Source organism: Bombina bombina, chromosome 1, assembly GCF_027579735.1.
Source record: "Bombina bombina isolate aBomBom1 chromosome 1, aBomBom1.pri, whole genome shotgun sequence".
NCBI classification, from domain to species: Eukaryota; Metazoa; Chordata; class Amphibia; order Anura; family Bombinatoridae; genus Bombina; species Bombina bombina.
Genome location: NC_069499.1, coordinates 401,813,025 through 401,957,203, shown reverse-complemented (window position 1 = coordinate 401,957,203; position 144,179 = coordinate 401,813,025).

Below are 144,179 nucleotides of genomic sequence, written 5' to 3'. Positions count from 1 at the left end.
CCTCTAAACAAAACCCAGTTAGTGGTATGGACTGGCATGTTCTATTCTGTTCCAAAGTATCATTCAATGGTTCCTCTCTTGTGTATACTGAAGAAAAAAAACTGGTTTAGTACCTCAGCCTTCTCCCTGTCATTATTTATCATGCTACCCTCCACACATTTTAATGTACCTATATTATCCTTCTTAGATTTTTTGCTATTTATGTACTTAAAGAACCTTTTAGGGTTAGACTTAGAATCCTTGGCAATTAATTTTTCATTTTCAATTTTGGCTAATTTGATTGCTTTTTTGCATGCTTTGTTACATTCCTTATAAATATTGTATGCTGAGTCTGTACTATTTTCTTTTAATAATTTAAATGCCCTACGTTTTTTCCTAATTTCTTTTAACACATTTTTATTTAGCCATAACGGCTTAGTTTTTTTATTTTTATTTTTATAACCATATGGTATGTATTGATATGTATATTTATTTAACAAATTTTTAAATATTATCCATTTATCCTCTGTATTTTTATTAGAAAATACATTGTCCCAATTTATATTATTTAATGATTTCCTTAAATCGTTGAATTTTGCTTTCTTGAAATTAAAAGTCTTAGTTAAGCCTTTAAAACACTGCATATGAAAAGAGATTTCAAATGTGACCATGTTATGATCACTGTTACCCAAATGTTCTTTAACTTCTATGTTTGATATTATATCTGTATTGTTTGATAGCACTAAATCCAATATAGCTTTACTCCTAGTTGGCTCCTCTATTAATTGTGACAAGAAGTTATCCCTGAGAACATTTAAAAATCTATCCCCCTTAGCTGAATTACTAGTTTCATTGGCCCAGTTTATATCAGGGTAGTTAAAATCTCCCATAATTACAGCACTGTTATTAGCAGCCTTACCTATTTGGATAAGTAGTTGATTTTCCTCCGGGTCACTAATGTTGGGAGGCTTGTAGCATGTTCCTAGTAATATTTTTTTAGGATTTTTCCCCCCACTCTTTATTTCAACCCACAGGGTCTCTACATTGTCACTTGTATCATAAATATCTTCCCTTATTGTAGGTTTAAGGTCAGGTTTAATATACATGCAGATTCCTCCACCCCTTTTATTATTCCTGTCCCTCCTAAATAATGTATACCCCTCTAAGTTAACTGCCCAGTCATGTGAATCATCCCACCAAGTTTCAGTTATACTGATAACATCATAGTCCTCTTCTGCAACTAAGAGCGTCAGCTCCCCCATTTTACCTGTCATGCTTCTTGCATTTGTTGTCATACATTTAATTTTCATGTGCTTTCTGCTGCTACTTGGTGTACTTTCCTCTATACTTTCTAATGTGACATTTCTTAAGTCATCCCTTCCTTGAGATATTAAGGGAGTGACATATTCAGACACTGATCTCTCTGTTCTACTTTGTTCTAATTGACAGTAATAATAGTCTAAAAATACTTCTCCAATGGACGAGGAGGACAAACACTTGCCTAGAATCTCTTGTATGTATGGGGTACTTGTAATGTATGTATTGGGTACTTGTAAAGTGCAGCTAATCATCAAAGGGTCTCAAGGCACTGTTCATTTTATTGACCTCGGAAGGATGAAAAGCTGAGTGGACCTCGCAGAAAGTCTGCCAGTACTATAATTTTGTCTGCCAGTAAATGATTTTTTTTTATTTTTATTTTTTAGCATATTTACATATGCTGTGGTGTAGCATCCCCCCTTAGCCACCAAACCTCCCTGATCCCCCCCCCCCAAAACAGCTCTCTAACCCTCCCCATCTGCCTTATTGGTGGCCATCTTGGGTACTGGCAGCTGTCTGCTATTATTTCACAGTCAAAAAAAGTGTTGTTTTTTTTAAATGTACACTACTGTTACACCAGATATGAGTGGTGGCACTGGGCAAGTGGGCACAGTATACGCTGTGAGCCTGACACACACGCTGGCAGGCAGGCAACTGCAATTAGATTACACAGGAAAAAAAAAAAAAAGCAGACTGATGTTCTAGCCCTAAAAAGGGCTTTTTGGGGTGCTGTCCTTACAGCAGAGATCAGATGAGTCCTTCAGGACTGTAGTGGACACTGAATACACTAGCCTAGCTATCGTTTTCCCTATTAAATCAGCAGCAGCTACACTTTCCCTCCTCTCACTAAGAATGCAGCTTCCAAATGAATCTAAAATGGATGCTGTCCAGGAGGTGGGAGGGTCTGGGAGGGAGGTTCTGCTGCTGATTGGCTGTAATGTGTCTTCTGACTGTGAGGTACAGGGTCAAAGTTTACTCAATGATGACGAATAGGAGGCGGATCAAACATTGCATATGTTCGCCCGCCGGGGCGAACGCGAACATGCTATGTTCGCCGGGAACTATTCGCCGGCGAACTATTCACAACATCACTACTTATTGTGTGTTTGATGACAGAATTTACTTGTTGGATATTGAAAGAGACTGGAATAAATATGGGAGGGGGGGTTTATTATGGAATAAAATTGTGGTCCATAAATATACATAATAATTATTTGTATCATTAAAACTTTTAGGTTGTACTCTGTCTATCAAATAGATCCATTTGTGCTCTGCTTTTAATAGTGCTTTCTCCAGGTGACCAGCTATTATGCCTAATGAAATTTTCTGTAACACAGAGAATTTTAATGTAATTGGGTTATTATTGCAAACCTTTAAAAAATATTTGCAACAGTTGTTATAGTTTTGCCGTTTACCTGATCACTAGCAACATTTCTTATTTTGTTCATGTGTTCTAGTATTCTTTTGCGTACAGGAGGTGTCATCATTCCTACGTAGTTTTTTACACATGAACAGGATAGTATGTATACTATTCCTTCTGTTTTACACGAGTACACAAATGGTAATTCACAAATAAACTCAGATGATATCAATAACTTGTTATGTAAATCACACCAAACATTATTTAGACAATTCAGACGTTGTTGGAATCTCCAATTCTGTGAAAAATACGAAGATAATATAATTATTCCACAAGGGTTAAGATTGAAAGTCTTTCCTGCATGTTCATTACATATTGAATTGGTACAAAAATGGGAAACAGTATCTCAGTTGGTAAATTCCCTGACTACAGAAAAGCCTGTTTTAAAAAAGATCCAAGGTCACAAGTTCAAATCCCGGCAGGGCCGACTCAGCCCTTCATCCTTCCGAGGTTGATAAAATCAGTACCATTAAATTGGGTAATTATAACAACTATTACTATTCAGCTGCCTATTTGGTTAATTCCGAGAGCGAGCGCTGAAAAAGCACTTTGAGTCCCACTGGGAGAAAGGCGCTATATAAATACTATATATTATTATGAACAGAATATTCATTAATGTCTACTTCCAATACTGATACAACATGACACCTTAGAGTTAGCAAACTTGGTAAAAGAAATTGAAGATAACAATGGTAAATTAAAAAAATATGAACATCAAGTAGATTTTGCCAAAAAAATTAAACTATACTAACAAGAGTTAGATACATTGAAAAAAGAGCTAACAGAAAACAAACAAAACAAACTCCAAAGGGACCTGAACGATTTCCAAAGAAAATGAGTACAAATGGCTTGATCACAAATCTTCCAAACCCCAAAATAATAAATACATCATTCATATAGATAACAATATTACAGAAAGTCAGAGATTTCACATACAGAAATTATTGAGGGTGAAAACTCTCAAGCTCAAGCAATAGCGATAAACATCAATAATGTCACAGAAAATTCAGATATGCAGGACAGCACCAAAAGGGATTCTTTTTTAGGCATACCCAGAAACTCACCAATCTTATACAAAGAGTTTCAACACCATCACAAAGGGAACAATCAAAAAATAAAATATACAGGCCCATTGAGATAGTCTACAAGGAAAAGAGAAGTCAGTCCATTCTCAAGGATTCAATTAAAAATTAATGAATAATCAATTTACCATATGATAAATTAACAGCAGGTCATGAAAGTGTTTTTATCTAGGGGACTAACCTTTTGTTTCACAAATAATATGGATACATTTGAACTAATTAAAAATGTAAATCTATTTACTAGAAAGTTTCTATTAAAAATAACATTTGCAAGATCAGAAGAGAATATGTGGAGCAGTGATGAATTAGATAATCTGAAAGATTTAGAAACACCATTACATGAACATGAATCTGATATCACAGGTTCAATTCAAGATCCAATGCGGTTCCCAAATCCACATATACAACACCAAGTAATATTTCACCTTACATATACACATAAAATACAATTATTTGTGATAAAATTGTTACGTACTTTCAGAAATCCTTCCAATCTGACCATTCAGGAAAAAAACTGCATTACATGATCTCAAAAAATGGTCAGACATTATAATAAAATTGTTGGACAAAGGTGGCAATATTGTGCTATGGCCAAAAGATATGTATTTCGAAGAAGCAAATAAACAATTAATAAACCAGCATAAAATAGTGATATTCAGTCCTACTCAAAATTATGTTGAACAATATAACAAAATAATTTGCAGAGCATGGTCCAACAAAATCATCACCAACTATGATTAAAAAAAAAATACTTAGTTGTGATAAACCCAAGGTAGCCACAATCTATTTTATACCTAAAGTCCACAAATATTTAACACTGTGGAAGTACTACAACAACTACGATATTTAAAATACTGTATATCCAAATATATGCTGTTTTGTAACAGTTGATGTAGAATCATTATATCAGACATGAGGCTGGTATGAAAACTATCAAATATTTTTTAGAAAGTAATCAATGCAATAATTTTGAACATAATCAATTCATCCTACAATTTCTCCAGTTTGTATTTACACAAAATGATGTTATGTTTAAAGACTCATTTTGCTTGCTAATACAGGGAACTACAATGGGCACTTATGCAAATTTATTCCTAGGCTATTAGGAACTAAAATAGTCTTTTTAGATAAAATGGAAAAGTACACAAACCATATTCTTTTTTGGATAAGATTTATTGATGATGTGTTATGCCTATGGGAAGGCTCAACTGATTTATTACATGAGTTTTTACTTCTCAACAAAAATAATCTTAATATTAAATTAACCCACCAAGTAGACTCTCAACAAATTTTCTTTTTAGACCTCAAAATACACAAACATATGGATGGAACATTAAATACCACCATGTACAGAAAGAAAACTGCTACTAATACTCTGTTACACAGCACCAGTGCGCATGCTTCAGGAACAATAAAATCCATTCCATTTGGAGAATTTCTCAAACTTAGATGTAACTGTTCCTTAACAGAGATATTGCTATCAGAACGCAAAGAAGACCTGCTTAAAAGGTTAATATCTAGAGGACACAGTAGAAGACAAGTAAAAAAAGGCTATCAATAGAAATAAAACAGTTATTACATCCAAAAAAGAAAATACATACACAGGAAAAGACACCCGTAACAACGTACAATCCACAAATGTCAAATGTAATTTGAATTCTTAATTAAAATTTGCACATTTTACAAGCAAATGCTTATTAAAAGAATGTATAGTAGACAGAGTATCAGTGGGCTACAGACAACCCAAAGTCACTATTTACATATTCCCAAAAAGAATCTCTGACAAAAGGTATGCACCCTATCAAATACCACATAGGCAAAATAGGCAAAAAAACATAACTTACAAGAATACTACTTTTATAAAAAAAAGAAGTAGTATACATACTATCCTGTTCATATGTAAAAAAAACTACATAGGAATTATGACACGCCTTGCACATAAAAGAATACTAGAGCACGTGAACAGTATAAGAAATGCTGCTAGAGATCAGGTAAATGGCAAAACTATAACAACAGTTGCCAAACATTTTTTAAAAGTTCACAATAATAACCCAATTACATTAAAATTTTCTGTGTTTCAGAAAATTTCATTAGGCATAAGAGCTGGTGACCTGGAGAAAGCACTATTTAAAGCAGAGTACAAATAAATCTGATAGACAGTAAACCCTAAACAACCCCCCATATTTATTCCAGTCTTTTTTAATATCTTAAGTTCGAATTTCCAACATGTAAATTCTATCATCAGTCATGCAATAAAGGGCCTATTTATAAAGGTGCGAGCGGACATGATCCGATATTCCGGATCATGTCCACTGCACATCGATAAATGCAGAGAGCATACGCTCTCGGCATTTATCATTGCACCAGCGCAATTGGCCGCTAGCAGGGGGTGTCAATCAACCCGCTCATATTCGATCGGGTTGATTTCTGTCCGCCCGCCTCAGAAAAGGCGGACAGGTTATGGAACAGTGGTTTAGAAAAGGCGGACAGGTTATGGAACAGTGGTTTAGACCGCTGCTTCACAGCTTGATAAATATGCCCCTAAGTCTTTACACTTAATTCTTTTGCCCCTTTTCTCCACTTTTATTACCGGTTTCCATTACACACCTATATATGTATTCAGAACACCAAAATCAATTCAATGAAATTCGTATTCAAGCTCTTTTTTTAGACTTGCAACTAACTTCAGTATATACCATCCGATTGTGTAGTAACAAAAACTATTAGTTGAAGCTATGATTCACCGACTGATATTGGAAATTTAATTCATACTCCTGGCACAGTATATATTTACAAATAATCTAACAAATGAAAAACGATAACAGGACAACATTCCAGCCTTTTCAGAACACAACACAGGGCTCTATTCGTAGATGAATACTTGACTTATTGCATACTTGCACCCTCCCCCTCTAAAGAAGTGTTAATGTGCGTCAGGAGTGCCCGTATGGGAGCATAGTCTCCTATTTTATACTGCATGCTGCAGCGTTCATACCTGAATTAAAGTAATCAGGTCACGGACCAAAATCAATTCCCCTCACTTTATCACCAGCACATCAAGCAAACATGTACCGTTAGACTCATAGTATTCCAAGCACATTCTCTTTTGTTATCTTATTTCATTTAATATTTAATAATATGCCATCCCCAAAATATGCTTATATTTCACTTCTTGTTTTCACTGTATCACATCAGTATAATTGAAAATCATTGCACACTCACATTAAAATGTTTCACTAATACTAGAAACTTTTTATGCGACACTAGATCACACAGACATATCAAACCGTCAATAATTGATGCAATTCATATTCAAGCTCATTTTTGACACAACTAACTATATAGTAAAAGACCTTACACACTGCTACAAACATTCAAATTCTATCCTATCCAAAAACCACATAAGTGAGGTATTTACAATAGTAATCCCAGATTAAACCTGAATATAAAGTAAAGTAAGATATTACAAGGGTCACTCAAAGTGTACACTTTACCAGTTCATTACTATCAAAAATAATCAATTTATTAATACCATCCGACTGTGTATTAACAAAAACCATTAGTGGAAGCTATGATTCACCCACTGATGTTGGATATTTCATTCATACTATTGGCCCAGTATAGATTGACAAATAATCTAACAAATGAAAATGATCAGGTGACAATTTTCTAACCTATCAGATCACAGGAGGGCTTCTTTCGTAAATGAATACCGGACATATTGCATTCTTGTGCCCCCCCTGCCCATTTTGAAGAAGCATAGATGAGAAACGTGCATCAGGGGTGCCCTCACAGGAGCATTGTCTCCTATTTTATACTGCATGCAGCGTCCATTGTCCAGAATTTTGTGTCCGAGTAGACACCTACACAATCTAGACTTGTGTATGCATTTTTGAACAAAAAACATTAAAAGTAATCAGCTCCCTGATTGTAGGAGCTTAGCCATAGTTAGGCGCATGTATGAATATGGGAGAATGAATGGGCTAATATAGCCAATCAATATTATTTGGTAAAATGCAAGGACCTAACAGGCAGATTAATCAAAATAATGAACTTATTCAGAAACCACAAGTATACATTGTGTGCTATAACTGATATTGCATAAGAAGCTGCAGCAATGTGTTTTTTATTATAACTTTAAAAAAAAATACTCACTGGTGATTTATTTAAATTAAGGCAAATCTAAATGGGAACAGCACTATATCATTAAAAAAAAACTTTTGAAAAATGTTTGCTAAAGTTAGGGTGCACATGGTAGGGGATACTGCTACGCCTCAATACCATAGGAAAAACGTAGAGTTCCACAGCACCACTATATACAAACTTAAACCCTCTCTGTTGAAGTGCCCTGTTGCCGCACTTCTCAATATTAATAAAGAAATTGGAATTGGAAAATTCACTCCTCTCTTCCTTGTTTTGCCATGAATTGATTTAACAAACTTATAAAGTTCTACAATTGTCCTACGTGTTTTTATTTGAGAATACTTTATAAAATATAATACTTAAAGAGACAGGAAACCCCAAAAATGTAATTCATGATTCGGATAGAAAATACTATTTCAAACAACTTTCACATTTATTTTTTTTATCACATATGCTTTATTCTCTTGTTATCTTTTGCTGTAGTAACTGCATTGCACTACTAGCTGAACACATCTAGTTAGCCAATCACAAGAGACACATTCATGCAGGAACCAATCACCAGCTAGTTCCAGCTAGTGTAAGGTATGTGCATATTCATTTTCAACAATGGATACCAAGGGAACAAAGCACATTTGAAAAATGAAGTGATTTTAAAAGTGTCTTAAAATTGCATGCTCTATCTGATTCTTTCAAGAGTAAGTTTGACTTTCCTATCCCTTTAATATAAATGTTATATTTTTTACCACCTTTACTTAGCAATATTTAGTGTGATAATACAATAAATGCTAACGATGTGTTTGTTTTATAAAAAATAAGATTTTCTCCTCTCATTTTAAAACAAAGAACAGGCACGCAATAAAAAGTGAGTGAAAACTTAAATCTTTCTTGATTTGTCTAGAAATATGCACTGAGTCAGCAGGGAGCTGTTTTCTACAAGACTCATGCCTTCCTCTGGGGATGAAATAGATCGCATATGCCTACATCAAGCTGTGTTTAAATTACATTTTTAATGTCTTCCTTCTATGGACATTTTCAAGATTTTCTACATAATAAATTCTTAAAAAGTAATAAAACAAGTCACTCGAGTGTGTGCTTTCAGTTTTTTTAGACCTCAGAGAAGACAAAGGCAGATGTTAAAAATGCAAACTGCATAAATAATGTTTCTTATTTATGGCATCAATCAGATATTTTAGTGCTGAATTCCCAGTAAGAATGATACAGCATGCAAATTTATTGTTAATATAATACCAGCAGCCTGTGCTTATCTAAGGTAGTTTACAATCTGCTGCGCTTCGTATATTACACTAATAATAACATTAATTAATACATCCAAGACAGTGTTTATAGTATGCTTCAGAATATTTTGTTAATATTTTAGAATCTGGTGTCAGAGAAGAACCATAGTCTGCCTATATTTCTGTATAATTTAAAACCTTAGGGGAACACAAACAGATAGTGCTGTGAACTGAAGACATCCAAATAAAGTATGATTGATAAAACCAAGTTTTTATTTCCTTGACATGTGTTTCTAAGCTTTAATAAATAACTTCATTAGCTTAGTAAATGCTAGCTTTACTATCACTTACTGGAAGAATGCATTGCTTGTTGCTTTACAGACCATTTTACGGTCATTTAATTTGCTTTCAAAAAATAATGTGTTTGCTACAGTTTTCATTCAGCTAGATTACGAGTTATGCACGATATAGGGAAATTAACGAATGCAACACAAGTTGCATTATTTAATCCAGGGGTGTCCAAACTTTGCTCTCCAGAGGTTTTGGAACTACATTTCCGATGATGCTCAGCCAGCATTTTATCTAGCTGAGCATAATGGGAAATGTAGTTCCAAAACCTCTGGAGAGCAAAGTTTGGACACCCCTGATTTAATCATTACAAGTTTTAAAACAGCCGGCTTGTGCGTGCGATATGGTGGGTTTTAAGCTCCAACCGCACAAAATACAAGCGCTGTTTTGACGTGCACGCTTCCCCCATAGACATTAATAGGGAGAGCGGGTCAGAAAAAAGCCTAACACCTGCCTAAAAGCTGCGTAACGCAGCCCCATTGATGTCTATGGGGAAAAATAAAGTTATGATTAAACCTAAAACCCTAACATAAACCCCGAGTCTAAACAACCCTAATCTGCCGCCCCCAACATCGCCCCCACCTACATAATGTTATTAACCCCTAATCTTCTGCTCCCGATATCACCGCCACCTAAATAAAGCTATTAACCCCTAATCTGCCGCCCCAACATTGCCACCACTATACTAAAGTTATTAACCCCTATTCCCCTGCACCCCAACATTGCCCACACTATAATAAATCTATTAACCCCTATTCCGCTACTCCCCGACATCGCCGCCACTAAATAAAGTTATTAACCCTTAAACTCTGGCCTTCCACATCACTGCCACTAAATAAATCTATTAACCCCTTAACCGCCAGTCCCCCACATCGCAGCAACCTAAATTAAACTATATATTAACCCCTAAACCTAACACCCCCTAACTTTAACATAATAAAATAGACCTATATTACAATTATTAACTAAATAATTCCTATTTAAAACTAAATACTTACCTGTGAAATAAAACCTAAGCTAGCTACAATAAAACTAATAGTTATATTGTAGCTAGCTTAGGTTTTATTTCACAGGTAAGTTTGTATTTAGTTTTAAAGGTTTAGGGTTAGGGTTAGGTTTAGGGGTTACTAGTTTAAATTAGTTTATTGCGATGTGGGGGCTTTCGGTTTAGGGGTTAATAGGTTTATTTAGTATATTTCACTGTGGGGGACTTTCGGTTTAGGGGTTAATAGGTTTATTATAGTGGCAGCGGAATTAGGGCTTAGTATAGTGGGGGGCGATGTGGGCAGACGGCAGATTAGGGATTAATAATATTTAAATAGTTTTTGCGATTTGGGAGGGCAGCGGTTTAGGAGTTAATAACTTTAGTATAGTGGCGGCGATGTCGGGGAGAGGCAGAATAGTGGTTAATAATTTTCAATAGTGGCGGCAATGTCGGGTGCGGCAGATTAGGGGTTAATACATTTATTTACGATGTGGGAGGGCCTCTGTTTAGGGTTTAATAGGTAGTTTATGGGTGTTTAGTTTACTTTGTAGCAGTTTAGTTATGAGTATTATGTAACAGTTTAGTAGTGTAAAACTCATAACTACTGCTTTTAGATTGCAAAACTGATCTTGAGCTTTTTAGCCTCACCGCAAAACTCGTAATGGCAGCGCTATGGAAGTCCCATGAAAAAATGTAATTTTTACGTGTGTGGGACTGACGTTGAGTTACAGGCTAAAAGGCTTGCGGTACAGCTACAGTTGTATGCAAAAGTTGAGAATAATGTTGAGGAATCAGTCACAAAGTTGAAGTTACGCCGGGGCTGGATATTTCAACAAGACAACAACCCAAAACACTGCTCTATCTAATGTTCTGGAATGGCCATCCCAGTCCCCAGACCTGAATATCATTGAAAATCTGTGGGGTGATTTGAAGTGGGCTGTCCATGCTCGGCAACCATCAAACCTATTTGGAGATGTTTTGCAAGGAGGAATGGTCCAAAATACCTTCATCCAGAAACCAGACACTCATTACAGGCTATAGGAAGCATCTAGAGGCTGTTATTTCTGCTAAAGGAGGCTCTACTAAATATTGATGCAATATTTCTGTTGGGGTGCCCAAATTTATGTACCTGATGCATATTGCACATTTTCTGTTAATCCAATAAACCTCATTTCACTATTGAAATATTACTGTGTCCTTCAGTTATTTGATATATCAAAATGAAATTGCTTATCCAAACACCCAATTATTAATAAACTAGTCCTAAAGCCCGTTCACACGGGCCATTTTTTGCAGTACAGCGGTCCCAACCCTTGCTCTCTCTCTCTCCCCCATCTCTTTTGCGCTCTCTCTCCCCCTCTCTTTTGAGCTCTCTCTCTCCCCTATCTCTTTTGATCTCTCTCTCTCTCTCCCCCATTTCTTTTGCGCTCTCTCCCCCCTCTTTTTTGAGCTGTCTCTCTCCCCCATCTCTTTTGCGCTCTCTCTCTCTCTCTCTCTCTCTCTCTCTCTCTCTCTCTCTCTCTCTCTCTCTCTCTCTCTCTCTCTCTCTCTCTCTCTCTCTCTCTCTCTCTCTCTCTCTCTCTCTCTCTCTCTCTCTCTCTCTCTCTCTCTCTCTCTCTCTCTCTCTCTCTCTCTCTCTCTCTCTCTCTCTCTCTCTCTCTCTCTCACCTCCTCTCTATCTCTCTCCCCCTCTTTCTCTCCCCCCCTCTCTCTCTCTCCCCTCTCTTTTGTGCTCTCTCTCCCCCTCTTTTGTTCTCTCTCCCCCTCTCTTTTGTGCTCTCTCCCCCTCTTTTGCTCTCTCTCTCTCTCCCTCTCTTTTGTGCTCTCTCCCCCCTCTCTTTTGCGCTCTCTCCCCCTCTCTTTTGCACTCTTTCTCTCCCCTCTCTTTTGCGCTCTCTCCCCCCTCTCTTTTTGCGGTCTCTCTCTCCCCCATCTTTTTGCGCTCTCTCTCCCCCTCTCTTTTGAGCTCTCTCTCTTCCCCATCTCTTTTGCGCTCTCTTCCCCATCTCTTTTGCGCTCTCTCTCCCCCTCTCTTTTGAGCTCTCTCTCTCCCCCTTCTCTCTCTCTCCCCCCTCTATCTCTCCCCTCCTCTCTCTCTCTCTCTCTCTCTCTCTCTCTCTCTCTCTCTCTCTCTCTCTCTCTCTCTCTCTCTCTCTCTCTCTCTCTCTCTCTCTCTCCCCTCCTCTCTCTCTCCCCTCTCTCTCTCTCCTCCCCCTCTTTTGCTCGCTCTCTCTCTCCCCCTCTCTTTTGTGCTCTCTCTCCCCCTCTCTTTTGTGCTCTCTCCCCCTCTTTTGCTCTCTCTCTCTCTCCCCCTCTCTTTTGTGCTCTCTCTCCCCCTCTCTTTTGTGCTCTCTCCCCCTCTTTTGCTCTCTCTCTCTCTCCCCCTCTCTTTTGTGCTCTCTCCCCCCTCTCTTTTGCGCTCTCTCCCCCTCTCTTTTGCGCTCTCTCCCCCCTCTCTTTTGGTCTCTCTCTCCCCCTCTCTTTTGAGCTCTCTCTCCCCATCTCTTTTGTGCTCTCTCTCCCCCTCTCTTTTGAGTTCTCTCTCTCCCCCTCTCTCTCTCCCCCCTCCTCTCTCTCTCCCCCCTCCTCTCTCTCTCCCCCCTCCTCTCTCTCTCCCCCCTCCTCTCTCTCTCTCTCTCTCTCTCTCTCTCTCTCTCTCTCTCTCTCTCTCTCTCTCTCTCTCTCTCTCTCTCTCTCTCTCTCTCTCTCTCTCTCTCTCTCTCTCTCTCTCTCTCTCTCTCTCTCTCTCTCTCTCTCTCTCTCTCTCCTCTCTCTCTCTCTCTCTCTCTCTCTCTCTCTCTCTCTCTCTCTCTCTCCCTCTCTCTCTCTCTCTCTCTCTCTCTCTCCCCCTCTCTCTCTCTCTCTCTCCTCTCTCTCTCTCTCTCTCTCTCTCCCCCTCCTCTCTCTCTCTCTCTCTCTCTCTCTCCCCCTCCTCTCTCTCTCTCTCTCTCTCTCTCTCTCTCTCCCCCTCTCCCCTCTCTCTCTCTCTCTCTCTCTCTCTCTCTCTCTCTCTCTCCCCCTCCTCTCTCTCTCTCTCTCTCTCTCTCTCTCTCTCTGCCCCCTCCTCTCTCTCTCTCCCCTCCTCTCTCTGCCTCCCCTCCTCTCACTCTCCCCCTCTCTCTCTCCCCTCCTCTCTCTCTCCCCTCTCTTTTGCGCTCTCTCTCCCCCTCTCTTTTGCGCTATCTCCCCCCTCTCTTTTGATCTCTCTCTCTCTCTCTCTCTCTCTCTCTCTCTCTCTCTCTCTCTCCCCTCTCTTTTGTGCTATCTCTCTCTTCCCCCCTCTTTTGCTCTCTCTCTCCCCCCTCTCTTTTGCGCTCTCTCTCTCTCCCCCTCTCTTTTGCGCTCTCTCTCTCTCCCCCTCTCTTTTGCGCTCTCTCCCCCTCTCTTTTGTGCTCTCTCTCCCCCTCTTTTGCTCTCTCCCCTCTCTTTTGTGCTCTCTCCCCTCTCTTTTGCGCTCTCTCCCCCCTCTCTTTTGCACTCTCTCCCCCCCTCTCTTTTGATCTCTCTCTCTCTCGCCTCTCTTTTGTGCTATCTCCCCCCTCTCTTTTGCGCTCTCTCTCTCCCCCTCTCTTTTGCGCTCTCTCTCCCTCTCTTTTGTGCTCATTACCCCCTCTCTTTTGTGCTCATTACCCCCTCTCTTTTGTGCTCTCTATCTCTCCCCTCTCTTTTGTGCTCTCTCCCCCCTCTCTTTTGTGCTCTCTCTCCCCCTCTTTTGCGCTCTCCCCCCCCCCTCTTTTGTGCTCTCTCTCCCCCCTCTCTTTTGCGCTCTCTCTCTCTCTCTCCCCCTCTCTTTTGCACTCTCTCCCCCCTCTCTTCACGCTCTCTCCCCCTCTCTTCGCGCTCTCTCCCCCCTCTCTTTCTCTCTCTCTCTCTCTCTCTCTCTCTCTCTCTCCCCCTCTCTTTTGAGCTCTCTCCCCATCTCTTTTTTGCTCTCTCTCCCCCTCTCTTTTGAGCTCTCTCTCCCCCCCTCCTCTCTCTCTCCCCCCTCCTATCTCTCTCTCTCTCTCTCTCTCTCTCTCCCCTCTCTTTTGTGCTATCTCTCTCTTCTCCCCACTTTTGTGCTCTCTCTCCCTCTCTCTTTTGCGCTCTCTCTCTCCCCCTCTCTTTTGCGCTCTCTCCCCCCTCTCTTTTGCGCTCTCTCCCCCCTCTATTTTGATCTCTCTCTCTCTCTCTCTCGCCTCTCTTTTGTGCTATCTCTCTCTCCCCCCTCTCTTTTGCTCTCTCTCTCCCCCCTATCTTTTGTGCTCTCTCTCCCCCCTCTTTTGCTCTCTCTCTCTCCCCCTCTTTTGCGCTCTCTCTCTCCCCCCCTCTTTTGTGCTCTCTCTCTCTCTCTCTCCCTCTCTTTTGTGCTCTCTCTCTCCCCCCTCTCTTTTGCGCTCTCTCTCTCCCCCTCTCTTTTGCGCTCTCTCCCCCCTCTCTTTTGCGCTCTCTCTCTCCCCCCCTCTTTTGTGCTCTCTCTCTCTCTCTCTCCCTCTCTTTTGTGCTCTCTCTCTCCCCCCTATCTTTTGTGCTCTCTCTCCCCCCTCTTTTGCTCTCTCTCTCTCCCCCTCTTTTGCGCTCTCTCTCTCCCCCCCTCTTTTGTGCTCTCTCTCTCTCTCTCTCCCTCTCTTTTGTGCTCTCTCTCTCCCCCCTCTCTTTTGCGCTCTCTCTCTCCCCCCTCTCTTTTGCGCTCTCTCCCCCCTCTCTTTCGCTCTCTCTCTCTCCCCATCTCTTTTGAGCTCTCTCTCTCCCCCCTCTCTCTCTCCCTCTCTCTCTCTCTCTCTCTCTCTCTCTCTCTCTCTCTCTCTCTCTCTCTCTCTCTCTCTCTCTCTCTCTCTCTCTCTCTCTCTCTCTCTCTCTCTCTCTCTCTCTCTCTCTCTCTCTCTCTCTCTCTCTCTCTCTCTCTCTCTCTCTCTCTCTCTCTCTCTCTCTCTCTCTCTCTCTCTCCCCCTCCTCTCTCTCCCTCTCTCTCTCCCCCCTCCTCTCTCTCTCCCCCCTCTCCTCTCTCTCCCCCCCTTTCATCTATCTCTCCCCTCCTCTCTCTCTCTCTCTCTCTCTCTCCCCTCCTCTCTCTCTCCCCTCTCTCTCTATCTCTCCCCCCTCTCTTTTGCTCTCTCCCCGATCTCTTTTGTGCTCTCTCTCCCCCTCTCATTTGAGCTCTCTCTCCCCCTCTTTTGCTCTCTCTCCCCCCTCTCTTTTGTGCTCTCTCTCCCCTCTTTTGCTCTCTCTCTCTCTCCCTCTCTTTTGCGCTCTCTCTCTCCCCCCTCTCTTTTGCGCTCTCTCTCTCCCCCTCTCTTTTGCGCTCTCTCCCCCCTCTCTTCACTCTCTCTCCCCCTCTCTACGCTCTCTCCCCCCTCTCTTTCGCTCTCGCTCTCTCCCCATCTCTTTTTTGCTCTCTCTCCCCCCTCTCTCTATCCCTCTCTCTCCCCCCTCCTCTCTCTCTCCCCTCTCTTTTGTGCTATCTCTCTCCCCCCTCTCTTTTGCTCTCTCTCTCTCACCTCTCTTTTGTGCTATCTCTCTCCCCCCTCTCTTTTGCTCTCTCTCTCTCCCCCTCTCTTTTGCGCTCTCTCTCTCCCCCTCTCTTTTGCGCTCTCTCTTTCCCCCTCTCTTTTGCGCTCTCTCTCCCTCTCTTTTGTGCTCATTACCCCCTCTCTTTTGTGCTCTCTATCTCTCCCCTCTCTTTTGTGCTCTCTCTCCCCCCTCTTTTGCTCTCTCTCTCTCTCCCCCTCTTTTGCGCTCTGTCTCTCCCCCTCTCTTTTGAGCTCTCTCTATCTCCCCCTCTCTCTCCCTCTCTCTCCCCCCCTCCTCTCTCTCTCCCCCCCTCCTATCTCTCTCTCTCTCTCTCTCCCTCTCTCTCTCCCCTCTCTTTTGTGCTATCTCTCTCTTCCCCCCTCTTTTGCTCTCTCTCTCCCCCCTCTCTTTTGCTCTCTCTCTCCCCCCTCTCTTTTGCGCTCTCTCTCTCCCCCTCTCTTTTGCGCTCTCTCTCCCCCTCTCTTTTGTGCTCTCTCTCCCCCCTCTTTTGTGCTCTCTCTCCCCCTCTCTTTTGTGCTCTCTCTCCCCTCTCTTTTGCGCTCTCTCCCCCCTCTCTTTTGCACTCTCTCCCCCCTCTATTTTGATCTCTCTCTCTCTCTCTCTCGCCTCTCTTTCTAATTTACTCCTATTATCAAATTTTCTTCATTCTCTTGGTATCTTTATTTTAAATGCAAGAATGTAATTTAAGATGCCGACCCATTTTTGGTGAACAACCTGGGTTGTCCTTGTTGATTGGTGGATTAATTCATCGACCAATAAAAAAGTGCTATCCAGAGTTTTGAACCCAAAAAAAAAGCTTAGATGCCTTCTTTTTCAAATAAAGATAGCAAGAGAACGAATAAAAATTTATAATTGGAGTAAATTAGAAAGTTGCTTAAAATTGCATGATCTATCTGAATCACAAAATAAAAATTTGGGTTCAGTGTCCCTTTAACATTGCAAAAGCATTTCTAGTGAAATGCTTGTGCAATGCCACCCCCTGCTTACTGGTGGCCAATCGGATGCTAGCAGGGGCTGTCAATCATCCCGATCGGATTGTGGCGATTTCAATCTACCACCTTAAAGGACCGCTGCTTTTTAACTTCATAGCAGCATCCACTGCTTAATAAATGGAGCCCTTGGTATACATACATAGGGTTCAACTGAATAATCATGCACCAGTGATGGTAGAACCAGTAACCTGCTTTGACTTGCAAACTTATGAACAATAGCCATCAAACAGACAAGAAAGGAGAAACAACCAACAAATTGTTACTGGTAACTCCCAATACCACTGGACTGCTTTTAAAACTTAAAGGGACACTGAACCCAAATTTTTTCTTTTGTGATTCAGCTATGCAATTTTAAGCAACTTTCCTATTTACTCCTATTATCACATTTTCTTAATTCTCTTGGTATCTTTATTTGAAAATCAAGAATGTAAGTTTAGATTTTTGGTGAACAACCTGGGTTGTTCTTGCTGATTGGTGGATAAATTCAACAACCAATAAACAAGTGCGGTCCAGGGTTCTAAACCAAAAAATTGCTTAGATGCCTTCTTTTTCAAATGAAGATAGCAAGAGAACGAAGAAAAAATTATAATAGGAGTAAATTAGAAAGTTGCTTAAAATTACATGCTCCATCTGAGTCACAAAAGATAAAATGTGGGTTCAGTGTCCCTTTAAGCCCATCCTACATGATCCTGGACAACCAACCAGGATATTGGTTGCTTTCCATTCTCTGACAATCCGCTAACTTAATATATACTTTGAAGCACCTTTGTCATGTCTGATTACCATTGAGAGATTAACCCTTTGGTTGACAAAACATTTTGGAGTTAATATATTTTAGTCATTCTATGTAAAGAAATATGCAGACTGGTTTTATTTAGTTGAGCAATGTAACATATGGTAAACAAGATACTTGTAATCTGCTTTTTTACAGGTTTGCAATTTGAATTCAATACGTTTTTTTGCAATAGTAATTGTAAAAATACAGGATATTTGTTGGATCAAAACCATTGTTTTGGAAAAAGTATTATCCTTTGTAGCAGCAAATTTCTCTTCATGGTTGGATTATCAAACAAAAACAGTTGAGCTGATTCCCAATCTTTTCTATTAGAAAACTGGTAGGTTAAAAATTGTAGATTGCAATGCTATAGAGAGTGGCATCTGGTGTTCAGATCTCTGGGAATATTAATTCCCTAGTTTAACATAATTTAAAAATGATAGCGGCAAAAGGTAAGGACCGTGAGAATATATAAGTTAGAATGACTATTGATTAACATACGTATATAAATATATATTTATATTACATTAACAATTTCAAAATGATTATTATTACTACCTATTAAAAGGAAACAATGAATACAAGATGATTTATTTGAATCATTAAACACAGAAAGACGTTTATAATATATATTTTTATATTTTCTGTAGCTTTTGATTAACTGTACTATTGAAATATCAATTAATTTAATTTCTTTATAGAATAAAAATGGCTAATGGACTCATAAACATTGTTACAAACCCACACAGTGAAATTAAACATAAATAAACTTTCACTTATTATTGTCTTTTCATTAGAAGAATCTATACACAGTTTTTTTCTTTTAATGCATCCAAAGATAGCAGCAGGGGGCAGCTCGCCTGAGGCTGTATGCCCATCAATCCGAAACTGGTGGGGCTAATGGACTGTAGAAACACTCTCTGGGCCGAATTATCAAGTTCCGATTGGAGCTTGATGCCCCTGTCCCAGGATATTTAGCTACAGCTTAGATGTCTATGATTGCACCTAGTAAAATGTCAAATATTAAATATTGTTTATCTGAAAACAATCAAGTGAGATGTTAGAGGGACATAAAACCCCAAACATTTCTCTGATGATTAAGACAGAACATGTGATTTTAAACAACCTTCCAATATACTTATTTTATCTATGTTGCTTTTTTTCTTTTGGTAGTGTTGAATGAAAAGCATACCTAGGTAGGCTGATAAGCAGAAATGCATTACTGGGAGTTAGCGATGATTGGTGGCTGCACATAATAGTTTTTTTTTATTGGTTCACCAGATATGTTCAGTTGGCAGTAATGCATAGCTGCTCCTTCAAAAGAGAATGAAGCTACTATGATTAAAATCATATGATTTGTCTTAATCACACAAGACCAAAACTGGGTTTCATGTCCCTTTCAATGATGCCTTAATCTGACTGGAGGAATTAATTTTAATGTTTTGAAAACAGATTTTGATTAAAAAATAAATAAATGCAGAGTTTTTAAAAACAATAAATACTCAAGGCCCGATTATCTAAAATTAGCCAGCATGGAGTGAAAAAATACTCTGACCCTCACATGGGCAGACCTCATTCAGACCCAGATTACAAGTTGTGTGGCACGGCTTTACTGCTAAAAAAATGGCCTTTGACTGCGGAAAGCTCAGCTCACCGGTATTAAAAGTCGCACGGTATGGCTTTAACGTGATCGTTATGGCCTATACTGCAACGATCTATTCTGCAATCAAACACCAGTAGTTATGGATTTTGCGAAACAAACATGTTTCACAAAACTCATAAAAAATATGTTACAAAGTATACTAACACCTATAAACTACCTTTTAACCCCTAAACCGCCATCCCCTCGCATCACAAATTCTACTAAAAACCTACTTACCCCTAATCCACCATCCACCCATATCGCGACTACCTAAAGTATTAACCCCTAATCCGCCATCCCCCGCATCACTAACACTAAATAAAGTAATTAACCTCTAAACCGCCACCCCCCCACATCGCCAACACTAAATAAACCTACTAACCCTTAAACCTAACACCCGCTAAGTTTAAATTAAAGTTCCAATATAACTACCTTAAAATAAATAAAAACTTACCTGGGAAATAAAAAAACTAAGCTTAAACTATAAATAAACCTGACATTACTATTTTAAAACAATAAAAGAGACCAAAAATAAAAAACCTTAATTACAAAAATAAAAAATCCTAACACTACGAAAAAAACCTAACATTACAAAAAATAACAAAATCTAAAATGAAACAAAATAACAAAACCTTACATTACACAAAATTACAAACTCTAAAATTAAGAAAAATAACAAAATCTAAGATAACAGAAAATAATAAATGAAATTATAAAAAATAAAAAAAATGAAACCTATTCTAATACTCCTATAAACACACAAAAAAGCTACCCCAAAATAAAAACAATAATCTAACACTAAACTACTAACAGTCCTTAAAATGGCCTTTTGTACGGCATTGCTCAGTGTTTAACAGCTCTTTTACTTTAAAAAAATACTTTCCCCCCTAACAGTACAACCCCCAAAATAAAAAAGACATATATACTATAACTATAAAAAAAACTAATCTACCCATTGCCCCTATAGGGGAATTTGTATGGGCATTGCCTTTAAAAGGGCAATCAGCTCTTTTGCTGCCCATTAAAAAAAATAAAAAGCCCAAATTTAAAAACCTAACACTAACCCCAAAATAGGTACTCACCATTCCTGAAGTCCGGCAGTGAAGGTCTTCTTCCAGGAGGATCCATCTTCAATCTTCATCCTGGTGTCGCAGAGCCATCTTCAATCTTTATCCATGGGTCACGGAGCTGAGGTGGCGTGAAGCGGAGATGGACCGTTGCTGTGCGGTCATCGTACGTGGAGGCTTACCGCACCATACCGCCCGACAAAAGAAAGTTTAAGGGTGACTTGTAATATCGGCGGTATAGATAAATAGCGGTACAGACCCATTTTGCGTGGTGTGTACGCTACGGCTATACTAAACAACTTTTAATCTTGGTCTCAGTTCTTTAAAAAAGGGAGCTGAAGCTGGAAAACCCATTTCAAATTACTCTATTTTCTGAGTGCTTTGATTTGCATTTGCTTTTAAGTACATATCTTCTTGTATTAGAAGTATATTACATACTTTAAGACATATTTTGACAAAAACTGAGATATGCAGGCACAACATGCTTTGGGAATATTATGAGACCTGTGAGAAAACTTCAGACACCAAGGAATGCCTCATAGAGCTTGACAAAATCTAGAGTTATTTTACAATAGCAAAATAAAGGGCACTTTGCATTTTCTACTTTTCAGTATAATTTTAACTATGTATTTTGACGCTATATTGAACATTTAATACAATTTTCCCTGTGTAACTTGAAAATAATTGTATGGGATAATGTAAATTTGAAGGTTCAGAGTTTGAGCTAGGAATGTCTCAGTACTGTAACATTAAGGTAAGAATTTAAACTGTAGCTTTAACTTTAAGTTTTACCCCCTTACCTCCTGTTTACAAACCTTTTTCTAAAATCCTTATTAGTCAACACTCTTCTCCTGATGACATCACTTTGTGTAAAAATATGTGTGTCTAAGAGGTTACATTTTTAATAATGTCACAGAAAAAGTAGGGAAATTTAAAGTTAGATGTCATCAAGGTTATCATTATTTGTCACGTCACATGACTTTACCTAGAGCAAGGATGGTAAACTGGCGGCCCGAGGGCTACATCTGGTCCTCTGTCCCAGTTTGTGCAGCCCTTGGGCAAAAAGCAGAACTAACAATGTGTGACATAGCTTTTTGTCACACCTGGAAAAAAGAGTTATTAAAATGTGTGCTTTAGATGACACAACTCAAAAATGCCATATGGAAAAAAAGAACAGTAGACACAGGGCAACCTGCCCCTTTTTCTTTGTATCTTATTATATTACATTTATTATTTGTTTGTTTAATAGCAATACATTTATATGTGGCCCATATTGATTCCCATGTTGGGAAGTCGGCGATCACTACCCTAGGACATAATATAAAATATAAAACATTAAGGGCCAGATTACAAGTGGCGTGCTAACAGTTACACATGAGCAAAGGAGATTATCGCCACTGTTTGAGCATGTTGGATGTTGTACTTGTATTACAAGTTGAAAGTAAACGCAATTGACTTTAACGCTCGTAGGGATAGAGTGACCTCAGAGCTCCGGTTAATTATTTCAGTAAGCAAAAAAAGTGTCACAAAACACTTTAAAATTACATGTAAAAGTACAGTGACACTCATAATAACACTATCTAATAAAAATGTTTTTTTTTTTAAATATTGTACAAAAAAAGTTATACGGGTTTAAAGATATAAGGTCTCTGGTGTTAGAAAAAAAGGCTGCAAAAGGCTTTAATATAGAGAAACATATATACAAGTCTAAATTAGTAAAAAAAAAAATTGCGCTCAATTGAAGTCTATAGGGGAGTATGATAACAAAGTTACGATATTCTAACTTTGACTTTTTGCGCGTCGGGTTAGCAAGCCTGCTGTTTTACTTTCATTTTTTAATAAGTACACTACCCGATGCACGCAAAAAACGTACTTCTAGTGAAGTTAACGTGTGAGCAGGAGTGTTCATTTGCTCTCCGCTCATAATCTAGCCCTCAGAAAGTAATCAATATTAACATTATTGCCTCGGGCATACTTTTGAGCTAGTAGGATGGACTTGGTGGTTTTGCTGGATCTAAAGTATAATGCTGATGGGAAAAACAGAAGAGATAGCACAGGAGTCTACTGTGAGGGCTGATTATGTTAGATAATAGATTTTTCATGAATATGTGTTTTTAGTGTCTTTTAGTGTTTGTTTTTTTGTATTTTAAACAAATGTATATTAAAAGTATTCCTCTTACTTGTTAAATAGTTATTTTTTATTGTTATAAAAATAAATTATGATGTTAATTGGCAACTATATTGCACATATGTATATGACATGCTTCTGGGTATGGTTTCACTCAATCTAAAGTATACTGCTTATGGGCCTTTTCTTGTATGGGGGGATGATACGTTAACATGCACGAGATATTCTAACTTCAGCTTTTTTGCGCTCATCGAGTTGAAAACTTTCTACTTTCAACTTGTATTACATGTGCTACCTGACATGCGCAAGAAGCTTACTTCTAGCGCAGTTAGCATGCGAGCGGGAGCATTAAATACCGCTCCACTTGCAATCTGGCCCAAAATTATTTCTCATATCAGACATGTTGAAATTAATCACTTTAAAAATTAAACTCATAGGGCCAGATTACGTGTGGACCGGTAGTTTGCGCTCATGTTTGAGTGTTAAAAGAGAGATTTGCGTTCATATTACGAGCTGAAAGTAAAACATTTGCACTCTCCCATTCGCAAAGTTGCGGTAACAAAAAAACTTTGAGAAGTCGCAGTCACAAAATCTCATTCCCCCCTATAGACTTGGATAGAATCCAAAAAGTTGGAAAAAAACAAACACCAAAAAGTCAGGCAAACACGATTTTGGTTATTTAAAAGAGCAACATAAGAAGATAATATTGCATATTTCATAATCCAATGTTCTGCACATAGCAGAATATGTTCTATTGATTCTTAAAGAGATGTTTATTTATTCTTGAAGAGATTTAAATATGATGGATTTTACATTATCATCTACTTGACTGCAAAAGGCTCCACGTCTATATATGTAAACATATGTATGTATGTGTTTATATCTGTATATAGGTCTGTAAATACATAAATACACATATAAATACATATGTACACACATATATACATTATATATATATTAAGAAAAAAAGGGGGTCCGGACTGAGGCTCAAAACAGGAAGTCCACTTTATTCAGTAATCAAAACAATGAAGGTAAAACAGCAAATGAAAGGGTAGATATGGCTATAATAGCAGGCTGTTAGGAAGGCTAAGGTGGGCTGCGTCTGCTCCTATGGAGCCTTACTCATAAACCGTATGGTGCCCCTTTAATTAGTGCAAAGTTTTATAGGCTGTCCTAACTGGTGATTGGTTCCTGATGAAAGCTCCTGCTGGCCAATGGCTAAATTGTATGGGGAACACACCTACCCAGTATGCCAAAAGGGGAGATAAAGGAAAAGGGGAAATGTGCGCATGGGCGAGTACAGCTATGTAGACTGCACCCCTTGTAGTGTGGATTTAGTTATCCCTAATATGAGTTTATACTGACTGCCTAAAACCATGGCAAAGCTTACATAAATAAGGGATTAATCGTTTATCACACTGTTAAAGGATCCCCTATAGATCCCCTATGAATACTTAAGATGAAGAAAGAAAAAAGAAGAAAAAATTATATTAAAGTAATATATCTAACAATGACTTATTTATGCTTATAATGCAATAAAACCCCTTCTAAATAAAGGAGGATATATTACCATGTTTGAGATCATTTTAATCACTCTCACTATTATTTGAGAATAATAGCTGCCATAGGCTAGATGCATCTGGTGTGCTAGAATAAGGTTAATTTTTTAATTGAACCTCATGGGTGATCGGTCTCTATATTTAAGCCAGAGGGTTGTCTGGTCCCTAGGGTGAAGATTCAGAAAACCTCCCCTGCTGGACTTATCACCTCCTCTTGGTTTTTTAGAAATGTGGTCAATGACCATCCATGAGAAATCACTCACATCTTTGCAATGTACCTCAATTAAATGTTTGGCGGCCCCTGTTGCAAGGTGACCTCGCTCAATATCATTAAGGTGTGCTCGTATCCTCTCTCTGGTTTCATGAGAGGTGCACCCCACTTTTTGTTTGTCACATTTAAGGCATGTGATCAAATAAATAACAAATGTGGACCTGGGTGGCCATTGATTAAAAAGTCTTGCCTACGGTAACATGACTGCAGGCCTTACAAGTATTATTGCCACACTTAAAGTGCCCTTTCTGTGAAAACCAGCTACTCTTGTGTGTTGGTTTCTTTAACATTGAAGGGGATACATGGTTCTCAATTGTTGCATTGCGTCTAGGAACACAAAAGCAACCTTCCCTTATTTCTTCTTTCAAAACGTCATCTGCCAATAGAATTGGCAGATTATTGCGCAAAATTTTGCACACTGAATAATATTGTGAGCTGTATGTAGTCACAAACGTGGGCTTGTCTCGTGCTGTCTTATGCTTACTTACATCTTCAAGTAAACCTAATCTATCTTTCTGTGCCACATCAGTGAGAGCTCTAAGTACAGTATTTTTATTGTACCCACGCTCCATGAATTTATGTGAGAGAATTTCACTCTCACGCAAGAAGCTATCATCCTCGGAACAGTTCCGTCGTAATCTTAGGAACTGTCCTTTTGCTATCCCATAGCTAGTATGTTTAGGGTGACAGGTTCTTTCCTGCAGAAAGGTATTAGAAGCTATCGGTTTGACATATAATGATGTACTAACCCTTCTTCCTAAGTAGAAGTTCCCTGAAAATTCAAAGTAGTTATGTGTTAGCAAAAAGTCTAACACTCTCACGATATATTATTTGAGCATTGGAATTGCTGAATTTATCCAACATAAATTTAGTGGCTTCTAGCCCTTTATCGTGTGGAACGGCTGAATACAACCCTACCACATCTATGGTAAGCCAATCCATGTTACTGTTCCAATTGTGATCGTTCATCAATCTTAAGAGATGCTTTGTATCTCTAAGAAACAAGGGTAACTTGTAGACTATTGGTTGTAACAGAGATATACATACACACATATACATTTTTAGATATGTATATATATGTATCTCTATGTTAAAACCCTTTGCAGTACTTTTTTCTAACACCTGAGACCTCATATCCTTGAGCACTTATAACGTTTTAATGCAATATTTTTTATTAGATAGTGTTATTGTGAGTGTAGCTGTACTTTTAAATGTATTTTTGATGTGTTTGGTGCAACTCTTTTCTCGAGCGCAACAGTTAACCAGAGCTCTCAGGTCCCTAAATATTCTAGAGTAAATCGCGATTTGGCTCACTGGTTCGCATTTACTTTCAACTTGTAATTTAACTTGCGAGCAAACGGCCACGGAAACCAGATATCACTTGCACGCAAGCGATAGTGCTCCACTAGTAATCTAGCCCATAGAGGGCTAGATTACAAGTTTTGCGCTATTTTGCGCTTTACCTGAAACGTAAATTTTGCTAGAAGTAAACTTTTTTTCTATTGATTTTATGGCTTTTCTACAGTTTTTAATATGATCTAAATAAAAATTTGATATTATTTATCCTTGGATTTCTATCATTTGAGAGGTGCAGATTATACATACATATATGGATGAACAAGAGGACATAAAAAGGGATCTAATAGCGCTGGTTATACAGTGTATAATGTCATGAATAAAAAACAAACAATGTATGTTAAAAGTTGATCCAAAGAATAATATATATATGTTCAAAGTAGACAAGCACTCCAGAAATCAAGTCACAAGTGCCCAGGGTGCAACAGATAGGCAAATAGAAACAAAAGAGAGAGTGCACTCGCCAGGACTTTTCAGAAGTTTATTCCAAATATGTGAACGTTTTCGGGGGTTTAGCCCCTTCTTCAGTTACAATGTGAATAAACCCCCACCAGACACCCTTATGTAAGGCAGACCACCCAATCACTCACTCTCCAGAGTAAGGTGCCACCCACATGGTGATGTCACCCCTCTAGCAACGAATGAGAGTGGCCCAAATAAAATTACAATGTGAAACAGCAGGATCATTGATTACAGAATTATCTGTTGTTGGAAGCAATGCATAAGAGGTTAAACACATAAGTAAAATAGGTTAAACCCATATGTAAATTAGTTCAGCATCTAAGCAAGTTATCCAAAAGAACAGGGTAAATGATGCAAGAAACATGTAATGCAAAGACATCCCTGTGGAGCAATATGTACTTTAAACAGATGTGGTTGAGAAATGGCCCCATTCCCTAACGGAGTGCAATAATGCAAGAAGCGCCACATCCTATATTATAAGCATATCAAAAATAACCCACAATTCAGTTTTACAAACTTTGCCTCCTATGGAGGTGGTGAAGTAAGTTTGTGCTAGATTCTACGTTGATATGCGCTCCGCAGCAAGTTGGAGCCCAGTTTTCCTCTCAGCGTGCAATGAATGTCAGAGGGATGTGAGGAGAGTATTGCCTATTTGAATGCAGTGATCTCCTTCTACGGGGTCTATTTCATAGGTTCTCTGTTATCGGTCGTAGAGATTCATCTCTTACCTCCCTTTTCAGATCGACGATATACTCTTATTTATATACCATTACCTCTGCTGATTTTCGTTTCAGTACTGGTTTGGCTTTCTACAAACATGTAGATGAGTTTCCTGGGGTAAGTAAATCTTATTTTCAGACAGTCAGTTTCATATTTGGGATAATGCATTTGAATCAATCATTTTTTCTTACCTTAAAAAATTTGACTCTTTTTTTCCCTGTGGGCTGTTAGGCTCGTGGGGGCTGAAAATGCTTCATTTTATTGCGTCATTCTTGGCGCAGACTTTTTTGGCGCAAAAAATCTTTTCTGTTTCCGGCGTCATACGTGTCGCCGGAAGTTGCGTCATTTTTGACGTCCTTTTGCGCCAAAAATGTCGGTGTTCCGGATGTGGCGTCATTTTTGGCGCCAAAAAGCATTTAGGCGCCAAATAATGTGGGCGTCTTATTTGGCGCTAAAAAATATGGGCTTCGCTTTTGTCTCCACATTATTTCAGTCTCATTTTTTCTTTGCTTCTGGTTTCTAGAAGCTTGTTTATTGGCATTTTTTCCCATTCCTGAAACTGTCATTTAAGGAATTTGATCAATTTTGCTTTATATGCTAATAATTTTATCTGTGATGCCATTTTTGATATTATCAGAGTTGATGTCAGGTTTATGTCTCTAGCTATTTTAGCTAGAAGAGCTTTATGGCTTAAAACTTGGAATGCTGATATGGCTTCTAAATCAACTCTACTTTCCATTTCTTTCCAGGGTAACAAATTATTTGGTTCTCAGTTGGATTCTATTATCTCAACTGTTACTGGTGGGAAAGGAACTTTTTTACCACAGGATAAAAAATCTAAGGGTAAAAACAGGGCTAATAATCGTTTTCGTTCCTTTCGTTTCAACAAGGAACAAAAGCCTGATCCTTCATCCTCAGGAGCAGTTTCAGTTTGGAAACCATCTCCAGTCTGGAATAAATCCAAGCCTTCTAGAAAGGCAAAGCCTGCTTCTAAGTCCACATGAAGGTGCGGCCCTCATCTGGTAGGGGGCAGGTTACGTTTTTTCAAAGAAATTTGGATCAATTCTGTTCACAATCTTTGGATTCAGAACATTGTTTCAGAAGGGTACAGAATTGGTTTCAAGATGAGACCTCCTGCAAAGAGATTTTTTCTTTCCCGTGTCCCAGTAAATCCAGTGAAAGCTCAAGCATTTCTGAATTGGGTTTCAGATCTAGAGTTGGCTGGAGTAATTATGCCAGTTCCAGTTCAGGAACAGGGGATGGGGTACACAGAAAATATAATATAGATGCGGGCATAGGAAAAACCAGGCAAAGGCTAACAATATGCAAAAATTAAGTAAGTACAAAGAGAAGGCATAGTACACATTCGCATCAAATCATATATTTAGCATATATTTAGCATAGCAGCGAGAATCAAATGAAAAAATATGTAATAGGTGCAACTAAACAAACCTGCTGTGGGTGAGCTGCACATGCTAACGGCCCTCATCGCTACTCAAAAGACCGGGAATGTGAGGGGATTCAAAACTAAACTAAACACAACGGACCCATTGTCATGGCAACCCGGTGTAATAATAACATTAATGAAGGGAAAAAAGATGGCAAACCCCATCTAGAGGTGCGCTTAATAGTGAAACATATCCAAATTCCAAACGATGGATGAAGATCGAGGCTGCTCTCTCGACACAAAACAGTTCACCAAAAGAAATCCTAAAAAGGAACAAAGAGGCGCCAATAGGGTAATAACGTAGGAACCAAGGGCAAAACAGGTAAGGCCAACAGTTATACTCACAGACGAGGCGGCACTATGATATGCCAGATATCGCAAACCGGGACCTATTCGTCGCCCAGCAGACAACCACTCGGCAAAAGATGCTGAACCGTCACGTGGGGCCTTTCCGCCAATCAGGTACAGAATCACGTCCACACTTCTCTGGACGGCGGATCGACCAATCGATGATGAATCTTGCCGCACACCTCTCTCTTCCGAAAATCCCAGCGGAACAATCGTACTCAGCGAGTACTCGGGGGGGGGGGGGGGCAGAGAGGCACTGAAAATCTAGAATCCCAAAACACCAGTGACTTGTGGAATGGTGATAAAAATCCAGGCTCCAAAGTGGTATAATAAAAACTATTTATTAAAAGTTTTTAAATGGGGGGGCGGAGCCAACTGCCGACTTGGATGGCAGCTTCTAGCTAGAGCTCTGCACAGTTTAGTAGAGAGATAGAAATAAAATATATAAACCTGCCCAAAAGGCATAATCTAGTCACTTAGCTAAGCTGCTGGAGACTCTATCAGAGATTGCAAATATCCGCCATAGTAGCGGAGCACTGGGCTGGAGACGAAGAAGATATCGAGTGTCGGAGTACCTTTATGTCTCAAGACTTCGGGCCCTAGGTCTTATTTACTAACTACCCACGACTTGGCTACAGAGTAAACCTGACTAAGGCAACGCTAACTTAGAAGCTGAGACTGGGAGCGGTCAGTGAGACCTGCATGTGAGCGGCAGGGAGGAGGCCTAGAAGCTGACTTGGGGCCGTGATCTTACCCACTGCGCTCTACACTCTCACTCTTGGGCGGTATTGCTACTCCAGCTCTGGAGGGTCGGGGATCCGCTCCGGAGCCTTTCTGCCCTTAACGCTTTGGAGGACGGTGCATCACACTGCGCACCTCTCGTGAATGAGCAAAGGAGGCCTCATCTGACACATGCGGCGGAACTACTGACTGTAAGTAGAAGCAGTTTTGTTACAGCTGCATGACAGCACCATCACATTGTTAGTATAACTGCCGGATAATACAGCTACCCCCTGGGACTGCTAAAAAGAGACGTTACAGCTTAAACAGTTTTCTTGGATAGCAGCCAAACTCCTTCCAAGCTGTGGCGCGAAATCGCCATTTTTACTGCCTCCACATACTAGGGCTGCTGTTGATAGTACTGGTTTCTCCTAGGCTCATTTACAATATACCCTCTAACATAACAATCGAAGCAACTAGAGAGTCTGAGAGAGTGGTTTGCTCCCCTTGGAAATACCAGTATGTTATATGAGGGATAATTTGTCACCTAAATGTATTTATCAGTATTAACAATCTGAGATTCTGATTTTTAGCTGACCACGTGGAAGTTTTGCACTGCTTATAGCCACTTTTACATTGATATAACAATTACTCACAAGTCAACTGTAGAACCTAGCAAATCTCTCATCAGGGTTACACAGTACCTAAGCAATTAAAAGCACTCCCATATATCCTGGCACTCACACTGTATGGGAGACAATATTGGTATATTCTTTCCTTGATTCAATTCATACTCAGTAAAGGGAGCAAACATCACGAGGAAAGGTTGGAATTTGATAACTGAACTGCTCTCTGGATTATTAACACAGCCCTTACATTGCACTTCAGCATCTTTTTTCCCTTTTTCACTGGAGTTTAACACCTACTTTCAGAAAATTTAGCTGACAACTTGTTTCATTGAATAATCATATTGCTGCCACAGTATATGATCACATCTAAAGGAAATAGTCCAGAGTATACAGTAACAAGCTGCCCTATCCTTTGATAGAAATTTGACATAACAGTTGAACTGCTTATTCAAACTATCTACATATTTGGAGAGATCTATATCTGTGTTTTTCATTCAAAAACTCATCTACAATAACTGAGAGCTCTATTTCTTTTCATACCCTCAGCCTTTAACAATGGCAATTACAACACAGATTCATAGATAAGCAATGTGAACACTTGATCCCAATACAACAAATTCTGCAACTATAGGCTGCTGCGTCAGTCTTATTGTCCTCAGACCCATAATCTGAGGTGGAGTGTAATTTATTGCTTTGACCTGCTATTTTTCTCTCCTCAGTGCTCCAGAGAGTTATTTTGCCAGTTGCACACTGTTATTCTAATATTGTGGGTCTATCCTATATACAGATAATTTGTATTTCTATCTTTATAACTGGTGTGCCCTCTCCATCCCTTTCCTGCCAGACTAGAGCTGGTGGGTCATATCCCTTGTCCCTGCCCCAAATTGTCTTATAGTGAAAGCTCCCCTAGGAGAGGCCCACATCAGGTCTCTAACAACCGCAAACGGTCTAGCTCTGTATGGTTTTGGATTGGTATTTACCATTTATATTGAGTATATCTGTGTATATTGCTAATGTAAAGTTAAAAAGCTATAGGTACTACTTAACAATCCTTCTTTCAGGAGTATCCTATTCTAGCTTTCATACAGTAAATATGTGCTAAACTATTAATTAGAAGGTGGTTTGGGACCCGAACTCAAGCACGACACGGAAGGGTTCCTGGTCTATTATTTCACATAAATATCAATACAGCTGTTTCCAACTGCCATGATGTCCCACTCCAACAGGAAAAAACACAGACAAGCAGATGCGCCTAAAAGAACTGTAGCTGACCACTTTCATAGTAAATTCACAACTGAGAGAGATTTATCAGACGATGACTCGAGAGATTCTCCCCTGAGACAAGAAGATGAAAGTATAACACATCCCTCAGGATCTAGAGCCTCAGATAACAATGAAGCCTCCTCTCTCAGAGAACTTATCAATTCCCTATCAGCCAAAATGGATACCCATCATACTTCTATGAAACTAGAACTCAAGGCATCTGTTGCTGAACTTAAAAGGGACATAGCCACACTCGGAGAGAGATCAGACATCTTGGAGCGTAAACATGAAGATCTTGCTACAGACCATTCAAATCTTCTATCATACACCCAAACGTTAGCTGAACTAATCTCTGACCTGGAAGGTAAACTCGCTGATCTAGAGGATAGATCACGGCGCAACAATGTCCGCATCAGGAGTATACCTGAAAGTATTACAGCGACTGAACTACCACAATATCTGATGAACATGTTTGTTGCTCTGTTGAACACTCCCCAAGACTCAGACTACAGGATTAATAGGGCTCATAGAGCCTTGAGAGCATGTAATGCTAACCAGGCACAACCGAGAGATGTAATTGTCCGTCTACACTATTACGACTTTAAAGAAAAAATCTTGAAAGCGGCCTTTCTCAACAAAGAGCTGCCTGAGCCATACGAAGAGATAATGTTTTTTCCGGACCTTTCCACGCATACTCTAGCTAAAAGAAGGTCGTTCTTTCCAGTCACTCAGTGTCTTCGCAAACACTCCATAAAATACAGATGGGGTTTTCCAGTGAAACTTTTTTTCAATTGGATGGCAATACCTATACCATTTTTAACCTCAAACAAGGAATGGAGGTAATGGGGAAACTAGATCTTCTTCAGAAATCTCCCACAGTCCAGTCTTCTAAGCTTGACCCACAGTTAGAACCACAAAAAGTCCCTTTGCAAGACTCTATCTCTCAAGCTCATCCCCCTTTACTTAGAGCTGCAGCCCTGGAGTGGGCTCCAAAACCTAGACGCTCACCTCCTCCTTCTAAAAGGAGAACTTTATCTGACCAGGAACTCTCTTGAAGTGGTGGATGGGCCCAACCTTAGCTTGTCCTCCATATCATTGAGAATGTTAGAGGTTCTGTTGCTAGCCTTTGATATCCAACAGCATGCTTTTTGTTAACAATAGTGATCTGGTATCACCCGGGTGCAATGCGTACATTTGATTTTCTGTAATATACCCGAGGGCTTGAAGCCCAACAAGTTTTCTTAAATTGCTTTGGTTAAACTATACTAATGTTGTTTCATTCCAAAAGTTTACAGTACTGAAGTGTTGTCATGTTAAAATTGTTCAATGTATATTTAATATGTTAAGGTGGATCTAGAAAAGGAACAAGAAGACTTATCTAAATTCTTGGTGTGTAGACTATCTCTCGTAGCTCCACCCTAGAAGCAGGAATACCAACTGTTAACATGTACATAATGAAAGTGTATGGTGGGTCCTGAGACATTTATGTTTAAAATATGTAACACTGGATGTCTTTATCTCCTTATCTAGCAAATCATAAGAAGTAGACATATCAAAAGTAAATATTTGTAACCCTAGTACGATATAAGGTATGTGTAGACGGGATACATAATTTGAAGACCTATGTACTTGGTTATTACTCAATTTTTCTCCTTTCAGGAACACTGGAACTTCTCTTAGACTCTACCTCAAACCAATGCTTGAAACTTCCCAGTACACACAGCTTAATCTTTCTATCTTACAATATTCTTCAGACCCTCCCCACGGTTTATAGCGTTTTCAGTAACACACTTACTAGAGGTGATATATCTTTCTATAATACCAATCTAATTCTCAACTTTATGGAGTTGGGGTCCCACCTCCTCCTCCTTCTATCTTATCTAAGTATAATATTCTCTCCCAGCTTGATGCAGACTATACATACATTTCTCATTTTTCTCTTTTTCTTACTATTTCAATATAAAGCTCAAGTACCACGCTCCGTAGCAAATTGCATACTAATTAATCGAAAGTCTCGATTATCATTTTTATGGTCTCCCCCCCCCCCCTCTGGCCGTATACAGCAGACCATAAAAGCCGATACTACTACTTCTGTTACTTACTCATACATACTTAGTATTTTATTACTATTGTTATATAGCTATAGTATATATTATTAAAGCGGTGCTTATCCACTGACGTATCCCTAATTTTCCCCATCGTTGTATTTTTTGTCCTTTGTACCAAGACCTTATACAATCACAAAAACTAATAATTATACTGACAAGTAACATCTCTAATTAATCTTTTCCCTCTCTAATCTAGCTATGAGTAGGGACACTTTCTATAGACCCTCTAGAACACACGAGTACATTAGCTCCTCTACACTGCTGGTCTCTACAGTATTCCTTTCAGCTCATCCTACTTCCTTAACCCCGCCCCCCTTTACCTTTTTTTTTTTTTTTTTTTTTTTTCTCTTCCCTTCAGCAATCATGCATCTCCAAGTAATAACTCATAATGTACAGGGTCTCAACTCCCCTACGAAACGGAGTCTTCTTAGTAAATACCTGAGAGAGTTTAGGGTAGATGTAGCCTTTTTGCAGGAGACCCATTGGACCAGTTCGCGAGAAATACCATACTCGATTAAAAACTTTCCAATATGGGCAGAGGCCTCACATACATCTAAAACTAGGGGGGTGGCCATACTCATTAAAGCGGATATAAGGGTGGAAGTCCTATATAGAGAATCAGATCCGAACGCTAGATATACGATCCTTATATGTAAATTGAATGATCATGTGTATACTTTAGCCAGCCTATATGCTCCAAACACCAAACAGATCTCTTTCTTGAAAAAATTCTTGAAACTCCTTTGCAAGATTAAACAAGGCACATTAGTTCTCGGAGGGGACTTTAATCTAGTATGGGACCCAACAATAGATAGAAAGACTCTAAAACCACTTAGGTCAGACAGGCCGATATCCTCTTTAGCAATGGCGTTTAGGTCAATAATGACTCAGTATAATCTATACGATGCCTGGCGCTCCAACCATACAACGGATCAGGATTTTACTTACTACTCTAAACCGCACACAATGTTTTCAAGAATTGACTACATCTTTGTAGAAGCTCCCACTCTAGACGAGATCACTAGTATTAAGATAGGTGCGATATCATGGTCTGATCATGATCCGGTAGTTGCCTCATTCTCAAACCCGATGAGAGCCCCTAGAGGAAAATGGAAATATCCAAATTGGTTAGTTGTGAATCCCAAGATACATGGAGAAATGGAGAATGAGTTGAGTGAGTTTCTTAAGATTAATGATGACGGACAGACTAAGGCTCAAATTGTATGGGCCTCCCTAAAAGCTTATATTAGAGGCTTTTTAATCAAAAAAGCTGCCCACCTTAAACAAAATGCAGATAGAACATTGGCACAACTTACTTGTTTATATAGACTCCAAATAGAAGAACAGAAACGAAACCACACTCAGATAGGAGCTAAATCATTAGAAACCATAAAAATAGAACTTCGTACCTTAGAACTCAGTAAAGTACAAAAAACCCTTAGCCAATTTAAACAAAAATTTTATTATCATAGCAACAAAGCCAATTCCCTTTTAGCAGCCAAGCTCAGAGGCAGACAATCCCAGAGAATTATTCCCTCGATTATATACAAAAATAAATTAGCAATAGCTCCAAAGGATATAGGGGAGATGTTTAAATCATACTATACAAGTCTGTATAATATTCAGGAAGAGTCGGCCCCATGTGCACTATCTATCCCAGAGATTCAGACTTTTCTGTCGGGCTTGGGATTGCCGAGAATAGACAATAAAGCCTCTGATATTCTAAGCGCACCTATCTCAGTGGAAGAGGTGATGCAGGTAGTGGGGCAACTGAAAAATGACAAGGCCCCGGGACCAGATGGTTTCACAGGAAAGTTTTTTAAGATGTTTGGCGAACTTCTCTATCCTCTCCTCACAAGGACATTTAATGAGTTTATGACCACAGGAACATGCCTTGAGGAATTTCTATTGGCTGAAATAATAACTATTTTAAAGCCAGATAAAGATCCTACATTATGTCAAAGTTACAGGCCCATTTCATTGATAGACATAGATACAAAACTTTATTCTAAAATTCTTGCTAACAGGCTTTCTAAAATAATAGGTGTGATTGTTCACACAGATCAAGTGGGCTTTATACCCAACCGAGAGGGCCCAGATAATACACGTAGAATTATATCTACTTTGTTTGAAGCCAAAGCGCGGAGGATTCCTTTCCTGTCCTTAGATGCCGAAAAGGCGTTTGACAGGGTCAGGTGGGACTATCTATGGGAAGTACTTCGGATCTTCGGACTTCCATCTATCTTTATAAAGGCAGCCCGGGTCTTATACTCTAAACCTCAAGCTATAGTTTGTGGACTGGGTTTTAAATCAGAGCCATTTCACATCTTAAATGGGACTAGACAGGGATGTCCCCTGTCCCCTCTCTTATTCGCCCTCTCCATTGAACCTCTGGCTCAGGCTATAAGAATAAACAAAGACATCATTGGAATTCAGTTAGGAGAGTCCTATCATAAAATAGCTCTTTTTGCTGATGATGTTACGCTATTGCTCACCTCACCCACCACTTCAGTACCGTCAGTATTTAAAACGATTGAGAGATTTTCACAGTGCAGCTTTTATAAATTAAATTTGACCAAAACCGAGGCTTTACATATTGGTATCTCTGCCACAGATCTATATAGTCTAAAAAAGAAATATTCCTTTCATTGGTCCCCCACATTTATCAAACACTTAGTCATCTATCTAAGCCCCTGTCTAGAAGACGTCATTTCTAGAAACTTTTCAGAATGCTTGTTGGAATTTAAGAAACTACTGGTGAGGTGGGAATTTAGAGAATTCCCATGGACAGGGAGGATAGCTGCTATTAAAATGTCTCTGCTCCCTAAATTGACATGCTTGTTCAGATGCATCCCTCTGTCTGTCCCTAGGCCTCTTCTGAATAAGTACCAAAGCATCATTAACTCCTATATTTGGATGGGTAAAAGACCTAGAATAGCATCCTCAATTATTCAACAACCAATTACAAGGGGTGGCTTAGCATCTCCGAGTGTCCTTGCCTATCTCGATGCGGCCAGGCTTGCACACATTCTAGGCTGGAGTATCAAAGATAATTCATACAGATGGCAGGATATCGAACAATCCTTGCTACCTAAAGGTATCTCTCTATCAGATCTACCATGGATCCCAACACATATGAGACAAACTTTGAAAATAACCCACCCACTGCTAACTGATGCTTTAAAACTTTGGGATCAAAAAAAGAACATAATAACCATTTCCCCTCACCCATCACCAGCCTATACTATCAGAAGTGTCCTGATCACTCTTTCCCAGGCTCATATTAGAGTCTGGGGTGAGACTGCAGAACTCCCAATTGAGGTCCTTCTTAGGGAGGGTTCTCCAATTTCCTTTGAGGAAGCTAAACAGAAGTTTTTTCTTCCTAACTCGTTACACTTTGAATTCCTCAGGCTAATCAGTTACTTAAGAGCATGGGGCCTCACTGGGCAGAAGGTGAGAGTAATGACTAAATGGGAACAGAGGTGGCATGCCCATACAGCATTTAAGAGAACTCTTTCATTTAACTATAACCTTCTGTTATCCCCGGCAGATCCAGTCAAGCTAAATCAGTTTAGAGCATGGGAAAGAGATTTTGGGGTAGATATTGAGTCAGATACCTGGCTAAGAGAGATAAATAGAACCAAAAAATACCTACACTGCGCAACCTTATGGGAGCTATACTATAAAATTATCACTAGATGGCATCTGGTACCAGTAACACTAAATAAGTACTATAGGTCATCCTCACCTCTCTGTTGGAGAAATTGTGGTAATCTGGGCACACATATCCACATCTGGTGGGAGTGTCCAAAAATTTCAGGGTTATGGAGAAATGTGTTGCAGCTACTCAGTGATATGGGTCTGTTCATTCCCCTACACCCGCCCATGGGTCTCCTGCATCAGGGCAGTCTAGCGTTCTCTGAGCCTGACAGAGCTCTGGTTGTGTATATCCTAGTAGCTACAAAATTGGCTATAGCTAGAGAATGGAAACAACCCCCCCCCCATCATTGAAGAAAGTAAAAGATATTGTTGAATATCTTAAAAATATGGAAAAATATGTATATAGCTCAATGAATAAACTAGATACATACTACAGGATCTGGAGCCATTGGATAGAATTGGAAGGACTTAGCTCCCCAAAGTGATGGCTCTGTCTTCCTCCTCCACACCCCTCCCCCAATAATGAAATAGGAAAAAGAGATGAGAGATTAAAAAAAAATGTTTTTCTCTTCTCCTCCTTTCCTCCTCTCCTTTCCCCTCCCCTCCCACTTAGCTCCCTGTACCTCAGAATCATTCCTCCTTACTTACACATATGTACTCTTCCCAAGTAATGTAGTTAGTAATAATCACAATAGAGAGGACAAAATAATCTAGATTTGTCAGTATTAATACAGTTCATAGTATAATTGGGTCACTTTGTAGCTACAATGTTATCTTAGAATGTGTCTAGACACAAGAGACTGGATTAATAGCTACAGTCACTATGTTGCTATAAAAAATATATAAAAGGTTGGTTTTCAGTAATATATGGATGACTAAAAGATGTTAAACTGTCTTGATTCATATTGTTGTTCAGATATATATTATGTAATAATGTACTATTAACAAACCATATTGTTCTACTGTTATTGTGAGAAAAAAAACCATCAATAAAAAACTTAAAAAAAAAAAAAGTTTTAAAATGAACACCAACGCGTTTCTCGGCTACACAGAGCCGTTTCATCAGGCTATACTCAAATATATGATGAAAATATATGATGAAACGGCTCTGTGTAGCCGAGTACGCATTGCTGTTCATTTTTAAAATTTTAATAAATAGTTTTTATTATACCCCTTTGGAGCCTGGATTTTTATCACCATTCCACAAGTCACTGGTGTTTTGGGATTCTAGATTTTCAGTGCCTCTCTGTCCCCCCCGAGTACTCGCTGAGTACGATTGTTCCGCTGGGATTTTTGAAAGAGAGAGGTGTGCGGCAAGATTCATCATCGATTGGTCGATCCGCCATCCAGAGAGGTGTGGACGTGATTCTGTACCTGATTTGCGGAAATGCCCCACGTGACGGTTCAGCATCTTTTGATGAGTGGTTGTCTGCCGGGCGACGAATAGGTCCCGGTTTGCAATATCTGGCATATCATAGTGCCGCCTCGTCTGTGAGTATAACTGTTGGCCTTACCTGTTTTGCCCTTGGTTCCTACGTTATTACCCTATTGGCGCCTCTTTGTTCCTTTTTAGGATTTCTTTTAATAATAACATTAGCAGAATTGCGCTGTGTCAGGGTGCTATGTGGCAACGGTATGTTAAACTCCCCCCAGTACCAGGAAAAACAGATATATAGTATACAAGACAGTAACAAGATAACTAATGCTAATGGCCAGGTAGATACACTAGCCAGTATATGGCCCGTTTGTACGATACTAGGGAAATAAAAAATGAAGGGAAATCAGGGGAAATAGGATGTCAGCGCAGTCTCAGACATAAGTCCTGTTGTGTTGTGGGTCCCTCCATACTGGGGACATATAAAAAGGGGGCAGGTAACAAATAGCACCAAGTAACAACTATAGGGAAAAGAACAATGGTGTAATGGAAGAGATAAACAAACACAATAAATGCACAGGTAAAGAACAGTTTGCACATGCAGTCCAATCCATAACCATATCAGTAAGCTACAAAAGGACATATATAAATACTAATGTTAAGGAGAGAGACCACAGGAACCAGGTGAGTGTTATAACATAGTTCATAAGCACACCTGCCAGTCCAAATGCGTATTTAGTCCTTTGGGTATAAGTGTCTCCAAAACAAACGTCCAGCGGGCTTCCTTCCTCAGTAGTAGGGTATTTCTGTCACCACCCCTGGTCAAAGGGGGTACATGATCGATAATAGTGTATCTGAGGTCTTTGACCGTGTGGTGATTGTCAGCAAAGTGGCGTGCTACCGGTTGCTCGGATGTCCCTTTCTTTATTGCCATTCTGATGGCAGACCGATGGTTAGCCATCCTTGTGCGTAAGTCATTGGTAGTTTTACCCACATAAAAAAGACCACAAATGCAGTGCAGTAGATAGACTATGTGGGTAGTGGTGCAAGTCAATCGGTATTTGTGGAAAAAATGTTGCCGCTTATGTGAATGTGTGAAATAATTTCCAGTTATTAATCCACTGCAAGTGGTACAGCCAATGCACCTGAATACTCCCTTCTTATCCAAGTTGAGCCAGGTGCCCTTGTTGTAACATCTGACAGGATCGGTTTTTACCAAAATATCCCTTAAGGATCTGGATCGTCTGAAGCCAATCCTGTGGGTGGGCATCTGTTTGAAGGGTAAGGTAGGATCCATGCTGATGACCTGCCAATTATCGTGTAGTTGTTTGCTGATTAGTTGTTTGTCACCAGTGTACGTGGTAACAAAGGTCATCCTTGGAGTATTCCTATCTTCCCTGCTGTTATCCTGTTCAGCTAGGAGTTGGAATTTTTGATTTTTCAGCAATTTTGGAGGATAACCCCGTTGTGTAAATCGGTTTTCCATTTCCAGAAGTATTGTTTCTTTGTTTAGATCTATTGTGTTGTTTCTAATGACACGTTGTAGCTGTGATTTCGGTAAAGCGTTTTTAAGTGCAGGAGGATGACAGGATGTAAAATGCAGTAAGGAGTTCCTATCTGTTTCTTTTCTAAACAAAGTAGACTGGAGTCTTTGTGAGTCTTTGAATAAACGTACATCCAGGAAATCTATTGAGGTTGTGGAGTATTGTATTTTGAATTTTAAAGCCTTAGATGACATGTTTAGTTGTTCATACCAGACAAGTAGATCTTTCTCAGGGCCACTCCAAATGAGCAACAAGACATCTAAGTAGTGTTTATAGAATTTTATCCGTTGGTCCTTGCACAGATCCGTGTCCTTAGTTTCAAATTGTGCCATATACAGGTTGGTATATGAGGATGCCACATTCGACCCCATAGCCGTCCCCTGTCGCTGTAGAAAGAAGTGTTTTCAAACTTAAAATAGTTGGTTTTTAGACAAAATTCCAACAAATGGATTAGTACTTCCACCGGTGGACCTCAGATACACTATTATCGATCATGTACCCCCTTTGACCAGGGGTGGTGACAGAAATACCCTACTACTGAGGAAGGAAGCCCGCTGGACGTTTGTTTTGGAGACACTTATACCAAAAGGACTAAATACGCATTTGGACTGGCAGATGTGCTTATGAACTATGTTATAACACTCACCTGGTTCCTGTGGTCTCTCTCCTTAACATTAGTACTTATATATGTCCTTTTGTAGCTTACTGATATGGTTATGGATTGGATCGCGTGTGCAAACTGTTCTTTACCTGTGCATTTATTGTGTTTGTTTATCTCTTCCATGACACCATTGGTCTTTTCCCTATAGTTGTTACTTGGTGCTATTTGTTACCTGCCCCCTTATATATGTCCCCAGTATGGAGGGACCCATAACACAACAGGACTTATGTCTGAGACTGCGCTGATATCTTATTTCCCCTGATTTCCCTTCATTTTTCATTTCCCCAGATTTCCCTAGTATCGTACAAACGGGCCATATACTGGCTAGTGTATCTACCTGTCCATTAGCATTTGTTATGTTGTTAATGTCTTGTATACTATATATCTGTTTTTCCTGGTACTGGGGGGAGTTTAACATAGCGTTGCCACATAGCACCCTGACACAGAACAATTCTGCTAATGTTATTATTACACCGGGTTGCCATGACAACGGGTCCTTTGTGTTTAGTTTAGTTTTGAATCCCCTCACATTCCCGGTCTTTTGAGTAGCGATGAGGGCCGTTAGCATGTGCAGCTCACCCACAGCAGGTTTGTTTAGTTGCACCTATTACATATTTTTTCGTTTGATTCTCGCTGCTTTGCTAAATATATGCTAAATATATGATTTGATGCGAATGTGTACTATGCCTTCTCTTTGTACGTACTTAATTTTTGCATATTGTTAGCCTTTGCCTGGTTTCTCCTATGCCCGCATTATCTATATTATATTATCTGTGTACTCTTATTTTTGATATGCTTATAATATAGGATGTGGCGCTTCTTGCATCATTGCACACCGTTAGGGATTGGGGCCATTTCTCTACCACATCTGTTTAAAGTACATATTGCCCCACAGGGATGTCTTTGCATTACATGTTTCTTGCCATCGTTTTCCCTGTTCTTTTGGCTAACTTGCTTAGGTGCTGAACTAATTTACTTATTGGATCAGAAAATTTGGAGACTGATTTATTCGTTCCGTTATGGTTCTGATTCGGAATTTCAGATTCATCCGAATTGCACATGTCTACATTGCATAAAGGTTTTGAGGCACTGATACATCCCCTAGTGGAGTAAACTGTCAATGCTGCCAATCAGAACTCATCTTAGTTAATTTTATTTTGAATAAACATGCTATTATCTAATGTGTTTTGAACAGTCTGTCTATTAACTTAGCAATAGAACAAAGAACCTACTTTTTGCCTTTTGCGCACATCACCTGCTTTCAAATGTGCCATTGTCTGCAAACATTTTTAACCTCAGCTTCAACTTATGGTTCCAGGACAAACCTGTAAATTTCCTCAGATTAAGGATAGTAAAGAGATACATTGACTGGTTCAGTATCTCATAAATATATTTGCAAAGTTATTTCCTTTCTTAAAGGGACAGTTAAGTCAACATGAAACCTTAATGATTCAGAAAGAACATCCAATTTCAAACAAGTTTCCAATTTAGTTATGTGATCAAATTTTCTTTGTTCTCCTAATATCTTTTATTGTATATTTAGTATACCTAGGTATGCTCAGGTGCAACAATGCACTGCTGGGAACAAGTTACTGATTGGTGGCTACACACATATGCATCTTGTCATTGGCTGGCCAGATGTGTTCAGCTAACTTCCAGTAATGCACTGCTGCTCCTAGGCTAGCTACACACATATGCCTCTTGTTATTTACTCACCAGATGTGTTCAGCTAACCTTCAGTAATGCACTAATACAACTCTTCAACAGAGGATACAAAGAGAACTTAGCAAATTTAATAATATAAGAAAATTATAAAGTTGTTTAAAGTTAAATGATCTTTTTGAATCATGTAAATTTTATTTTGATGATTTTATCAAACTCTCTAAAATTCTTTAAACCCTCTAAAACTCCAGGACCAGATGGTCTCATGACAGCATATTATTAGAAATATACTAATTTTTGTATCTCACTTTTTGGTAAAGATATTAAGCATGCATTCTAATGGCAACCTTTTCATCCTGCAACAATGTTAGCTCAAGTACTTGTCATCCCTAATGAATGAAAGATATAGACCTTTTTAATTATTGCACTTTAAATATATATGAATATCTTAGTGAACAGCATCTTACTTGCACTGCTATGTCCTAAGAAGTTGTTTTTCTTATGGTGCCTTGCAATATATATATCAAAGTCAGACATTTCAACTGACCCACATCTTGCAGTATTGTCTGGGATTAGGACGTCTGTCCACCCGCTCAGATTCCCCCATCAGGACAAAGATCCCAATTTTGGGGGACTGCTCCAGTTTTGCCCATCACTTGTCTCAACATAGGGTTGCTACCTCAGCCATGTTTTCCTAGACACTTATGAGTTACACATGCTGCAGGGTGTGCAGGGAGGAACATGTATTGTGTTTCTGGACAGCACTATTCATATTCCTCCCTGCACACCCTGCAGCATGTGTAACTTATAAGTGTTCTGTATTTTAAGGGACAGGTGGCAACCCTATCTCAACATCATTAAAACATGAAGCACAGCCCTGGCAAAAGCACAACTTCCTGTTCCTGCTCATCCTGTTGTGGTTTCAGCCTGAAAATGCCAGTGCAATATTGTCTATTTTTTTCTCCAAAAGACAAAAAAACTCAAGTAAAGCCATGCTCACGTATACAAGGGCCATCATGCATGACAAATCCTACTCTACTGAATTTTACCAAAAATACATCCCCAGAACTACTCATGACTCATATATCTTGCATTACACATTTAACACATGATCTGAGGGGAAACAATTCCCCCTAGGATGGTTACTAGGTTAGTCACAGTGAAACACACATATGCAAAAACAATGGTGATAATTCCCTTGAAGTACTCATGTCTCATATATCCTGCATCACATCTTTATCAGGTTTGAGGGAGAACAATTCCCCTAGGGATAGTTACTGGGTTAGTCACAAGGAAATGCTTAAATGCATCATAAGTTTACAATTGCTTTGTGAAACTTAAATTTGCTAAATAATGTCTAGTAAAGACACCCTCCAAAATTGCTATTATGCTATAGCAGTGTATCTTAACTCCAGCCCTTAAGTACCGCTAACAGGCCAGATTTTCCTTATAGCTTAACTTGAGCACAGGGGAAATAATCAGCTGCTAGTAGCCATGGTTACTGGTCAGCTGATTATTTCATCTGTGCTGTAGTTAAAGGGATATGAAACCCAAACATTTTCTTTTGTGATTCTGACAGAACATACCATTTAAAAAAACAACTTTCCTATTTACTTCTATTATCAAAGTTGCATTGTTCCTATATTATTTGTTGACGAAATACTTCATTAGGAATCTGGAGCACTACATGGCAGGAAACAGTGCTGCCCTTTAGTGCTCTTACAAATGGATAACATTCTTGCAAAACTACTGTCATATAGTGCTCCAGAAATGTGCCAGCTCCTAAGCATACATCCCTGCTTTTTAACAAAAAATACCATAAGAACAAGGACAATTTGATAATAGAAGTCAATTAGAATGTTGTTAAAATGTACTATCTGAATCATGAAAGAAAAAATTTGGTTTTCATATCCCTTTAAGATATTACAAAAATCTGGCCTGTTCGGGCACTTGAAGACTGGAGTTAAGAAACACTGTGCTAACATGTTTCTTTTGCCAGTCTTCACAATTTGCACAGCTTAGTTGCTCACACCTATGTAATTGTAATTCCAAGCCCAGAACATTTCAGTACAAGGATAGGCCATTAATAAGTAAACCTTTAGTGTACTTACATTTTTGTATCCATATCTTGACCATTCTGTTGAGACTTTACAATAGCATATTTAGGGCGCTCGAACAGTTGCACGCGAGCGATATCGGGTTTATCTTGCCTGTTTACACTCTTTGGAAGTAGCGTGCATATTACTGGTTGAAAGTAAAAATGATCGCCTCAGCGTAATTTAATTGAACACGCTTTGGGATAGCACAACTTCAGACCTCTAGTTAACTGAAAACACTCGACTAAAAAGTGTCACAAAACACATAAAAAATACAGTTAAAAGTACAGTTACAATCTTAATAACACTATCTAAAAAAAATATTTTCAGGTGCTAGAGAAAAGGCAGGCAAAGGGATTTAAAATAAAGAAACATACATATACATGTCTAAATATGTGTATGTATGTATGCGTACACACACACACATATATATATATATATATATATATATATAATGTGTGTGTGTGTGTACATATGTCTTTATGTGTTTTACTGTATATTTACTGTACATATTTCACATTTGAATGTTAAAATATAAAAAAATAATAAAAAATATTAAAAATGATTAAGCATACTTATTCTATGGATTATTTAGAATATGTTACAGTATATTTAATAATTTAATAAAAAAATAAAAATATTTAATAAATAATATTTCAATAACGCACCTTAAGAATACTACGTTTTCATGTGCTCTAACAAATCAGGAAACACAATGGGAAAAATGCATATTTTAAATTCCTAAATACTTCACATAGAAAATAATGTACATTTTATTATTAAAGGGACAGTATACACTAATTTTCATTTAACTGCATGTAATAGACACTACTATAAATAATAATATGCACAGATACTTATATAAAAATACAATATAAAATTGTTTAAAAACGTACTTAGGTATCACTCTGCCCTAGATTCCAAAAGAGAAGGGTCTCTATCTTAATACACTCATCGATACCCTTTACTCATAGAGAGACTATTTCTGATAAGGAAGGAAGATACCTTTTGGTGTTTGGGTGCTTAGGAGATGTAGAGATACTTCTATGCAATATATACGCCCCAAATGAACAACAAGATACATTTTTTAATGTCATTTCAAATTTGCTAACTGACTGGTCTAGACTAAGAATAATCCTGGCGGGGGATTTTAACATTGACCTGCAATCACTGACTAGACAAACAATTATCCAACAGACCTAGCGGACCCTAAGAGAACTAGGACATGGACATACGATGCATCTAGCACCAAACACCCACCCGTTAAGAGTAGGATTTTACATAGCCTACAAGAATACTGGAAAATTAATGTTGGGACCACCAAAAACACAGCTATACCCTGGGCGGCGCATAAGGCGGTGATCAGAGGGGTCCTAATTAAAGAAAAGACACTATACAAAAAAAGAACAGCGACCTTACCAGACACCGACAGGCCAGACTACTACTCACCCACAGGACATTGACACGTTTGCCAAGTTCTATCAGAAATTATATGACGGCACGAAAGTGCAACATAACCCTGAGACGAAAGAGGCTTTTAACTCTTTTGTGGACAAGGCGAACTTGCCAGCGATAACTGAGGAAGACAGAACCGATCTGAATGCTGAGATCACAAGGGCTGAAGTGATAGCAGCTATAAAAGACCTTAAGCCTGGTAAGGCCCCGGGACCTGATGGATTCCCGGGGGAGTACTATAAGGCGTTAAGGGAAGCCTGGTGCCACACTTTGCAAACCATATTATGAAAAGGGGACAAATACCAGAGGAACTCCTTAGAGCCAAAATTGTGGTAATACCAAAACAGGGGAAAAACCTTAATTTATGTAGCAGCTACAGGCCCATTTCCCTTATCAATCAAGATGTTAAGATAGTGACAAAAATCTTGGCCAACCGACTCAAACATATTCTACCCAGTATTATTCACCCTGACCAGGTAGGATTTATTAAGGATAGGGAAGCTCCAGACAATATCCGCAGAATGGTATCGATAATAGATTTATTGCGAGACAGAAAAGTGCCTTCTCTGGTCCTATCACTGGATGCGGAGAAGGCATTTGATAGGGTCGACTGGAAATACATGCTAGATCTTCTATCACGCATGGGGTTCGAAGGCAATTTCCTGAAGGCGGTTCAAGGGTTATACTCAATGCCTACAGCATTTGTTCGGGCGATAGGACACCAATCAGAAAATTTCTATATACTTAACGGCACCAGACAAGGCTGCCCGCTCTCCCCTCTGATCTTTGCCATATGCATTGAACCATTGGCGGCATATATACGCAACTGCCCTGATATATTCGGGAAAATTACACAATAAAATCACCCTATTTGCGGACGATGTGTTGCTGACTATTTTGAAGCCTCTGCATTCACTACCGTATGTATATCAAGCAATACAGTGGTTTTCTCAAATATCGGGATATAAAATTAATATAGATAAATGTGAGACGCTGCCCCTTTCTATTCCCAAGCACACTATCAAATTGATAGAAGCAAACTTTGATTTTAAATGGGCTCCAGACGGGTTGAAATATCTAGGCATAAAGTTATTGTCACACTCCTCGAAGCTGTATGAAGCAAACTATACCCCTTTACTTAAAATAATTAGATCTGATTTGGGAAAATGGAAGAATATGGGTTTCTCTTGGTATGGGAGGCTATCTGCGATAAAAATGACGATTTTACCTAGAATACTATACTTATTCAGGGTGCTCCCGATCAGGGTTAATGCTGCTGACATGGCTAATCTTCAGAGAGACATACATAGCTTCCTAAGAGATAATAAACACCTGAGAATACCCCACACTATCTTAAACAGACATAGGCAACTAGGAGGGATAGGTGTCCCCAATCTACTTGATTACTATAGAGCAGCAAGACTGGCCCAGGAGTCCCTTTTAAGTAGGAGGCAGGAATATGTACTATGGCCTCTTTTAGAGGCAGAGATGGTGGGGCAGGAGACTCCGGATGGCATCCTTTGGTGTAAAGAGTTGATTGGTAGACACGCCATATACCAAAATAAAACCACACTACTCTCTAGACGACAGTGGCCATCCTCACGAAACATGGAAAGCATTCTTCCCTCATGCTCAAAGATACTACCCTTAAAATACATTGTTAATGAAGAATTTAAATATCACATTAGAAATGGGAAAATAAAGGGTTATATAGGGTAGCCGACATATACTCCCAAGACACTTTGTTGACTTTCACTTGAACCTCTTCCATTACCATGGTTCATATACCTCCAAGTAGTATCAGCTGCACGCACGTATATAGACAAATCCCCGACACACACCAGACAGTCTGAGCTTGAGCACCTTTGCACAGCGACAGCTAGGCCCAAGAGGGCAATATCTAGGTTATATATTTCTATCCAGGAATCTAAAAGCGACACTAAAACAGCATTAATGGCAAAATGGGAAGTAGATATAGATAAAGAGTTAGAACGGGATAAATGGCAAGATATGTTGCATCAAACTTGTAAGGGCCTCATTAGTGCTGATTTAAGAGAAAATGCACTAAAAACATCTTTCAGATGGTACCAAACCCCAACTAAGACAGCCCATATGGGGAAAGAAAGCTCTAAATTTTGTTACAGAGGGTGCAGAGAGATAGGTTCATATCTAAACATGTGGTGGGAATGTCCCAAAGTATATAACGTATGGCAAGAATTGTCCTCACTAATGGGAAAAGTGTTGGGCGAGCAGATCAATCTTACGCCTGCTCAGGCTCTATTCCATGAACGCATTCCTAGATTGAACAAACACATTAATACGTTTATCAGAATACTGTGCACCACGACCAGAATAGTGATCGCTAAATACTGGAAGACGGAGATACTGTTGTGGTCAGAAGTAATAGCTAGAATTAAGTTAGTGTACTCAATGTATGAATCAGCTGCACAGATACAAGCTATGGAGGACCGATTTCAGAAAGTCTGGTTTTATTGGATGCTGGAAGGGAATAACAGTATGACCTCTGTAGTAGCTGAGGGGGAGGTGGAGCGGAGAGGGGAGGGAGATAGTGCTCGAGGGGAGAGAAGAAGAAGCGAGGAATAGAACTAGATGCTAACTTCAGGAGCAAGATAAGATGAGCAAGCAATTTTTTGAAGTGTTAAAAACACAAAATACAACGCTGAAATATTAAGGTATAAGTTTGAACTGTGCAGTGATTATTGTTTTTATGTTTATACAGTTTTAGTTTTACGTTATTGTTATTGAGACTGGGAATCTTTGAAGATTATGCCTCCTACATATTACATGTTCCCCAAGTAGACAATATATGATGGGCTTTGTTAAGAAAATGTTTGAGGGATCATATGTTTATGTTTAAACAACACACTCTCTCCCGAAAATGTACAGCAGACTGCACAAAGTGAAAGGGACTAATCTCATTAAAACAAAAATGGGGAATCCTGTTTGCTGACCTCTACAATAGCTTTATATAGTGACTTGGTCGTGTTTCCGAGTAAGGAAGAGTCTTTCCGGAATCAGAAATGCTATTGAAAGACATTCCTTTCTGAAATGTGATTATTGCTCCCCAAGATCTGATGTTTTCTAATGATTGAAAGTCTGTATCTTATCTTCTTTTGATGTTACTGCCGGAGGAGTGTGTTTAATAAAAATATATTTCAATTAAAAACGTACTTAGACGCTCCCAGTTTAGCTCTGTTAACAAGATTAGCTAGAACACCCACTGCAACTGCTTCAATAGCAAAAATACAGACACCCCCCCCCTTCCTCTGCATATGAAAAGACCCTTTACACAAACAGGAGCAAGCTGGAGTAGGTATACGTCAGTATTCTCCTAAAACTTTGGTGCTTGATTATGAGTCATCTTCAAAACATTTATGAAAAGAAAAATCGAGTGTATAATGTCCCTTTAACTATATATTTCTATAAATATCTGATACTGTTCATGTTATATATATATATATATATATATATATATATATACACTGTGTGCAGAATTATTAGGCAAATGAGTATTTTGACCACATCATCCTCTTTATGCATGTTGTCTTACTCCAAGCTGTATAGGCTTGAAAGCCTACTACCAATTAAGCATATTAGGTTATGTGCATCTCTGTAATGAGAAGGGGTGTGGTCTAATGACATCAACACCCTATATCAGGTGTGCATAATTATTAGGCAACTTCCTTTCCTTTGGCAAAATGGGTCAAAAGAAGGACTTGACAGGCTCAAAAAAGTCAAAAATAGTGAGATATCTTGCAGAGGGATGCAGCACTCTTAAAATTGCAAAGCTTCTGAAGCGTGATCATCGAACAATCAAGCGTTTCATTCAAAATAGTCAACAGGGTCGCAAGAAGCGTGTGGAAAAACCAAGGCGCAAAATAACTGCCCATGAACTGAGAAAAGTCAAGCGTGCAGCTGCCAAGATGCCACTTGCCACCAGTTTGGCCATATTTCAGAGCTGCAACATCACTGGAGTGCCCAAAAGCACAAGGTGTGCAATACTCAGAGACATGGCCAAGGTAAGAAAGGCTGAAAGACGACCACCACTGAACAAGACACACAAGCTGAAACGTCAAGACTGGGCCAAGAAATATCTCAAGACTGATTTTTCTAAGGTTTTATGGACTGATGAAATGAGAGTGAGTCTTGATGGGCCAGATGGATGGGCCCGTGGCTGGATTGGTAAAGGGCAGAGAGCTCCAGTCCGACTCAGACGCCAGCAAGGTGGAGGTGGAGTACTGGTTTGGGCTGGTATCATCAAAGATGAGCTTGTGGGACCTTTTCGGGTTGAGGATGGAGTCAAGCTCAACTCCCAGTCCTACTGCCAGTTTCTGGAAGACACCTTCTTCAAGCAGTGGTACAGGAAGAAGTCTGAATCCTTCAAGAAAAACATGATTTTCATGCAGGACAATGCTCCATCACACGCGTCCAAGTACTCCACAGCGTGGCTGGCAAGAAAGGGTATAAAAGAAGAAAATCTAATGACATGGCCTCCTTGTTCACCTGATCTGAACCCCATTGAGAACCTGTGGTCCATCATCAAATGTGAGATTTACAAGGAGGGAAAACAGTACACCTCTCTGAACAGTGTCTGGGAGGCTGTGGTTGCTGCTGCATGCAATGTTGATGGTGAACAGATCAAAACACTGACAGAATCCATGGATGGCAGGCTTTTGAGTGTCCTTGCAAAGAAAGGTGGCTATATTGGTCACTGATTTGTTTTTGTTTTGTTTTTGAATGTCAGAAATGTATATTTGTGAATGTTGAGATGTTATATTGGTTTCACTGGTAAAAATAAATAATTGAAATGGGTATATATTTGTTTTTTTTTAAGTTGCCTAATAATTATGCACAGTAATAGTCACCTGCACACACAGATATCCCCTAAAATAGCTATAACTAAAAACAAACTAAAAACTACTTCCAAAACTATTCAGCTTTGATATTAATGAGTTTTTTGGGTTCATTGAGAACATGGTTGTTGTTCAATAATAAAATTAATCCTCAAAAATACAACTTGCCTTATAATTCTGCACTCCCTGTGTATATATATATATATATATATATATATATATATATATATATATATATCTGTAGGAATAGATATGCAGGTATAGGTATATACGGATATAGAAATATGTGTTTACTATAAAAAGGACATTATTCTGTAAATGTACAACATTGGAATGTGAAATACTCATATTTTACTGTCGGGTTAACGCACTTGAGAATATGCAATTTGATTTGCATACGAGTAAGGTCTTACGTTTTTTCCACTTTTCGCTCTTCATTGAAGTCTATAGGGTAATACGTTAATACGGCTGTGATATTCAAGCTTCAACTTCTTGCAAACTTTGGATTAGCATGCAATGGAAAATGTTTTACTTTCAACTTATAATACGTGCGCTACCTGGCGCGTGCAAAAAACTTGCTTCTAGGGAAGTTAACGTTGAAGCAGGAGTGCTTATTTGCACTCCACTCATAATCTAGCCCTCAGAAAGACATCAATATTATCATTATTGCCTCTGGTATACTTTTGAGCTAATAGAATGGCACAGAAGCCTACTCTGAGGGGTGATTATGTTAGATAACAGTTTTTTTCATGAATATGTGTTTTTAGTGTCTTTTAGTGTTTATTAAAGTAATATTAATAACATAACAATAAATATCTCAAATATATGAAATGTGTATGATATATGTTTAAGGTATTAACAGAGAGTGAGGCATGAGAAGTGGTGATTTGTCATGCTTTAATATCAGATTATATGAGATTGGCTGTATAGTGTTATTAATTGAATGTTATAAAAAAGGTGTGTATTTTCTTTGTATTTTTTTCTTTTGATGAGGTCATAATTGACAATTGTTAATTGGGGGTGGGTCTATTTGGCTATATAAGATGTACATTTGGCATTTGTTTGTATTAAGCCTGAGGAGGGGGTAACTTACCCCGAAACGTTGCTCTGTATGTGCTGCTGCCTATAGTAAAGAAACTTTGATTCAAATTGATTCCTGAGTGTCTGCCTAATTTCTTTGACATATACTTCACACCTGTGGACTAGGTGAGGATTGCGACACTCCAATTGGAAGGTGAACTCCCTCTACGTTTTGCAAAGCTGTGAATATTGCATTTTGTCCTGAGTGAGGTGAGGACCCTTTCGGGTGCTTAAATTGCACTATTTAAAGACATGGCGGAAAAAAGCAGCACTCTACCTCTGAATCTGGGGGTTTTTCCTATTCTGAAGAGGATGCCGCACGTATTGCCACATTTGCTCTGGGACCCAGAGAGTTTCTAACGGCACCGGATAAAGACCTATATTCCAAAGACTTGGAAAAACTTGTTAAGAGACAGTGTAGTATTCAGCTACATTCTTCCACGTTAGCTGAATACCACCGGGTTAAGCACATCCCAAGAGGAATGCGCTCAAGACTGCAACCTACTTTCTTTAAGGACAATGCTGAATTTTGTCAAAGATATCAACAGATCCTGAATAAATGCAGCTTTGACCTAATGATTCTAAATATCGAATTTTCCAAGATGGAGTTACTCACCCTGGATGAAAGGGTTAAGATGCAGGAGGAGCTTCTTCGTGAGGCGTCGACTGAAGATGACTTCAAACAGCTGGTTCAGACGGCTAAGGACAGCGCAGCTACGTTCCGGAAGGAAGTGGAGGAACATAAGCGCCGGAAGTTCAGACGTGACGAGTCTGACTATACAGCCGGAAATGTCTATCGTTGGCTATCGGGAGGGTTTCAGAATCGACCCCGGACGAGAGCATGGAAGCCACAACGGGGGAAAAAAGCCACAAATGAGCCAGCCTCAACGGATACAAGCTCCTCTTCAACCTCCTCGGGGGACGACAGTCCAGCTCCAAGTGAAAAAGGAAACGGAGCCAAAAACGAGAAAGGAGGTCAGAGCCAGGTCATGCAACGGCGAGTACGCCGAGCAAAGAAATAGGTAATACCAATAATGTTATCAATATCTCAAGTTATGTACTTTCTGCTGCAGAACTTTCTGTTTTATCTAAAGGTCTTACTTATTGCCCTGTGGAGGAGGTGGACACTTTTCAATTACAGCTAGATTAACATCGTCTATACAGGACTATTAAACTAAAAGCTTTCTTTGGGGAATCTGAGCCTGTGATTGATAACAGCTCTCAAATGGACAAATGTATTTTGGATCCATCTGTATTTGGTTTACGTGTTCAGAGTCAATTTACCCCTACTGTATATAATCATTCTGTTGACACATTTATTAATGTTGTGAATAAGGAATTTGAAAATTTGGTTAGTAAGTCCTCGCATTTGGATGTAAAACATAACTTGACAATTGCTGAAAAGACTGCCCTTGAGAGTTTAAAACAAAATTCTCACATTACAATTAAAGGAGCGGACACGGGCAGAGCAATTGTCGTTATGGATACATAAAAATACAAAGGCGAAATTTTAAGACAATTGAGTGATCAAGGGGTATATAAGGAACTTGATTGTGATCCTTTGTTTAGGTTTATGACTAGAGTTAGGGAGATACTTAAAACTGCTGTTGATGATGAAATAATCAGTTAAAAAATGTTTGAATATTTGTTTAACCAGAATCCTAAAACCCCTAATTTCTATGTATTACCTAAAATACATAAGGATCTTTATGATCCACCGGGTAGGCCCATAGTGGCCTCCATTGACTCCTTGTTCAGTCCAATTGCTAAATTTTTGGAAAAGGTTCTTACACCTCTAGTAAGACAGGGACAATCTTTTTTGAAAGGAACTAGTGATTTTCTAAGTAAAATCAGAAGTTTGGCTGACCTTCCAGAGGATATCATTTTGGCTACTTGGGATGTAAGTAGTTTATATACTATAATCCCCCATGCTGATGGTTTGAACAGTGTCTGGTCTTCTCTGATGTGGTCAGCCAAGTATTCTGATAGACAAATCAACTTCTTTATGGAGTTATTAGAACTAGTGTTAACCCACAATTATTTTTCTTTTGACAGATTTTTTCTGCAGTTACGGGGTACCTCAATGGGTTCAAATGTTGCTCCTGCCTACGCCTGCCTCTATATGGATCAATTGGAGGAACAAGTGATATATATTGATCCGGAATTTCATAAATGTTTGGCTTGGTGGCGCTATATAGATGATCTGTTTATCATTTGGCAGGGCGACATTGAATCCATTGAGGCACTCCGTTTAAGAATAGAAAATAAGGTGCCAGCAGTAAAATTTACTGCTAATTATCATACTGAGAGTGTGGCTTTCCTAGACACTGTTGTCATGCGTGCTGGCAACCATTTTGAGACAGACATTTTTAGAAAGCCTACTGACAAGAATACCTTATTGTCCCGTCAAAGCCATCATCCGCCAAGAGTTTTCAAGAGTGTACCAAAATCTCAATTGCTTAGAGTGAAGAGGATAGTCTCAGACCCCTTAACCTGTTCATTGCGCTTAGATGAGATGCGTATGAGGTTTCAAGAAAGAGGTTATTCTTGTGGGGAATTAGAGTCTATCAATCTTCAACCTAAGCAAAATGGAGATTAGTCTAAGAAATTGGCCTTTGTTTCTAATTTTAGCAATATGAGTGTCAAATTACATAGAGTGATTTTTAAAAATTGGTTCATGTTAAGGGATTCTATGCCTGAAATTAGGGAGTTTAAATTACTACCTTTTTTCTTCTTTTAGAAAGGGTAATTCTATTGGTAAGCAATTAGTTAGGGCTAAGGTAAAATCCATGAAAAATGTACAAAGGGTTTTTCGACCTATTGAAAATGGGACTTTTCCCTGCCTTAACTGCTCTCATTGTAACATCATTATTAAGGGTAATACTATAAGTCATCCCCATTCAGGAAAAATCTTTCATATTAAAGGCCATTTCACTTGTAAATCATCTTATGTGGTGTATGCTCTTAAGTGTCCGTGTGGACTATTATATGTCGGTGAGATGACACAGAGTGTCAAGGAGCGACTCACCCAACATAAGTCTACTATTAGGAACTCCAAAATGAGACACCTTCCAGTCCCCTTTCATTTTTTTGAGAGGGGACACCAGGTAAATCAGTTGAGATTTATGATACTTGACTCGGTTTCAAAAGGTTCTATTGGCTTTGACAGGGAAAGGATGTTTCTAAAAAAGGAAGCTATGTGGATACATAGACTTAGCACATTACATCCTAGGGGGCTTAATAGAGAATATCATTTGGCAGGTCTGTTTTAATACTCTTTAGGTTAGAGAAAGGATAATAAATAACAATAATGTGAAATATGATGCTATGTAAATGGATACATATTGACAAAAACATATGGGGATATTTATTTAGTTAAATTGAAAGATATATTGATATTAAAGGGATAATGTGTTGAAAAAATAATTTTTCCATAAAGTATTTGTTTATATCTAGGTGGAAAAAAGCCAATAACTGTGAAATACACTTTCATTACTTATTTTGACTGTTTTGTTTATTTATTTTTGGTAATTTAAATATGAAAAATTTAAGTTTTTTACTAGAGAGGCTGAAGTTTGGATTCTGTGGAATTCAGTACTCTGACCATCCAACATGTTGCACAGTGATTGTTTGATAGGGGCAGGAATGTAAGTAATTTTTATCTGTTGCCTATTGGCCACTGCAGAGAAAATAAGATTACCCTCTAAACACAACATGTACATAGATTTTATTTAACACCACCTACATGGTTAAAAAGGGTAAGACACTTCTAGCTATCTCTAGCTTTTCAAATTTACATTGGTTCTGAGAACCATTGCAAACAGATGAGAGTCAAATATATTCTAAAAGGAATGTAATATTTCTGATTCCAGAACATTATTATTCTTACATATTGAAAGAAGCAGGAAGAGAAATGGGGAGCATAACATCGTGGGAAGGAGTAGTGGAGCAGTGCAGTCTCCGTTCAGTTGCTTTCAATTCCCGGCGTGCCTGCTATGTCTATGATAATGCCGCGGCCGTAACACAGAGATCTGCAGCGGTCGAGTCCCTTCAAGAAGGTGAGTCGGCTGTATCTCAGACTGTCAAGAAAATTACCGCTGGAAAACAGGTTATTTTTTTTGTGTACTTTCTGCCCTGGTTGGTTTTGCTCAGGCATTTGACTCTCTTCAAAAGTCCCTTTGTGCTTATACTTTCTATCTAGCTCCATAAGGCAGTGGTAGTCTGTGAGCTTGGCTTGCAGCACTGGCATTCTATCCTAGCCAGGGTTCTAGTACCGTGCAAAAATAAGTTGCATTTTTTCTTGGATATATGGTGCTGGACTAGTGTGCTTGGGTAATTTATGAATATACTTGGTCCGCTGCCTGATAAAATTGCAGGAAACTCTGGAAGGAAGAATTTTGGCAAAAGAGCTATAACTTTCTGTGTGGGAGACCGCCTAATTTAATCACTATTGCCCGGATAACTAGAGAAAAACTGATCTGGCTATATATGGACTCATAACATTACTGTCACTCTTGCATTTATCAGTATTTGTGTTTAGTTCTTGTTCTTCCTCTAAGTTATTTCTATTAGTAAATTTCATTGTAAAACAGTTGATTATATTGTATATCTTAGAAGGTTATTTTTTGATCAGGTGACAGTTTGACACTTGGGTAATGAATGACTGTGGTTCTGTTATTTTCTTAAAAAAGTGTCTTCTATCTCTAACCCTTGTTTGGAGAGTGAAGAATGTTTAGTTCCTTATTCACAGGTACATTCTTCTTATAGGAGGGTAATCTTTAATAACCTCTGCTTTTCTCTTGGCAAAGGATGCGTCTTGTTTAATTATGGTATGAGACACATGGATAGCTATTTTAGGGCATAAAATTCTATCAGACTGAGCCAGGCTTTATTTGTGTAAGGGATAGGAGTAAGGTCATCCCCCTATCACAGTTGTGGTTTCTTGTCAAGTATTAAAGGCTGTTTTTTAATTTAAAATTGTTGGAGGGCTCTGCCGAGCTGGTCAGAGTTAAATTTTTGCGGCGTTGTATTAACTCATTCATATAACGTTTTTCTCTTATGGGGTCTTTTTTGTGGTCCCCTCTCTATACACTGTGTATGCATTGACGCATACTCCTAAAAAGCATGGGCCCTATTTTCACTTAAATAGGAGGGGCACGGGCTAACCCTCAGTTTTTGCACTCTGTGGGTTTTTTTTTTCTCTCTCTTATTCTTTCCTTCTCACTGTGTGCACGCTTAAGCCCCCAGGGTCTGTCAGGGCATCACCTTTTTTTGATCAATTATTAAGCGCTGGTATCCAACACAGGAGGGTTGGGGTTTTTTCCTTACCCTTATATTCACGTGCTTACTTTTCACCTTCACTGTTTTCCTTTTTTTTTTTTTGTCGCTTCTCGCTTTCACTCACGTGTGTTTTTTTTTTTTGATACAACACTTTTATCACATAAACTTATATGGATAAGTTCCTGCAAGGGAAGTCCTCTCCTAAAATGCCGGTCAAAGCTAAGGATAAAAAAACTAAAGCCTCTGAGCTCGGCCTAGATACTTCAATAGAACCTGTGACCAACTTGGTGGACTCCCACACATTATTTTCGCAGTTGTCTGAGTTATTTTAACCGCAATTCGACCTAGTTAGAAAGGAGTTAGGATCTATCTCATCTGAGATTACTACTCTATCAGCTGAGGTACGACAGTTTGCACATAGAATGCAAGAGGCTGAAAATAGGATCTCTGACCTGGAAGATCAAGTCAGCACTCAGGGAAATATAATATCCCAACAGGATATTAAAATTACCAATCTTCAGGGCCGCCTCGACGACCTTGAGGATCGGGCGAGACGGAACAACATTCGAATTGTGGGTCTCCCGGAAGAAGCAGAATTTGAAGATCTACTGAAGTTTACTTCGGTCACGCTTCCGCAGAAACTGGGTGTCCCACAATCAATGTTACCGATCGTAATTGAGAGAGCTCATAGAATTGGGGCTAAAAAAAATACAGGTACAGGAAATAGTAGAAGTAGGATGTGCATATGTAAGGTGCTGAATTTTCAGGACAAAATTGAAATCATGAAACTGTTTAAGAAACTGCATGAACCTTTAATGTTCGGGAATAGTAAAGTCTTACTGTTTCAAGATTTTTCTGTTGAAACTTCGACGAAGAGAAGGATAATGGCCCACCTTTTTACCCAAATTATTGATAAAGGAATTAATGCGCGGATGGTTTATCTGGCCAAAATAATAGTTGAGTACAAAGGTGCTCGCCTGGTTCTTACGGAGGCGGGGGAGGTGAAAGATTTTCTCAAAGATAAATGAGACAAATGAGAGTTCATTCTCCCTCACCCCAGGTTATATAAGTCAGGATTGGTATTCTAAAATAGATATTTCTTTTGTTTCAGGTTCTATTATATATGCATTCCTCCTCCCCCCTCCCCCTTTCTTATTTATTTTTTTTTTTTCTCTTTTTTCCTGCTTTCCATCCCCCCACGGGTCTTCTAGTGTTTTTATTATATTGTAGTATATGGAATTTAAGTTAACTTCTTGGAATGTGGGGGGATTTCTTCCCCCCCTAAACGCAAATTAATTATAAAACTCTTAGCTAGACATAAACCCGATATTTCTTTCCTGCAGGAAACCCACCTAGATGAACGGGAGGCTAAAAAACTTAAGTTTAAATGGGTTGGTGAGGTAGGAAATGTGGGGTAGCGATTCTTATAAATAAGAATTTAGACTATAGGATTACTCACACAGAAGTGGACCCAGAAGCCAGATTTATTATTTTGCACATTTTTATAAATAACACAAAATTCGTTCTCTGTAATATTTATGGCCCTAATAAATTCGATAGGAAATTCTGGGAGAAGAAGAAGTGTAAATTGTTTCCATTGGTGAAAAAAAATTTGGTTATTGGAGGTGATTTTAATATAACCTTACACCCGGATTTGGATCGTCTTATAGGTAGAAATTTTTCAGAGAATAGGAGAACCGCAAAATTCTTTTTGCATTTCTGCCAGAAGTTACAGGTTCATGATATATGGCGCAGGTTGAACCCGGACACCCAGAACTTCACATGTGAATCCAAAGCCCATAGAAAGTTTTCACATATAGATCTATTTTTGGTTGCAGAATCTTTACCAGCGGTTAAAATGGAAGCAGAGATTGGTGAGATCTTGGTCTCGGACCACGCTATCATTTCATTAGATATTTTCTTCCAGGATAGGAGGGATATTTTATCCCCTAGATTTGTCTTCCCGAGGTATCTCTATAATGATCCAAGATTTCTGTCCTGGTTATTAGTTAAGTGGAAGGAGTACTGTGGGTTCAATTCTGAGCACCTGCACAAAATCGAGGTTTTTTGGGAGACGGCCAAGGCAGTTTTAAGGGGAGATATTAAGGGGTATATGGTCACAAGGAATAGGAAATCTCGGTGTAGGGACATCCAACTGTCCAATCAAGTTAGAAATGGCTTTAAGAAATACTGCAGGGACCGTTCCAAGGATAATTGGAACACGTATATAGATAGCAGAAGGGAAAGAGATGCCTTTCTGCTTCAAAAACATCAGCGAGAGGAGACTAAAATTAATTTGCGGTTTAGGGGTATCCATGGTAGCTCTGCTAAACACCTGGCTAGATTGGTTAAAGTTAGGAACAAGAAGAATTTTATCTCAGTAATACAGGCAGAAGATGGACGTACCTCTGATGTTGATGAAATCTCCGGAACATTTTTCCGATTTTATCAGCATTTATATTCGGAAGGGGAATTTAATCAAGATAATCAGTTGGAATTTTGGTCTTCTATTTCTGTCCCCAAAATTCAAATAGAGGAATTAGATATGCTAAATGTGCCGGTCACGGTAGAAGAAATAAGTAAAGCTATTTCACGCGCTAAACTCAACAAAGCAGCAGGTCCAGATGGATTTCCATCTGAGTTTTACAAAAGTTTATCTGATCAGGTTATACCCATCTTGGAGAGACTGTTTAATAATTATTATATGTCAGATAACACAATTTCCTCTCTATTCGCTGCAGCCAATATCTCCCTGATTCTAAAAAAAAAGGGAAAAATCCGGAGGATCCGTCCTCTTATAGGCCTATTTCAGTCCTCAATGCGGACTATAAAATCTTAGTTTCCATTATAGCCCAGAGACTAGTGTTATGTTTGGATAGGTTGATCCATATGGATCAGGTGGGTTTTATGGCAGCCCGTAGTTCCTCTAAAAACATAAGAAAATTAACAACTTTAGTGGATTATACCTGGAATATAGAGCAACTGGAAGAGAAGTCGAATTTTAAGGACACAGCGGTCCTTACATTAGATGCGGTCAAAGCGTTTGACTGCATCTCGTGGAGGCACCTTTTTGCAACTTAAACTAAATTTGGTTTTGGGGGTAATTTTTTTAATTTTGTTTCCAAAATATATCAGAACCCGGTGTCTTACTTGCTAGTGAATGGTAGGACTTCTCCCGGTATCTCCTTGCAAAGAGGTACAAGGCAGGGATGTCCTCTCTCGCCTCTCTTGTTTAATATTGTCTTAGAACCACTGGCGATTAGATTGCGTGAGGTCCTGCCTGGGATTCCGCTGGGTGGGCAGAACTTGAAAATTCTCCTCTATGCTGATGATGTTTTATTATTTTTGAATGAAACATCAGTTAGCATTCCGAGAGTTGTTGACACGATAAAGCTATTTAGTACATTTGCGGGATATAAGATCAATATGGGAAAAAGTGAGTTGATGTGGCTCGGGCGTCAGCATAGAGATCGCCCCATTACATTATTTCGCAATGTCAATGCAATTAAATATCTAAAGAACAAATATCCAAAAGCGCCAACAAAAGAGAAAGTCAAATAGACCCACTATTTAAAAATACGGGGTTAAAAATAAACTCTAAATTCACAGGGTCTAATGCTTAATCATAAATAGTTCACATATACATTAAGACTGAATCCTGAATAGGAGAAAAAAATACTCTTACCAGATGTATGTTCAACAGAGGCAGGTATAAAACTGATTATTTAGTAATGATAGTTCAGAAAAAAAGTTCACAATTTTCCTCCACACTGTCCTGCTGCTCCTTATATTCCACTGGTGTGGAATCCGTGGTAGTAAAGCTGAAAAGAATCCCTGTCAAAAGACACAAGAAGACAGGAGCGCAACTCCGTGCACCAAACAGTACACGGATGATCTAAGTGTAGATTTAAAACAATTTTAATAGTAATAACACATGTAAAAACATCCAAATGATTGCAAACTCACATAGTAGCCCTCAAACATATGAGGTATGTCAGCACATCAAAAAGTAAGAGGAGTGCATGTCCCACTGCTGGTCTTTTCCTCTCTCTCTCCCAAATTTATTCAATAGCCAGCGGGTAAATCCTCTCATGAAAAACGGACCCTCTCTGCTCTCAATGCGATAGACGCTGTACTGCAAATAGCCGGCTCCAGTCCAGGTACTAACACAAACGTCAGAGTACGTCCTACGTTGCGTAAAGTGGGCATGACCTAACGCGTTTCGCGAGGCTCCTCCTCGCTTCGTCAGAGGCAATGCCCACATTGCTTCTCACAGCTTATTTATATCCCTCTATCATGTGTGAGCGATATACATATGCAAATGTCCAGATCTATAGGTGGGCTGTTTCTATTCAGTTGAAACGATCCCTATGATTATACATAAACCACCTAATCTAATAGCAGATAGAATCTAAATACATAAAATACATTGCTTACAAAGTTCATAAAATATCACAAAATTACATTATATGTTAGAACTGTTCTAAAAAAAACCAAATAAATACTCAGAGGCTAGTTTAAAACAAATATATAAATATAAAAATAGTATATGTGCATAAACAATAAGTAAGAAAATCATATTATATGATCTATCTATTTACACCTGTTAAAAAGAACATATTTATGTAGACATAATGATATATACTACCTATTTAAAGTTAATAAAAGGAAGAAGTATATGATCACTAAAATAGATAGTACATATTTTAAAAAGTAAAACTAAAGATATATAGGACACTAGACAAAACCTATTTAGACTCATCTATATAGGAACTCCCATAGGGAAAGTGTAAATCTCTGGGAGATCTGAAGTGAGTTAACACTAGCTAGAATCAGGGCTCCATTTATATAGTTAAAGTTTTCTAGAGCCCTGAATTCCCTAAGAGACGTATTGTACAGGTGAAAGAATTGATGCTAGGAGAGATGGTTTTCTATTGAGGGGCTAAATAAAATAAAATAGGCTAAAAGTACCCTAAAGAAGTAGCACATTTTTTTAAATATTTAGTCATATGTCCAGAAATGCTGCTAAATCTATGTCTCGGTTCATACCTCCTGGACCCACAGCTTCAAGTTTGTGGATCCAGTAGGTCTCACATTGCCTTAAAAGAAGTAGTCTGTCTCCTCCCCTAATGGGTTTTTTTACATGTTCAATTGCTAAAACACTCAAACCTGTTTTATCGCCATCATGGGCTTCAAGAAAATGTGCTGGTACACCATGATTATCTAGACCGCTCTCTATGTTTCTCAGGTGCTCGTTAAATCTGGTCTTCACGGGTCGTTTCGTGCGACCTACGTAGATTTTGTCACACGAACACCTTAAAAGATAGACAACATAGCATGTTTTACAGTTAATCAGACCTCTAATTTTAAATGTATCATCACCTTTTTTCCTTCCAAAGGTACCATTATTCTTTTCCATATGTGCACAGCAATTACAATTCTTCCTGCCACATTTAAAAAATCCCTCTGAGTTTTTCTTTAGCCAATTTGTGGATTTCCCCGATTTCAGCATACTAGGGCTAATTCTATTTTTAACATTTGAGTTTCTCTTAAAGATGACCAGCAGTGGGACATGCACTCCTCTTACTTTTTGATGTGCTGACATACCTTATATGTTTGAGGGCTACTATGTGAGTTTGCAATCATTTGGATGTTTTTACATGTGTTATTACTATTAAAATTGTTTTAAATCTACACTTAGATCATCCGTGTACTGTTTGGTGCACGGAGTTGCGCTCCTGTCTTCTTGTGTCTTTTGACAGGGATTCTTTTCAATTAAATATCTAGGGCTAGAAATTAACAGAAATCCGAAACAGTGGTATCAGGCCAATTTTAGGACACTTTTTCAGAAAATTCAGGAGGATCTTCAGCTCTGGGCGGCTTTTCCTTTATCACTCACAGCTTCGGTTAATTTAATTAAAACTATAATTTTTCCTAAAATTCTTTATTATCTTAAGAATCTACCGCTTATGATACTTAATAGGGACTTGAAGAATTTATCCTCTTGGTTTTCAAAGTTTTTGTGGAAATCTAAGAAACCCAGAATATCGATTAATAGGCTATCTCAGAAATACACGGAGGCAGGCCTAGCTCTGCCCAGTATTAAATTATACAATTGGGCAGCTTTGATTAAAATAGCGTTGGATTGGATTGCACAGTCTAACTTGGTGTCCACATATGAGTTGGAATCGTACATGGTTAAACCTTGGTCCTTAATTGCGCTTTTACATTGCCCGCCAAAGTTTTTACCGACGAGGGAATCCTCCCTTAGCTCAGTTAGGAATATAGTGGTGATATGGCATAAGTTTTGTAAAATGGCTAAAATAGATCCTTCTTTTTCTGACTATTTACCTATTAGAGGGAACCCTCTTTTTCGACCGGGAATAGATCAAAAATGCTTTCAGGTTTGGCTGGATGGAGGGCTCGAACATCTGTATCAACTACTTGATAATGAGCTCCAGATACTCCCGTGGGAGACCATTAGGGAGAAGTTCTCTATACCCAGTACAAACCGATTTGCTTATTTTCAAATCCGCCATTTTCTTTGCGCTCAAAATTGGTATGCGACTAGAAGATGGGAGTGGCCCGATATCAAGATCTGTATCAGAAAATTTATTGGAGGTGACGCATCAATCTCTCTATTATATGATATTATGCTTTCCAAACAAGGTATAGGGGAGAAGGATAAATTGATTCAACCCTGGTTATGCTATATCCCAGCTTTAGATTTTGAGTTAATATCTAAAAGTCTGGCGACAGTGGCTAGGTACCCGGTTGCAGAGAGCTGGAAAGAATCTCATTTAAAATTATTAAAATTTTTTATTATGCTCCGGCTACATTAGCTAAATATTACCGTGGTAAACTATTTATATGTGAACACTGTTCGCATGTCCGGGCGGATATCTGCCATATGTTATGGACCTATCCTAAAATTCTTCAATTATGGCAGAAGGTCCAATATTGGTATAACAGAGTATTTGAAAGTACTATTTCCCTTTCTTTTAAAGATGTAGTGTTACTTTTTATTGATAAGGGAACCAGCGTTACTAGGCGGGTCTTAAATACTATTGTATTGACGGTGAGATATAATATCTTTAAAAAATGGGTATCAAAGACTCCCCCCTCTCTCTCCTCAGTGTTAAGGGATATTCAAGCTCATATCATTTTCGAATCCTTTCATATACAACAGGTATCTGAAAAAAGAATTAGAGAATTTTTGATAGGCTGGGCTCCGGTGATTAAATCCTATACCTCTAGCCTTCAGAAGCAGATCCCATTGCCTTTTCTAACCTCGGTGAGTTTTGCTGAGCTGGTCATACTGCAGGTATTTCCCGAGACTTGGCTTAGGAATGCTCGTGATATAGATTAAGAGGGGATAATAGAAACTTCATAAGGTAACCATCATATTCTAGTATATTTGACTCAGTGGGGAGGGGGGGGCTCTGCTCCCTTTTTTTTTTTTTTTTTTTTGTTTTGTCTTGTTTGTGTTGTTATATGGTTATTTTGGTTTTATGGTGTCTTATGTATTGTTTATATTCTTATAAAATATTAGCCATTATGATGTTAGCTGATGTGGATCATTGGATACGGACAAATTACAGTCCGAAAACTTAGTTTCATTCAGTGTTTTGATTATATTATCTTCATTTCATTTGAGACATTTTTATGTTTTGTTATCTTGACTGTCCTGTGTGACAGTGACCATGTTGTGAATTTGGTAATTTTCTTTATGTTCTGAATGGCAAAGCTTAAATAAAGATTATAAAAAAAAAAAAGAATGCAAATTTTATTTACAAAATCACAGTTTTAAAAATTTATTTCTATTAGCCACTATTTTGTAATACAGAGATCAATTTCTGACACATATACAAAAAATAATATCCATTTAGTGGACTCATTCGATGGTTATGTTTTCAATAATGGATTGACATACTTTATATATTGAATTTTCAAATGTTGTACCAATGTAAAGTATCCCATACTGGAATATCATTTACATAAATTCTTAAAGAGATATGAAACTCCAAAATTTTCTTTCTTGATTCAGATAGAGCAAACAAATTTAAACAAATTTCCAATTCACTTCTATTGTCTAATTTGAGTCATTGGCCTCTAGTTATCAAGCCATCAACCTCAAATACGCTGGAATTCCGCAGCGTATTTGTGGCGAGGCTGATTCGCCTAAGTTATCAAGCCCTGCTGCCCGGCAAAAGTAGAATATAGTGACGTAAGCTTCGATCCGCTGGACTCAGTCCGACACAGATCGATTCTTACGTCACTCCAGATGTTCCGAACGTAAGTTCGGCACAATCTGATTACTTTTGCTAGTTATCAAATGACTACCAGGTACGCTCGGCACATTTCCGACCCAGCGTACCTGGTTTTCAATCCGCCGCCCTGAGGGCGGATCCCATAGGAATCAATGGGGGTCTGACCATAGCGAAAGTTCATGTTCGCTGCTGCCCGACATCCCATTGATTCCTATGGGAGCTGTCTACACCTAACACCCTAACATGTACCCTGAGTCTAAACACCCCTAATCTGCCCCCCTACACCGCTGCCACCTACATTAAACATGGTAACCCCTAAACCGCCGCTCCCGGAGCCCATCGCCACCCTAATAAACTGATTAATCCCTAAACCGCCACTCCCGGACCCCACAGCCACCTACATAATACCTATTAACCCCTATCCTGCCCCCCCTATACCGCCGCCACCTATAATATATTTATTAACCCCTATCCTGCGGATCCCGGACCCCGCCGCAACTAAATAAATTGTTTAATCCCTAAACCGCCACTCCTGGACCCCGCCGCCACTTATATTAAACGTATTAACCCCTAATCTGCCCCTACACCGTCGCCACCTATAATAAATTTATTAACCCCTATCCTGCCCCCCCTATACCGCTGCAATCTATATTAAACTGATTAACCCCTAATCTGCCCCCCTAAATCGTCGCCACCTATAATAAATTTATTAACCCCTATCCTGCCCCCCCTATACCGCTGCCATCTATATTAAACTAATTAACCCCTAATCTGCCCCCCCTACACCGTTGCCACCTATAATAAATTTATTAACCCCTATCCTACCCCCCCTATACCGCCACATCTATATTAAACTAATTAACCCCTAAACATAAGTCTAACACTAACCCTAACACCCCCTAACTTAAATATTATTTTAATAAATCTAAATAAAAATTACTCTTATTAACTAAATTAATCCTATTTAAAACTAAATACTTACCTATAAAATAAACCCTAATATAGCTACAATATAACTAATAATTATATTGTATCTATTTTAGGATTTATTTTTATTTTACAGACAAATTTCAATTTATTTTAACTAGGTGCAATAGCTATTAAATAGTTATTACCTATTTAATAGCTACCTAGTTAAAATAAAGACAAATTTACCTGTAAAATAAAAACTAACCTAAGTAACACTACACTATCATTAACTAAATTATTCCTATTTAAAAATAAATACTTACCTGTAAAATAAACCCTAAGATAGCTACAATGTAATTAATAATTACATTGTAGCTATTTTAGGATTTATATTTATTTTACAGCTAACTTTGTATTTATTTTAACTAGGTAGAATTGTTATTAAATAGTTATTAACTATTTAATAACTACCTAGCTAAAAGAAATACAAAATTACCTGTAAAATAAATCCTAACCTGTTACAATTAAACCTAAAACTACACTATCATTAAATAAATTAAATTAATTAACTACAAATACCTACAATTAAATACAATTAAATAAACTAACTAAAGTACAAAAAATAAAAAAATATTACAAGATTTTTAAGCTAATTACACCTAATCTAAGCCCCCTAATAAAATAAAAAAGCCCCCCAAAATAAAAAAATGCCCTACCCTATTCTAAATTACAAAAGTTAACAGCTCTATTACCTTACCAGCCCTTAAAAGGGCCTTTTGTGGGGCATGCCCCAAAGTAATCAGCTCTTTTGCATGTATAAAAAAATACTACCCCCCCAACATTAAAACCCACCACCCACATACCAATACTCTAACCCACCCAAACCCCCCTTAAAAAACCTAACACTAACCCCCTGAAGATCATCCTACCTTTAGCCGTCTTCAGCCAGCCGACCACCGATGGAACAGAAGAGGACATCCGCAGCGGCCAAAGTCATCATCCAAGGGGCGCTGAAGAGGTCTTCCATCCATTAAAAGTCTTCATCCATTCGGCGTATTCAATCTTCATCCATCCGGAGTGGAGCGGAGCCTTCTTCAAATGAGCCGACGCGGAGCCATCCTCTTCCAACGACGCCTACCCGACGAATGGATATTCCTTTAAGTGACATCATCCAAGATGGCGTCCCTCATATTCCGATTGGCTGATAGGATTCTATCAGCCAATCGGAATTAAGGTAGGAAAAATCATTGCATCAGCCAATCAGATTGAGCTTGCATTCTATTGGCTGATCGGAACAGCCAATAGAATGCAAGCTCAATCTGATTGGCTGATTGGATCAGCCAATCAGATTGAACTTGAATCTGATTGGCTGATTGCATCAGCCAATCAGATTTTTCCTACCTTAATTTGAGGGACGCCATCTTGGATGACATCACTTTAAGGAATATCCATTCGTCGGGTAGGCGTCGTTGGAAGAGGAAGGCTCCGCGTCGGCTCCTTTGAAGAAGGCTCCACTCCAGATGGATGAAGATTGAAGACGCCGCATGGATGAAGACTTCTATCGGATGGAAGACCTCTTCAGCGCCCCTTGGATGATGACTTTGGCCGCTGTGGATGTCCTCTTCTGTTCCATCGGTGGTCGGCTGGCTGAAGACGGCTAAAGGTAGGATGATCTTCAGGGGGTTAGGGTTTTTTAAGGGGGGGTTTAGGTGGGTTAGAGTAGGGGTATGTGGGTGGTGGGTTTTAATGTTGGGGGGTTGTATTTTTTTGTACATGCAAAAGAGCTGATTACTTGGGGCATGCTCCGCAAAAGGCCCTTTTAAGGGTTGGTAAGGTAATAGAGCTGTTAACTTTTGTAATTTAGAATAGGGTAGGGCATTTTTTTATTTTGGGGGGCTTTGTTATTTTATTAGGGGGCTTAGATTAGGTGTAATTAGCTTAAAAATCTTGTAATGTTTTTTATTTTTTGTAACTTAGTTTTTTTTTATTTTTTGTACTTTAGTTAGTTTATTTAATTGTATTTAATTGTAGGTATTTGTAGTTAATTAATTTAATGATAGTGTAGTGTTAGGTTTAATTGTAACTTAAGTTAGGATTTATTTTACAGGTAATTTTGTATTTCTTTTAGCTAGGTAGTTATTAAATAGTTAATAACTATTTAATAACTATTCTACCTAGTTATAATAAATACAAAGTTGCCTGTAAAATAAATATAAATCCTAAAATAAAATGGAAATTCTTTTGTACCCTTCTCCTGACTGATACCTTTTCACAATGAGATCCCTCTGATGCTTTGGAAGCTCTCTGCGAACCATAGCTTTTGCTGTAGGATGCGACTAACAAAATGTCAGGAAAGACCTACTAGAACAGCTGGACTTTATTTGGGGTTAATCAGAGGCACTTTAAATGATGACAGGTGTGTACTGACTCTATTACTGTTACTATTTAACATGATTTTGAATGCGATTGCTTAATTCTGAACATAGCTACATCCCCAGTTATATGCAACCATATTATTATTATTATTTTTCCCTTTACCTAAAAGATTTCAGTTTGTTTTTCAATAGAGTTGTACAGTTTATAGGTGGAAAAAGTTCTGAAATTATTTATCTTTGTCTCTTTTTTTACATCACAAAAACCTGACATTTTAACAGGGGGGTGTAGACTTTTTATATCCACTGTATATATATATATATATATATATATATGTATGTATGCATACATACATACACATATTTAGACATGTATATGTAATAACTATTTAACAATTCTACCTAGTTAAAATAAATACAAAGTTACCTGTAAAATAAATATAAATCCTAAAATAGCTACAATGTAATTATTAATTACATTGTAGCTATCTTAGGGTTAATTTTACAGGTAAGTATTTATTTTTAAATAGGAATAATTTAGTTAATGATAGTGTAGTGTTACTTAGGTTAGTTTTTATTTTACAGGTAAATTTGTCTTTATTTTAACTAGGTAGTTATTATATAGTTAATAACTATTTAATAGCTATTGTACCTAGTTAAAATTAATTGAAATTTTCCTGTAAAATAAAAATAAATCCTAAAATAGCTACAATATAATTATTAGAAATATTGTAGCTATCTTAGGGTTTATTTTATAGGTATTTAGTTTTAACTAGGAATAATTTAGTTAATAATAGTAATTTTATTTAGATTTATTTAATTAATATTTAAGTTAGGGGGTGTTAGGGTTAGTGTTAGACTTAGGTTTAGGGGTTAATAATTTTATTATAGGTTGCGGCAGTGTAGGGGGGGCAGGATAGGGGTTGATAAATTTATTATAGGTGGCAACCCTGTAGGGGGGGCAGATTAGGGGTTAATAAGTTTAATATAGGTGGCGGCGGGGTCCGGGAGCGGCAGTTTAGGGGTTAAACAATTTATTTAGTTGCGGTGGGGTCCGGGATCCGCAGGATAGGGGTTAATAAATTTATTATAGGTGGCGGCGGTATAGGGGGGCAGGATAGGGATTAATAGGTATTATGTAGGTGGCGGCGGGGTCTAGGAGCGGCGGTTTAGGGGTTAATACTTTTATTATAGTTGCGGCGGGGTCTAGGAGCGGCAGTTTAGGGGTTAATACATTTATTATAGTTGTGGCGGGGTCTAGGAGCAGCAGTTTAGGGTTTAATAACTTTATTTAGTTGCGGGGGGCTCCGGGGGCGCTGGTATAGGGGGTAGAACAGTGTAGTTTAGTGTGGGTGCTTAGTGACAGCTTATCAATAAAGCTGGGAAAAAAACGAAGAGCAGCAAGATCGGATGAGTGATAACTATCACAGTCCGCTGCTCATCGCCTCGTACTTGGTGCGCGGCTTTTTGACAGCTTTTTTGATAACTTTGGTGAGCGTATTCAGGTCCGCGGCGGCGATGTGAGGTGAGCTTAGGCGGTTGTATTGGGGCCGGCAAAGGCAGGTAAGTAGACACAATGATAACTAGAGGCCATTATCTTGGTATCCTTTGCTGAAGAAGCAGTCAAGCACTACTGCAAGCTAGTTAATACATTAGATGAACCAATAATATGATATATGTGTGCAGCCACCAATTAGCAGCTCCTGAGCCTACCTAGGTATTCTTTCAATAAGAGAAAAAAACTAATTAGATAAGAAAGTATATTGGAAAGTTGTTTAAAATCACATGCTCTATCTGAATCATGAAAGAAAAAAATGGTTTTCATGTCCCTTTAAAGGGACACTGAACCCAAAAATTTTGTTTTGTAATTCAGATAGAACATGCAATTTTAAGCAACTTTCTAATTTACTCCTATTATCATTTTTTCTTTGTTCTCTTGCTATCTTTATTTGAAAAAGAAGATATCTAAGCTTTTTTGGGTTCAGTACTCTGGACAGCATTTTTTTATTGGTGGATGAATTTATCCACCAATCAGCAAGGACAACCCAGGTTGTTCACCAAAAATGGTCCGGCATCTAAACTTACATTCTTGCATTTTAAATAAAGATACCAAGAGAATGAAGAAAATTTGATAATAGGAGTAAATTAGAAAGTTGCTTAAAATTTCATGCTCAATCTGAATCATGAAAGAAATTTTTTGGGTACAGTGTCCCTTTAAGTATGATGTGTATTTGAGTTTACATAAATTTTGTACAAATCTACCATAACTCATTTGATATAATTATTTCAAATTGCATTCATCAAATTCATTACAGGGCTATGTAAGTTTTCAACTTTTCATTGTTCCATTGTAATAGTTAAATGTCACAATTTACACTGAAATACCTACACTTACAAAGAGATTCACAGCTCATTTCTATGTATGGTTTAAGGACAAACAAATGTGCAGTGTAGATCATCTGAATGTTTGCTTCTGAGAACATGTAATCTCTGTCTTTGATAGTCTATCTACTTCTCTACATGATAACATGTTTAAATAGTAGGCTACAAAGGAAATGACCCAGCGGCAAGATTGAGCAGATGATAAAGAAACTTGCTGTGTTACTGAATGTAAATGCTCACCTGCAGCTAACGCGTTCTAGAGAGTACACTAACCTGATCCTCTTGTTGCCAGATTCCTGGCCGTGCTATCAGTGGGCTTAGATAGAGTGACCATATTGCCGCTTTAAAAAGGGACACATGAAAAATACATATGTCAGGGCTGTTTTCAGGGCTGTTTAAATAAATGTTTTGTATAAGAACACTGACATATGTATTTTTCATATGTGTCCCTTTTTAAAGCGACAATATGGTCAGCCTAGGCTTAGAGCACTCTGTTCCCAGGACCTGCACTAAAGTCTCCTTTTAGCACTCTCCAAAATGTGTTAGGGTAAGTATTGTTAAAGAAAACTGATTCATTTTGTAAGTATTTTTTTGTTTTCTTTACATTTTGCTGGTCAATTCATTCCGATACTGTTTTTCATTTATAAAAACGAATATCAATTTTTCGTTACAAATGTACATTGGTAACTTAACAAATGCACATCCTTAATAAGCAGCTTGTTTTGCTCATTGTTTTTAGTACAAACAAATTTGCATCTCAGACTTAAGAACACATAGAAGCTGTTTACCCCTCCCAGTAATCTCATTATGGAATGTGAGGCTGCTAAAAAAGTGAGTAAGAATAGATAGCTCAGGACATAGGGGTCTATTTATAAATTTTAACAACAAAACATCCCTAGAGTGGGATGAAAAGAAAGAGATGCCTCTAAACACAAAGGATTTGAGTATAGAATGACGATTAGAATTAAAATATAACTTTTAATGTAAATATGTAAAAAGACATATGCAGGTAGATACCTAGTTAGCTTCCCGCACACACAAATATTAAAAACACTTAATTCTGGTAAGATTCTATATGCTAGAATCCAAGTACATGTGTTATCATTTAATGTATGTGGGAGAGTGCTTGGTGTATACTCAGTTGAATAACTTCCCTCCTTGGAGAGCCCAGAGAACTGATCACCTGCTATAATGAATTAATCTTGAAGAAGGAAAGCATTTTTAACAACATTTTTGATTGTACTATCTGATTGCAGTCATCACAGCTCTACAGGCTGATATTTAACAATCTACAAATTGAACTCCAAGATTTACTAAGTAAAGTTGCTAAATTGTAACAGAACTGAGGGTTCAAAGTATTGTATCAATATGTCGATTGGTTGATTGATAGTATTATTTGCCTTTGTATTTAGATTGTTACTAAGAAATAGGTTTCCATTTAAATGTCCAAAAAGTATCAAGTATATCATGCCACACTACCATTAAATACTATAGGACTGGGTCCGTGACCATCTACGGTTTACTCCACTGAAAAATGCATTGGCCTGATAGGTCTGGGTATATATTATAAGTTCTGTATACAATTAGCTTTTGCAATCAGTTGTGTCTATAAGTCTGATAGCACAATTTGCTTAACGACTATAACCAAATGATACACTGCTTATGTATTAATATTGAAAATAGACAGACGGCCCTAGTATCTGTTGTGGAGTTTTTTAAACTTCAAATATTATAAATCTACTGTACTAGATAGCACAATTATATACTTAATGGAGTAGGATTAATAGTACTATTTGCATGTCAAAAGTTGATGCTGCGAGTGATTGTAGGCTTTAAATGCTGAATAACTGTAGCGGTTCAAACATTTATATATATAAGTTTAGTAGCATAATCAGCTTGCCACTAGTAAGTAGATTATATACCACTGTACGAAAATTAATAAAGCAAACAACTCAACCTATATATCATGTAGTTTTTTAACCACCAAAGATCATTGACGTTATATATACGATAGCAAAATTTGCATATCGATAGTTAGCAAGTAAGGATTGGCAGCACAATTTGCATGCCAGAAGTAACCGCTCAAGATGTAAGTATATGGACGTCTTACTGGACGCAAGTCCTTAAATAAGTTAGAATGTTTAGATGGATTCAAGCTATTGTTATATTTAACCAGAATTGAGCTAATAAAAACAAAAGCAAAACTCCTAACGCGGTTGCGTTTCACTATCGCTACCTCAGAGGGGTATGCGGGGCTGACAGAGGAACCTATTTACCTTATTAGTAAACCCTCCTACTAAGCTTGAATGGTCAGATGTAAGTTAATATGGGAAGAAGAAGGTAAAACTTATTTTATTGGACAAGAATATGTATATGTTAAAGAACGTGTCTCACTTATATTGGATAATGTATACAGTTGTACACTTACAAAAAGTTATATGATTACTGATTCTCAAATCATTGTTGTTATTGATTAGTTGCCTTGGATAGCACAGAGATGTCCGTGTAATATCGCAATGTAAAATAATATGGAAAAAGGGAGGTAAATGCTTATGTTATTGGACAAAGATCAGTATATGTAACAGAAAGTGTCTCACTTATATTGGATAATGTACACAGCTGTACATTCGCAAAAAGTTACATGTTTACCGATTCTCTAATCATTATTGTTGTTGATTCATTGCCATGGATACCACAGTGATTATCAGTGTAATATCGAAATGTGGAATGAGGGAGGTAAATGCTTATGTTATTGGACAAGGATTAGTATATCTAACAGAACGTATCTCACTTATGTTGAATAATATATACAGCTATATATTCGCAAAACATTGGAGTTACTATATTATTGACAATAAAAGTAAATATGTCATATTTCTCTATATAGCTGAAATTGGTGTCATCGCCTGTTAGTAGGTCTATTTAGTTGGTTTATTTACATATTCATTATCATATTGAGTATTTGGTCCTAAGCCTGATGACAAAGAATAGAAAATTAAAAGACATCATAACTGAATATCTGGTGAAACAGACTATTGAATGCTAAGCCTTCATCAGTTCGTCCATAGCATTAATCCATATTCATGGCAACTAATCAATAACAACGATTTAAGAATCGGTAATCATATAACTTTTTGTAAGTGTACAACTGTATACATTATCCAATATAAGTGAGACACGTTCTGTTACATATATGTATTCTTGTCCAATAACATAAGTTTTGACCTTCTTCTTCCATATTAACTTACATTATGATGTCAAACTGACAGCACTGTGGTATCTATGGCAACAAATCAACAATCACAATGATTAGAAAATCGGTAACCACGTAACTCCCTTTGAGACCTGCTAAACCAATAATCAATTAGGTCATGTATTGGCCCCTGACCAATCAAACTTAGTAGGAGGGTTTACTAATAAGGTAAATAGGTTCCTCTGTCAGCCCCGATAGTGAAACGCAACCGCGATAGGGGGTTTTGCTTTTGTTTTTATTAGCTCAATTCTGATTAAATATTACAATAGTTCGAATCCATCTAAACATTCTAACGTATTTAAGGATTTGCATCCAGTAAGACTTCCATATACTTACATCTTGAGCGGTAACTTGTGGCATGCAAATTGTGCTGCCAATCCTTACTTGCTAACTATCGATATGCAAATTGTGCTATCATATTGTAACAGTCAGTTTGTGGTTACAGGATATCCCTATGGAAATAAATTTATTATAGGGTAAGAGCCCAACTGAAGATCTGGTGAGGGTTTTAAGGAATGTTCTTTCCTATTTTAGGTAAGATACAATTTTGAATGTGGGAATGAAAATGCTCCAGGGAGCAACCAGACTAAGTGTGATCATAATTTAGTACAATCATAAGGAGCAGATTCACTTCATATACTTTATGTGATTATGCTTGTAATACACCTCTATGGCCAAAAGATTGCAACAGTAACTTGGCAGAGGGTAAAAGTGGAACACATCACAAGGAAGAAATATATTTCACAATGATCAAAATGAATGAGATAACATGTTACTTTAATGTGGTAAGAAAGGATGTTACCGGTAACAAGGTGGCGAAGGAGAGTCCGCTGTGAGCCGCACTAGGAAGGGTAAGTAATGCAGTTGCAACAGAGACATCCGTGTAGAGAGGAGACCTTCGGCGTGTGACGTCACCACGCTGTCCGAGAGAGTTCCGGAAGCTGCAAGGCACCAGTGTTAGATGCGCACTGAAAGGCTCTGTGGAGATAGTCTGTAAGAGGAACTTACAGCACAACGTAGCTTATTCAGGCAAGGCTTAGGATGAGAGGCTCCAAGCAGAAGCATCAGCACAAGATTACCAAGCAATGGATATAGGTTATATACAGGTGTATATGATTATAACCCTCCCCTTAAAGGTACAGAACAGTGAGAATGTGAAAGGATATAAACAAAAACATGACAGAACTCCCTCCCCAAAGATCCACTCAGGGGATCAGGGCCTGGGCCTATCAGGGTGCCGACGGTGAAACTGGGAGCAGAGAGATTGGTGGCAGGCTCCCAGGAGTCATCATCATTGGAGTAGCCTTTCCAGTGCACAAGATACTGTAGTAAACCACCAGAGCGCCTTTAGTCCTTGATAGAATGAACCTCAAATTCTTCACCTAAATCCTGTAACTCTGTGGAAGCAGAAAATGTTGGGTCTGAGATATGAGTGGGATGGTAGGGCTTAAGTAGAGAAATGTGGAACGTTGGATGAATCTTGAACCCACTGGGTAGGGAGGGATTGACAGCATTTGGGTTAACAATGGATTTTATGACATAAGGAGGAGAGTTTTCTGGAGGGGTATGATAGTTTGAGGTTACAGGTGGAGAGCCAAACCTTATTCATGATTTCGTATTTGGGAGTAGGTGATCGCTTCTTATCATAGTGAAACTTCTGTTATCTCTTGTATTGAGCGATATTCTCGTGTACGGTTGTGAATGTCTCAGAGATAGTGTTGATGAAGTCATTCACCACAGGACAAATACTTTCAGGATAAAAGTCTTGATGAAAGGTGGGGTGGAAACCATAGTTCACGAAAAAAGGTGAGAACGTAGTAAAATTATGTATGGTGTTGTTGTAAGCGAATTCTGCATACGGAAGCAGAGAGGACCAGTTATCCTGTTTCGAGTTAGTAAAACAATGGAGGAATTGTTCCAACCATTGATAGGTTCTTTCCATTTGACCGTTGGTCTGTGGGTGAAATACTCAGTCTTTGATGTATTTTTAGGGCTTTGCATAGTTCGGACCAAAATTTAGAGTTTAGAAGTGGGAATAAAATGTGCCATTTTACTGAAAAGATCCACCACTACCAATATGGTGTTATTATTGGAAGATTTAGGCAATTCTACAATGTAATCTAATGCTATGTCTGTCCAAGGTCTACTAGGAGTAGGAAGTGGAAGTAGCTGACCATACGGACGATGGTTGCTGTGTTTAGACACAGTACAAGTTTTACAAGATCTTACATATTGGGTTATGTCTTTATTCATGTTTGGCCACCAGAAAAACCTAGAAACTAAGTCAATGGTTTTCTGGTTTCCAGGATGTCCAGTCAGAAGGCCATCATGGTTAGTATTGAGGACTATAGTCCTCAAGCTTTCTGGTACATATAGTAAGTTTTTGTGACACAGTAAGCCATCATTTTCAAGATGTAGTTGAGCACAAGGTGCATTAAGATCAGATTCCTGATGGGTTTTGAAAACAGTCTTCCCATTGTCTGTGAGACCGATTATGTGACTGAGTGGTATAACAATATTCTGATTATATGTTATAGTAGGCTTCTGGTATATTCTGGAAAGAGCATCTGCTTTTAAATTTTTACTGGATGGTCTGTAGGTAACAATATAGTTAAATCTATTGAAATATAGATTCCATCGTACTTGTCTGTATGTAAGTGTTCGATTAGTTTTTAGATATTGTAAGTTTCTGTGGTCTGTGTAGCTTAGGATAGGGATAGCAATACCCTCTAAGAGGTGACACCAATTTTCGAGTGAGGACCTTATGGCAAGTAACTTCTTTTCTCCTATAGCGTAATTGATTTCAGAATCATTCATAACGCGAGAGAAGAAGGCTACTGGATGGAGTGGATGTTTGAGGGATTGTCTTTGAGACAACACGGCACCTATCGCGTAATCAGAAGCATCCACTTCCATTACGTACTGAAGTGATGGGGTTTGGATGTGTGAGTATTGGTGCTGTTGTGAATCTTTGTTTTAACTGATCAAAAACTGAGTTTCTTGTGTCCAGGAGAACTTGACATTTTGTTTTGTGAGATTAGTGAGAGGTTTAGTTAATTGGACGAAGTTTCTAATGAACTTTCTATAAAAGTTAGGGAACCCCATAAATCTCTGTATATGTTTTTTGGTGCTAGGAATGGGCCATTGCAGAATGGCTTGGATCTTGCTATCCTCCATATTAATACCATCTGGGGTAATGACATATCCTAAGAAGGTAATATTGTTGGTGTTAAATATACACTTTTCTGGTTTTGCATATAAATGATGCTGTCTCAACCTTGATAGTACTGTACGTACATGTTTTATATGATATGATTGAGTTTAAGAATAAATCAGAATGCGGTCTAGGTAGATGACAACATAAATATCTAATAAATCCTTGAAAATATCATTTATTAAATATTGAAAAGTGGCCAGGGCGTTACAGAGAACGAATGGCATCACAACATATTCGTATAGTCCATATCTAGTATGAAATGCTGTGAGCCATTCGTCCCCTTCTCTGATGAGTATGAGGTTATAAGCACCCCGCAAATCAAGTTTTGTAAAAAAAATGGCTCCAATGAGACGTTCAATGAGCTCAGGTATTAACGGTAGGGGGTACCTGTTCTTAATGGTGTGCCGATTTAATTCTCTATAATCCATTATTGGACGGAGGGAGTTATCTTTGTTTTTAACAAAGAACCTGCCAGCTCCTGCAGGGGAGGTGTACGGTCTGATATAGCCCTTCCTAAGATTCTCCTCAAGATATTCTTTTAGGTGATCTAATTCAGTTTTAGAGAGAGGGAAAATATGACCACATGGAATATCCATTCCAGGTAGTAGATCTATCGGGCAGTCATATTTTCTATGTGGAGGCAGGTTCTCAGACTCCTTTTTACAGAAAACATCCTGGAAATCAGAGTATTCTGTAGGAATGTTTGTAGCTTCAGCGTGTAGAATATGGTGACTTGTGAGACAGGTTGTTTTACAATAATCTGAATTAAATTCAATGTTTGAGGTGGACCATGAGATAGTTGGGTTGTGTAGTGTTAACCAGGAATATCCTAATACAACGGAATACAATGGAGAAGAGATAACATCGAAAGTTATGTATTCCATATGATTAGATGTCGTAATTACTCTTATAGGGATTGTTTGGTAGCAAATAGGCCTTGAGGAAATTTGAGTACTGTCAATAATTCTTACCAACACAGGTGTGTTTTTTTTCACAAGTGGAATTTTATTTACATGAGTGAAATGTAAGTCAATATAGTTGGTGCTGGCACCAGAATCAATAATCGCCTTGATTCTCCCACTGTAAGGTAATTAAAAATGAACAGAGAGTTGATTTAGGAGTTTGTAAACTATAACAAGTGCTGTTTTGCAAACTCTTACCCTTTTTCTGACGAGCCAATAATGGGCAGTCTTTAACAGCATGTTCCATTGCTCCACAGTACATACATAAGTTGTTATTCCTTCTCCTAAGTTTCTCTTGGGGGTTTAGAGGTCCTTTAACAAAACCAATGTCCATTGGTTCAGGGATGTTTTTTGGAGGTGACTTAGTGTATTGTGATGTGAGGTTAGGTGTAGTTATGCATTTTGTTGGATACTCATTTGAACTACGTTCTTGTCTGCGTTCTCTTAAACGCCTATCAAGATTGATGCTTAAATTAATCAACCCCTCTAATGTATGTGGCATTTCTACTCTGGCTAATTCATCCTTTAGTGGATCTGATAAGCCTAATCTGAACTGTTTTTTCAGTAAGAGGTCATTCCAACCACTATCTTTAGACCACTTTTTGAATTTGGTAATATAATCCTCAACTGGCTTTTTATATTGTTTTAGTGATCTCATGGCATTTTCAGCAGTTAGCTGTTTGTGAGGATCATCATAGAGTTGGGACATTGCAGTGAATAATAAGTCTAGGGACTGAAGAATAGGGTCATTATTTTCAAAGAAAGTATTTGCCCAGATTCGAAGTTCACCCCTTAGATAGGAAATTGTGGTGAGAACTTTTACTGGGTCTGTAGGGTAAGTTTTAGGTTTAAGAGTAAATAAAAGGTAACATGTGTTTCTAAATTCTCTGAACAATTACTGGGTTCATAGTAAAGGGCTTGGTAATAATGTACAGTCAGTTTGTGGTTCCAGGATATCCCTATGGAAAGAAATATATTATAGGGTAAGAGCCCAACTGAAGATCTGGTGAGGGTTTTAAGGAATGTGCTTTCATATTTTAGGAAGGATACAATTTTGAATATGGGAATGAAAGTGCTCCAGGGAGCAACCAGACTAAGTGTGACCGTAATTTAGTACAATCATAAGGAGCAGATTCACTTCATATACTTTATGTGATTATGCTTGTAATACACCTCTATGGCCAAAAGATGGCAACGGTAACTTGGCAGAGGGTAAAAGTGGAACACATCATAAGGAAGAAATATGTTTCACAATGATTAAAGTGAACGAGATAACATGTGACTTCAATGTGGTAAGAAAGGACGTTACCGGTAACAAGGTGGCGAAGGAGAGTCCGCTATGAGCTGCACTAGGAAGGGTAAGTGATGCAGTTGCAACAGAGACGTCCGTGTAGAGAGGAGACCTTCGGCATGTGATGTCACCGCGATGTCCGAGAGAGTTCCGGAAGCTGCAAGGCACCAGTGTTAGATGCGCACTGAGAGGCTCTGTGCACACTGAGAGGCTCTGTGGAGATAGTCTGTAAGAGGAACTTACAGCACAACGTAGCTTATTCAGGCAAGGCTTAGGATGAGAGGCTCCAAGCTGAAGCATCAGCACAAGATTACCATGCAATGGATATTGCGTGGTACGAGGTTATATACAGGTGTATATGATTATAACCCTTCCCTTAAAGGTAAAGAACAGTGAGAATGTGAAAGGATATAAACAAAAACATGACACGTATATATAATGTCAATGATCTTTGGTGGTTTAAAAACAACATAATATATAGGTTGAGCTGTGGTATATAATCTACTTACTAGTGGCAAGTTGATTATGCTACTAAACTTATATATATAAATTTTTGAACCGCTGCAGTTATTCAGCATTTAAAGCCTACAATCACTCGCAGCATCAACTTTTGACATGCAAATAGTCCTATTAATCTTACTCCGTTAAGTATATAATTATGCTGTCTAGTACACTAGATTTATAATATTTGCTGTTTAAAAAACTAGACAACAGATAATAGGGCCGTCTCTATTTTCAATATTAATACATAAGCAGTGTATAATTTGGTTATAGTCGGTAAGCAAATTGTGCTACCAGACTTATAGACACAACTGATTGCAAACCTTTATTGCATACAGAACTTATGATATATACCCAGACCTATCAGGCCAATGGATTTTTCAGTGGAGTAAACCGGAGATGGTCACGGACCCAGTCCTATAGTATTTAATGGTATTGTGGCATGAAATACTTGATACTTTTTGGACATTAATTCTTCTGTTTAAATGGAAACCTGTTTCTTAGTAACAATCTAAATACAAAGGCAGACAATACTATCAATCAACATATTGATACAATACTTTGAGCCCTCAGTTCTTTTACAATATAGCAACTTTACTTAGTAAATCTTGGAGCTTAATTTGTAGATTGTTAAAGATCAGCCTGTAGAGCTGTGATGACTGCAATAAGATAGTACAATCAAAAATGTTGTTAAAAATGCTTTCCTTCTTCAAGATTAATTCAATATAGCAGCCAGGTGATCAGTTCTCTGGGCTCTCCAAGGAGGGAAGTTATTCAACCGAGTATACACCAAGCACTCTCCCACATACATTAAATGATAACACATGTACTTGGATTCTAGCATATAGAATCTTACCAGAATTAAGTGTTTTTAATATTTGTGTGTGCGGGCAGCTAACTAGGTATCTACCTGCATGTGGCTGTCTTTTTACATGTTTACTTTAAAAATTATATTTTAATTCTAATCGTCATTCTATACTCAAATCCTTTGTGTTTAGAGGCATCTCTTTCTTTTCATCCCTCTCTATGGATATTTTGTTGTTAAAATTTCAAATTTAGATGCCTATACACAACCATTTAGCCTATTATTAAGCAATTTCCTTTTGACAAGGCTCCCAAGTGGCAATTTATACTTTCAAGCTATACTTCAGTGCATAAAAAAGTCTATTTATATATGTGCGGACAGACATGATCCGCTATAGGGAATCATGTCCGCCGAATCATGTCCGCATACGCTGTCGGCATTTATCATTGCACCAGCAGTTCTTGTGAACTGCTGGTGCAATACCGCCAGGGGGTGTCAATCAGCCCGATCGTACATGATGAGGCAGATTGCTATACGCCGCCTCAGATGCGGAGTATGAGTTTAGGAGCAGCAGTCTTAAGACCGCTGCTTCTTAACTCCTGTTTCTGGCGAGCCTGAAGGCTCGCACGGAAACAAGGGGAACAGGGTCCATTTGACCCTTGTTAAATAGACTCCATAGAGTATATTGCTAATATGTTATAGTTTATAGGTTTAACCCATCAAGGTGGTTGGTATCTCTCAGTAGTTATGTGCTTATATATAAAGTAGCAACCAAATATATCTATCTATCCATCTTTCTATCTATCATCTATCTATATATCTATCATCTATCTATCATCTATCTGTATGTCTGTCTATCATCTATCTAGCAATATCTATTTATCCTTCTGTCTTTGGCCCGATATTCAAAATGGTCTTCGGATTTTGGATTTATTCTAAAAAAAGTGGTCTGAACCTCGAGTGCTGATGAGTGGAGATATGTCTCCCGTAGGATATAATAGGGATTGCAACTACAGTGAGAGTCTGCCAACATCTGCACTGAACTCTGTAGACAGTGGGGGGATGTCTTTAAAGCGTGCTTACACAAAATAGACTGTGCATTTGTGAAAATTAAAAGATAAAAATTCTGTGGAGTAACACTTCAAAGTATGCATAAGCAATTTCAGTTTCACTGTGCATTTACTAGATTTGTCACACTGGGAATTATCGCCACTTAAAAGAAGGCAAGACTGATATGGCTGAAAGGGTACAGCTAGGACAGTGCTTTGAATATTAGAAACCCACAGCAATGTTTACTCATTAAAATATAGGTCACTGAAATGGAACGCCCAGTAAACTCCCACGGAACGCCTATATATTCGTCATGTCTGCTATCGACTTTGTTAATAAAAACAAAAACAAAAATACTTTCTATTAAATGATAGAAGATGGGGGATTGTATAGTATTGTTTTAGAATATTGATGTACTTGGTGGCAAAGAGAAAACCACGCTCTAAATAATAAAAATAGCATTTATTAAAAAGTCATTTAAAAAGATTGACATAGCCGCCAAATACAAAAAGCTGAGAAAAAGCGCAGCACATACGGCTTACACGTTTCGGGAAACTCCCGAAGTCATAGCCTACTATGTGCACACTCTCGTAAACTGAAAAAAACAGTAAAAACAACCTCAATGGTTAGTGAACAGCACTACTCAGCAGCAACACCTGTGTGGACAGCTCTACCTATTACATCAGATCAAACATTTTTATACATGTGTATCCATTAATTTTGTGAGTATGTAGCGGAACTGTATATAAATATTTATAGACACATTAAAAGATTATACAGGATACAAATAAGAGACTAAAAGTATATAAGCAATTATTTATGGTATGTTCATATAAGATAACATTTTAGTACAGAAAAATGCTGCACAAACAACAATTCCAAAATGAAGAAAACAGGTTTATTGTAAAATTAAGACCTAGACAGACATGGACAGGTAGGTAGGCTGACGCGTTCTGCGCCCCCTAGTGGCGCTTAGTGATAGACTCAATTATAGTACAACACATTCATCTTTAAATAGGTCTGTAGTTGCCCTCACATTTGCCAGTAGTTCACACATCAACAAAAATACAAGCAATATTTAAAAACAAAAAGGAATACACAAAAATTACAGTGACTTATTTTCAGTTTCACAAATCAGCTGAAGCTTAGGGTTATTAAAGACATTATTCTGGATTTGATACTTATCATAATAAAGCCTCAAACATAGTATGATACAACTTGTTACCATTTAGTTCAATTCAAAATTAGACTAAGATAAGTACTTATTATTTGTATTAGACTGGGATGAATATCAATATTCAGGTACCCATTATCACAAGAAAAGTGATAAATGGTAGTATAGCTCATTATATCAAACACTCTGTTAAAGTATCCTTTCTCAAAAGAAATATATTGTGTGCACACAGCACGCTCCAATAAAAGGTCATATTATTCTTCAACAGGATTACTAATAAAGAAGTTAGTGTGAACACACATACCCCTAAAATGTCAATTAAAGTGAATAGATATATAAATAATAAAAGCATATACTTCAGTATTATAATATAATATAGAACAACAGATTTACACAAAGTAACTAATGTCCCACTCTTTATTAAGGCCATATGGGATTCTTGTTTTTAATTTATAGATCCAATAAAGTTCCTTTTTATCTAAGATCTTTGTTTTGTTACCTCCCCTAACTGGTATCCTAGCCAGATCTATGGCTTTAATATAAACATTGCCCACATTTGTAAAATGCATACTGTTAAAGTGCTGAGCCACAGTAGAGTCTTTGTTATAGTTCTTGACATCATTGAAATGTTCACATGCTCTTGTGCCCATTTGTATTGTCGTTTTACCAACATATTGGCAGTGGCAAATCAAACACTCCAACAGATACACCACAAATGTGGTTCTGCAGTTTGCATAACAATCAATATCATATGTACAATTATCTACTGATGATTTAAAGTTACCATTAGTGTCTGGCATATCAAATGTTAGAAATTCCCTGCATCTACACTTAAATTTTCCTTTTGTGTTTAACCAAGTACTACTTGTTGTACCAAACTGGGTGCCAATTTAGTATCTAAGGTGAAAGGCTTTTTGGAAACAAACTTACATAAACCAATAGTATCCTTTAGTATATCATCACCGGCTAGTATGGACAAGTTCTTTTTTAGTATTGGTACAATTTCGGGGAATTTTTTAGTATACTCTGTAGCAAATAATATGTCACTGTGTTTCACTCCCTTACTTTTGGAGCTACCAGACTGCATAAACCCATGAGACTGACTGATCTCTATTCTCACAGTGTGCAATTGTTCAGAATCATACCCTCTTGCCTCTAGTCTTTTTTACATAATTCCAAAGACTGTTCCATATATACACCAGTTTCCTTGGTGTTTCTACTTAGCCTAATGAATTGGCCCCTGGGTAAGGCATGGATAAGATGACATGGATGGCATGACTTTGCATGCAATATTGTGTTGCCAGCACTTGGCTTTTGAAATGTCCGGGGCACAATCACATTCTTATTTACATCACCCTCCAGTGCCACATCCAGGAAGTCAACCCCTAGGTTGCTTTAAGCTCTCACAAATTTAAGCTGCATATCATTGTTGTTGACATAGGTAAAACATTTCTCAAACCCCTCGTTCCCAAGAGGCCCACTGAAGATCAGAATAGGGTATCATCCAAGAATGGATTATGGGTATCAAAAATATATTTAAGCTCCCAAAAGCCAACATACAAATTTGTAAATGATGGAGCATACTTTGCCCCCATTGCAGTGCCACAGCACTGCAAATAAAAAATATCATCAAATAGAAAAAAGTTATGCGTAAGGAGGAACTCCAATGCTGTGCATATGAAAGTAATAGTGTCAGTACGGTAACTTGTAAATTTGTTTAGAAAGTACCTGACTGCAGAGATGCCCAAAGAATGTGGAATGACCATATAAAGAGACACAACATTAATCACTACCCAGGTGTGCCCCTCATGCCACACAATTTTATCCAAACATTCCAACAAGTGATGCGAGTCCCTCAGGTAGGAATAAAGACCTCTAACCAAAGGTTGAAGAATGTCATCCATCCATTCGGACATTGGCTCCAAAACAATTGGTCTACCCGGAGGGTTCACAGGGTCCTTGTGGATTTTGGGCAGATGACGAAACAGGGGCACCACTGGGTAGTCAGGGATCAGATGCTGTGTGTCTTCCCGGCTAAATACACCCAGTCCTACCCCATCATCAAACAAGCTTGCAAACTCCTTTTTGAAAATATGAGTAGGATTCCCTAAAAAGCGCTTATATACAATAGTTTGCCTCTGCAAAATAATTAATTTTGTCTTTAACTACGATATTTCCTCCCTTATCGGAGTGCCTAATTACAATATTGTTATTATTATTCTGCAAGAGATCCAACGCCAACTTCTCTGAAGGGGTCATGTTTGAAGCATGTTTCCTTGAGTTTTTCTCAGTTGTTTTAACTGCCAACTTTGTTATCTCTCTCTTAACATTTTTTTGAAACAGATTTAATGCTTGCCCCCTATGTTACATGGGTTCAAAATCTGATTAGCTCTTTTTGAGTTTCCTAGGTCTTATATTTTGTGATAGAGTGTCACTACTTGTATTTGGCTCAACTTATGTATTTAATGAACATGCATCCTCAAATGAAACACAATGATGTCCTCTAATGGGAGCTAGATACAAAGGGGGGTAGTTATCAAGCCGTCAACCTCAAATACGCTGGTATTCCGCAGCGTATTTGTGGCGAGGCTGATTCGCCTTAGTTATCAAAGGCTAGAGACCGGCAAAAGTAGAATTTTGTGACGTAAGCTTCGATCCGCCGGACTCAGCCCAACACAGATCGATTCTTACGTCACTCCAGATGTTCCGCACACAAGTGTGGCACAATCTGACTACTTTTGCTAGTTATCAAAAAACTAGCAGGTACGCTCGGCACTTTTCCGGCCCAACGTACCTGGTTTTACCTGGAGGCGGCGGATCCCATAGGAATCAATGGGAGTCTGACCATAGCGAAAGTACAAGTTCGCTGCTGCCAGACATCCCATTGATTTCTATGGGAGATGTCTGCACCTAACACCCTAACATGTACCCCGAGTCTAAACACCCCTAATCTGTCCCCCCCCTACACAGCCGCAACTAAATAAAGTTATTACCCCCTAAACCGCCGCTCCCGGAGCCCACCGCAAGCTACTCTATACATATTAACCTCTAAACCACCGCTCCCTGACCCCGCCGCAACTATAATATATGTATTAACCCCTAAACCGCCGCTCCCGGACACCACCGCCACCTACATGATACCTATTATCCCCTATCCTGCCCCCCCTATACCGCCGCCCTCTATAATAAAGTTATTAACCCCTATCCTGCTGATCCCACACCTCGCCGCAACTAAATAAATAGTTTAACCCCTAAACCGCCGCTCCAGGGCCCTGCCGCAACCTATATTAAACTTATTAACCCCTAATCTGCCCCCTACACCTATAATACATTTATTAACCCCTATCCTGCCCCCCCCTACACCGCCGCCCCTGTAATAAAATTATTAACCCCAAAACCTACGTCTAACACTAACCCTAAAACCCTCCTAACTTAAATATTAATTAAATACATCTAAATAATATTTCTCTTATTAACTAAGTTAATCCTATTTAAAACTAAATACTTACCTTTAAAATAAACCCTAATATAGCTACAATATAAATAATAATTATATTGTAGCAATCTTAGGCCTAGATTTAGAGTTGGGCGGTAGCCGTCAAAACCAGCGTTAGAGGCTCCTAACGCTGGTTTTGGGCTACCGCCGGTATTTAGAGTCAGTCATTAAAGGGTCTAACGCTCACTTTCCAGCCGCGACTTTTCCATACCGCAGATCCCTTTACGTCATTTGCGTATCCTATCTTTTCAATGGGATCTTTCTAACGCCGGTATTTAGAGTCGTGTCTCAAGTGAGCGTTAGAAATCTAACGACAAAACTCCAGCCGCAGAAAAAAGTCAGTAGTTAAGAGCTTTCTGGGCTAACGCCGGTTTATAAAGCTCTTAACTACTGTGCTCTAAAGTACACTAACACCCATAAACTACCTATGTACCCCTAAACCGAGGTCCCCCCACATCGCCGCCACTCGATTAAATTTTTTAAACCCCTAATCTGCAGACCGCCACCTACGTTATACTTATGTACCCCTAAACTGCTGCCCCTAACACCGCCGACCCCTATATTATATTTATTAACCCCTAACCTGCCCCCCACAATGTCGCCGCCAGCTACCTACAATAATTAACCCCTAATCTGCCGACCGCAAAGTGCCGCCACATACCTTATCCTTATGTACCCCTAATCTGCTGCCCCTAACACTACCGACCCCTATATTATATTTATTAACCCCTAATCTGCCCCCCTCAACGTCGCCTCCACCTGCCTACACTTATTAACCCCTAATCTGCAGAGAGGACCGCACCGCTACTATAATAAAGTTATTAACCCCTAATCCGCCTCACTCCCGCCTCAATAACCCTATAATAAATAGTATTAACCCCTAATCTGCCCTCCCTAACATCGCCGACACCTAACTTCAATTATTAACCCCTAATCTGCTGACCGAATCTCGCCGCTACTGTAATAAATGGATTAACCCCTAAAGCTAAGTCTAACCCTAACACCCCCCTAAATTAAATATAATTTAAATCTAACGAAATAAATTAACTCTTATTAAATAAATTATTCCTATTTAAAGCTAAATACTTACCTGTAAAATAAACCCTAATATAGCTACAATATAAATAATAATTATATTATAGCTATTTTAGGATTTATATTTATTTTGCAGGTAACTTTGTATTTATTTTAACCAGGTACAATAGCTATTAAATAGTTAAGAACTATTTAATAGCTAAAATAGTTAAAATAATTACAAAATTACCTGTAAAATAAATCCTAACCTAAGTTACAATTAACCCTAACACTACAGATCAATAAATTAATTAAATAAAATACCTACAATTATCTACAATTAAACCTAACACTACACTATCAGTAAATTAATTAAATACAATATCTACAAATAAATACAATTAAATAAACTAACTAAAGTACAAAAAATAAAAAAGAACTAAGTTACAAAAATAAAAAAATATTTACAAACATTCGAAAAATATTACAACAATTTTAAACTAATTACACCTACTCTAAGCCCCCTAATAAAATAACAAAGCCCCCCAAAATAAAAAAATGCCCTACCCTATTCTAAATGAAAAAAGTTCAAAGCTCTTTTACCTTACAAGCCCTGAACAGGGCCCTTTGCGGGGCATGCCCCAAAGAATTCAGCTCTTTTGCCTGTAAAAAAAACCACATACAATACCCCCCCAACATTACAACCCACCACCCACATACCCCTAATCTAACCCAAACCCCCATTAAATAAACCTAACACTAAGCCCCTGAAGATCTTCCTACCTTATCTTCACCATACCAGGTTCACCGATCCGTCCTCGGAAGTCTTGATCCAAGCCTCGGAAGTGTTGATCCAAGCCCAAGCGGGGGGCTGAAGAGTGATGTCCATCCTCGGGCGGAAGTCTGGATCCAAGCGGCGGCTGAAGAACTCCATCATCGGGCTGAAGTCGGAAGTCCATCATCAGGATGAAGTCTTCTATCAAGCCGCATCTTCAATCTTCTTTCTTCTGGAGCGGAGCGGAGCCATCTTCTTTCCAACCGACGCGGATCCAACCTCTTCAACCGACGCCTACTCGCCGAATGACGGTTCCTTTAAATGACATCATCCAAGATGGCGTCCCTCGAATTCCGATTGGCTGATAGGATTCTATCAGCCAATCGAAATTAAGGTAGGAATATTCTGATTGGCTGATGGAATCAGCCAATCAGAATCAAGTTCAATCCGATTGGCTGATCCAATCAGCCAATCAGATTGAGCTCGCATTCTATTGGCTGTTCCGATCAGCCAATAGAATGCGAGCTCAATCTGATTGGCTGATTGGATCAGCCAATCGGATTGAACTTGATTCTGATTGGCTGATTCCATCAGCCAATCAGAATTTTCCTACCTTAATTCCGATTGGCTGATAGAATCCTATCAGCCAATCGGAATTCGAGGGACACCATCTTGGATGACGTCATTTAAAGGAACCATCATTCGGCGAGTAGGCGTCGGTTGAAGAGGTTGGATCCGCGTCGGTTGGAAAGAAGATGGCTCCGCTCCAGAAGAAAGAAGATTGAAGATGCGGCTTGATAGAAGACTTCATCCCGATGATGGACTTCCGATTTCAGCCCGATGATGGAGTTCTTCAGCCGCCGCTTGGATCCAGACTTCAGCCCGAGGATGGACGTCACTCTTCAGCCCCCAGCTTGGGCTTGGATCAACACTTCCGAGGCTTGGATCAAGACTTCCGAGGACGGATCGGTGAACCTGGTATGGTGAAGATAAGGTAGGAAGATCTTCAGGGGCTTAGTGTTAGGTTTATTTAAGGGGGGTTTGGGTTAGATTAGGGGTATGTGGGTGGTGGGTTGTAATGTTGGGGGGGTATTGTATGTGTTTTTTTTACAGGCAAAAGAGCTGAATTCTTTGGGGCATGCCCCGCAAAGGGCCCTGTTCAGGGCTGGTAAGGTAAAAGAGCTTTGAACTTTTTTAATTTAGAATAGGGTAGGGCATTTTTTTATTTTGGGGGGCTTTGTTATTTTATTAGGGGGCTTAGAGTAGGTGTAATTAGTTTAAAATTGTTGTAATATTTTTCTAATGTTTGTAAATATTTTTTTATTTTTTGTAACTTAGTTCTTTTTTATTTTTTGTACTTTAGTTAGTTTATTTCATTGTATTTATTTGTAGATATTGTATTTAATTAATTTATTGATAGTGTAGTGTTTGGTTTAATTGTAGATAATTTTAGGTATTTTATTTAATTAATTTATTGATCGTGTAGTGTTAGGTTTAATTGTAACGTAGGTTAGGATTTATTTTACAGGTAATTTTGTAATTATTTTAACTATTTTAGCTATTAAATAGTTCTTAACTATTTAATAGCTATTGTATGTGGTTAAAATAAATACAAAGTTACCTGTAAAATAAATATAAATCCTAAAATTGCTATAATATAATTATTATTTATATTGTAGCTATATTAGGGTTTATTTTACAGGTAAGTATTTAGCTTTAAATAGGAATAATTTATTTAATAAGAGTTAATTTATTTCGTTAGATTTAAATTATATTTAATTTAGGGGGGTGTTAGTGTTAGGGTTAGACTTAGCTTTAGGGGTTAATCCATTTATTACAGTAGCGGCGAGATTTGGTCGGCAGATTAGGGGTTAATAATTGAAGTTAGGTGTCGGCGATGTTAGGGAGGGCAGATTAGGGGTTAATACTATTTATTATAGGGTTATTGAGGCGGGAGTGAGGCGGATTAGGGGTTAATAACTTTATTATAGTAGCGGTGCGGTCCGCTCAGCAGATTAGGGGTTAATAAGTGTAGGCAGGTGGAGGCGACGTTGAGGGGGGCAGATTAGGGGTTAATAAATATAATATAGGGGTCGGCGGTGTTAGGGGCAGCAGATTAGGGGTACATAGGGATAATGTAAGTAGCGGCGGTTTACGGAGCGGCAGATCAGGGGTTTAAAAAAATATGCAGGTGTCAGCGATAGCGGGAGTGGCAGATTAGGGGTTAATAAGTGTAAGGTTAGGGGTGTTTAGGCTCGGGTTTCATGTTAGGGTGTTAGGTGCAGACGTAGGAAGTGTTTCCCCATAGAAAACAATGGGGCTGCGTTAGGAGCTGAACGCCGCTTTTTTGCAGGTGTTAGGTTTTTTTTCAGCTCAAACAGCCCCATTGCTTTCTATGGGGGAATCGTGCACGAGCATGTTTTTGAAGCTGGCCGCGTCCGTAAGCACCGCTGGTATCGAGAGTTGCAGTGGCGTTAAATTATGCTCTACGCTCCCTTTTTGGAGCCTAACGCACTGAAAACCCAGCCATTCTGTGAACTCTAAATACCAGCGGTATTTAAAAGGTGCGGGAGAAAAAAAGCACGCGTAGCTAACGCACCCCTTTGGCCGCAGAACTCTAAATCTAGGCGAGAGGATTTATTTTTATTTTACAGGTAACTTTCAATTTATTTTAACTAGGTACAATAGCTATTAAATAGTTATTAACTATTTAATAGCTTACCTTGCTAAAATAAAGAGAAATTTACCTGTAAAATAAAAACTAACCTAAGTTACAATTAAACCTAATACTACACTATACTTTAATAAATTATTCCTATTTAAAACTAAATACTTACTTGTAAAATAAACCCTAAGATAGCTACAATGTAATTAATAATTACATTGTAGCTATTTTAGGATTTATATTTATTTTACAGGTAACTTTGCATTTATTTTAGCTAGTTAGAATAGTTATTAAATAGTTATTAACTATTTAATAACTACCTAGCTAAAAGAAATACAAAATTACCTGTAAAATAAATCCTAACCTAAGTTACAATTAAAACTAACACTACACTATCATTCAATTAATTAAATAAATTAAGTACAAATAACTACAATTAAATACAATTAGATAAACTAACTAAAGTACAAAAAATAAAAAAAGCTAAGTTACAAAAAATAAAAAAAATAACAAACATTTAAAAAAATATTACAACAATTTTAAGCTAATTACACCTAATCTAAGTCCCCTAATAAAATAAAAAAGCCCCCCAAAATAAAAAATTCCCTACCCTATTCTAAATTTAAAAAGTTAAAAGCTCTTTTACCTTACCAGCCCTTAAAAGGGCCTTTTGCGGGGCATGCCCCAAAGAAAACTGCTCTTTTGCCTGTAAAAGAAAAATACAACCCCCTCAACATTAAAACCCACCACCCACATACCCCTAATCTAACCCAAACCCCCCTTAAATAAACCTAACCCTACCCCCCTGAAGATCATCCTACCTTGAGTTGTCTTCAGCCAGCGGACCCACCGATGGAACCGAAGAAGAGATCCGGAGCGGCAGAAGTGATCCTCCAAGGGGCGCTGAAGAAGTCTTCCATTCGATGAAGTCATCATCCAGGCGGTGCTGAAGAAGTCTTCCATCCGGGCGAGGTCATCTTCCAAGCGGTGTCTTCAATCTTCTTTCTTCAAGATCCATCTTCATCCCGCCGACGCGCAACATCCTTCTTTCCCGACGGACTACCGACGAATGAAGGCTCCTTTAAGCGACGTCATCCAAGATGGCATCCCTTCAATTCCGATTGGCTGATAGGATTCTATCAGCCAATCGGAATTAAGGTAGGAAAAATCTGATTGGCTGTTTGAATCAGCCAATCAGATTGAGCTCGCATTCTATTGGCTGATCGGAACAGCCAATAGAATGCGAGCTCAATCTGATTGGCTGATTGGATCAGCCAATCGGATTGAACTTCAATCTGATTGGCTGATTCAATCAGCCAATCAGATTTTTCCTACCTTAATTCCGATTGGCTGATAGAATCCTATAAGCCAATCGGAATTGAAGATGACATCGCCCGGATGGAAGACTTCTTCAGCGCCGCTTGGAAGATGACATCGCCCGGATTGAAGACTTCTTCTGTGCCGCCTGGAGGATCACTTCATCGGATGGAAGACTTCTTCAGCGCCCCTTGGAGGATCACTTCTGCCGCTCCGGATCTCCTCTTTGGTTCCATCGGTGGGTCGGCTGGCTGAAGACAACTCAAGGTAGGATGATCTTCAGTGGGGTAGTGTTAGGTTTATTTAAGGGCGTTTGGGTTAGATTAGGGGTATGTGGGTGGTGGGTTTTAATGTTGGGGGGTTGTATTTTTCTTTTACAGGCAAAAGAGCAGTTTTCTTTGAAGCATGCCCCGCAAAAGGCCCTTTTAAGGGCTGGTAAGGTAAAAGAGCTTTGAACTTTTTAAATTTAGAATAGCATAGGGAATTTTTTTATTTTGGGGGGCTTTGTTATTTTATTAGGGGGCTTAGATTAGGTGTAATTAGCTTAAAATTGTTGTAATATGTTTTTTAATGTTTGCAATTTTTTTTTTTTTGTAACTTAGCTTTTTTATTTTTTGTACTTTAGTTAGTTTATGTAATTGTATTTAATTGTAGTTATTTGTAGTTAATTTATTTAATTAATTTAATGATAGTGTAGTGTTAGTTTTAATTGTAACTTAGGTTAGGATTTATTTTACAGGTAATTTTGTATTTCTTTTAGCTAGGTAGTTATTAAATAGTTAATAATTATTTAATAACTATTCTAACTAGCTAAAATAAATACAAAGTTACCTGTAAAATAAATATAATTCCTAAAATAGCTACAATGTAATTATTAATTAAATTGTAGCTATCTTAGGGTTTATTTTACAGGTAACTATTTAGTTTTAAATAGGAATAATTTATTAAAGTATAGTGTAGTGTTAGGTGTAATTGTAACTTAGGTTAGTTTTTATTTTACAGGTAAATTTCTCTTAATTTTAGCTAGGTAATAATTAAATAGTTAATAACTATTTAATAGCTATTGTACCTAGTTAAAATAAATTGAAAGTTACCTGTAAAATAAAAATAAATCCTAAGATAGCTACAATATAATTATTATTTATATTGTAGCTATATTAGGGTTTATTTTAAAGGTAAGTATTTAGTTTTAAATAGGATTAATTTAGTTAATAATAGAAATAGTATTTAGATTTATTTAATTAATATTTAAGTTAGGGGGGTGTTAGGGTTAGACTTAGGTTTAGGGGTTAATAAATTTATTACAGTGGCAGCAGTGTAGTGGGGGGCAGGATAGGGGTTAATAAATGTATTATAGGTGGCGACGGTGTAGGGGGGGCAGATTAGGGGTTAATAAGTTTAATATAGGTTGCGACGGGGTCCGGGAGCGGCGGTTTAGGGGTTAAACTATTTATTTAGTTGCGTCGAGGTGCGGAATCAGCAGGATAGGGGTTAATAACTTTATTATAGAGGGCGACGGTATAGGGGGGCAGGATAGGGGTTACTAGGTATAATGTAGGTGGTGGCGGTGTCCGGGAGCAGCGGTTTAGGGGTTAATACATTTATAAGTGTTGCGGCGGGGTCTAGGAGCGGCGGTTTAGGGGTTAATAACTTTATTTAGTTTCGGGGGGCTCCGGGGGCGCCGGTGTAGGGTGTAGAACTGTGTAGTTAGTGTGGGTGCTTAGTGACAGGCTAGCAATAAAGCTGTCAAAAAGCCGAATAGCAGCGAGATCGGATGAGTGATAACTATCACAGTCCGCTGCTCATCACCCCGTACTTGGTGCGCGGCTTTTTGACAGCTTTTTTGATAACTTAGGCGAAATTTTGCAGGTCCACGGCGGCGAAGGTAGGCGAGCTTAGGCAGGCGTATTGGACCAGTGAAGGCAGGTAAAGTAGACACGTTGATAACTAGGCCTCAAAGTTTTTTCATCAGACTGGGGTTCTGGATTAAGACTAAAAAATCTCTTTAAAGTCAGCTTCCTAACAAATCTATTGATATCAAGTAATTTGGTAAATGGTGAAAAATTTCTAGATGGGGCGAATCCTAAACCTCTACTTAGTACATTAATCTGATCATCACTCAAAACATAGGAAGAAATATTGATGAAATTAAGATCTAATGTCCCTTTTCTGTTTAAGCCTTCTTTTTTCTTTTTTTTCACTTTTGATCTCCTGATTCTCCTAAAGGGACCTTCTGTTCTTTTTTTGCAGCTTTAGAGCTTACCACTGGTTTCTCACCCTCTGTATCTTCTGCTGACGTCACCTGCAGAGATTGGGAGGAAAGAGAAGAAACAGAAGAGGTAGGGAAAAGAGAAGATGCTTCCGATGATTTTAAAGATTCTTAATCTGTGTTTTCTTCTTCTGTAGAGGAGAACACCACTTTCTTATTCTTTTTATAATTTTTCAGAATTGGTTTGGGAATTGAATCAGCTCTTTTGTCTGCTTCATTCACATCTTTCTTGCTGTTAGGTCTATTCCTTCTGTTGAACCTGTAACCATGATTCCTTTGTTGGAAACTGGGCCAGAAATAGACCTTATTGGACTCATAATCCACCCTGTCTCAGCTAAATGTTGTGCCTTTTCTTTCTGCTAGGATGGTTTCCAACTTGTTAATATGTTCCTGCATGGTTTTCTTATGTTCAATAAATTTCTCATGTTCTTCAAATTTTTTTCAGCTCCAATTCAATCTCACTAATGTGATCTTTAAGGTTAACCCTTTGCTTAATCCACCCTGTCTCAGCTAAATTTTGTGCCTTTTCTTTCTGCTAGGATGGTGTCCAACTTGTTAATATGTTCCTGCATGGTTTTCTTATGTTCAATAAATTTCTCATGTTCTTCAAAATTTTTCAGCTCCAATTCAATCTCACTAATGTGATCTTTAAGGTTAACCCTTTGCTTATGTTTGCATTCAATGAGTATTCCCATTAACTTTATGGAGCATTCCGTTAAGGCCTCATTCCACTCAAGAATTATGTCAGGGTCTTTGACTTCAAAGGTTGGATATTTATTTAATCTGAGACCCCTAGGTACCCTATTAAGGTCTATGTAGTGTTCAAAGGCCTCAATGTCCCATGTTAATCTTAAGTCAGAGGTTAACAATTTTTCCAAAGATTTAAATAAAGGTTGCATTCTGGGGATAAACCCCTCACTCCTCCCAGTGGAGAATACACATCTGAAAACTGCTTTCTAGCTTCAGCGTCATATAGTGAACTGGATAGCACTGCATCAATACAAGTCCATGTCTGCCATAACTAATAGGAATAAAACCTGTTAATTAACTTGCCTGAAATACTGGTAACAAGTAGAGTAATTCTAAACCACAATATATATATTAGGGCTACATTTTAGAAAACGCGACACCAAACAAAAGACAAGCAGTCACTTGAAACAAAAGTCCCTTGAATAAAACAGATCTGTGTCCCTTTAATACATTGAAATGATTTACTGAAAACGTTCCTTTCTTAAGCAATAAGCATTTAAAGATTCCCAATGTCCGCAATAAACATAACATATAATATCCTCTGTTGCGAGAAATAATGAAGATAGAGACACTTACAGATCAGATGTATAGGGGACCGAATCCAAAAAAATTGCTGTCCTCACAGCGTGCACAAATGTATCTGTGCAGTAAAATGACAAGTGAGACTGGTTGCTGCAGGTTCAACATGAGTAATAGTCAAAGTACAACCGCTACAGCTGGCGTTCTGCTGAGAAAAGGGGTGTCACAAGAAGCTGACATCATCAGTATGCAGCCACAAACTAGGCCCTAAACTTCAGGCGAGGTGCAAAGCCAAAGGAAGCGGGAACCAACCCCTAAGAACAATTAGTAAAGAAAAAAGATGCACAACAGGTCCAAAATAAAGAATTATAAAGACTTAATTATGATTCAACACATTCATCTTTAAATGAAAAATGAATTATGTTGGTTATCCTGTGCCTCTCATTAACCTTATACTGCCTATTATTATTATTATCGGTTATTTGTAGAGCGCCAACAGATTCCGCAGCGCTATAAGCAAAGGGGGAGTACAACAAAACAATTATAGGGATCAAATGGGTAGAGGGCCCTGCCAAGAGTTGCACTGTTGTAGTCAGCTCTTAAGAAGGTGATCTACAAACAGCTGGACTTTTAGGCTTACATGCTAAGGGGGTTCAGGGGATAGCAATGGAGGAGAGGAACTGGTATTAGGAAAGGTTAGCGTAGGTTGTATGCATCCCTGAACAGTAGAGTCTTTAGGGAGAACTTGAAGCTTTTAAAACTAGAAGAGAGTCTTGTGGAGCGAGGCAGAGAGTTCCACAAGATGGGAGCTAGTCTGGAGAAGTCCTGTAAACGGGAGTGTGATGAGGTGACAAGAGAGGAGGAGAGTAGGAAGTCATTAGCAGAGCGAAGGGGACGGGGGGGAAAGTATCTGGAGACAAGGTCTGAGATGTATGGGGGAGCAGTGCAGTTGAGGGCTTTGTATGTAAGAGTGAGAGTTTTGTGTTTGATCCTAGAGGCAAGAGGAAGCCAGTGAAGGGATTGGCAGAGAGGTGCAGCAGATGAAGAGCGACGTGTAAGGAAGATGAGTCTGGCAGAGGCATTCATTATGGATTGTAAAGGAGCTAGGTGGCAGGTGGGGAGACCAGAGAGGACAGAGTTGCAGTAATCAAGGCGGGAAAGAATGAGAGAGTGGAGTAAAATCTTAGTTGTGTCTTGTGTAAGGAAGTGTCTAATTTTAGAGATGTTTTTAAGGTGGAAGCGGCAGGCTTTAGCCAAGGACTGAATGTGAGGAGTGAAGGAAAGATCTGAGTCAAATGTGACCCCGAGACATCGGGCATGCGGGGTAGGGGTGATGATGGAGTTGTCGACAGTTATAGAGATATTGGGGGTGGAGATTTTGGAAGAAGGGGGGAAAATGAGGAGCTCAGTTTTGGAGAGATTTAGCTTGAGGTAGTGAGAGGACATCCAGGAAGAGATGTGAGAAAGGCAGTTAGTGACACGGGTTAGCAAGGAAGGAGATAGGTCTGGTGCAGAGAGGTAGATTTGGGTGTCATTGGCATACAAATGATATTGGAAACCGTGGGACTTAATTAGGAAACCTAGTGATGATGTGTAGATTGAGAAGAGAAGGGGACCGAGGACAGAGCCTTGCGGTACTCCGACAGAAAGTGGTGACAGGGCAGAGGAGGCCCCAGAGAAGGCTACACTGAAGGTAGGAAGAGAGCCATGAAAGGGCTGTGTTGCAGATGCCGAAGGATTGGAGGGTTTGGAACAAAAGAGGGTGGTCGACAGTGTCAAAGGCTGTGGACAGATCAAGGAGGATAAGCAGAGAGAAGTGGCCTTTTGATTTAGCTGTAAGTAGGTCGTTGGTGACCTTAACAATAGCTGTCTCTGTGGAGTGATAGGGACAAAATCCAGATTGCAGCGGGTCAAGAAGGGAGTTTAACATAAGGAAATGGGATAGGCGTGCATATACTAGTTTTTCGAGAAGCTTTGAAGCAAGAGGGAGGAGGGAAATAAGGCGGTAGTTGGATGGGGAGGTAGGATCAAGGGAAGGTTTTTTGAGGATAGGTGTGACCAGTGCATGTTTCATCGATGAGGGAAATGTACCAGTGCTGAGGGAGAGATTGAAAATGTGTGTTAGTATAGCGGTAAGGGTAGCAGAGAGGGAGGGGAGTAGCTGTGAGGAGATAGGGTCAAGGGGACAGGTAGTGAGGTGAGAGCGCAGTATAAGTGCCGAAACTTCTTCCTCAGTAACAGGGGAGAATGAACTAAGTTTCAGGTTATGAGGGTTGTGCCTATAAATATACTGAGTATCCATTAATTAGGGTATTTGTATATCAGGTTTATATTTTCTAATAATCGATATAGTCTGACTTAGATTTATAAATGTTCCTATTATTGTCTGTTATATGAACAACATTATGTTTATTAGAAACGTTTGCCAATATTTTGACATTCAGTCTCGTATACTCTAACACATTTTCCTAATGTCAGAATTATTCCAGCTTTAGAGTTTGACTATATATTTATTTATTTATTTATTTATTTATTTGTTTGAATGAATATTTTCTTATTTTTCACAATTAACAACATGTATAAAAATGTTTGATCTGATGTAATAGGTAGAGCTGTCCACACAGTTGTTGCTGCTGAGTAGCGCTGTTCACTAACCAAAGAGGTTGTTTTTTTATGGGTAAGCCGTATGTGCTGCGCTTTTTTTCAGCTTTTTGTTTTTTGTGGTTATGTCAATCTTTTTAAATGAGTTTTCAATAAATGCAAATTTTAATATTTAGAGCGTGGTTTTCTCTTTGCTACTAAGTATCCTTATAGACCGGTACCATGCTCTTCACATTTTGTATGCTGTATGCTGGCTTACTCCGAATTGGGCAGAGGTTGACAAACCCCTATAGTGACCAGGGTTTTCTGTAAAGAGGAGTTTACTACCGTAGGAGCCCGATCGTCGGGCAGCTCAATTACGCAGGCTAAAGCGTGTGCATCACGGAGGCCACAATTTTACTGATCACAGATCAGGAGCAAACTTACGGAGCTGTTTTTCATCCTCATACACAGAAGAATACAGAGCCTAATGATCTTCCAAGAAGGTATGTGCACAGTTGATTTTCTCCTAGAGCACGAAACATGACAACAGTGTGATCATTGATACCCAGATATATGATTCTATTGTCATCTAATCTGTCACCTGATCCACACAAGCAGTGTGAGAAGGGAATATATCCTAGGGTGAACATTGAACCCCCTCAGAGTAGAACATTTTATCTCAGGTCACTTTCAAATGGACTACGCACTAATTTACACATATTTACTTTAGTAACTATCCTGCACCTTGACTATTTCTGTAGAATATTGATGTAAACGGCATTCTCAATATTCATATCTACATTAAATTGAGAACGCACATTTATATATTGCGATTGCGATAGATATAGATATAAATTAGCATAGAACATGTTTCCTACAGTGCAATCACAATATTATAATTATAGCATGATCGTGCAATCACAATTGAAATATTATGAAATATGAATGAAAACATGTTCACAATATTGTGAAATATGTATACACAAAACTACAATTGCAATATTGTGAAAATTGAATATTGCAATCGCAAATGCACATTCTCAATATAATGTTAATATGAATATTGAAAATGTGCAATCACAATCTTAAAATAAGTAAAATACACACCTAAGGACACAATAGAAGATTAGTACAATCCCGTTTACTTACATATTTTATAATTATACTATACAATACATATACATTAAACAATGTGTATACATATATTATATACCCACATTCCCCTAGCTCCTATAGGTGTATTATTGATATGTTTAATTCACTTTGTATTGTAAGAACAGGAGTTGAGTTTCTGTTGAAACATGTCAATTGTATTGTTCTAAAGTACTGTTGTAAGGGATAATTTACATTACACCTACGATATAGTTGGAGATGCTGCTTTGTATATATCACTGGTTTTAGAGCAAGATCTCCACCCACTGAAATATATGAGAAGACGCCTCTTGGCTATGCTGCTTTTAAACAGTACTGTCAGCCATTTCTCGATATTTCAAATAATCCCTTTTGAATATCTTGCCACCTTTCGATCATCAGGATCTCTATATCTATCTATCTATTTATCTATCATCTATCTATCTATCTATCATCTATCTATCTATATACACACAAACACACACATACCCTATATATTAATTATTTTGCTTGGCTGAAATGTGTTTCAGACATATGGTGAAGTGCATTTTTTATTTGTAGTATGTCTTTTTTTTACAAATGAGAAATGAGAGAAGTGTTAAAAAAACATTCAAGATAAAGTTCACACAAAGATGCAGATACATTCCTGAATAAAAATGTAAATGATGTCCCCTTTACACAAATAAGCTACATGCAATTGTAACTAGAAAACCCTGGAGCATATTTAGCTACAGAAAGTTCAAAATATTATTGTGGAGAGATTTTCAATTTTAGATTTCCATTTAGAGAGTTGAAGCTAGTAATGTTGCTACATTTTGTATTTGAGAGAAAACATGCACTTTGGCATTAATGTAACTTTTTTGCTTTTTTTATTGAATATAAATATCCATCAGTTTATGTTTTATAAATGCACAATGTCTGATTCTGTAAAAAGATAAAGGTCAGCTACATGAAAAGTAAACACTTTCATATCTTTGATCTAGGGGTCTGTATAGTTAAAAGGAAAAATAAGTTAATTTGACCTATTATATCAACAGTACTTAATGTGACCCAAATCCAACATTATTAAAAGTAATTTTCTTATTATCTGTTATACCTTCCAGAAGATGAATTATACATTATAAAATTACAGGGAAATTTGAGAACATAAAATTAATCTGCTTTTATACAAACCCCTCAAAAAACATACAGCTAGATTTAGAGTTCTGTGTTAGCTGTCAAAACCAGCGTTAGAGGCTCCTAACGCTGGTTTTGGGTTACCGCTGGTATTTAGAGTCAGTCAGGAAAGGGTCTAACGCTCACTTTCCAGCCGAGACTTTTCCATACCGCAGATCCCCCTACGCCATTTGCGTATCCTTTCTTTTCAATGGGATCTTTCTAACGCCGGTATTTAGAGTCTTGGCTGAAGTGAGCGCGAGAAATCTAACGACAAAAGTCCAGCCGCAGAAAAAAGTCAAAGAGTTAAGAGCTTTCTGGGCTAACGCCGGTACATAAAGCGCTTAACTACTGTGCTCTAAAGTACACTAACACCCATAAACATATTTATTTGTAGGTATTTCATGTAATTAATTTATTGATAGTGTAGTGTTAGATTTAATTGTAGATAATTGAAGGTATTTTATTTAATTAATTTATTGATAGTGTAGTGTTAGGTTTAATTGTAACTTAGGTTAGGATTTATTTTACAGGTAATTTTGTAATTATTTTAACTAGGTAGCTATTAAATAGTTATTAACTATTTAATAGCTATTGTACCTGGTTAAAATAATTACAAAGTTGCCTGTAAAATAAATATTAATCCTAAAATAGCTACAATATAATTATAATTTATATTGTAGCTATATTAGGGTTTATTTTACAGGTAAGTATTTAGCTTTAAATAAGAATAATTTAATTAATACGATTGAATTTATTTCGTTAGATAAAAATTATATTTAACTTAGGGGGGTGTTAGTGTTATACTTAGCTTTAGAGGTTAATACATTTATTATAGTAGCGGTGAGGTCCGGTCAGCAGATTAGGGGTTAATACTTGAAGTTAGGTGTCGGTGATGTTAGGGAGGGCAGATTAGGGGTTAATACTATTTATTATAGGGTTATTGAGGCAGGAGTGAGGCGGATTAGGGGTTAATAACTTTATTATAGTAGCGGTGAGGTCCGGTCGGCAGATTAGGGGTTAATAATTGTAGGTAGGTGGAAGCAACATTGGGGGTTAGGGATTAATAAATTAGGGGTTAATAAATATAATATAGGGGTCCGCGGTGTTAGGGGCAGCAGATTAGGGGTACATAGGGATAGCGTAGGTGGCAGCGGTGTACGGAGCGGAAGATTAGGGGTTAATAATAATATGCAGGGGTCAGCAATAGCGGGGGCGGCAGATTAGGGGTTAATAAGTGTAAGGTTAGGGGTGTTTAGACTCGGGGTACATGTTAGGGTGTTAGGTGCAGACTTAGGAAGTGTTTCCCCATAGGATACAATGGGGCTGCGTTAGGAGCTGAACGCTGCTTTTTTGCAGGTGTTAGGTTTTTTTTCAGCTCAAACTGCCCCATTGTTTCCTATGAGGTAATCATGCACAAGCACGCGTCCGTAAGCACCGCTGGTATTGAGAGTTGCAATGGCGGTAAATATGCTCTACGCTCCCTTTTTGGAGCCTAACGCAGCCCTTCTGTGAACTCTAAATACCAGCGGTATTTAAAAGGTGCGGGGGGAAAAAAGCCAGCGTTAGCTGCGTGGGTCGTTACCGACAAAACTCTAAATCTAGCCGATAAAAAGCTTAATCCATGTTTTGCTGATAAAGAGTATCATGCAAAAGATTAATGCATTTACAAACTACTTGCTTCTTTCAGATATAAATTTATATACTAAAATACATAAACCTGACATCAAAACTTTTAAAAGACCTTTATTTTTCAACTGGGTCCATGGGTGTAAACAAACAAGGTTTCATGTATGCAATAAGCCCTTAGTTATGTCATATATTTCTATACCAAACAACAATTTCCTGTGGCACAGGGTGATAAAGGAATGTGCGAATGGTGGCCCCCAAGTATTTTATGGCTGGGTCTAAAAAGGTAGGGGAGGAACTAGGATGTGTTGTGGGTGGGACTGGGGCATGGCAGGGAGAAAGTGTGGGGAAGTCCTAGAAACTGGAGCATTTGCCCTGGCCGAAGATGCTGTGGGCAAGAAAGCAGGCAGAGATACTTGAGGTATGTGTTTCTAATGTATCATTAAAAAGTCAATCAATATTTAGTTGCGTATATATAAAAAAAATGTGTAAGTCACCACTGCTGAAATCACACAATAAAAGCTTTCTTCAAGGGGGCGTGGCTAAGATACGGTTATGATCGGTCGCAATTCATGAAGCTCCTAGGCCATCTCTAATAATCTACTAAATATCCTAGGTGTTGTTCATCATCCTACCTTTTAACAACAGAATCTGATTACCTTACCTACTATACTCTCGAGTAGACATGTGCATTTAGTTTCGGCTGAATTTCATTTTCGGACGAATTTTTATGCATCCGAATTTCCGAATCGGCACCATAACTAAAATCTCAAAAAATTCCGAAAATGAATAAATCAGTTCCCGAATTTTCGGATCCATTAATCATATTCGGAATTTTTCATTGTTCTAAACTAAACCGCAGTTCCACGACATCGCCGACACTAACTAAATCACTAAATAAAGCTATTAACCCCTAAACCGCCGTTCCCCAACATCACAGACACTAACTAAACCTATTAACCCCTAAACCGCAGTTCCCCAAAATCGCCGACACTAACTAAACTTATTAACCGCTAAAGCGTCGTTCCCAAACATCGCCAACCCTTACTAACCCTAATAAGCCCTGAACTGCAGTTCCCCGACATCCCTCTAACTTTAACATAATTAAAATAGACCTAAATTAAAGTTACAATTATTAACTAACTAACTACCAGCTAGATTTAGAGTTCTGCGGCCAAAGGGGTGCGTTAGCTACGCGTGTTTTTTTCCCCCCGCACCTTTTAAATACTGCTGGTATTTAGAGTTCACAGAAGGGCTGCGTTAGGCTCCAAAAAGGGAGCGTAGAGCATATTTACCGCCACTGCAACTCTCAATACCAGCGTTGGTAACGGACGCGGCCAGCTTAAAAAACGTGCTCGTGCACGATTCCCCCATAGGAAACAATGGGGCTGTTTGAGCTGAAAAAAAAAAACTAACACCTGCAAAAAAGCAGCGTTCAGCTCCTAATGCAGCTACATTGTTTCCTATGGGGAAACACTTCCTAAGTCTGCACCTGACACCCTAACATGTACCAATGTATCATGAAACACAGCACTCACTGCACAGCCAGGAACAGGTTTACCAAACCCAGTATAGATACATAGACACAGAAGTCGTTCCAGCTGGTGCTACAAAAGACTTTATTGTGCAAACAGGGATAAAAAGCGACGTTTCAGGCCCACACTTGGCCTTTTCTCAAGCTTAACCAAACATTAGTGAACAAACATTTAAATAGCCCTAATGGCGCCAAACATTGTGATTAGGAAGTGATAAAATGTTGCCCTCTAGTGGAGAACCATCATACAATATACAAATATACAAATATATATCAAAGTGCTTATTGATGGCCCAAATTCTGCCACCTAGTGAAACAGCATCATATTGTTAAACAATTATATCTCTCATATCATATGTGTAAAAATCTTAATAAACTAAACAATATTTCAAAATTACATATTATTAAAAAATGATAAAATGCATTGAGAATTTCATTGATGTTTTAATAATCACAATATTAAATTAAAGGTTATGTATATATATTAAGTGTACCCAAAATGGATCAATCATATTTGATATAGTTTTTTTACGATTAACTTCATCTTTATTTAGATTTTAAATCCATAGTTATATGTATACACTCATATAGTTGGTCATTATTGGCTATTCAACATAGCATATCTATTAAATTTATAGAGACATTAAATCTCATATTAATAACGTATTATATTCGAATGCACATTCATTTATATAGTATAATACAGTCCTATGCTTAACCCATTCTATTCAACTTTATTATATTTCACTTAGAATGAATTTTTGTTTTTTTATTTTTTTAAATGAATTAATTTAATTTAATTTAGTCACCAAAAAGCAGTCCAATTACATTCTCTATTTAAACCTCTTGGCCATAACGTGCCCAATTCATTGATCCAAAATGTTTCTCTCCTAGTTAGTATATTCTCCTTATCTCCCCCTCTTCTAGGTGTACTAACCCTTTCAATGATTTGAAAGCGCAATTGACTTATTCTATGGCCAGCCTTTATAAAGTGACCAGCTACTGGAGCCTCCTTTTTGCCACAACGAATGTTTGACTTGTGCTCCGAAATTCTTTCTCGGGCTAACCCTAACATGTACCCCGAGTCTAAACACCCCTAACCTTACACTTATTAACCCCTAATCTGCCGCCCCCGCTATTGCTGACCCCTGCACTTTATTATTAACCCCTAATCTGCCGCTCCGTACACCACCACAAGCTACATTATAGCTATGTACCCCTAATCTGCTGCCCCTAACACCGCCGACCCCTATATTATCTTTATTAACCCCTAATATGCCGCCCCCGCTATCGCTGACCCCTGCATTTTTTATTAACCCCTAATCTGCCGACCGCACACCGCTGCCACCTACGTTATCCCTATGAACCCCTAATCTGCTGCCCCTAACACCGCCGACCCCTATATTATATTTATTAACCCCTAATATGCCGCCCCCGCTATTGCTGACCCCTGCATTTTATTATTAACCCCTAATCTGCCGACCGCACACCGCTGCCACCTACGTTATCCCTATGAACCCCTAGTCTGCTGCCCCTAACATCGCCGACCCCTATATTTATTAACCCCTAATATGCCGCCCCCAACGTCGCCGCTACCTACCTACACTTATTAACCCCTAATCTACCGACCGGACCGCGCCGCTATTATAATAAAGTTATTAACCCCTAATCCGCCTCACTCCCGCCTCAATAACCCTATAATAAATAGTATTAACCCCTAATCTGCCGATCGGAGCTCACCGCTACTCTAATACATTTTTTAACCCTAAAGCTAATTCTAACCCTAACACCCCCCTAAGTTAAATATAATTTTATTCTAACGAAATAAATTAACTCTTATTAAATAAATGATTCCTATTGAAAGCTAAATACTTAACTGTAAAATAAACCCTAATATAGCTACAATATAAATTATAATTATATTGTAGCTATTTTAGGATTAATATTTATTTTACAGGCAACTTTGTATTTATTTTAACCAGGTACAATAGCTATTAAATAGTTAATAACTATTTAATAGTTACCTAGTTAAAATAATTACAAAATTACCTGTAAAATAAATCCTAACCTAAATTACAATTAAACCTAACACTACACTATCAATAAATTAATTAAATAAAATACCTACAATTATCTACAATTAAACCTAACACTACACTATCAATAAATTACTTAAATAAAATACCTACAATTATCTACAATTAAACCTAACACTACACTATCAATAAATTAATTAAATACAATACCTACAAATAAATACAATTAAATAAACAAACTAAAGTACAAAAAATAAAAAAGAACTAAGTTACAAAAAATAAAAAAATATTTACAAACATTAGAAAATATTACAACAATTTTAAACTAATTACACCTACTCTAAGCCCCCTAATAAAATAACAAAGCCCCCCAAAATTAAAAAATGCCCTACCCTATTCTAAAATTAAAATAGAAAAGCTCTTTTACCTTACCAGCCCTGAAAAGGGCCCTTTGTGGGGCATGCCCCAAAAAATTCAGCTCTTTTGCCTGTAAAAAAAAAACATACAATACCCCCCCCAACATTACAACCTACCACCCACATACCCCTAATCTAACCCAAACCCCCCTTAAATAAACCTAACACTAAGCCCCTGAAGATCTCCCTACCTTGTCTTCACCACACCGGGTCCCAATCTTTCCAGAAGAGCCTCCGATGTCTTGATCCAAGCTCAAGCGGGGGGCTGAAGAGTGACATCCATCCTTGGGCTGAAGTCTGGATCCAAGCGGCGGCTGAAGAAATCCATCATCGGGCTGAAGTCTTGATCCAAGCGGGCGCTGAAGAAGTCCATCATTGGGATGAAGTCTTCTATGAAGCAGCATCTTCAATCTTCTTTCTTCCGGAGCCATCATCTTCCAGCCGACGCGGAACATCCTCTTCTACCGACGCCTACTCGCCGAATGACGGTTCCTTTAAATGACATCATCCAAGATGGCGTCCGACGAATTCCGATTGGCTGATAAGATTCTATCAGCCAATCGGAATTAAGGTAGGAAAATTCTGATTGGCTGATGGAATCAGCCAATCAGATTCAAGTTCAATCCGATTGGCTGATCCGATCAACCAATCAGATTGAGCTTGCATTCTATTGGCTGTTCCGATCATTCGTCGGGTAGGCGTCGGTAGAAGAGGATGTTCCGCGTTGGCTGGAAGATGATGGCTCCGGAAGAAAGAAGATTGAAGATGCTGCTTCATAGAAGACTTCATCCCAATGATGGACTTCTTCAGCGCCCGCTTGGATCAAGACTTCAGCCCGATGATGGATTTCTTCAGCCGCCGCTTGGATCCAGACTTCAGCCCAAGGATGGACGTCACTCTTCAGCTCCCCGCTTGGGCTTGGATCAAGACATCGGAGGCTCTTCTGGACAGATCCGGACCCGGTGTGGTGAAGACAAGGTAGGGAGATCTTCAGGGGCTTAGTGTTAGGTTTATTTAAGGGGGTTTTGGGTTAGATTAGGGGTATGTGGGTGGTGGGTTGTAATGTTGGGGGGGGTATTGTATGTTTTTTTTTTTACAGGCAAAAGAGCTGAATTCTTTGGGTCATGCCCTGCAAAGGGCCCTTTTCAGGGCTGGTAAGGTAAGAGCTTTTCTATTTTAATTTTAGAATAGGGTAGGGCATTTTTTTATTTTGGGGGGCTTTGCTATTTTATTAGGGGGCTTAGAGTAGGTGTAATTAGTTTAAAATTGTTGTAATATTTTTCTAATGTTTGTAAATATTTTTTTATTTTTTGTAACTTAGATCTTTTTTATTTTTTGTACTTTAGTTAGTTTATTTAATTGTATTTATTTGTAGGTATTGTATTTAATTAATTTATTGATAGTGTAGTGTTAGGTTTAATTGTAGATACTTGTAGGTAGTTTATTTAATTTATTTATTGATAGTGTAGTGTTAGGTTTAATTGTAACTTAGGTTAGGATTTATTTTACAGGTAATTTTGTAATTATTTTAACTACGTAACTATTAAATAGTTATTGACTATTTAATAGCTATTGTACCTGGTTAAAATAAATACAAAGTTACCTGTAAAATAAATATTAATCCTAAAATAGCTACAATATAATTATAATTTATATTGTAGCTATATTAGGGTTTATTTTACAGGTAAGTATTTAGCTTTAAATATGAATAATTTATTTAATAAGAGTTAATTTATTTCGTTAGAATAAAATTATATTTAATTTAGGGGGGTGTTAGGGTTAGAATTAGCTTTAGGGTTAAAAAATTTATTAGAGTAGCGGTGAGCTACGATCGGCAGATTAGGGGTTAATACTTGAAGTTAGGTGTCGGCGATGTTAGGGAGGGCAGATTAGGGGTTAATACTATTTATTATAGGATTATTGAGGTGGGAGTGAGGCGGATTAGGGGTTAATAACTTTATTATATAAGCGGCGCGGTCCGGTCGGCAGATTAGGGGTTAATAAGTGTAGGTAGCGGCGACGTTGGGGCGGCATATTAGGGGTTAATAAATATAATATAGGGGTCGGCGGTGTTAGGGGCAGCAGATTAGGGGTTCATAGGGATAACGTAGGTGGCAGCGGTGTGCGGTCGGCAGATTAGGGGTTAAAAAATTTTAATAGAGTGGCGGCGATGTGGGGGGACCTCGGTTTAGGGGTACATAGGTAGTTTATGGGTGTTAGTGTACTTTAGAGCACAGTAGTTAAGAGCTTTATAAACCGGCGTTATCCCAGAAAGAAACTACTGACTTTTTTCTGCGGCTGGATTTTTGTAGTTAGATTTCTAATGCTCACTTCAGCCACGACTCTAAATACCGGCGTTCGAAAGATCCCATTGAAAAGATAGGATACGCAAATGGCGTAGGGGGATCTGCGGTATGGAAAAGTCGCGGCTGGAAAGTGAGCGTTAGACCCTTTCCTGACTGACTCCAAATACCAGAGGGCGGTAAAAACCAGCGTTAGGAGCCTCTAACGCTGGTTTTCACGGCTACCGCCCAACTCTAAATCTAGCCGTACCTATTTAAAAATAAATACAAACTTACCTGTGAAATAAAAATAAAACCTAAGCTAGCTACAATATAACTATTTACTAACTACCTAGTTAAAATATATACAAACTTACCTGTGAAATAAAAATAAAACCTAAGCTTACACTAATAAAACCTAACATTTCTAAAAATATAAAACCTAACATTACTAAAAATATAAAAACCTAACATTACTAAAAAATTAAAACTACAATTACAAAAAATAATAAACACTAAAATTACAAAAAATAAAAAAAGCTACCATTACAAAAATAACAAACGAAATTAATCAAAAAAATAAAAATTATTCCTATTCTAATACCCCATTTTTTTAAAAAAAAAAACACCCCAAAAAAAACCCTAATCTATAATAAACTACCATAATAAACTTTTGTAGGGCATTACCCTAAAGTTAACAGCTCTTTTGCAAAAAATTAAAACAAACACCCCCTAACATTACAAACCCCCCATCCAGCTCTTTTACTGCCTTTAAAGGGGCATTCAGCTCTTTTTCGGTCCATTAAAATAAAAAAAGCTAATCAAAAAAAAAAATTACCCCCAAAAAACACTTACCCCAAAATTGGTACTCACAGTTGCTGAAGTCCGGCAAACGATCTTCATCCCAACGGCGAAGCATCTTCATCCAGTCTGCTCCATGCTCATCCATTCCAGGACCGGCATCTTTTTAATCCCTGTGGAGGTGGAGCGGTTAATGTGCGGAGGCTGAGGTCCAGGCAGAGGTCCATTGGTCTGACATGGAGGTCCTCTTCATGCGATTGTCCACCGCACACTGAGGATTAAATACAAGGTACCCCTTTTATATTGGGGTACCGTTGCATTCCTATTGGCTAAAAAATTAAAATCAGCCAATAGGAATGAGAGCTGCTTAAATCTTATTTGCTGATTTAAACAGTTAATAGGTTTAGTTAGTGTTGGCGACATTTGGGAACAGTGGTTTAGGGGTTAATAGGTTTATTTAGTGTCTGCAATGTTTGGGAACGGCCGTTTAGAGGTTAATAGGTTTAGTTAGTGTCAGCAAAGTTTGGGAATGGCGGTTTAGGGGTTAATAGGTTTATTTAGGGCTTGAGTTAGTGTCGACGATGTCAGGGAACTGCGGTTTAGGGGTTAATAGGTTTAGGTAGTTTTGGCAATGTGGGGAGTGGTGGTTTAGGGGTTAGTAGATTTAATTAGTGTTGGCGATGTGGGGGGGCGGCGGTTTAGGGGTTAATAGCTTTATTTAGTGTCGGCGTTGTGGGTGGCGGCGGTTTTAGATAATTTTGTTTCGGCAATCACCAGCATATTAGTTATGTTTAGTTAGTTTTTTTGGATCCTTTCTTTTTTTTGGATCCATTCTTTATTCATATGCATTATTCTATTCTAAACTTCAGAATAGCATAATGCATATGTATAAAGAATGGATACGAAAAAATTAACGGATACAAAAAAACGATTTAACTTACTGTAACATAAATAATTTGCCGAAACATTTTTTTTTTTTTAAACTTAACTAAACTCATTTCCCGAAAATAAATTATTTATTTAACTAATGGAAAATTAAGCAAAACAAATTTTTTTTAGCTTTGCACATGCCTACTCTCGAGTGTTGTCAAAATCGCACACCTATGTCACCTGGGACTTGATCCAGCCCATTGAGAACTCAGGTGGTTGCCTACAATCGAGTTATCAACACCCCCGGCATGCCGGGTCAAGCAGCTGTGGATCTGCTGTAGATGTCAACTTCTCCTTAGTTAAAAGAGAAAGCCAGATACTTTACCACCACTGTAGTACTGAGGAATCATTGATGAGAATCAGGGACCTGCCGATAGTGGACTATGGAGGAAAACCTTACTATGGTAATAGCCCTCTTAAAAAATCTGGACAAACTAATGACCAATAGATACCACCAACTATTAACCTGCATACGATCCCCAGATGTAAGTGAGAACCACTCCGTTGTGCTTTTAACATAAAAAGGGAGACCAGCTTTGCAGACGCAAAAACCACAACAGACATATGTGAAACTGAGAGCCCTTTAAGCCCTTCGCTACCCCAAGTTCCAGAGGGTACAGCCAGTTTGATGGATCAGGGGGTAATGTATTTACTAACCCAGACAGAGAACTCTCCCGGACCAGCTAATATGCTGGTGGCTCCTTGCTCTCACGGGTGCAGAAGTATGCTAGCAGCACTGATGGTAAAATCCACTGCATCATGCTTCAAGGAGAGAGTCTCTGCCCATCAGATTAAAGCCCTGCTGCTCCTGACCATTTATACCACCTTGGCTGAGAGCTCTCTTTACCTAGCAGTGGACATACAACTTTTCTCTAGCTTGCTGAAGGCACCTTTATAACAGAATAGCCTTGATAAAAGTGGTGTGGGTTAGTAGAAGTCTCTCTCTGTGTGTCATGGAGGACAGATCAATACTACATCTTTTCTTAAGATCACTGTCCCAAAAACATTAAATGACTGCAGCGTCTTATATTGGAAAGCTGCTACTCTAGTTATGTGGTTACTTATTTTTTAGTTGATAACAGGATGTCGAGTTTTAATTCCTATGTTGGTCACCGTGTTTTTACATCATACCGCACTCCCTATACAGTACGTAAGCCATTATCCATAGTAAGTTGCTTCGCCAGGCAGAAGGTAAAGTTTTTAGACTTGGATCATTCATATTACAATATTCTCCCTACCTAGAAGGCTGATAACTTGACTACAGAGACTGCTCCACTATACTGCCTTCCTCCTACAGAATATTAATATTGGTGAAAAGTGTAGTGATTTAGGAGTAACTCAGCAGGGTAATTTGATAATTTACCTTAAAGGGACACTGAACCCAAATGTTTTCTTTCATGATTCAGATAGAGCATGCAATTTTAAGCAGTTTTCTAATTTACTCCTATTATCACTTTTTATTTATTCTCTTGCTATCTTTATTTTAAAAGCAGGAATGTAAATGTTAGCAGCCAGCCCATTTTAGGTTAAGCACCATGGATAGTGCTTGCTTATTGGAGGATTACATTTACCCACCAATAAGCAAGCATAACCCAGGTTCTCAACCAAAAATGGGCCAGCTCCTATGCATCACTTAAAAAAAAAAAAAAAATGATAATAGGAGTAAATTAGAAAGTTGCTTAAAATTGCATGCTCTATCTGAATCATGAAAGAAAAAATGTGGGTTTAGTGTCCCTTCAACTAACTAGATTCTCTCACTGATATATGCTCTTGTAGACACGCTAGGGGGCTTTATGACTTTAATCCTATACAGGTCCTAAAGTGTGAAGACCTATATAAAGTTTGTTGCAGCTTAATTCTACATTCACCTAGTTTAATTACCTTTTAAACTTAAGAGTACTGATATCAGTAGGTTTTGGCTCTGTTGTCTTGTTTATATTTGCTCTTGTCTATCAAACTATTAAAAATTTGACATACTAAGAAAGGAAAGTTCACCATCATGACATTAGATTTGTCTAGCACAACTTGGAGCTTAGCTATCAGCAAGGAGGACAAATGTGAGTAGGGAAATTCATTTCTTCATCCTCTTCTAATTTAACTTTGTTCTTATAGAACTATTCCTATCAACACACTCAGGTTTGTAGATATATAATTGCTCCATGCATGTCAAGCCATTTTTAACCCAGAGGTTTACATCCCTGTGACTTATAAATTACGTGCACAGGACTCAGTCACCAGATAGCCTCCTGATTTTCTCTTTACTCTTTCCCTTTATAGCATCTACCAACAGTCAATTACTCAATTAACATTCTAACTGCACATTTCTAATATCATTTTGAAGTGTTTAATTATATTAGCCCATAAGTGGCCCTATTTCATTATAGTTATATACAATAATAGAGATCTCACTTTACAGTGCTCAACTCAGCAGTTTGTCAGGGTGTATTCAATTGTATTAGCATTCCTTTTGATTTACAGTTTACCGCAAGTAGGTTGTTTTTAGTTAAAATATTTGTCAATTTATGTTTACTTCTTATAAAGCTCTAATTCTATTAACAAATTATTTCTTACTGTGAATGAGCCAAATGCATTTGTTCTCATAGTGAGTGAGCACCTCTGTTGGATTTGATAGCAATCTAAATAAAAGATTATGAAATAAAATTTAAAAAAAAAAAAACACATACATGCATACTGGATACTACAATATTCCTAAATAACTTGCCTCATCCACAAGAGAGTTAGCCTCTTTGTTCACATTTATGCCACATGACCTAACATCTTGTTCCCAAGTAGTTACCATAATAGCCCTACTCTCAGATTGTGTGTAGAGTTATGATATATACCTATATTCCCATTTTTCTGCTACCTACAAATCTCATTGGGTCCTAATATCACTACATTTCTCATTAACACCATAAAGTTAGTTTTGTGTATAGTGATAAAGTTATTCTTCTCTTTATAGTTAATCTTGCCCATAGAGCCCACTGCCCCAGTAATTCACAGATAACTTCAAACTTCCACCTTTTATGCTGTTAAAGGGCTCCATGTACTAAGCCATCAATTCATCCGTCATTGTAGACTCGGATAAACTCGCCGTTACTCGACGCGGGCGAAATGGTGTCCGCTGTCGCTATGTACTAATAATCCCCCAATAAATAGACAAGTCTAGCCCGCCGCGAGCAGTGGCGGATTATTGATAAATTTGACGCCTCGCTCGCTGCGACTAAGCTGATGTACTTAACTTTCAGTTGAATTGTCTGGCCAATTATTAACACGTGACATGCAAGGTGTCACGAACATCATAGTAGTCGCAGGAATAGAATTTTGCTCCTATAAAAGTTCAACTTATCTAAACAACTTTATTATTGTTCAAAAATTTTTGAAGAGTGATAACAGAGCGTTATTTTTGAAATATTTATTTACAATTTGGATATGGCTTCATCTGGATCTGATAATATATAAATATTAATATAAAAATAATTATAAAGATTGACAACTATACAATACAAATTTAAAATATAGATTATTCTTTAATTACAGTCGACAAATTGGGCGCAATTTATGTACATGGAAATGAGAGACAAATTAGACGCCAGTTATGCTGTAATACAATGCTGATATTACTGCCTTTTATATATGTCTAGACTGGCGTCTAGATTGACTTTCCTATTGTCAAAAAAGGTGGCGAGGCAAAAATAACGAGGTGGGAGCGGAAATCGTAGCGAGCGGACAAATAGATTTTTTAGTACATTAGTTTTTGGCGAGTTGGTGGTCAAATGTGTCTAATTACAGTGAAAAATGGAGAGGTAGCGAGGTTTGGCGGATAAGTACGCTCGCAATTTTAAAGATGCGAGTTTGAACATAGTTGACGACTTTGTACATATCAGTTTGCGAGTTTTGACGTGAGATTTGTTGCGGGTAGCTCGCTGACTGCTTAGTACATGGAGCCCAAAGACTAGAATGTAAATTAACTGGTATGAGTCCACTTGGTTTTTACAGATCATCTCCTCCAGCAGCAGCTGTATATTAACTAGGCTAAAGTTTCTGAACATGGGAGTTCTCACTATACTAATTGCTTACAATCACCTAGAATATGAGTTTTGCGCTAAACAGGATGCGAAAATAATGTCAAAAAATTTGCGTTATTGAACTCTCCATAGCGCTGCCATTATGAGTTACTAATAAGCCTCCTTGTGCTGTGCGGTATGGTGCGTTAAGCTCCATTCCACCCAAAAGCCAAGGGCTGAGTTTGTGTGCTCATGCACGCTTTCCCCCATAGACATCAATGGGGAGAAAGAGTTAGAAAAAAACTAACACCTGCAATCGCGGAATGGCGATCACCGTAACACAACCCCATTGATGTCTATGGGGAAAATAAAGTTGCGTTTATACCTAACACCCTAACATAAACCCCTAGTATAAACACCCCAAATCCACTGCTCCCCGACATCGCCAACACTAATAAAAGTTATTAACCCCTAATCCATCGCTCCCCAACATCACTGAAGATAAATAAAGTTAACAACCCATAATGCGCCTGTCATATCACCTAGTCCTACCTTATAAACCATTAATTTATTTTATCATATTCCAGAGTTATGGTGGCTGTCTCTTTAAGTTAATTGGCATTTCCATTTACGTGTATAAAATCCCTCCTAACCTAACCCTCATTGCTTGGTATTCATTTGTTCCTGTGAACTCCGTGTCAAGCCCCTCCTACTTGGATTTGTACTCCATCACGCTATGTCTGACTTTAGCCCTAACCGTCGCAAGCCCCTAGCCTGCTTCCAGAGCCGACTACCTGTTGACTGACATCCACAGCTGTTCGCATCCTGGAAGTGACGTCACACGCCGACTACTCTCCTGCTTCCAGTGCCGCTCTGAAGCTGCCTCCGCTCTACACTGATTCAGGTCAGATCCTCTTACCGCATACTATGCTGCTAATTTGTTAAAGTATATGTTTACCACTAACACGGTTTACCACAATCAATCCACACAAATAACCAGCATCACAACTAGCAACGTCCCTAACATTCCACTACTTGGGCTCCTGTGATGTACCGCTCTTCCTATGCCTTATCTGTTTCAGTGACACTTTCTGTTAAGCATCTGGGAACCCTCTCATATCAGTGACCTTATAATTGGTAATCCTCCTTAAATCACCACTTTGGAATTTACTAGTAGTTCTTAAAGTGACAGGTACATTCACTTAATGTATATGAGTTATGACATACTTAAAGTGACAGGCACACTCTATATCTACACCATTACTACCTTCAAGAGGCCATATTCCCTGTACATTTTATTCTACAGTATGTTATGATATTTATGTGCATTTATGTAACTAAAGTATAACATGTTAAACTGCTCATGAGCATTGTTCCCTCTAAGGCCAGTTTTGTGTGCGGCCCAGCAGTGAAATAGTTAATTAGGTAACCACACCCTGCAATTAGCAAACACTGCCTAATGCAGATGGCAAGGTATGGTTCTCTTGTTAACTGTTTCACTGCTAGGCTGCACACAAAACTGCCCTTAGAGGGAACACTGCTCATGAGTATAAGGTGGCAAGGGAAAACAACTACATTGCAGAACATATGTATTTGTTACACCTATGCCACAGATGAATTGTTTGTGACCTTGCAATCTAAATATAGTTCACACTTGAACTGTTGCCCCTCCTTAAATATTCTGCAGGGAAACTTACATACACAACATGCATAGTGTGATGAGAGCAGGATGTGATGTCACTAGTTTGGGGGCGGGGCTTAGGTCCGGTAGTCTGTGTCGCAGTTAGTTAGTACAATCAACCTGAATAGATGTGTATTGCTATGCTCTGTAATAAAATAGAGTTGTACCATCATTGCTATGTCCTGCATATGTCCTGCATCTCATGACATGGTGTCAGAAGTTTGGGCCTGCGCTTCTGTTCCTGATCGATGACAATGTCAAAGTTTACCCCACCTGAGCCTTTTGACTTCTCTCAGCCTGCAGCTTGGCCCACATGGCGTTAGTGGTTTCAGCGCTTCAGGATTGCTTCCAAACTGAACAAGGAGAGTGGCGAAGTACAAGTTAATTCTCTTCTATACTCTATGGGGAAAGATGTGGAGCCAGTGTTCAATGCTTTTACTTTCCAAGAAGGGGAAGAATTTAACTTTGATATAGTTATGGACAAACTCAGTGTCCACTTTGTGCCCAAAAGAAATGTGATTCATGAGAGAGCTTGTTTTCACAAATATAATCAGCGTGTGGGAGAATCTGTGGAGTCATTTGTGCGCAGCCTGTATGAACTAGCTGAATTCTGTGAGTTTGGTGTTGCTAAAGAAGAGCAAATCAGAGACAGAATAATTATTGGAATTGCAGATGCTGAAGTCTCACTGAAGCTGCAGTTAGAGCCTGATTTAACATTAGATGGGGCTATTAGGATGGCCCGCCAGAGTGAACTGGTGAAAAAGCAAAGTGCTGATCTGGTCTGAGAGTATTGTGGATGAAGTGCAACAGTCCAGGAAAACTGCTAGTGAAAGGCACAGTGTGAGCGGTAGATCTAAAATAATGGACAGGCCTAGAAGTGGATGAGAGCAGCATGCCCGATGCACACGGTGCTACCGTGCCCATGATCACAGTGTTATATGCCCGGCCAGAGATAAAAGATGATCACAGTGTTATATGCCCGGCCAGAGATAAAAGATGCAGAAAATGTAACAGAATGGGCCATTTTGAAGTGGTGTGTAAAACTGAATACATTAATGAGATGAAGGTGGACAGTGACTAGGAGGGTCAGGAAGTGTCTTTTGTGAGGTCTGTTGTGGAACGGCCAAGCTCAGAAGAAGATTGGAAAGTTACTTTTACTGTAATGGGAGCCAAAGTTGATTTTAAGATTGATACAGGAGCAGATATCACTGTAATGTCTTTTTCTGCATTTATGAAACTGCCTCGACAGCCCCAGCTGGCGAAGGTTACTACAAATGTCCATAGTCCCGGTGGCCGCATTGATTGTGCAGGGTAATTTCTGGCCAGCTGTGAGTACAAGCAAAGAAAATTCACCATGTGGGTGCATGTGATTCGAGGCCAGTGTGTTAGCAATTTATTGAGCAGAAAAGCAGCCTGTGATTTGGGCCTCGTGGCCAGAGTAAATGAGATCTCTGAAGATATGTTTGGCGAATTGGGCCTACTGAATGGCAAGCCAGTTCGTATAGCACTTAAAAGTGACGCAGTCCCATACAGTATTTCTACTCCCCATAGAATTCCGTTCCCGCTCATGCCTCAAGTGGAGAAGGAGCTTATGCGCATGAAGTCTATGGGGGTTATTGAAGAGGTTGTTGAAGCAACTGACTGGTGTGCCCCCATTGTTCCGGTTGCAAAGAAAAATGGAAAGGTGCGCATCTGTGTGGACCTGAAAAGATTGAATGAGGCAGTGAAGAGAGAGAGATTTGTGCTGCCAACATTAGAAGACATAGCTCCAAAGTTGGCTGGGGCGAAGTTCTTTTCTACATTAGATGCTTCTAGCTGCTTTTGGCAGATCCCCCTGGATCCAAAGTGCCGCAAACTGACTACCTTTATCACACCGGTAGGTCAGTTTTGCTTCTGCAGACTCCCCTTCGGGATATCCTCTGCTCCAGAAATTTTTCAAAGGGAAATGAGTTCTCTCCTAAGTGACCACGTGGGCACGGCAGTCATTATGGATGACATTCTGGTGTATGGGTCTACAGCGGAGGAGCATGATCAGCATTTAAGTTGTGTGCTGCAGGCTATCAAAGAGTCTGGGCTGAAGTTAAATAAAGAGAAATGCCATTTTAGAAAAACTGAATTATGTTACTTTGGGCATATCATCAATGGGGATGGCATCAAGCCAGACCCCGAGAAAATTTGTGCTATTGAACAGATGAAAAGTCCTTCTGATGTACATGAGCTGAGACATATATTGGGCCTTGTTAATTATGTGGGCAAGTTTCTTCCAGATTTATCAACAGTTCTACACCCCGAGTTACTAAAGAAAGACGTTGCCTGGGTCTGGGGACCTTCACAAGAAAAAGCTTTTATGCAGGCCAAGTCCCTGCTGGGGTCTGCCCCAGTGCTCGGGTTCTATGACCCTTTCAAAAAGACTGGTTAGTGCTGATGCAAGCAGTTATGGGTTGGGGGCTGCTCTCCTGCAGTTAAATGAAAATAAACTACAGCCCATCGCCTATTGTTCCCACACACTGACGGCTGCAGAGTCAAAATACGCTCAAATTGAGAAAGAGTGCCTGGCTGCAGTTTGGGCCTGTGAGCGCTTTCAGCGTTATCTAGTGGGTTTGGAGAAATTTAATCTGGAGACTGACCACAAACCGCTAGTCCCTCTAATCAACTCTTATGATATCGACAAAACACCCTTAAGATGCCAGAGACTTTTAATGAGACTGCTCAGGTTTAATGTTCAGGCAGTGCATGTGCTCGGGGAAAAACTGGTTGTGGCGGATACACTATCCAGGCTCCCGCTGGCTGCTGCTGAAGAATCCTCCACTGAATCTGATGTGAAAGTGTATGTTGATTCAGTTCTGGCCTCTAAGTCCATTTCTTCAAGGAAACTGGAGGAGATAAAGAAAGAGACATATTTGGACACAGATCTGCAAGAGGTTATAAAGTACATAAAAGAAGGCTGGCCCGAGAGCCGGGCAGCCTGGATGTCTTTAAGTTCTTACCAGCCAGAGAGGTCGCAGCTCACGTAGCTGGAGGGGTTGGTGCTGTTCCAAGACCGCATCATAATTCCTGTCAGCATGAGGAAGGAGATGTTAAACAGGATTCACGATGTCCACTTAGGCATTACAAAGTGCAGAGGACTACTCAGAGAAGGGAGCCCTTGATTTCTATTCCGCTGCCTGCGGGCCGTGGCAGAAAATAGCTGCTGATTTGTGTGAACTGCATGGGAAAAAGTTCCTTGTTGTGATCAACTACTATTCAAGGTATTTGGAAATTGCACCTCTGAATGATATCACAAGTCAAGCCGTTATCATTAGTCTGAAGAGCTTGTTCGCCCGGTGGGGCATTCTAATGGAGCTGGTGAGTGATAATGGTATGCAGTTTGCTTCTACAGAGTTCAGTGCTTTCAGCAGGGAATATGACTTTGTACATTCCACGTCAAGTCCACATTATCCGCAGGCCAACGGAATGGCTGAAAGGGCAGTTCAAACAACAAAATTCATTCTAAAGCAATATGAGCCGTACCTAGCCCTCTTGTCATACAGGGCGACGCCCATTCAAGCCACCAGGTTTAGCCCGGCACAGCTGATGCTAGGACGCCAGATTCACACCACTTTACCCTCAGTGGGTGTCTTCAAGCCGCCTGGCCCTGTTCCTCGGGATGAAGTCCTTAGGAGGGATGAAGAGGCCAAGAAGGGTTATCGTTTCTTCTACGACAGGAGACATTCTGTCAGGCCCTTACAGGAACTGAATGCGGGGCAAAGTGTCAGAATTAAACTGGATGATGAGAAGAAATGGAAGACGCCTGCTACAGTAATTGGACGCTCTCCAGAACCAAGGTCTTATACAGTCCTTACTGATGGAGGGACGGTTACATGCCATAACCGAAAACATCTTCAGCCTGTACCTGAGAGTCTGGAACCGGATGCCTCAGTACCACCATCGGTGGGATCCCCTGTTCTAAGAGAGGTGCCTTCCCCTCAGCATGATCACAACGGAGATATATTTTTGCCTCCAGTGGACTCTTATTCACTATCTTCTGTATCAGAGGACAGTTCATGCAAAGTTACATCAAGCGGAAGAGTGGTGAAACTTCCGGCCCGATATAGGGTCTGACTTTAGCTAGAACAGTGACTGGAAGTATGGGCAGAATAATCCCATGGTCACTGTGGACTGGGGTAGTCTACCCCAATGTCCAAGTCAGGATGTAATTCATGTGTTTATATTTTCTGAACCAATTTGTTTATATATTGTTCGAAGAAGAAAAAATGTTGTTGTATACTCTGTTCGTATACCTTGTTATTTGTTATATTCAAATGTATGCTTCGCCTTTGAAAAAGGGGAAGATGTGATGAGAGCAGGATGTGATGTCACTAGTTTGGGGGTGGGGCTTAGATCCGGTAGTCTGTGTCACAGTTAGTTAGTACAATCAACCTGAATAGATGTATGTTGCTGTGCTCTGTAATAAAATAGAGTTGTACCATCATTGCTGTGTCCTGCATCTCATGACACATAGTTTGTTGAATTATTCTAAATCTGCAGTTGTGATCCAAACTCCTAATCTGAAACAAACCCTTTCCACAGGTTGTTCTGATAGCGCCACAATGGGTAGCTTAGTTTTTAGGTTTTTATTTTGGGGGTTGGTTGGGTGGGGGGTTTTAATTTTGGGGGGACTTTGTATTTATTTTCTAGGTAAAATAGCTGTTTAACCTAGGGCAATGCCCTACAAAAGGCCCTTTTATTGTAGGTTTGGGGGTGTTTTTTATTTTGGGGGTGGCTTTTTTATTTTTATAGGGCTATTGGATTAGGTGTAATTGTTTTTATTTTTGATCATTTCGTTTTTAATTTTTTGTAATTTAGTGTTTATTATTTTTTGTAATTTTAGATTTTTTTTATTTTTTTCGAGGTATTAGGTTTTTTAAAATTTTTAATTTAGGTTTTTAATTGGTAGTTTTTTTTATTCTATTAGAATAGTTATGTTAGGTTAATTTATAGTTTAAACTTAGATTTTTTTATTTAACAGGTAAATTTATTTTAAGATAGTTATATTGTAATTTTAATTTAAAGTTAAGGGGGTGTTAGGTTTAGGGGTTTATAGTTTAATTTAGTGTTTATTTTAAGTTTATTTTAAGATAGTTATATTGTAATTTTAATTTAAAGTTAAGGGGGTGTTAGGTTTAGGGGTTTATAGTTTAACTTAGTGTTTTTCAATGCGGGGGGCCAGAGGTTTAGTGGTTAATAGGTCTAGTTTAGTAGTTATGATGTGGGGGGCTGGAGATTTAGGGGTTAATAGGTTTAGTTTAGTAGTTACGATGTGGGGGCTGAAGGTTTAGGGGTTAATACTTTATTATAATGTTGGCAATGTGGAGGGCAAGTGGTTTAGAAGTTAATAGGTTTATTTAGTGTCGGCAATATCGGGGGTGGCAGATTAGTGGTTAATAGGTTTATTTAATAGTCGCAATATGGGTGGATGGCAGATTAGTGGTTAATTAGTTTAATATAGTGTTTGCGATGCAATAGGTCAGCGGTTTAGGGGTTAGTAGGTAGTTTATGGGTGCTAGTGTACTTTGTAACATTTTATTTATGAGTTTTGTAAAACATTTTTGTTTTCGCAAAATCCATAAATACTGCTCTCCGATGGCGGAATGGACCGTGTCAGTATAGGCTGAAATTCAAGCATTTTAGCCGAACCGCACAACCTGTAATATGGCACTATGGAAAGTCCCGCACTCAAATGTAATTTATTTGAGTGTGGAATGGACGTTGCGTTACAGGCTAAAATGCTTGCAGTATAGCTATACCGCCATGACTCATAATATGCGTTCTCGGCCATGCGCAATGACTAATTTTTATGCTGTAATAGCCGTACCGCAACACTTCTAATCTAGCCATATGTGTTCTGTTTGCCATGCTGACTTGTGGGATCTAAAACATTAGAGCTGTGACTAGACCATATCAGTATCAAGCTTTAATTTTGTGTAATAGCTATTTTAAACTTATTTGCTATATTATACGCCCTTGTCATAAAGTCACACTTTTATATTTTATTATGCAATATGACATGTTACATAGCTTGTTTATTATGCCAGTTCTAAATGTTTTTTTCATTATTTTATCAGATGCTAAATATCCTACTTTATCAGTGGTCCAAAAGTGACCGTTATCATCATTTGAGATCCTCCTCGGTGTCATATCCTTAATGAATGCCTCTGCCAGACTCATCTTCCTTACAAGTCACTCTTCATCTGCTGCACCTCTCTGCCAATCTCTTCACTGGCTTCCTCTTGCCTCTAGGATCAAACAAAAAATTCTCACTCTGACATACAAAGCCCTCAACTGCACTGCTCCCCCCTATATCTCAGATCTTGTCTCCAGATACTCTCCCTCCCATCCCCTTCACTCTGCTCACAACCTCCTACTCTCCTCCTCTCTTGTCACCTCATCACACTCCCATTTATAGGACTTCTCCAGACTGGCTCCCATCTTGTGGAACTCTCTGCCTCGCTCCACAAGACTCTCTTCTAGTTTTAAAAGCTTCAAGTGCTCCCGAAAGACTCTACTGTTCAGGGATGCATACAACCTACGCTAACCTTACTTTATACCAGTTCCTCTCCTCCATTGCTATCCCCTGAACCCCCCCTAGCATGTAAGCTTAAGAGTCCAGCTGTTTGTTGATCACCTTCTCAAGAGCTGACTACAACAGTGCAACTCTTGGCAGGGCCCTCTACCCATTTGATCCCTATAACTGTATTTTGTACTCCGCCTTTGTTAATAGCACTGCGGAATCTGTTGGCGCTCTACAAATAACCAATAATAATAATAATAATAATAATAACCTATATTTGAAAACTATCTCACAATATTTCAAATGAAGCTAACACCTTAAATTATTTGTTTATTTACAGAAATGAATTACAAGTAGTCCTCAGTTTACTCCGGGGTTAGGTTCCAGAAGGAATGGTTGTAAATTAAAACCATTGTAAATTGAAACCCAGTTTATAATGTAAGTCAATGGGAAGTGAGGAAGTTATGTCAATTTTGAGAGGGGCCTGGGACCTAAGTAACCTATAATACATTATTTTTAAAGCTTTGAAATGAAGACTGAAATGCTAAACAACATTATAAACAGTATCAAACATTCATACAACACAGAATATATCATCAAACTAAGTTTAATGAACAAAAACATTTTTCTACTTGCATTTTTCTGCAATCAAAGCAGTAAGGTCTCTGCATTGAAACAGTAGCATACACTGTTAGCTAATATCCGGTCTGTAGATATTCTGTGCATTCCAGACTGGACTGATTTTTTAGGCACCCTGACCTTCAAGCAACTGGGCAGGAAGATGTAAAGTTTCCCTCATGGCAGCTAGATCTTATTCCTTTGAAAGATGCTCCAGTATCCATAGCTCAGGTCTGTGGTCTATACACTGATTCATTTCAGACCTGTTAAGCTTGCATATCTTTGCTGTAACACAAGCAGACAGCTCCACCTACTGGCCTGTCCTTATTTTAATAAATGCACTATGCTTCTCAGTGATTTTCAATAGCAGTCACATGACTTAAAAAAGGGCGTTATTTGTTTCTGTAATATATGTGTAAGCTTACAAAACCACTGTTCAGTTGATTAGATCCTACAATACAACATGTTTGTAAAATGTACATTTTGCATTTATGTAAATGGACGTTTGTTATATACTGTTCTTGCCAAATATCTCAATAAAAAATTATAAATAAAAAAAATAAAAAAAAGCTTTCTTCAAGATATAAAATAAAGATTTTTGGAAATAATACTCACAGATTTTTGCTAAGTAAAACACATGCATGCACGCACTCACACCCCCCCCCACCCCCCCACACACATACAGTTCTGGGAAAAATTGAGACCACTGCAGTGACCACTGCATTTTTTTTTTGACTAGTTGTCATTTTCTGGAAATGAATGATCTAAATAACAATATTTTTATTTGAACTTTGGGAGAAATGTCAGTAGTTTATAAAATAAAACATAAATGTTCATTTTACTCACACACACTAATATATAGTAAAACCATATAAAATGTTTTTGCAGTGGTTTCATATATATATATATATATATATATATATATATATATATATATATATAGTATTTATATACTGTATATATATATATATATATATATATATATATATTATATTATATATATATATATACCTCCACAGCAAGATTGTATTCATACAGGCTTGACCAATCAATACTTATCCTAACCTAGGGAGAAGAAAGACAGACGGCTAGATTTAGAGTTCGGCGGCCAAAGGGGTGCGTTAGCTACGCGTGCTTTTTTTTCCCCCGCACCTTTTAAATACCGCTGGTATTTAGAGTTCACAGAATGGCTGGGTTTTCAGTGCGTTAGGCTCCAAAAAGGGAGCGTAGAGCATAATTTAACGCCACTGCAACTCTCGATACCAGCGGTGCTTACGGACGCGGCCAGCTTCAAAAACGTGCTCGTGCACGATTCCCCTTAGAAAACAATGGGGCCATTTGAGCTAAAAAAAACCTAACACCTGCAAAAAAGCAGCGTTCAGCTCCTAACGCAGCCCCATTGTTTTCTATGGGGAAACACTTCCTACGGTCTGCACCATAACACCCTAACATGAACCCCGAGTCTAAACACCCCTAACCTTACACTTATTAACCCCCTAATCTGCCGCCCCCGCTATCGCTGACACCTGCATATTTTTTTAACCCTTAATCTGCCGCTCCGTAAACCGCCGCTACCTACATTATCCCTGTGTACCCCTAATCTGCTGCCCCTAACACCGCCGACCCCTATATTATATTTATTAACCCCTAATCTGCCTCCCGCAACGTCGCCTCCACCTGCCTACACTTATCAACCCCTAATCTGCCGAGCGGACCGCACCGCTACTATAATAAAGTTATTAACCCCTAATCCGCCTCACTCCCGCCTCAATAACCCTATAATAAATAGTATTATCCCCTAATCTGCCCTCCCTAACATTGCCGACACCTAACTTCAATTATTAACCCCTAATCTGCCGACCGAATCTCGCCGCTACTGTAATAAATGGATTAACCCCTAAAGCTAAGTCTAACCCTAACAACCCCCTAAATTAAATATAATTTAAATCTAACAAAATAAATTAACTCTTATTAAATAAATTATTCCTATTTAAAGCTAAATACTTACCTGTAAAATAAACCCTAATATAGCTACAATATAAATTATAATTATATTATAGCTATTTTAGGATTTATATTTATTTTACAGGCAACTTTGTATTTATTTTAACCAGGTACAATAGCTATTAAATAGTTAAGAACTATTTAATAGCTAAAATAGTTAAAATAATTACAAAATTACCTGTAAAATAAATCCTAACCTAAGTTACAATTAAACCTAACACTACACTATCAATAAATTAATTAAATAAAATACCTACAATTATCTACAATTAAACCTAACACTACACTATCAATAAATTAATTAAATACAATATCTACAAATAAATACAACTAAATAAACTAACTCAAGTTCAATCCGATTGGCTGATTCAATCAGGCCAATCAGATTGAGCTCGGCATTCTATTTGCTGTTCCGATCAGCCAATAGAATGCGAGCTCAATCTGATTGGCTGATCGGATCAGCAATTGGATTGAACTTGATTCTGATTGCTGATTCCATCAGCCAATCAGAATTTTCCTACCTTAATTCCGATTGGCTGATAGAATCCTATCAGCCAATCGGAATTCGAGGGACGCCATCTTGGATGACGTCCCTTAAAGGAACCGTCATTCGTCAGGAAGTCGTCGGAAGAAGAAGATGAGTCCGCGGTGGAGGTCTTCAAGATGGAGCCGGTCCTCATCGGATGAAGATAGAAGATGCCGCTTGGAAGAAGATGGTTGCCGGTCCGGATCTACTCTTCTTCCCGGATAGGATGAAGACTTTGGAGCCTCTTCTGGACTTCTTCAGCCGTCGGATGATGGATGTCTAGCCCCCGCTTGGGCTTGGATGAAGATTTCGGAGCCTGGAACGATCGGTGATACCTGGCATGGTGAAGACAAGGTAGGAAGATCTTCAGGGGCTTAGTGTAGGTTTATTTAAGGGGGGTTTGGGTTAGATTAGGGGTATGTGTGTGGTGGGTTGTAATGTTGGGGGGGGGGAGTGTATGTTTTTTTTACAGGCAAAAGAGCTGAATTATTTTGGGGCATGCCCCGGCAAAGGGCCCTTTTAAGGGCTGGTAAGGTAAAAGAGCCTTTGAACATTTTGTAATTAGAATAGGGTATGGGCATTTTTTTTATTTTGGGGGTCTTTGTTATTTTAGTAGGGGGCTTAGAGTAGGTGTAATTAGTTTTAAATTGTTGTAATTTTTTCTAAAGTTTGTAAATATTTTTTTTATTTTTGTAACTTAGTTCTTTTTTATTTTTTGTACTTTAGTTCTTTTTTATTTTTTGTATTTTAGTTAGTTTAATTGTTTATTTAATTGTATTTATTTGTAGGAATTGTATATAATTTATTTCTTGATAGTGTAGTGTTAGGTTTAATTGTAGATAATTGTAGGTAGTTTATTTAATTTATTTATTGATAGTGTAGTGTAAGGTTTAATTGTAACTTAGGTTAGGATTTATTTTACAGGTAATTTTGTAATTATTTTAACTAGGTAGCTATTAAATAGTTCTTAACTATTTAATAGCTATTGTACCTGGTTAAAATAATTACAAAGTTGCCTGTAAAATAAATATTAATCCTAAAATAGATATAATTATAATTTATATTGTAGCTATATTAGGATTTATTTTACAGGTAAGTATTTAGCTTTAAATAGGAATAATTTATTTAATAAGACTTAATTTATTTCGTTAGATAAAAATTATATTTAACTTAGGGGGGTGTTAGTGTTAGGGTTAGAATTAGCTTAAGGGGTTAAACAATTTATTAGAGTAGCGGTGAGCTCCGATCGGCAGATTAGGGGTTAATACTTGAAGTTAGGTATCGGCGATGTTAGGGAGGGCAGATTAGGGGTTAATACTATTTATTATAGGGTTATTGAGGCGGGAGTGAGGTGGATTAGGGGTTAATAAATTTATTATACTAGCGGTGAGCTCCGGTCGGCATATTAGGGGTTAATAATTGTAGGTAGCTGGCGGCGACGTTGTGGGGGGCAGATTAGGGGTTAATAAATATAATATAGGGGTCGGCGGTGTTAGGGGCAGCAGATTAGGGGTTTGAAAAAGGGCAATCTGATCGTACAACGCTTTGTGCATAAGTACCCAGGCTTACAGGATGTCCTGAAGCGGGCCAGGAAGGTGTGTGGCCATTTGAGGCATTCCTACACTGCCATGGCGTACTTTTCAGATATCCAGTGGCGAAACAACATGCCAGTGAGGCGCTTGATATTTGACAGCCCGACACGTTGGAATTCAACACTCCTAATGTTCGACCCGGCCTGCTCCAACAAGAAAAAAGCCGTTAACGAGTATTTTTATGACCGGGGGTGGGGTGCTAGGACAGCCTCTCTGGAGCTGGGAATTTTTTTGCCACGTTACTGGATGCTCATGCGCAATGCCTGTGGGCTCATGCATCCTTTTGAGGAGGTGACAAACCTAGTCAGTCGCACCAAAGGCATCATCAGCGAAATCATATCATTTGTTTTCTTCCTGGAGCGTGCCCTGCGAAGAGTGCTGGATCAGGCCGTAGATGAGCGTGAAGAGGAAGAGTTGTGGCACCATCACCACCAGAAACAGCCTTATCAGCATCGCTTGCTGGACCAGCGGCAACGCTGGAAGAGGATTGTGAGGAAGAGGAGTCAGAGGAGGAATGTGGCTTTGAGGAGGAGGAAGACCAACCACAAACAGGCATCCAGTGGGCTCGTTGTCACCTAATCTGGTACCCGTGGTTGTTGTACGTGGCTGGGGGGGAAGAAGATACCTTCAGTGAGATCACTGAGGATGAGGAACGGGACATGAGTAGCTCGACATCCAACCTTGTGCAAATGGGGTCTTTCATTGCTGTCGTGTCTGTTGAGTGACCCTTGTATAAAAAAAGCTGAATGAGAATGACCTGTACTTGGTGTCCACGCTACTAGACTCCCGGTAATAAACATAAAGTGCCTGAAATGTTACCGAATTACCGCAAGTCGGAAAGGATCCAGCAGTTCCAAAATAAATTAAAAAGTATGCTTTACACAGCGTATAAGGGTGATGTCACAGCACAACGGGAATCTAACAGGGGAAGAGGTGAAAGTAATCCTTCAAACTCCCACGACCACGCCGGCAAGGACAGGACACTTTACAGACGTGTTGTTGATGGAGTCCCCGATGAATCGCCACAGCCCTTCGGGGTCCACCCTCAGAGAACAACTCGACCGACAGGTAGCAGATTACCTCGCCTTAACTGCAGATCTCGACACCTCTGAGGAGCGATGATCCCTTGACTACTGGGGTGTGCAGGCTTGACCTGTGGCCTGAGCTATCCCAATTTTCCATAGAACTTCTGGGCCTGCCCCAACTTCAAGTGTCCTGTCAGAAAGGACCTTCAGTGCAGCAGATGGTATTGTCACTGAGAAGAGAAGTCGCCTAAGTCAAAAAAGTCTAGATTACTTCACCTTTATTAAGATGAATGAGGGATGGATCCCGAAGGGGACTGTCATTGGGTGATACATTCGAGTAAAAAAGGCCTGATGATGAGTGAGCTGCCTTGGGCTAAAAATGGTCCACACGCTGCTGTATTTTATCTTCGAATGCCGGATGACTTGCGTGACTTATCCGCGCACCAACTAGGGTTCAAACCGCAATGTTTTAGGCACTTTCTGCCTAGGAAACAAACTTAATTTTTCTCTGGCCGCTGCTACAGCAGTGGCTGCAACAATACCTAATTTTTCAGGCATGTGTACATGCCTAATTTTTCTGGCCTCTGGTGCTGCACTGTGGCTTCAAAAACCAAACCAAAAAAAAGGCACATAAACAGGGATTAAACTGATAGGAATAGTACTACTTAACATACCTTATAATAACTTAGAGAGAGAGGCAACGCAGAGAGAGGAGTCTGAAGAAGAGGAGTCAGAGGAGGAAGGTGGCTTTGAGGAGGTGGAAGACCAAACACAGCAGGCATCCCAGGGGCTTGTTGTCACCTTTCGGGGACCCTTGGTGTTGTACGTGGCTTGATGGAGGAAGAGACCTTCAATGACATCAGTGAGGACAAGAACGGGACATGGCTAGCTTGGTATCCAACCTTGTGCAAATGGGGAGTTTGCGGTTGTGCAAATGGACTGTTTGCGGTTGTTTGCGGTGCGTTAAAGGGACAGTCCTAGGCCAAAATAAACTTTCAGGATTCAGATAGAGCATGTAATTTTAAACACTTTTCCAATTTACTTTTATCACCAATTTTGCTTTGTTCTCTTGGTATTCTTAGTTGAAAGCCTAACCTAGGAGGTTCATATGCTAATTTCTTAGACCTTGAAGCCCACCTCTTTCAGATTGCATTTAACAGTTTTTCACCACTAGAGGGTGTTAGTTCACATATTTCATATAGATACACTGTGCTCGTGCACAAGAAGTTATCTGGGAGCAGGCACTGGTTGGCTAGACTGCAAGTCTGTCAAAAGAACCTGAAAAAAGGGGCCGTTAGCAGAGGCTTAGAAACAAGATAATAACAGAGGTTAAAAGTATATTATTATAAATGTGTTAGTTATGCAAAACTGGGAAATGGGTAATAAAGGGGATTATCTATCTTTTAAAACAATAAAAATTCTGGTGTAGACTGTCCTTTTAAACGGGGGTGTTTGGTCTATCACTGTGAAGCGGGCATAACTCTTACACTACCTGATCGATACAACATCATACCTGATGTTTTAAGCACGTTATTCCAAACAATTTAGGAATGTTAGGTGATTTATGCCCTTTATGGGCTTAAAAACAGACTCTGCATCACTATGTAATTTTCCATGGGAGTTTTGCCATGGATCCCCCTCCGCATGCCACAGTCCAGGTGTTAGTCCCCTTGAAACAACTTTTCCATCACTATTGTAGCCAGAAAGAGTCCCTGTGGGTTTTAAAATTCACCTGCCTATTGAAGTCAATGGCGGTTCGCCCCGGTTCACCCCGTTCGCGAACAGTTGCGGAAGTTTGCGTCCGCCGTTCGCAAACGCAAAATTTTAGGTTCATGACATCACTACTAATAATACTTGGGGACATAGGATGGAGAGAACTTATGATAGAACTTATGATAGATACCAAAAAAATGGATGGAGAAATAGAGACAATCACCAAACATATCAAACATATAGATCAAAAAGAGATAACTATACAAGCAGTTGGGAGGGAGACCAATACCACAAAACAAACTATTGGAGAAGGAACGGATCGAGATTGAATCATGGAAGAGATGGTAATGGATATAAAAACTACAACAATTGGAACGAAAGATTCAATTAAATACAAAACCATAGAAACCAAGATTGGAATATTGAATTAACCCCTTAATGACCAAAGCACTTTTCCATTTTCTGTCCGTTTGGGACCAAGGGGCCTATTTATCAAATGTCTTGCAGACCTGATCCGACAGTGCGGATCAGGTCTGCAAGACATCGCTGAATTCGGAGAACAATAGGCTCTCCGTATTCAGCATTGCACCAGCATCTCTTGTGAGCTGCTGGTGCAATGCCGCCCCCTGCAGACTCGCAGTCAATGTGGCCGCCAGCAGGGGGTGTCAATCAACCCAATCGTACTCGATCGGGTTTGAATTCCAGTGATTCCTGTCCGCCTCATCAGGAGCAGGCTGACAGGGTTATGGAGCAGCGGTCTTTATGACCGCTGCTCCATAACTTGTGTTTTCTGGCGAGTCTGAAGATTCTCCAGAAACACGGGCCGTCAAGCTCCGTTCGGAGCTTGATAGATAGGCCCCCAAGGCTATTTTTTACATTTGTGCTGTGTTTGCGTTTAGATGTAAGTTTCCTCTCACTCATTTACTGTACCCACACATATTATATACCGTTTCTCTCGCCATTAAATGGACTTTCTAAAGATACCATTATTTTGATCATAACTTATAATTTACTATAAAAAAATTATAAATTATGAGGAAAAAAACACACTTTTTCTAACTTTGACCCCCCAAAATCTGTTACACATCTATAACCACCAAAAAAACACCATGCTAAATAGTTTCTAAAATTTTGTCCTGAGTTTAGAAATACCAAATGTTTGCATGTTCTATGCTTTTTTTGCGCTAGTTACATTGGAACACTGATATCTTTCAGGAATCCCTGAATATCCCTTGAAATGTATATAAATTGTTTTAGAAGACATCCCAGAGTATTGATATAGGAACCATTTTTAGTATATTTCATGCCACCATTTCACCGCCAAATGCGATCAAATTAAAAAAATTGTTCACTTTTTAAAAAAGATTTTCACAAACTTTAGGTTTCTCACTAAAATTATTTACAAACAACTTGTGTAATTATGGCATAAATGGTTGGAAATGCTTCTCTAGGATCCCCTTTGTTCAGAAATAGCAGACATATATGGCTTTAGCGTTGCTTTTTGGTAATTAGAAGGCCGCTGAATGCTGCTGCGCACCACACGTGTATTATGCCTAGCAGTGAAGGGGATAATTAGGGAGCTTGTAGGGAGCTTGTAGGGTTAATTTTAGCTTAGTGTAGTGTAGTAGACAACCCAAAGTATTGATCTAGGCCCATTTTGGTATATTTCATGCCACCATTTCACCACCAAATGCGATCAAATAAAAAAAAATCATTTTTTCACAAACTTTTTCACAAACTTTAGGTTTCTCACTGAAATTATTTACAAACACCTTGTGCAATTATGGCACAAAATGGTTGTAAATGCTTCTCTGGGATCCCCTTTGTTCAGAAATAGCAGACATCATATGGCTTTGGCATTGCTTTTAGGCCATTAGAAGGCCGCTAAATGCCGCTGTGCCATCATGTGTATTATGCCCAGCAGTAAAGGGGTTAATTATAGGGACAGTCTAGGCCAAAATAAACTTTCATGATTCAGATAGGGCATGTAATTTTAAACACTTTTCCAATTTACTTTTATCACCAATTTTGCTTTGTTCTCTTGGTATTCTTAGTTGAAAGCTTAACCTAGAAGGTTCATATGCTAATTTCTTAGACCTTGAAGGCCACCTCTTTTCAGAATGCATTTTAACAGTTTTTCACCACTAGAGGGTGTTAGTTCACGTATTTCATATAGATAAACACTGTGCTCGTGCTCGGTGCACGTGAAGTTATCTGGGAGCAGGCACTGATTGGCTAAACTGCAAAGATATAATTAGAAAACAATATAATTAGAAAACATTTCAATATTCTTAAAGCGGATGAAAGTTTTGTAGATATTGTCACAAAAGGTGCAGTTACGCTTTCAGGCGTGGTATAAGTTTAGGTAACATGCTTGCCCCTACACAGCTAAAAGACATAATATTGACACGTCATCAATGGATTAGCATTTAAAGGAACATATAAATGTAATTTTGCTCAATGTTTTAGCTTGTGAGTACTTTACAACAGGGAGAAGGGTTTCAGGAGCTCCATAACTGGAGAGACCTTCAAACACTTTTCATGCTTAAATTGTAGAACAAAGTTTGCAGTATATCTATTAACCTGCACAGAGTGTGGAATACAATATACAGGGCTCACAACCAGGGAGACCAGAGACAGAATCAGGGAACATATCTCAAACATCAAACTTGGCAAATTGACAACTCCTTTGGTTCAGCATTTTAAGACACAACATAATAAAAGCACCAAATCACTTAGATGGACTATTATAGAACAAGTCAAGTTAAATAAGAGAGGAGGTGATAAAGTAAAATTGCTGAAAAAGAGAGAGATATTTTGGATACACAGACTCAGAACTAGAGTCCCAGAGGGTTTAAACTCTGAATTTGACCTGATAAATTTCTGGGAATAAATTCTTGGTTCTGGGTCTGTGTATCCAAGATATAACCTGAATGCATAGGCCTTTTGCGGTTACATGACATACAGTGATTTTATATATATATTATGCATTCTGTGTTATACAGAATAAATGATTGTACACAGTCAGAAATGTAGTGGTGTATAGGGTTATGCACATTTATTTATGTGCATGCATATACACTTTTGTTTACTTTATTTATTTATCTGCATGTATTCATAATGTGACCATATATGTATGTCATTCATATCGATCTGACATTCTTTATTGATATCAACTTTGATATGATTTCTATCTTTCATACACGCTACTGTTTATTTATTAATTTTCCCTAATAATCATATCGTTTTCTAACTTTTTATCCTTAACACCAGATGTTTGTTTATGTTGATTGAAGTTTTACAATATTTTGCATGTTATAACACTTGGCAGGTAATTGTAATTCTACCTTAATATGTATTAGGAGAGTAGGAGTGAGCTTCACTCTAGGTATGGTTTTATGAATCACTTTTAACCAATCAGGTTCCAGGAACTGGTTTATCAGGCCGGCGCACACCTGAGACTGCAGCTATGATTACGGCTTCATTGCCGAAACATGTTAGCAGACAGTCATTAGAGTGAAGCTATCTCCACTCACTACTACGCTTGAGTATTCCTGTATCCCTGAGGGGAAGATTTTACTTGCAAATAAAGAAAAACACGAATCTATACCTGGCTGTTTGTTCACCTCATTTGAACTTTTGTACATAGCCTTTTGGAACCGAGGTTGCACCGTTTCCAGAGTATACTATCTGCTGTCAGTCTCAGCCCACCCCTCTTTCTGTTTGGAAATCGCAGAGGATTACACAGCTCCGGCCGGGAGAAAGAAGTTCTGTGAACTGGAAGTAGGTCCAGTGACGTCACACACCAATAGAGAGGAATCACACAGAGGAGACCGGAGCGGTCAGAATTGGCGTCAAGTGCCGGACAAGCTCTGTGTGCACCTGGTTTGCACACTGAAGGTCATTTTTTGGCTTCTGTTCCTCTGAGGGTTTGGCAAGGTGGCTTAGGACTTTCACTACTGAGAGAGGTGAGAGGTCTGACACTGCAATATCACACACGGCGGTGGGGCATTCTTTGCTTATAATTGCTTAGCTCCATTGACACTTCTGAATAGTGTCCCAGTTAATCTTGCCTTGTTAACAGTAGTTCTAGGTGCCGACACATATTGACTGTTTCTAAACTGCAAGTCTGTCAAAAGAACTGAAATAAAGGGGCAGTTTGCAGAAGCTTAGAAACAAGATAATCACAGAGGTTAAAAGTATATTAATATAACTGCGTTGGTTATCAAAACTGGGAAATGGGTAATAAAGGGATTATCTATCTTTTAAAACAATAAAAATTCTGGTGTAGACTATCCCTTTAAGTAGCTTGTAGGGAGCTTGCAGGGTTAATTTTAGCTTTAGTGTAGAGATCAGCCTCCCACCTGACACATCACATACCCTGATCCCTCCCAAACAGCTCCCTTTCCTCCCCCACCCTACAATTGTCCCCGCCATCTTAAGTACTTGCTGAAAGTCTGGCAGTACTAAAATAAAAGCTATCTTTCAATTTTTTTTAGCATATTTACATATGCTGCTGTGTAGGATCCCCCCCTTAGCCCTCAACCTCCCTGATATTCCCCCAAACAGCTCTCTAACCCTCCCACTCTGCCTTATTGGGAGCCATCTTGGGTACTGGCAGCTGTCTGCCAGTACCCAGTTTACAAAAAAATGTTTTATTTTTTTTGTGTCGTGTAGCCCCCCCCCCCACAGACCAACCCCCCACCCCCTGCCAGATCATTTATGTAATTTTTTTTAACTTGCCTACCCCCCCTTTTTTCCACTTTTCTCCAACATATTTTCTGTAGTGTAGCAGTTCCCACCCGCTCCCTCCCCATGCCTGCCCCCGATGCCCTATGCACATGCACGCATCTGTGCGTGCCCCCCGGCTACCCCACCCACGATCCCGCCCCCCTCTACATTACAGGAGCCATTGATGGCCACCCACCCGCCTCCCACATCGGCTCCCACCCACCAACGATTGTGGCTATCAATGTCCGGTGCAGAGAGGGCCACAGAGTGGCTCTCTCTGCATCGGATGGCCAAGGATGGTTATTGCAGGATGCCTCGATATCGAGGCATCACTGCAATAACTGGAAAGCGGCTAGAAGCGATCAGGATCGCTTCCACCGCTTTCCAAGACCGACGACGTACATATTTAACTTAAGTGACATCCCATTAAATAAAGAACAAGAAGAGATCCTAGAAAGAGGACTCTCCTTTGCACCAACCTCAAGAATAAATAAATTTCATACCCTAATTAATGTTAACCGATTCATACGGAAATTAACTTTGAAAAGACACTTTATAAAGACACATTTAGAAAGACAAATACAAAACGATGCAGTACAAAACAGTTATACACATACAACCGATACAAATAAGACACTGCCATTTGATCCCTTTAAAAATCAGACTAAAGTATTTAATGAAATTTTAGATAAAGCAAAATCAGAGGGTATTATAAACAATCAGGAATATCAATTTATTAAAATACAACACCCAAAAATACAGTTTTTTACTACCTCCCCAAAATACATAAAAATCTTCATAATCCACTGGGACGTCCAATAATATCAGGAATCAATTCATTTTCCTTGAACATGTCCCAATACGTGGATCAAATTTTACAAAAATATATACAATCTCTACCATCATACCTCAAGGACATGACAGATTTTTTTTAAATTTAATAACAAACACATCATGGCAAGACGATTTTATATTGGTTACAGTGGATGTAAATTCACTGTATATGAATATAGAACAAAAATTAGGAATTAGAGCAGCAGAGCATTATCTGAATTCAGACTTTGAAAGGAAAATCCCTCAGATCAAATTTATTTTTGAATGTATAAAGTTTATTCTAGAAAATAATTATTTTAATTTTAATAATGTATTCTATTTACAACAAAGAGGAACAGTGATGGGCACGAAGTTTGCGCCCTGTTACGCAAATCTGTTCATGGGTTTGTTCGAAAAGGAACACATTATAGAATCCCCATGGGGCTCAAACCTTGTGCTCTTTAGAAGATTTATTGATGACACCTTCCTAATTTGGAAGGGTGATCATGAACTTCTAGAATTATTTTTCAGATTTAAATTCAAATGAATGGGGGATAACATTTACCCATGAATACAGTAGAGAAACTATTAATTTCTTAGATGTAAGGATAAACATAACTAACAATAAAATCACCACAGAAACATATTTTAAACCCTATAACAATATCTATAATAACTAATAACTACATTCATCCAGAAAGTTGCCATTTAGAAAAATGGATAAATAATAAACCAAAAGGCCAATTTTATAGGATTAGGAAAAAATGTTTTGAGGAAGAAACTTTTATTAGACAAGCCAAAGAATTGGAAATACAATTTCAAGAAAAAGGATATGACGAATGTTTAATTAAAGAAGCAAAAACATCAGCTAGTAACTAAGATAGGAAAGAACTAATTAAATATAAAAATATCAATAAAAAAGATTAAATAAACAATGATCATAGAATCATAAAAAGAATATTAAATAAACATTGGCATTTGATTAGAAAAGATCCGCTTTTAAGTGATCTAGTAGAAGAGCACCCAACTGTGATATTTATAAAAACAAAAAATCTTATATAGTATACTAGCACCAAGTCAATTTAAAAGCACCAGAAAATTAGTGGATTCAGATGTACAGGGAAGAAAATTACAAGGTTTCTTTCCCTGTAATAGCTGTAAAGCTTGTAAATTTGGACAAAAGGGTAATAAAGTGAAATCAACAAACAATGGATTTAAATATATCATAAGGGAGACAATCAGATGCAATGATAGTAATATTATATATCTTATACAATGCCAGTGTAATCTACAATATTTAGGTCAGACCAGCCGCCCACTACATGACAGAATCAGGGAGCACCTCTCAAACATCAAATGGGGAAAATGTAAAAACTTACTCTCAAAACACTTTACAGAAGTACACAATAAAAAGCCAATAGGATTCAAATTTTGGGGCATAAAAAAAGTTATCCAAAAATAGAGGAGGTGACACTGAGAAACAATTATTATTAAGAGAGGCAGAACTAATCTTTAATTTTAATATATTAACTCCAAATGGTTTAAGTGCAGAATTAAATTTAAATCCATTTATATAACATAAAAAGATCAGACCCATATATAAATAATAAAAATATTTAACATTATAATAAGATGTGAAAGAAACATTAGATCGGCACAAATTAAATAGAATAGAGAGAGCATAACCTAACACAATAAAAGGGAATTCCAATATATATATATATATATATATATATATATATATATATATATATATATATATATATATATATATATATATATATATATATATATATATATATATATATATGTGTGTGTGTATGTATATGTATATATATATATATATATATATGTGTGTGTGTGTGTGTGTGTATGTATATGTATATATATATATATATATATATATGTAAAAGAATGTAATAAATAAAGTGTAGTAATGAAATATATATACAAGATAATCACTATAAATTAGGAACACAACTATATAACATAAATTAAATTAAACATTTCATCACTATAGAGCAAAAAAACGAAACACAAAAATGTATCACTATAGGTGCAATATGCACACACGAGTATGTAAACATGAAAATTTATTCACGTATAGTACACTATCACACACAACAAACAAAATTTAATTAATTTAATTAATTAATTTAAATTAAAAAAAATCTGAACAGACGTCTTCTGAAATCTATTTGAGTATTTAATATACTCATTATAATATGTATAGATATATGATAAATGATCTATATGAATTACATAAACACATTAATTGTTTATAACTTTAATGTGTATATTATATGTATAAAAAGATATTTGAGTTCTAAAATTGTATATAATAGCAACAATAATCAGAATAACAATAATCAGGATGTATAGCCCTTTAAATAATGAAAGAGTTAAGTGTGAGGAGTTTTCCTGAAAGATACATATAAGAAGAGAGCCAGGGATCCAGTGAATCATAAGACTTGATAAAGGCGCAGGATAGCACTGAAACGCGTAGACAGACTATTAAGAATACCACTGGCTCCAAGAACATTGATTTGAGCGAATAGATACTATTTTGCAAAACCAACCAGAGAGAAGAACCTTCTCTGTATTCCGGTTTCCCGGTTGGCCCTCACATGGGATTAGCGTGACACGTGACCGGATAGAAGGAAGTTACCAGGTAGAAGGAAGTCGCCGGGGGAAATCAAAGACACCAAAAGACAGTGAAACATAACATACTCTCAAGGCAAACAACCTTAAAACAACCCTTCCATAACCCAGAAGAGAGGAGACAGAAGCCATCACAGGACCGATAAGGGGGTACACTCACATAATAAGGGACTTAAACAAACCTAATAAAGTGTATAACACTTACGGAGGAACCACAGTGTATAACACTAATGTAGCAAACATACACCTATATTTAGAGTTCTGCGTTAGCTGTAAAAAGCAGCGTTAAGGGGTCCTAACGCTGCATTTTACCGCCCGCTGGTATTTAGAGTCAGGTAGGTAAAGGTGTACTGCTCACTTTTCTTCCACGACTTTTGGCTACCACAAATCCCCTTATGTCAATTGCGTATCCTATTTTTTCTATGGGATTTGCCTAACACCGGTATTAAAAGTCTTGGAAGAAGTGAGCAGTACAGCCTCTACCGACAAGACTCCTACCGCCTAAAAAAGTCAGTAGTTAAGAGCTTTATGGGCTAACGCGGAACATAAAGCTCTTAACTACAGTGCTAAAAAGTACACTAACACCCATAAACTATCTATGTACCCCTAAACCGAGGCCCCCCAAATCGCAAACACTAAAATGAAATTATTTAACCCCTAATCTGCCGACCGGACACCGCCGCCACCTACATTATAGCTATGAACCCCTAATCTTCTGTCCCTAACATCGCCGACACCTACATTATATTTATTAACCCCTAATCTCCCCCCCCACGTTGCCGCCACCTAACTAGAATTATTAACCCCTAATCCACCACACTCCTGCCTCGCAAACACTAGAATAAATTTTATTAACCCCTAATCTGCCATCCCTAACATCGCCGACACCTACTTACATTTATTAACCCCTAATCTGCCACCCCCAACGTCGCCGCTACTATAATAAAGTTATTAACCCCTAAACCTAACTCTAACCCTAACCCCAAGTTAAATATAATTTAAATAAAATGAAATAAACTTACTATACTTAAATAAATGAATCCTATTTAAAACTAAATACCTATAAAAAAAAAACTAATATAGCTACAATATAACTAATAGTTACATTGTAGCTATTTTAGGATTTATATTTATTTTACAGGCAACTTTGTATTTATTTTAACTAGGTACAAATAGCTATTAAATAGTTATTAACTAGTTAATAGCTACCTAGTTAAAATAATTACAAAATTACCTGTAAAATAAATCCTAACCTAAGTTACAAATACACCTAACACTACTCTATAATTAAATTAAGTAACTAAACTACCTACAATTAAATACAATTAAATTAACTAAACTATAGTACAAAAAAAACAAAACACTAAATTACAGAAAATAAAAAAATATTACAAGAAGTTTAAACTAATTACACCTAATCTAAGTCCCCTAATAAAATAAAAAAGCCCCCCAAAATAATAAAATGCCATACCCTATCCTAAATTACAAAGTATTCAGCTCTTTTACCAGCCCTTAAAAGGGCTTTTTGCGGGGCATTGCCCCAAAGTAATCAGATCTTTTACCTGTAAATAAAAAGACAACCCCCCCAACATTACAACCCACCACCCACATACCCCTACTCTAACCCGCCCAAACCCCCCTTACAAAAACCTAACACTAACCCCCTGAAGATCTACCTACCTTGAGTTGTCTTCACCCAACCGGGCCGAACTCTTCATCCAAGCGACGAAGAAGAGGTCCTCCATCCGGTAGAAGTCTTCATCCAAGCAGGGAAAGAAGAGGTCCTCCATCCGGTAGAAGTCTTCATCCAGACGGCATCATCTATCTTCATCCATCCAGAGCGGAGCCATCTTCCAGCCAGCCGACGCGGAGCCATCCTCTTCAACCGACGGACTAACGACGAATGACGGTTCCTTTAAGGGATGTCATCCAAGTTGGCGTCCCTCGAATTCCGATTGGCTGATAGGATTCTATCAGCCAATCGGAATTAAGGTAGGAAAAATCAATCCGAAGTTCAATCAGATTGAAGTTCAATCAGCCAATCAGATTGAGCTTGCATTCTATTGGCTTATTGGAACAGCCAATAGAATGCGAGCTCAATCCGATTGGCTGATTGGATCAGCCAATCAAATTGAACTTCAATCTGATTGGCTGATTTAATCAGCCAATCAGATTTTTCCTACCTTAATTCCGATTGGCTGATAGAATCCTATCAGCCAAAAGGAATTCGATGGACGCTATCTTGTATGACGTCCCTTGAAGGAACCGTCATTCGTCGTTAGTCCATCGAATGAGGAGGATGGCTCTGCATCGGCTGGCTTGAAGATGGCTCCGCTCCGGATGGATGAAGTTAGAAGACGCCGCCTGGATGAAGACTTCTACCGGATGGAGGACCTCTTCTTTCCCCTCTTCTTTCCCCTCTTGGATGAAGACTTCTACCGGATGGAGGACCTCTTCTTGGCCACTTGGATGAAGAGTTCGGCCCGGTTGGGTGAAGACGACTCAAGGTAGGGAGATCTTCAGGGGGTTAGTGTTAAGTTTTTTTTAAGGGGGGTTAGGGTGGGTTAGAGTAGGGGTATGTGGGTGGTGGGTTGTAATGTTGGGGGGGGTTGTCTTTTTATTTACAGGTAAAAGCGCTGATTACTTTGGGGCAATGCCCCACAAAAAGCCCTTTTAAGGGCTAGAAAAAGAGCTGATTACTTTGTAATTTAGGATAGGGTTTGGCATTTTATTATTTTGGGGGGCTTTTTTATTTTATTAGGGGGCTTAGATTAGGTATAATTAGTTTAAACTTCTTGTAATATTTTATTATTTTCTGTAATTTAGTGTTAGTTTGTTTTTGTACTATAGTTTAGTTAATTTAATTGTATTTAATTGTAGGTAGTTTAGTTAATTAATTTAATTATAGAGTAGTGTTAGGTGTATTTGTAACTTAGGTTAGAATTTATTTTACAGGTAATTTTGTAATTATTTTAACTAGGTAGCTATTAAATAGTTAATAACTATTTAATAGCTATTGTACCTAGTTAAAATAAATACAAAGTGGGGGCGGAGCCAACTTTGAAACCAGACGGTCGCACATCTCAATAGCTCTGAATATATATGTATATATGTATATATATATATATATATATATATATGTATATATGTATATATATATATATATATGTATGTGTATATATATATATGTATATAAATTAAGTTTAACGACCGTCTGTGCTCACTTATTCATCTTTTTGGCTATTATGGAAGACCAGAAACTGCAGCTATTACCAGCAGCTAACATCAGAGGATCTACTATGGAGGATGCAGAACACATTATGGAACAGATGCATATCTTCTTGGATGGGTGTAGAGGTATGTTCGGACCCCAATTTACAACGGAGCCACAACAGACAGCTATACCGCATACAGCCCACGCTATCCACTCACCCATTCTCAAAAATGCCCCAGAGTATAAGAATGATATGGGTTTACAAAGCCTGTCATCTTCTTCACATCAAGTACAGACCTCTAAGGGAGTGAGACACACGGCGACAGCACTCTACACGACAGCAGTGGACTTAGGTGACAAAACCGCAGTGACTAAATACTTACGATCCCCCGGCAATGCTAGCCGAGTCTACGTGTCATCTAACGATACAGACTGTAGTGGTCTGGAGAGGTGCCGGGCAACTTGCAGTGTGACTCGCAGTGGTCCTTGGGTTCAGCTGAGGGAAGATCAGTTCTGTGGAGCAGCAGCTTGGAAAGACCCTTACCTCTCGTGTTCGGTATTGCTCCCCCACTCGGATGGCCTTATTCAGCATCGCTTGGGCATCAAGGTTCAGAATTCTTCTTTGAGGTCTATGATGTCTCTGACCTATTTTGAAGCTGGATGATCTGGACAATCAGCCTGGAGCTATATCAGGTCTCCCCTCAACTGATCTTTCTTTTTTTATAGAAACTTGGCTAATATATTATTGTATAGACTTTTATTCTATTTTTTTTTTTGTGCTGTGTTTTGGAAGGTTAGTTCCCTTTTGACTGTTACCTACGCTATTGCCCATATAAAATGAAAGCCGGAGTGAAACAATGTAGACTGTTTTTTTTTTTTTTAGAATCTTCTTAGTCCTTTGTGGGCTTGCAGACATGGATTGCTCCTACATTTTTCGCATTTCAACAACAGTTGGAGCACTGGTTACAGCAATATATTGGGCTAACTTTTTATGAGTGGGTTGGTTGTTAACATTCGTTACCTGCTTTTGTTTTTTATATATATAGCCATATATCTCTTTAACGTAGTAGGTTACAATGATGACCCTTTAATTTATTCAATTTGTCTACCATGCAAGTAATAAGGGATCTTGAGGGATATATGATTTAGATGTTTACATATATGTTATTTTATATTTCACCGTCCCTATAACTTTTTAAAAAAACTTCCCCTGGATTCCTACTACGATGCTTTCCCTCTAACAGGAACTTTATATGGAGACTTTGTGGTCTGAAGTTTTAGAGTATTAACTCTGTTCCTGAGATTAAATACTTATGATAACCACTACTGTTAATAAGGATCTCCACACTCTAGTTTACCCAGAGGTTTGTTTATCTCTCTGACCGATTGCTTTGTATTGATTGAGTCTGCTGTCATTACGTTATATCTCAGATGGGCATTATGCTGTCTCCCTATATGCACTCCTAAATATCAAGTATATCATATATTCCTCTGTGTTAGCCAGTTATTTATTGTACCTTTAATCTATAGTGATCCTAACCTCTATGTTTAACTAACTTAAATTCTAGTCATAACTGGTCAAATGTGTAGAGGGTATCCCCCTTAGTGCAAAGAATTATATATTTGGTAGACAATGAACACCCATGCAGTTATATGTTACATAAATATTGTGCTACCTGACTGTATTCATACAATAGTGTGTTTTGTTGCAAAAGCATGCACCGCTGTTCTTCTTTAACTTCAACTGTTCTCATTTTATAATACAGCCACCAGTTATATCTGAGGCTTAGATAGAACATACCTTATTGTTCACTTTTTGTGGTCTAACATAGATATAATTTTATCTACTGTGCGTCCCTTATAGCTTGTTTATCTTGTTACCCGTTTTTACTGTATAACTATACTGCTGCTCATAGAGGTTAACAGAATTGTAGGTCTTAGATCATAGTGAGTAAGTCCTGCTGTTGGTCCAGTTTCAGGCATATTCATTATTTCAGCTGGCCATGATAGGGGGAGTCATGAGAAAAATAAATGATTGTATTGTAGGCACTAAGTAAATATAGATTGGGCTGACATAACTTGGATCAGCATGATATTCAGCGACAAGTGTCAGGACAGCGACCAGCCCTATTTGTGTAGTTTTTATAATTCTGCGCAACTATTAGTCTAATATATTACAGTTAGCTATACTCAAAGCCCAATCTTATAATTAAGGCAACCCTATAGCTTTTGTTTACTGGTCTTGTGTGGCTGCACTGCCGGCGGCCGAGGTGGTGTTCCACACACGACATGTTCAATTACACTGTGGTATAAGAGGTTGGCCTCAAGGGTTACAATGCAATGGCTGTACTGGGCCATCTGT